The sequence below is a fragment of the Oncorhynchus masou genome, chromosome 29 (assembly GCF_036934945.1).
Source record: "Oncorhynchus masou masou isolate Uvic2021 chromosome 29, UVic_Omas_1.1, whole genome shotgun sequence".
Lineage (NCBI taxonomy): Eukaryota > Metazoa > Chordata > Actinopteri > Salmoniformes > Salmonidae > Oncorhynchus > Oncorhynchus masou.
The window spans coordinates 38,122,424-38,250,668 of record NC_088240.1 but is presented as its reverse complement, the minus strand read 5'-3'; the positions used below and the strand labels follow the sequence as shown (position 1 = coordinate 38,250,668).

The 128,245-nt window shown below is 42.9% G+C and overlaps 6 protein-coding genes across 12 annotated transcripts; 4 read left to right on the top strand and 2 right to left on the bottom strand.

Annotated features, from left to right (window-relative positions):
* Window positions 1–12,252: 12,252 nt before the first annotated feature.
* On the bottom strand, window positions 12,253–14,246 carry mettl8 (methyltransferase 8, methylcytidine). The gene is given in 7 exon segments (XM_064947108.1): window positions 12,253–12,700; window positions 12,843–13,191; window positions 13,287–13,313; window positions 13,316–13,355; window positions 14,126–14,163; window positions 14,166–14,228; window positions 14,231–14,246. Coding segments are annotated over 7 exon segments (657 nt in total). The 3' UTR covers window positions 12,253–12,576.
* A 16,079-nt stretch (window positions 14,247–30,325) lies between these two features.
* dcaf17 (ddb1 and cul4 associated factor 17) lies at window positions 30,326–37,176 on the top strand. Its single transcript, XM_064944781.1, has 14 exons — window positions 30,326–30,788; window positions 30,876–30,979; window positions 31,087–31,177; window positions 31,551–31,687; window positions 31,845–31,923; window positions 32,063–32,152; window positions 33,800–33,907; window positions 34,043–34,145; window positions 34,277–34,419; window positions 34,857–34,966; window positions 35,118–35,202; window positions 35,357–35,440; window positions 35,581–35,736; window positions 35,928–37,176. The coding sequence occupies exons 1-14, from the start codon at window positions 30,669–30,671 to the stop codon at window positions 36,042–36,044; spliced, it is 1,527 nt and encodes a 508-aa protein (XP_064800853.1). The 5' UTR covers window positions 30,326–30,668; the 3' UTR covers window positions 36,045–37,176.
* A 78-nt stretch (window positions 37,177–37,254) lies between these two features.
* Window positions 37,255–39,992, top strand: LOC135519545 (plasma membrane ascorbate-dependent reductase CYBRD1). The gene is made up of 4 exons (XM_064944780.1): window positions 37,255–37,901; window positions 38,536–38,744; window positions 39,212–39,366; window positions 39,481–39,992. The coding sequence occupies exons 1-4, from the start codon at window positions 37,709–37,711 to the stop codon at window positions 39,764–39,766; spliced, it is 843 nt and encodes a 280-aa protein (XP_064800852.1). The 5' UTR covers window positions 37,255–37,708; the 3' UTR covers window positions 39,767–39,992.
* A 403-nt stretch (window positions 39,993–40,395) lies between these two features.
* Window positions 40,396–61,871, top strand: dync1i2a (dynein, cytoplasmic 1, intermediate chain 2a). 3 transcript variants are annotated; one of them, XM_064944777.1, is made up of 17 exons: window positions 40,396–40,771; window positions 42,801–42,918; window positions 43,249–43,363; window positions 44,138–44,228; window positions 45,541–45,600; window positions 45,943–46,058; window positions 50,985–51,071; window positions 51,240–51,402; window positions 51,536–51,635; window positions 52,700–52,825; window positions 53,879–54,025; window positions 54,198–54,311; window positions 54,725–54,858; window positions 57,958–58,102; window positions 58,397–58,537; window positions 58,757–58,882; window positions 60,781–61,871. In XM_064944777.1, exons 2-17 carry the CDS (start codon window positions 42,811–42,813, stop codon window positions 60,892–60,894), a joined length of 1,887 nt encoding a protein of 628 aa, XP_064800849.1. In that variant the 5' UTR covers window positions 40,396–40,771; window positions 42,801–42,810; the 3' UTR covers window positions 60,895–61,871. The 3 variants fall into 3 exon arrangements, with proteins under 3 accessions (XP_064800849.1, XP_064800851.1, XP_064800850.1); XM_064944778.1 differs by lacking the exon at window positions 40,396–40,771 and adding an exon at window positions 40,784–40,974; XM_064944779.1 differs by lacking the exon at window positions 45,541–45,600 and having other exon boundaries at window positions 40,459–40,771.
* Window positions 61,761–82,551, bottom strand: LOC135519543 (electrogenic aspartate/glutamate antiporter SLC25A12, mitochondrial-like). 5 transcript variants are annotated; one of them, XM_064944773.1, is made up of 18 exons: window positions 82,459–82,551; window positions 81,864–81,917; window positions 79,546–79,688; window positions 78,759–78,874; window positions 77,255–77,394; window positions 74,432–74,578; window positions 74,207–74,345; window positions 73,700–73,793; window positions 73,073–73,157; window positions 71,723–71,807; window positions 70,629–70,787; window positions 69,659–69,711; window positions 69,365–69,445; window positions 66,453–66,593; window positions 65,066–65,204; window positions 64,621–64,779; window positions 64,385–64,475; window positions 61,761–62,410 (listed from the first exon to the last, which is right to left on the bottom strand). In XM_064944773.1, the coding sequence occupies exons 1-18, from the start codon at window positions 82,468–82,470 to the stop codon at window positions 62,203–62,205; spliced, it is 2,046 nt and encodes a 681-aa protein (XP_064800845.1). In that variant the 5' UTR covers window positions 82,471–82,551; the 3' UTR covers window positions 61,761–62,202. The 5 variants fall into 5 exon arrangements, with proteins under 5 accessions (XP_064800845.1, XP_064800846.1, XP_064800844.1 ...); XM_064944774.1 differs by lacking the exon at window positions 82,459–82,551 and adding an exon at window positions 82,276–82,438; XM_064944772.1 differs by lacking the exon at window positions 82,459–82,551 and adding an exon at window positions 82,150–82,261.
* Window positions 82,552–85,309: 2,758 nt separating this feature from the next.
* Window positions 85,310–98,882, top strand: hat1 (histone acetyltransferase 1). Its single transcript, XM_064944771.1, has 11 exons — window positions 85,310–85,417; window positions 86,043–86,114; window positions 86,303–86,378; window positions 86,548–86,668; window positions 92,770–92,949; window positions 93,132–93,253; window positions 93,836–93,940; window positions 94,385–94,491; window positions 95,892–96,043; window positions 96,539–96,655; window positions 98,319–98,882. Exons 1-11 carry the CDS (start codon window positions 85,393–85,395, stop codon window positions 98,484–98,486), a joined length of 1,245 nt encoding a protein of 414 aa, XP_064800843.1. The 5' UTR covers window positions 85,310–85,392; the 3' UTR covers window positions 98,487–98,882.
* The last annotated feature ends 29,363 nt before the right edge of the window (window positions 98,883–128,245 follow it).

Genomic DNA, 128,245 nt, shown 5'->3' with positions numbered 1-128,245 from the left:
TGATGGCCACTCCAATACCTTTACTTTGTTGTCACTAAGCCATTTTGCCACAGCTTTGGAAGTCTGCTTGGGGTCATTGTCCATTTGGAAGACCCATTTGCGACCAAGCTTTAACTTCCTGACTGATGTCTTGAGATGTTGCTTCAATATATCCACATAATTTTCCTACCTCATGATTTCTTCTATTTTGTGAAGTACACCAGGCCCTCCTGCACCAAAGCACCCCCACAATATGATGCTGCCACCCCCACAACATGATGCTGCCACCCCCATGCTTCACAGTTGGGATGGTGTTCTTTGGGCTTGCAAGCACCCCCCTCCCCCTTTTCCTCCAAACATCACAATGGTCATTATGGCCAAACAGTTCTATTTTTGTTTCATCAGAGCAGAGGACATTTCTCCAAAAAGTACGATCTATGTCCCCATGTGCAGTTGCAAACCGTAGTCTGGCTTTTTTTATGGCTGTTTTGGAGCAGTGGCTTCTTCCTTGCTGAGTGGCCTTTCAGGTTATGTCGATATCAAATCAAATCAAATCAACTGAATTTATATAGGCCTTCTTACATCAGCTGATATATCAAAGTTCTGTAAAGAAACCCAGCCTAAAACCCCAAACAGCAAACAATGCAGGTGTAGAAGCAGGGAGGGTAGGAAAAACTCCCTAGAAAGGCCAAAACCTAGGAAGACACCTAGAGAAGAACCAGGCTATGAGGGGTGGCCAGGACCAATTCGGGAAGATAGGTAGGAGCAAGCCCATGTAATGATATAGAACTTGTTTTACTGTGGATATAGATACTTTTGTACTTTTTTACCAAAGTACGTTCATCTCTAGGAGACAAAGCGCGTCTCCTTCCTGAGCGGTATGACGGCTGCATTGTCCCATGGGGTTTATACTTGCGTACTATTGTTTGTACAGATGAACGTGGTACCTTCAGGCGTTTGAAAATTGCTCCCAAGGATGAACCAGACTTGGAGGTCTACAGTTTTTTCCCTGAGGACTTGGCTCATTTCTTTTGATTTCCCCATGATGTCAAGAAATGAGGTACTGAGTTTGACAGTAGGCCTTGAAATACATCCACAGGTACACCTCCAATTGACTCAAATTATGTCAATTAGCCTATCAGAAGCTTCTAAAGCCACAACATAATCACGGTACTCCATTCTGTTTGTTTATGTTTTATCTGTCGGCCGCACTCAGGCTCTGTGTGTAGTTAATCCGACCCTCTCTGCCTTGTCAACACCATTTTACCTGCTGTTGTTGTGCTAGCTGATTAGCTATTGTCTCACCTACTGTTTTAGCTAGCTCTCCCATTCAACACCTGTGATTACTGTATGCCTCGCTGTATGTCTCTCTCAAATGTCAATATGCCTTGTATACTGTTGTTCAGGTTAGTTATCATTGTTTTAGTTTACAATGGAGCCGCTAGTTCCACTCTTCATACCCTTGATACCTCCTTTGTCCCACCTCCCACACATGCGGTGACCTTACCCATTACATCCAGCATGTCCAGAGATGCAACCTCTGGACATCACCCAGTGCATGGGCTTACCTCCGCTTACCTCCGCTGTACCCGCACCCCACCATACCCCTGTCTGCGCATTATGCCCTGAATATATTCTACCATGCCCAGAAATCTGCTCCTTTTATTCTTTGTCCCCAACGCTCTAGGCGACTAGTTTTGATAGCGTTTAGCCGCACCCTCATACTACTCCTCCTCTGTTCCACAGGTGATGTGGAGGTAAACCCAGGCCCTGCATGTCCCCAGGCACCCTCATTTGTTGACTTCTGTGATCGAAAAAGCCTTGGATTCATGCATGTCAACATCAGAAGCCTCCTCCCTAAGTTTGGTTTACTCACTGCTTTAGCACACTCTGCTAACCCTGATGTACTTGCCGTGTCTGAATCCTGGCTCAGGAAGGCCACCAAAAATTCTGAGATTTCCATACCCAACTATAACATTTTCCGTCAAGATAGAACTGCCAAAGGGGGAGGAGTTAGCCTGCAAAGTAATGTCATACTTTCCAGGTCCATACCCAAACAGTTTGAACTACTAATTTTAAAAATGACTCTCTCCAGAAATAAGTCTCTCACTGTTGCCGCCTGCTACCGACCGCCCTCAGCTCCCAGCTGTGCCCTGGACACCATTTGTGAATTAATCGCCCCCCATCTAGCTTCAGAGTTTGTTCTGTTAGGTGACCTAAACTGGGATATGCTTAACACTACGGCAGTCCTACAATCTAAGCCAGATGCCCTCAATCTCACACAAATCATCAAGGAACCGACCAGGTACAACCCTAAATCTGTAAGCAAGGTCACCCTCATAGACGTCATCCTGACCAACTGGCCCTCCAAATACACCTCTGCTGTCTTCAACCAGGATCTCAGTGAGCACTGCCTCATTGCCTGTATCCACTACGGATCCGCAGTCAACCGACCACCCCTAATCACTGTTAACCCCTCCCTAAAACACTTCTGTGAGCAGGCCTTTCTAATCGACCTGGCCCGGGTATCCTGGAAGGATATTGACCTCATCCCGTCGGTTGAGGATGCCTGGTCATTCTTTAAAAGTAACTTCCTCACCATTTTAGATAAGCATGCTACGTTAAAAAAATGCAGAACTAAGAACATATATAACCCTTGGTTCACTCCAGACCTGACTGCCCTCAACCAGCACAAAAAAACATCCTGTGGTGGACTGCAATAGCATCAAATAGTCCCCGTGATATGCAACTGTTCAGGGAAGTCAGGAACCAATACACGCAGTCAGTCAGGAAAGCAAAGGCCAGCTTCTTCAGGCAGAAATTTGCATCCTGTAGCTCTATCTCCAAAAAGTTCTGGGACACTGTGAAGTCCATGGAGAACAAGAGCACCTCCTCCCAGCTGCCCACTGCACCGAGGCTAGGTAACACGGTCACCACCGATGAATCCATGATTATCGAAAACTTCAACAAGCATTTCTCAACGGCTGGCCATGCATTCCTCCAGGCTACTCCAACCTCGGCCAACAGCCCCCCCCGCAGCTACTCGCCCAAGCCTCTCCAGGTTCTCCTTTACCCAAATCCAGATAGCAGATGTTCTGAAAGAGCTGCAAAACCTGGACCCGTACATATCAGCTGGGCTTGACAATCTGGACCCTCTATTTCTGAAACTAACAGTCAACAAACAGGTCACTGACCATCTCAAATCCCACCGTACCTTCTCCGCTGTGCAATCATGATTTCCGAGCCGGTCATGTGTGCACCTCAGCCACGCTCAAGGTACTAAACGATATCATAACCGCCATCGATAAAAGACAGTACTGTGCAGCCGTCTTCATCGACCTTGCCAAGGTTTTTGACTCTGTCAACACCAAATTCTTATCGGCAGACTCAGTAGCCTCAGTTTTTCTGATGACTGCCTTGCCTGGTTCCCCAACTACCTTGCAGACAGAGTTCAGTGTGTCAAATCAGAGGGCATGCTGTCCGGTCCTCTGGCAGTCTCTATGGGGGTGCCACAGGGTTCAATTCTCGGGCCAAATTCTCTGTATATATCAATGATGTTGCTCTTGCTGCGGGCGATTCCCTGATCCACCTCTACGCAGACGACACCATTCTGTATACTTCCGGCCCGTCCTTGGACACTGTGCTATCTAACCTCCAAACGAGCTTCAACGCCATACAACACTCCTTCCGTGGCCTCCAACTGCTCTTAAACGCTAGTAAAACCAAATGCATGCTTTTCAACCGTTCGCTGCCTGCACCCACACGCCCGACTAGCATCACCACCCTGGATGGGTCCGAACTAGAATATGTGGACATCTATAAGTACCTAGGTGTCTGGCTAGACTGTAAACTCTCCTTCCAGACTCATACCAAACATCTCCAATCTAAAATCAAATCTAGAATCGGCTTTCTATTCCGCAACAAAGCCTCCTTCACTCACGCCGCCAAACTTACCCTAGTAAAACTGACTATCCTACCGATCCTGACTTCGGCGATGTCATCTACAAAATAGCTTCCAATACTCTACTCAGCAAACTGGATGCAGTTTATCACAGTGCCATCCGTTTTGTTACTTAAGCACCTTATACCACCCACCACTGCGGCCTGTATGCTCTAATCGGCTGGCCCTTGCTACATATTCTTCGCCAGACCCACTGGCTCCAGGTCATCTACAAGTCCATGCTAGGTAAAGCTCCGCCTTATCTCAGTTCACTGGTCACGATGGCAACACCCACCTGTAGCACCCGCTCCAGCAGGTGTATCACATTGATCATCCCTAAAGCCAAAACCTCATTTGGCCGCCTTTCGTTCCAGTTCTCTGCTGCCTGTGAATGGAACGAAGTGCAAAAATCTCTGAAGTTGGAGGCTTTTATCTCCCTCACCAACTTCATCTGCTATCTGAGCAGCTAACCGATCGCTTTAGCTGTACATAGTCTATCGGTAAATAGCCCACCCAATTTTACCTACCTCATCCCCATACTGTTTATATTTATTTACTTTTCTGCTCTTTTGCACACCAATATCTCTACCTATACATGACCATCTGATCATTTATCACTCCAGTGTTAATCTGCAAAATTGTAATTATTCGCCTACCTCCTCATGCCTTTTGCACACAATGTATATAGACTCTTTTTCTACTGTGTTATTGACTTGTTAATTGTATACTCCATGTTTATCTCTGTGTTGTCAGTTCACACTGCTATGCTTTATCTTGGCCAGGTCGCAGTTGCAAATGAGAACTTGTTCTCAACTAGCCTACCTGGTTAAATAAAGGTGAAATAAAAAAAATAAAAACTTATCACTATTAGGGCAACAATTATGAAGATTAAAACGACTGGAACGGTGGTAAACTTGCCTGGTAGAGGACGCAAGTGTATCTTGTCCCCACGCACTGTGAGGAAGATGGTTCGGGAGGCAAATCCAAGTCCCACAGTTGGAGAATTACAAGGTCACCAAGTCTCCAAATCTACAATTATTCACCACCTCCATGCCAATAAGCTCCTAGGAAGGGTTGCCCAAATAAAATACCTTTATCGGGATAACCAACAGATGTAAATGCCTGGAGTTTGTTAAATTGCATTGGCACTTGGATTGGAACCGGGTGCTAGGTCATATTAGACGAAATTAGAGCGGTTTGTCCACGCACACCAGTGGTGGGTTTGGAGTTGAAAGAAGGAGCATATGCATAACCTTCACCTCAGATCAAAACTCCAAACCTAAAACCTAATTTTGGACAAAATTACCTGGAAGGATTACTACAACCAAGGATTTGATCTTTCCAAGCGTTACAGAGGGTGCTCTGGCAAACAAACTGCAGAGACCCGAGAACACCATCCAACCTGGAACTGAGACAGAACAGATACAACTTAAATTAGCATGGAGGTGTGACGTGAAGTCAAAGCCTTTGAGCCCAACAAATGACAGGAGTCTCACAGGCTACCCAACCCAAACCCAGAGGCATTTGAAGCCCTTTTCCACTGTTCAGAGACCATCCACTGACATTTTCGACAAGAAATCTGCCTCCAGAAATAAAAGATTGTCCCAAGTGGGTTTGACACCTACTCCCATTGCCTGCAGCACTGCTGCTTGGATTCCATCTGGGAATCCGTTCACCATCTGCCCTGGCTTGTCTCCCGCTGTCTGGTACAGGTACCCCCACCACACTCCCCCCTCTTTCCCAAGCTTTCACTCGCCTCCAGCACACAGGCACTGTTGGGGCAAGTGACTCTCGACTTACAATGGCTAGCCCCAAGTCGTTATACTTTTCTTCTTGTGCATTTTGCTATTTTGCTATTTGCCTCATGATTCCTGCATGCTTTGTTGACTATGAAATTTCTTGTTTACCCAACCGTGGGACAGACTGTGTTTGCTCCCACACGTGGGACTGACTCTCTACTGGTTACACATACTTTTGCCCTCCCATCCTTTTCTAATCACATCTCGCTGGCTTTCTATTCATGTTACCTGATGAAATTGCTGTACAATATGATCTTGTTGCCATCTAATGCACATTCAAATGTCATAAATCAACACTGCAGAGCTTTCACTGTCCTCTGCCTTGATTGTATTACTGTTGATGATATCTGGAAATGTGCATGTACACCCTGGTCAATCTACTGTTGCTAGCCCCAATTCTGACTTGTGCTCTGATATCCGCTTCACTGATTTCTGCTCTCGTAAAAGCCTGAGTTTTCTGCATGTTAACACTTGGAGCTTTATTACCCCGAATGGATCAATTGAAAGTGTGGGTTCACAGCTCCAATACAGATGTGTTGGTCATTACTGAGACTTGGTTAAGGAAGAGTGTTTTGAATACTGATGTTAACCTTTTTTCTGGGGAGGCAGGTACCCTAGTGGTTAGACCATTGGGCCAGTAACTGAAAGGTTGCTAGATCAAATCCCTGAGCGGACAAGGTAAAAAATATGTCATTCTGCCCCTGAACAAGGCAGTTAACCCACTGTTCCTAGGCCGTCATTGTAAATAAGAATTTCTTCTTAACTGATTTGCCTAGTTAAATAAAGGTTAAATAAATAAATACAAATTAAACCATTCTGGTTAGAACCTTTTCTGGCAAGACAGATCGTCCAAAATTGGGGGAGTGGCAATCTTTACCAAGGATCACCTTCAGTGCTCAGTTGTCTCCACCAAGTCTGTCCCCAAACAATTTGATTTGGCATTAAACTTTCAAATAGCTCTTTGTTGACTGTTGCTGGGTGTTTTATTGTCCTCCATCAGCACCGGCCTGTACCCTAACTGCCCAAAGTTCTCTCCTGGCCCTTTACAGTAAGACTGAATTTGTCCTGCTAGGTAACCTAAACTGGGACATGCTTAATTAAACCACTTGACCAAGTCTTAAAGCAATGGGACTCCTTAAATCTTTCTCGGATTATTACCAATCCCACAGAGTATGACTCCAAATACCCAGAAAAGGCTACTCTCCTCGATGTTATCCTCACAAATAATCAGTCTGGTGTTTTCTGTAATGACCTTAGTGATCACTGTTTTACAGCCTGTGTTCGTAATGGCTGCTCAGTGAAACGACCTGTCCTAATTTGTCATAGACACTTGCTAAAAAACTTTAATGAGCAAGCCTTCCTTCATGACCTGGCCTCTGTAAATTGATATAGAATCAGATTGATCCCCTCTGTCGAAGACGCTTAGACCTTCTTTTTTAATATTTTCAGTAGTATTGTTAACAAACACTTCCCCCATAAAGAAAATTTGAATTAAAAACAGGTTCAGCCCGTCTTGATTGTGATCTTGCAGAGTTACACCACCTCAAGAAATGCACACGCATACTCAGGCTGACTGGCTCTCGTTGAGAGCAATTGAGAAATAATTGGCTCTCGTTGAGCAATTGAGAAATAAGTGCACTCAGGCTATCCGGAAGGCCAAAGTTAGTTACTATAAGGAGCAGTTCTCTCTCTGTGGGTTTAACCCCAGAAGTTCTGAAAAATGGTTTAAGACCTGGAGAATAAACCCTCCTCCTCACAGCTGCCCATGTCACTTAAAGTTGATGATGTGGTTGTTACTGACAAGAAGCACATGGCTGAGCTTTTTAAATCACCACTTCATTATGTCAAAATTCATATTTGACTAAGTCATGCCTCCTTGCCCATCCAACATTTCCTCATCTCCCACCCCTTCTAATGTGACTACCCCCGATGATCCTCCCTCTTTTCCCCCTGCCACGCTCCCTGCAGGCAGTCACTGAGTCTGAGGTGCTAAAGGAGCTCCTTAAACTTGACCCCCCAAAAACATCAGATGGGCAGATGGTTTAGACCCTTTCTTCTTTAAGGTTGCTGCCCCTATCATTGCCAAGCCTTTCTCTGACCTTTTTTAACCGGTCTCTCCTCTCTGGGGAGATTCCCATTGCTTGGAAGGCAGCCACGGTGCGTCCTTTATTTTAAGGGGGAGATCAACCTGATCCTAACTGTTAAGTCTATTTCTATTTCGCCCTTGTTTATCAAAAGTGTTAAAAAACCTCAATAATCAACTGACTGGCTTTCTTGATGTCTATGCTATTCTCTCTGGTACGCAATCTAGTTTCCGCTCAGGTTATGGATGTGTAACTGCAACCTTCAAAGTCATCAGTGATGTCACCACTGTCCTTGATTCAAAGCAAGGTTGTGCTGATATTTTTATTGACTTGGCCAAAGCTTTTGATATGGTAAAACATTCCATTCTTGTAGGCCGGCTAACGAGTATTGGTGTCTGAGGGGTCTTTGACCTGGTTTGCTAACTACTTCTCTCAAAGAGTGCAGTGTATAAAGTCAGAACATTTGTTATCTCAGCCACTGCTGTACCCCAAGGCTCGATCCTAGGCCCCACACTCTTCTCAATTTACATCAACAATATAGCATAGGCAGTAAACTGTCAGGACCTGGTTACAAACCCGGGTCTCCGGAGTGAGAAACAGTCACTTAACCAACTGAGCCACAAATAGTCAGCAGAACCCAGAAGATGAGGCAGACACAGCAGTACTTGAGACGGTGTATTTAATAAAGTAAAAAGTGAAGTCCTTCAGGAAAACATGTAACTCCACAACCTCAAAAGGAATTCCACAAGAACAAGGTAATCCACAAGGTAATCCTCCAAGACAAAAAGGTAAATCCACAAGGTGGTAGGTAAAGCATAAAAAGCCTCAAAAGATACTCAAAAATAAATAAACAAGAACAAAAAACAGAATTCCACAAGAGCGTCCACCGGGATCAACAAGAGTACACAGAATACTAGGGCTGGGTGCTAACATACAAACACAGAGCAAAGAACTGAGGGAAACTAAGGGTTTAAATACAATCAGGGAAAAAGAGGCACAGGTGCAAATAATAATGGGGATCAAGGGAAAGCAAAAGGTCAAAAAGCACAATGGGGGCATCTAGTGACCAAAAACCGGAACAACCCTGGCCAAATCCTGACAGTAAACAAGCTCTATCATCCATTTATATGCAGATGTTACAGTCTTATACTTATGGCCCTTCCCCGGATTGTGTGTTAAATGCTCTACAACAAAAGCTTCTCTCCCCTGAACCTTGTTCTGAACACCTCCAAAACAAAGGTCATGTGGTTTGGTAAGAAGAATGCCCCTCTCCCCAGAGGTGTGATTACTACATCTGAGGGTTTAGAGCTTGAGATAGTCACCTCATACAAGTACTTGGGATTATGGATAGACGGTACAGTGTCCTTCTCTCAGCACATATCAAAGCTGCATGCTAAAGTTAAATCTAGACTTTGTTTCCTCTATCGTAATCGCTCCTCTTTCACCCCAGCTGCCAAATGAACCCAAACTAACCATCCTACCCATGTTAGATTACAGTGACGTAATTTGTAGATTGGCAGGTAAGGGTGCTCTCGAGCGGCTAGATGTTTTTTATCATTCGGCCATCAGATTTGCCATCACTGCACTCTATACTCCTCTGTAAACTGCATGGTCCTTCAAAAGACCCCTTTTAATAGATCCTGTAATTCTGATCAATTTTATGTTATTTTAATGGACAAAAAATGTCATTTTCTCTCAAAATCAAGGACATTTCTAAGTGACCCCAAACTTTTAAACGGTAGTCTATGTATAATGTATAATGCAGAGGCCTCTTTGATTTTCATTTAATTGAAGAGGTAAGGGAGGCTGCTGTGACTGAGTTCTAGAAGGTTTTAAAGAGAAACTATAATTAACTGTAGATGATTGATAGTATCTGCACAACATACCAATACCAATTGTACATGCCTTTGTGTGCCTCCTGGTCAGTATACCTGCAGTATACCTGCAGACTATCATATTCTTACATATTCTTACACATACTAACACATACTGCAGACTAACATATTCTTACACATATTCTTACACCTCTTTGTTGGTTGATATCCATTAAATTGTGTCCATTTTCTGTTTTAGAAATCATTTTCAAAGGGAGAAAGTGTCAAAAACACTGCCATTTGTGCAAATATGAAAATATATATGGTATAATCATAAAACAATATCAATTTAGATCATACAAGGGAGAAACCTTGAGGAGATCTTTTTTTTCAGTTAAGTCTCTGCACCTGCTGTCATTTCAAATCCAAATGTTTCAGTTGGGCAGTTAGGTTCCTTCAAAAAACCCCAGGAGGTTCCTCAATGAACCCCACCTCCTTTGGGAGCCAAGAATCCCAAGGTTCTTCAAGGAACTTTTAGGATCTTAGAAGAACCCTTGTTGGACCCCCAATTTTTTTGAGTGTACTCCAGAACTATGGAAAATAATGTTTAGTCTGGGAAGCATGCGGACGTCTTTAGAGGGCCTGTTTTTGGAGGGTGGAGGGGGTTGGGTTAGTAAGGACATTCAGACAAAGTATAGGGAAAGGGGGAGGGATGGGGGGTTTGGGTGGGGGGCTGGCAGGTGATGGGAGTGAATGGGAATGATGGGAGTGAGCGCTCCTGCCTTTGTCTCCTAACCTTCACCTACCACTCAGGTGAATGGAGAAGAGCACGAAGATCAGCAGAATAACATCCAGGCTCAGTGAAAGGAAGGGAAAGGAGTCCACCTCGTCACATCGATATGTTACAATTCAACTCATTCATTGGTTAAATGTAGTGGATAACTTAAAAACCTACTTGTTGAGCTCTTATGATGGCAATTTGGATAAGCAAAAATTCTTGCTTAATTCAAACCTAATTGAAATGCAGAAAAATATGCTCCTGAATGTACTGACAAGCTCATCAAAGACCTACAGTCCTACAGTATAGTTACATAAACCCACAGATTAGGCATTATGGGAAAATTCATTATTTTCATCCTTAGAAGAAAAACAGCCATGTTTAATGTAAGCAATTTTGAATAAAAAACTATTATTCACTTATTTATTACAGTAGCTGAAAAAGGCATTACCATTCCCAGGTTAAAAGTGCTCTTCAAAACCTGCAGACAGATCATTTTACTGCAAGTCTCAAGAGGAGTTGCTATGGAAACTGAAGTACAACCCCCCAAAAAATGACTCTGTAGTGGCAAGACCTTAGACTAAATCACCACTAAAAGGTGCATATAACTGAAGGCACCCATAAACACACCAGTACATTACAGTGTAGTCTGAAAGATTGAGATAATTTAGCTATTATGAGGTAGTTACTCAACCGGCAATAGAATTAGCAATGTGAACAAACTAGCCGTTTCCTAGTGTTTCATGAGTAGATTGCATTAATTGAGCAACATCATGTTAAGCTCTTAATCTTGGAAAGAATTGCACCCCATAAATTGCAAAGCAACTGGCAACAGATAAGGATAAATCTAACAACCTCTAATGAGGACACACTGTCTGTTCCTGGTAGATTGCTCTGTTCTGCATCTCTCAGCGCCGTTTTGCACTGAAGGATTCTGTACAATAATGCCTGGACTGCTGATCATGGCCATTTGATAAAAGACAGTCCATTGCAAGAGCATCAAATGTCCACCAGGCATCAAAGCAAGAAAGGTGTGATAGCAGACATTTGGGGTAGAGAAGGATAATCACAATATGTGAAAAATGCCTGTTTGTCGTGATGTAATTTCAAGCAGATTTGAACGTTTTTGTAACAATGTAACTTCAACCATATTTCAATCTGTTTGTAATGACGTAATTTCCAATGTTTGATTGTATGAATCTCACTTGTTTGGAAAATTGTATCTTACCTTGACCAGCTGGACAGTGTAAGGTTCTGTATTTATTTTCTTAGTCAACCTTGTGTTCTGTTTCTTTGTGTTCTTGAACGTAGCCCTGTCTTTCATTTTTGTTTATTGATTTCACCTGTGTTAGTTACTCAACTGGTCTCAGCAGCTCCTTATTTAGTTCAGTTCATTCTCTTTGTGCATTTTTAGGCATTGTTCGTTTTGACTCTACGAAGCCATTTCCTAGCTTGTTTGTAAGAACCAGTTATAGCCTTAAGTCCTAGTTTTGATTCGCCTGCTTGTTTGCCTACCTGTGTATGACCATTGCCTGCCTGTGACCACGATTCCTGCCTTCTGCAAAGGCAAAATTAACCCCTGCCGGCCTCTGCCCGTGAATCTACACCTTTTTTCTCCCTGAGTATTCATTACAGATAGAGTGGGGCTAAAGTACCAGCAGTATAAGAATGCCCCTGTCTCTGCAAGACAGCAACAACATAGAGGGAACTTGTCAGGTTAATTTCATATCATTTTCACAACAAACACCAAAACAAAATGGAGTAGTGATACAATATTTAATTGTATAATGACACGTAAATTTAGTCGATTGGCATTCTGTAGTAGTCAGTAAATATTTACTGATCAAATTGCTCTTAATCACACACCAGGCAGATAGACTGAGGGACTAATATATTTGCTATCAGATTACATACACTCCATATAATTCAAGAGTCATTCATAGGATTATGCATGCAGGTCAAGGTTAAACACTTCATCCTCATTATTTTCCTCCCCTAGGCTTGCCAAGCCCTCTGGACAAAATATTCTATGTAAGATGACATCATGCTTTAGCACAGGTGGTCTGCAATATCAAAACATTTGCCAACAACAAAGACAAACTTATTCGTAAATGAGTAAGAAAAGACAACCATTTAACCCCACAGACTCAGTTTGACATCATGCATCAATACATTTTTCTGATCAGAGTGTATAAAATACGTAATTTAGACTGGATAAAATATGTATAATGTTGTACTTAATAGAGCTGACAATAGGAAACACACTGTTACCAGCCCCACATACAACATATGACAAATGACATTCTGTCAAAATAGAAACTTGACTCCTACTGAGCCAGTGAAATCAACACAGGTTACAAGAGTTCATGCATCTTACCATTTATTCTAACTACATAATATTTGAACTGTGTAGTGGATGAGGGATTAAAGCTAGATGAAAATGTCTATAAGATCCTGAAAGTTGCATGTTCGCCTGGGAAAGAGCTGGTCTGCCTTGCAGCCACTGCAGTGTCACTCCCATCTTGGTTACAGGACTGTTGGCAATCACTTGTCTGTGGATCTATGTGCTGGTGAGTGGATGCATGCTGCCCCATCTCTGTGTCCCTGCAGGACACACCAGGCTCTGGGCATGGGGCCCGCAGCCCACACTGTCTTTCCTCAGTAGCACTGCTCTCTGGCCCTAAAGAAAGAAGCTCTCGGAACTCCAAGAACAGCCACTTGCGATCTTTAAAGAACTTGTCCTGGTGCATCTCATAAAACCTGTCTCAGTATTTACAGGCGTCTATGTCATATTTGCCTGAGTGGGTAGGAAGAACAAATACTACATAATTATTAGTTTTCATACAATCAAAATTAAGAACAGAATTTGCTAGGAAGTTTAGAAAGGGTTACCTTGCTCTTCTAATAGAATGTGTATTCTCGTCTGGCTTTTTCTTTTTCTTCCTCAGACCATTTCACAACCTCTTAAGGATACGCCCCTTTTTTCCCATTTTCGCCTATAACGACATACCCAAATCTAACTGCCCATAGCTCAGGCCCTGAAGCAAAGATATGCATTTTCTTGGTACCATTTGAAAGAAAACACTTGGAACTTTGTGGAAATGTGAAAGGAATGTAGGAGAATATAACAGAATAGATCTGGTAAAAGATTACACAAAGAAGAAGATGGTTTTTGTACCATTATCTTTGAAATGCAAGATAAAGGCTTTTAATGAATTATTCCAGCCCAGGTGCAATTTAGATTTTATGCACTAGATGGCAGCAGTGTATGTGCAAAGTTTTAGACTGATTCAATGAACCATTGCATTGCTGTTCAAAATGTTGTAACAAGACTGCCCAAATGTAACTAATATGTTTATTAATAACTTTTCATGTTCAAAATTCAAAATGCACTCTCCTCAAACAATATAATGGTATTCTTTCACTGTAATAGCTACTGTAAATTGGACAGCGCAGTTAGATTAACAAGAATTGAAGCTTTCTGCCAATATCAGATATATCTATGTCCTGGAAAATGTTCTTGATACTTACAACCTCATGCTAATCGCATTAGCCTACGTTAGCTCAACAGTCCTGTGGAAGGGACACCCATCTCAAATAAGTTTTTACATTTTTAACATGAATGTATGCTTGATCCAAAATACACAGCTGTGCCATTTGTCACAGTATATTATCAACTTCAGACTTCACATTGAAAATGGCACTGAATGAAAATATAGATATGCCAACACATACCACATGTTATGGTGAAAGAAGTCCCAAAGGAGCATCCCCCTCTGCTGTTTAGTCTGCATGGAACCCTGTCCCAACCCATAGCCACTGAGGCTAGGGAGGGCGTCGTGATCCTCTCATTTAGCCTATGGATTGGGAAAACCATGTAAGAAACAACCTACATTTTAATGATTGTCTAAATGCAAATACACAATGACATACAGTTTGGGGAACAGTCCCAAAATGTTTTGCGTGCCAGCAGTCAAGTTTTCAAGATATTGGACTTTCGAGAAGTAAAGTGTCACCAGCCACATCATCATGATGATCCATTTTGCATCATCATGATGATGTAGTAAGTGACACTTTGGGTTTGTTCGACATTGCAGCCGAAAGTGAAGGCGACCTCTGACTTATTGATCTACAAAGAACCTTGCATCATAAATAACTACTCGTTATTATTTGTAGATCAGTCAGTCAGTCACAATTTACCAATGATACTGTTGTAGGTGTTGTAGGAATACTCATTGTTAGAGCCTATCCTGCCCATGATATATCAAATCAAATCAAATTTTATTTGTCACATACACATGGTTAGCAGATGTTAATGTGAGTGTAGCGAAATGCTTGTGCTTCTAGTTCCGACAATGCAGTAATAACCAACGAGTAATCTAGCTAACAATTCCAAAACTACTACCTTATACACACAAGTGTAAAGGGATAAAGAATATGTACATAAAGATATATGAATGAGTGATGGTACAGAGCGGCATAGGCAAGATGCAAAAGATGGTATCGAGTACAGTATATACATATGAGGTGAGTATGTAAACAAAGTGGCATAGTTCAACGTGGCTAGTGATACATGTATTACATAAAGATGCAGTAGATGATATAGAGTACAGTATATACGTATACATATGAGATAAATAATGTAGGGTATGTAAACATTATATTAAGTAGCATTGTTTAAAGTGGCTAGTGATATATTTTAAATCAATTCCCATCATTAAAGTGGCTGGAGTTGAGTCAGTGTGTTGGCAACAGCCACTCAATGTTAGTGGTGGCTGTTTAACAGTCTGATGGCCTTGAGATAGAAGCTGTTTTTTAGTCTCTCGGTCCCTGCTTTGATGCACCTGTACTGACCTCGCCTTCTGGATGATAGCGGGGTGAACAGGCAGTGGCTCGGGTGGTTGTTGTCCTTGATGATCTTTATGGCCTTCCTGTGACATCGGGTGGTATAGGTGTCCTGGAGGGCAGGTAGTTTGCCCCCGGTGATGCGTTGTGCAGACCTCACTACCCTCTGGAGAGCCTTACGGTTGTGGGCGGAGCAGTTGCCGTACCAGTCGGTGATACAGCCCGACAGGATGCTCTCGATTGTGCATCTGTAGAAGTTTGTAGAAGTGCTTTTGGTGACAAGTCGAATTTCTTCAGCCTCCTGAGGTTGAAGAGGCGCTGCTGCGCCTTTTTCACAATGCTGTCTGTGTGGGTGGACCAATTCAGTTTGTCTGTGATGTGTACGCCGAGGAACTTAAAACTTACTACCCTCTCCACTACTGTTCCATCGATGTGGATAGGGGGGTGTTCCCTCTGCTGTTTCCTGAAGTCCACAATCATCTCCTTAGTTTTGTTGACGTTGAGTGTGAGGTTATTTTCCTGACACCACACTCCGAGGGCCCTCACCTCCTCCCTGTAGGCCGTCTCGTCGTTGTTGGTAATCAAGCCTACCACTGTTGTGTCGTCCGCAAACTTGATTGAGTTGGAGGCGTGCATGGCCACACAGTCGTGGGTGAACAGGGAGTACAGGAGAGGGCTCAGAACGCACCCTTGTGGGTCCCCAGTGTTGAGGATCAGCGGGGTGGAGATGTTGTTACCTACCCTCACCACCTGGGGGCGGCCCGTCAGGAAGTCCAGTACCCAGTTGCACAGGGCGGGGTCGAGACCCAGGGTCTTGAGCTTGATGACGAGTTTGGAGGGTACTATGGTGTTAAATGCTGAGCTGTAGTCGATGAACAGCATTCTCACATAGGTATTCCTCTTGTCCAAATGGGTTAGGGCAGTGTGCAGTGTGGTTGAGATTGCATCGTCTGTGGACCTATTTGGGCGGTAAGCAAATTGGAGTGGGTCTAGGGTGTCAGGTAGGGGGGAGGTGATATGGTCCTTGACTAGTTTCTCAAAGCACTTCATGATGACGGAGGTGAGTGCTATGGGGCGGTAGTCGTTTAGCTCAGTTACCTTAGCTTTCTTGGGAACAGGAGCAATGGTGGCCCTCTTGAAGCATGTGGGAACAGCAGACTGGGATAGGGATCGATTGAATATGTCCGTAAACATACCAGCCAGCTGGTCTGCGCATGCTCTGAGGGCGCGGCTGGGGATGCCGTCTGGGCCTGCAGCCTTGCGAGGGTTAACACGTTTAAATGTTTTACTCACCTCGGCTGCAGTGAAGGAGAGTGAAGGAGAGTCCGCATGTTTTGGTTGCGGAACGGACCGTGTCAGTGGCACTGTATTGTCCTCAAAGCGGGCAAAAAAGTTATTTAATCTGCCTGGGAGTAAGGCATCCTGGTCCATGACTGGGCTGGTTTTCTTTTTGTAATCCGTGATTGACTGTAGACCCTGCCACATACCTCTTGTGTCTGAGCCGTTGATTTGCGATTCTACTTTCTCTCTATACTGACGCTTAGCTTGTTTGATTCCCTTGCAGGGGGAATAGCTACACTGTTTGTATTCAGTCATGTTTCCGGTCACCTTGCCCTGATTAAAAGCAGTGGTTCGCGCTTTCAGTTTCACGGGAATGCTGCCATCAATCCACTGTTTCTGGTTTGGGAATGTTTTAATCGTTGCTATGGGAACGACATCTTCAACGCACATTCTAATGAACTCGCTCACCGAATCAGCGTATTCGTCAATGTTGTTGTCTGACGCAATACGAAACATATCCCAGTCCACGTGATGGAAGCAGTCTTGATATACTAGACAACCTACACATGGCCACATTTGTAAAAAGTGCCATCCATTGTTGCCATGTTCACAGTTTTCCTGAAAAATTGGGCTACTTTGAAAATTATGTTGAAAATGAAAATGAAAATGTATCTTCCGTAATTGTTGCAACCCCTATTACTAGCCTGTTCAACCTCTCTTTCGTATCGTCTGAGAACTCTAAAGATAGGAAAGCTGCCACAGTCATCCCCCTCTTCAAAGGGAGAGACACTCTAGACCTAAACTGTTACAGACCCATATCTATCCTGCCCTGCCTTTCTAAAGTCTTCGAATGCCAAGTTAACAAACAGATCGCCGACCATTTTGAATCCCACTGTACCTTCTCCGCTATACAATCTAGTTTCCGAGCTGGTCATGGGTGCACCTCAGCCAAGCTCAAGGTCCTAAACAATATCAGAACTGCCATCGATAAAAGACAGTACTGTGCAGCCATCTTCATTGACCTGGCCAAGGCTTTCCTACTCTGTCAATCACCACATTCTTATCGGCAGACTCAATAGCCTTGGTTTCTCAAATGACTGCCTCGCCTGGTTCACCAACTACTTCTCAGATAGAGTTCAGTGTGACAAATCGGAGGGCCTGTTGTACGGGCCTCTGGCAGTCTCTATGGGGGTGCCACAGGGTTCAATTCTCGGGCCGACTCTCTTCTCTGTATACATCAATGATGTCTCTCTTGCTGCTGGTGAGTCTCTGATCCACCTCTACACAGACGACACCACTCTGTATACTTCTGGCCCTTCTTTTGACACTGTGTTACCAACCCTCCAGACGAGCTTCAATGCCATACAACTCTCCTTCCGTGGCCTGCAACTGCTCTTAAATACAAGTAAAACTAAATGCATGCGTTTCAACTGATCGCTGCCTGCCCCCAGCCTCATATCATTCATTTTCAAAGACACAAGTTGGCATATCATATTTCAAATATGTGATTACACTGGAAAAATTGGGAAGAAGTGGAATAATAAAATACGTTTGGGGAATAACAGTATTGTTCTTGTTGACAAGCACAGTAATTACCATATATTTTAGCCCATTGTTAAGAATGAGAATTGTTCCACTGATCAGACTAAATAAAGTAAATAGCTAATAAAATCTATTTAATAACATAAATCTGCCACTACACCCTAACCAAATAATTATTCTATTTTCTTCCAACTCTAGAATCAAAAATACACTTTTGGGTTCACAATCTGTTTGACAAAATAATTTTCATAGTTACAAATCAGGTCACTATCAACTGATCGCTGCCTGCAGCTGCCCGCACGTCCAGCATCACTACTCTGGACAGTTCTGACTTAGAATATGTGGACAACTACAACTACCTAGGTGTCTGGTTAGACTGTAAACTCTCCTTCCAGACTCACAACAAACATCTCCAATCCAAAGTTAAATCTAGAATTGGCTTCCTATTTCGCAATAAAGCATCCTTCACTCATGCTACCAAACACACCCTCACAAAACTGATCATCCTACCGATCCTTGACTTTGGCGATGTCATTTACAAAATAGTCTACAATACCCAACTCAATAAATTGGATGCAGTCTATCAAAGTGCCATCTGTTTTGTCACCCATGCCCCATATACTACCCACCAGTGCGACCTGTACGCTCTCGTTGGCTGGCCCTCGCTTCATACTCGTCGCCAAACCCACTGGCTCCAGGTCATCTACAAGACCCTGCTAGGTAAAGTCCCCCCTTATCTCAGCTTGCTGGTCACCATAGCAGCACCCACCTGTAGCACGCACTCCAGCAGGTATATCTCACTGGTCGCCTCCAAAACCAATTCCCCCTTTGGCCGCCTCTCCTTCCAGTTCTCTGCTACCAATGACTGGAACGAACTACAAAAATCTCTGAAACTGGAAACACCTATCTCCCTCACTAGCTTTAAGCACCAGCTGTCAGAGCAGCTCACAGATTACTGCATCTGTACATAGCCCATCTATAATTTAGCCCAAACAACTACCTCTTCCCCTACTGTATTTATTTATTTTGCTCCTTTGCACCCCATTATTTCTATTTCTAATTTGCACATTCTTTCACTGCAAATCTACCATTGCAGTGTTTTACTTGCTATATTGTATTTACTTCGCCATCATGGCCTTTTTTTGCCTTTACCTCCCTTATCTCGCCTCATTTGCTCACATTGTATATAGACTTATTTTTCTATTGTATTATTGACAGTATGTTTGTTTTGCTCCATGTGTAACTCTGTGTTGTTGTATGTACTCTGTGTTGTTGTATGTGTCGAACTGCTTTGCTTTATCTTGGCCAGGTCAGCAATTGTAAATGAGAACTTGTTCTCAACTTGCCTCCCTGGTTAAACAAAGGTTATTATTTATTTATTTTTACCTTGACTAACCTGTACACCGGTACCCCTGTATATAGCCTCGTTATTGTTATGTAATTTTCTTTTGTTACTTTCAGATTTTATTGTATTTTTTTAAACTTTAGTTTATTTAGAAATATTTTCTTAACTCTATTTCTTGAACTGCATTGTTGGTTAAGGGCTTGTAAGTAAGAATTTCACGATAAGTTCTACAGCTGTTGTATGTGACAAATACATTTTGATTTGATTTGAAAGACATCAAAAAGCTTTGCTCCTACTTCCCTATTTAAACTTTTTTTAATTGTGTGCCGCCCTATGTTACTCCCAACACATTTTTACTGGTATATTCTTGATTTTTGAGTTTGTTCCAATGTGTTGGCAGATTTTTGGTCCCTCTGAAAGCCTAGGTCCTATAGTCACGGTTCTACACTGGTCATGAATGGTGACCACAGCCCTTCTGAAAATACATTTAAATCGTGTTTTAATGCAATTTTTTCCACCTTGCTCCATGTATTCAATGTATGCCATTTCAAATTTGGCTCCCATTACTTTACTTCCAGGCTATTATGACGCATCTGGCAGTATTGCCGCATTCACGTGCTAGTTAGGCTAGGACAGTTGGACATTTCAGACTTGCTAACTGGTTGTATACATGCAGTTATAGTTGGTTATACACATGCAGCGTTCAACCAGTTAGCAAGTCGGACATTTTAGAGTTTCCTAGTTCCGACTAGCAAATGAACGCTGCATATGTTCCTAGGCAAGTGTGGAAAAGCCTTCTTAGCAACCATTTTTGTTTGCCATAGCAACCTGCGAAGGCTTCGCCTGATAAAAATCTCATAATAACTCATGACTTCTCATGTATATTTCTTAACTGATCCTCTCGACACTGCCTTTGTTTCTTGAATGTGCAATATCTTGAAAACGTGACTTACCACTTGTCAGGTGTATTGAGGATGCTTTGAACATTAACATTCAAAATTCGACGACTTTGTGGAAAGTTGTGTGCAACACATGCCGGGGAGTGTTACCATTACAACACGGCTCGACACAGGATTTTTAAATTTATATTAATGGTTGATGGCAGAGGGTAACCAAATCATAGATTGCAGTCTCCTTGTCCATATACTGCTTTTAAGGTAAGATCACACAAATGTTGTAATTTGGGGGAACTATCTCTTTAAAATAGGACCGGAATAAAACCCTGCTAGTTCCCCAGGAGGGTTGGCCACCCCTGATCTATGTTTCCGATGTTCTGGGTGTTTGAAAATGTTCTCCTCACAACAATTAATTTCTTTAAATCACCTAACCTTCAAGAAAAATCGAATGAATATTAGTATTCGGGTGGTTTATGTACACGAGTTGAATATGCTTGTCATCATGTTACTCTACATAGAAAAAATAATGCGTTATGATGGAAATCATTTTTGGCATTTTAGTGTTGGGCACATGCTACCATCTCTGCCTAGCATTTGCACAATGCTACAATGTCCAACATGTTATTTGATACATGGAGCATTTAATATCCAATCCTTATTTATACGACTTTTTCAAAACTGTCCATGAATGGCAGCAAAGATACAACAGAGCCTCATATCATTCATTTTCAAAGACAGAAGTTGGCATGTCATATTTCAAATATGTGATTACACTGGAAAATTGGGAAGAAGTGGAATAATAAAATACGTTTGGGGAATAACAGTATTGTTCTTGTTGACAAGCACAGTAATTACCATATATTTTAGCCCATTGTTAAGAATGAGAATTGTTCCACTGATCAGACTAAATAAAGTAAATAGCTAATAAAATCTATTTAATAACATAAATCTGCCCCTACACCCTAAACAAATAATTATTCTATTTTCTTCCAACTCTAGAATCAAAAATACACTTTTGGGTTCACTATCTGTTTGACAAAATAATTTTCATAGTTACAAATCAGGTCACTACCAAATGCCCCTGCTAAAACCATATGGGGCGGCCGGGTAGCCTAGTGGTTAGTGCTCAACCGGAAGGTTGTGAGTTCAAACCCCCGAGCTGCAAGGTACAAGTCTGTCGTTCTGCCCCTGAACAGGCAGTTAACCCACTGTTCCTAGGCCGTCATTGAAAATAAGAATTTGTTCTTAAGTGACTTGCCTTGTTAAATAAAGGTTAAAAAATATGAAGCAAGTGTGGATTAAATCTATTTTAGTACATGCTGTCAAAAGGCAGCATTCTGCAATATATTTATGGCTGTATTATGAGAACATAATTTTGTTGACAACATTTGAGCGCATAAAAGAGCGCTACTCTGCTGCTCTTTTTTACAGCTCTATAAAAACAGCAGAGAACGTTCTCTCTCCATTCACTTCCACTCTAATTTTGATGGGCGTTTCTTTAAAACATGCATCCAATAGCCTTGATCCTTCACATAACTAGACCAATCATATACTTCAATGTGCCACAGTTCACAGTGCTGTGTGGTAAGACAGGACAATGATAGATGTTCTGCTCGTGATGTTAAATTGCAGGCGCAGATGCTCTGATTTCAAAACGAGTTTGCGCAATAATGTCCTAATTATAAAAATAAAATCAGTAGTTTTCTATGCGTGAGATATAAGAAGTGTGCCATCTGAGCGTGAGAATGGTCAAATGCTTCTGTCTCACGGGGAATGTGTGAGAGTTTTTTTCTATTTATTTAACCTTTTATTTAACTAGGCAAGTCAGTCAAGAACAAATTCTTATTTACAATGACGGCCTACCAAAAGGCAAAAGACTCCTACAGGGAAGGAGGAGAGGATTCAAAATGTCAAATATATAAATATAGGACAAAACACACATCAAGACAAGGGAGACAACAACACTATGTACTAAGACAACATAGCAAGGCAGCAACACATGACAACACAGCATGGTAGCAACAGAACATGACTACAACATGGTAGCAACACAACATGGTAGCAGCACAAAACATGATGCAAACATTATTGGGCACAGACAACAGCACAAAGAGTAAGAAGGTAGAGACAACAATACATCACACAAAGCAGCCACAACTGTCAATAAGATTGTCTGTGATTGAATCTTTAAATGAAGAGATGGAGATTAAACTGCCCAGTTTGAGTGTTTGTTGCAGCTCGTTTCAGTCGCAAGATGCAGCGAACTGAAAAGACGTACGACCCAGGGATGTGTGTGCTATGGGGACCTTTAACAGAATGTGACTGGCAGAACGGGTGTTGTATGTGGAGGATGAGGGCTGCAGTAGATATCTCAGATCGGGGGGAGTGAGGCCTAAGAGGGTTTTATAAATAAGCATCAACCAGTGGGTCTTGTGACGGGTATACAGAGATGACCAGTTTACAGAGGAGTATAGAGTGCAGTGATGTGTCCTATAAGGAGTATTGGTGGCCAATCTGATGGCCGAATGGTAAAGAAAATCTAGCCGCCCGAGGGCCCCCTTACCCTACCGATCTATAAATTATGTCTCCGTTATCGAGCATGGGTAGGATGGTCATCTGAGTCATCGTTAGTTTGGCAGTTGGGGTGAAAGAGGAGCAATTACGATAGAGGAAACAAAGTCTAGATTTAACTTTAGCCTGCAGATTTGATATGTGCTGAGAGAAGGACACTGTACCGTCTAACCATACTCCCAAGTACTTGAATGAGGTGACAACCTTAAGCTCTAAACCCTCAGAGGTTGTAACGGTTCTCGTCTGTCGAAGGAGAAAAGGAACCAAAATCCAGCGTGGTGGTTATTCATGTTCTTTAATAAAAATGAACTACACATGAAATAACAAACAAAACAAAGAACGAACGTGAAAACCTATACAGCCTATCTGGTGAACACAAACACAGAGACAGGAACAATCACCCACGAAATACTCAAAGAATATGGCTGCCTAAATATGGTTCCCAATCAGAGACACCTGCCTCTGATTGGGAACCACTCCAGACAGCCATAGACTATGCTAGATACCCCCACTAAACCACACACCCAATACCTAACAAAACCCCAAGACAAAACACACCACAATAAACCCATGTCACACCCTGGCCTGACCAAATAAATAAAGACAAACACAATATATTTCGACCGGGCATGACAGAGGTAGTAATCACACCTGTGGGGAGAGGGACATTCTTCTTACCAAACCACATGACCTTTGTTTTGGAGGTGTTCAGAACAAGGTTGAGGGTAGAGAAAGCTTGTTGGACACTAAGAAATCTTTGCTGTAGAGCATTTAACACAAAATCCTGGGAGGGGCCAGAGTTGACAGCTCTGCTGACATGCAACACATTTTGGTACTGTATCAACAGTGGACTAATACAATAAAATACCGTTTTTGAGGGATTGTTTTCCTTTAAGTTCCAAAGGTTCCCCAAAACTGTATCGCCTATTTGCGTTTAGACAACGTTGGGATTATACAGAGCGTCCGGGTTGTAGTTCAGGAAGGTGCCAGCTGTTATCAGTACTGTCAGCTTAGAACCCAATGAGGCCACACTGTAAGCTGGGTATGACCCACTTGTGCTCTTGAGAGATATTGTATACCCAAATTGTACCATCAAGTTCTGATTAATCATAATGACGAGTCTCTAAAATTGCATCCTCTGTTCATTGAAAAAGGACACTCAGTGTAGTAGTGCACTTTCGGAGAGAGCAAATGCATGTGAAGAGACATTGAGCTATCAAAGAAGGTTGAAAAGCAAAGATGGAACATGACAAATGATTCCACTTCCTCTTTGGATGAACCATGAACTCGGAAATAATAAACTGAAGTAGCTAGTAAGGAAATGGATGAAACAAATTTTTTTTGGGGAAAGTGATCAAAGCATGTATTAAAATGCAAATTAAACAATACAATTACACTCAACTGTTTTCATCAGATATGAAAGGATTTACATATTGATATATTCTTATTCCATTCCTTTACTTAGATTTGTGTGTATTGGGTAGTTGTTGTGGAATTGTTAGATTACTTGTTAGATATTGCTGCACTGTCGGAACTAGAAGCACAAGCATTTCCCTACACTTGCATTAACATCTGCTAACCATGTGTATATGACAAATAACATTTGATTTGATTTGACATTGCCATAGGTTACTTTTGAGTTTCAGTGGCATGTCACTCTATCACAACTTTGAAGTGTGCCCTCAAGAACTACACGTACAAGAATGCCTGCATTAGGGTGTAATGACTCTATGACTTCATGCCTCCAGACAGGCATTGTGCTGTGGTGCTGCATGGAGATCACAAGCTCTTCAACTGGGCAGCAGTGTTGCGATGGATGGAATAGCCTATATGGAGACTACCTAAAACCACTGCAACAGAGTTATTGTAAAGTGTGGGATTACGCTTATGTCAGATTTAGCCTACGTTTAACCTCTCCCTTGTTCAAATCAAAGTCCATATGTTCATGACCCAATTCATATAAATCATGTCAAATGATTTTAAATTCATATTAACCCCTCCTACAGAATATGCTTAGGTCAGATTTTGAGTGATGAAATACATTTGTAAATATTCTATAACAAATTATTTTGAGTGGCAAAGACTCCAGTGGTCATATGTAACTCATAAATTCACCAAATATCTTATAATTCTATCATTCATGGGAATGTCCATGTCACCCAGAGATATGCCCATGATGTAGAGAAACAACTAGCGGACTGAAACTTCACTGTTGTAGGTATAATACAGCTAATGCTATCTAGACTGGCACTGGCAAACAAATCCATTACATTCGCTTCCTAAATGTGAAGTAAATTCAACTGAGAAGTAATAGAGAATGGAGACTTTTAACTTGAAAATGGGCAGGATACCTCTTTCCGTTTTCCCTGACTTCTGTTTTTTTTATCATGTGTTATGCTTGTTCGTGTAGCACTCCTCAAAGGCCATTTGGTGTACGCTTTTTGTTTGTTGGTGAGATGAAACTGCAAAAACTCTGAAAGGTATTATTGTATGTCAGAATTGCAACACAAGATTTGTTCAAGCGTAAAATGTTAGTCCGCAATCGTAACATGGTGTTTGTATGTTCACAGATGAACTTTCACATTTATGTTTCATGCATTAATTGTCTTAAGATCCTAACAATTTAGGTATGGATTTTCTTACGATCCCAACGATACGTACGTTCAACCCTTTGGCAGCTATCTGGCTCAATACAGTGTTGCCACGTTCACGGTTTTCCTACAAATTGGGCTACTTTGAAAATGCATTGTTCGCGGGTTTTGGGGCTATTTCTAAGTTGCACCATGGCTGCCAAGGCATTTCTCTTTAAAATATGTATATTTCACGGTGCCTGCTCTTGACTATCAGGCAATGAGACGGGTTGTTGCTGAGTGAGTGAGTTGTAGGGAGGTTCGGGGGTGTGTGTGTTGGGAGAGCACTACAATTATTGGCTGAGTCACATGAGCGAGAGAGCAATACACGCACACGTTGTGACAACTTTTCTTTTACCAGTTGTAGTTCGGCTATTTAGATTGTCATTATGGAGACACCTATTTCCATATAACAACATACTCTAGAACTGATGCACTTTCCATAAAACAACATACTCTAGAACTGATGCACATCAATAAATAATGGAGACAAAGCACTGTAGAATGACTTTGTGCGCACGACAGCGCCCCAGCTAGCAATGAGGCATCGGCCCAGAAACGGCCCTCTTCCGGGGGGACAGAATTGATTGAATCGGCCGGAATCGGGTGTCGGACTCGGCCGGACTGGCCAGAATCGGCCCAAGTACATCGGGCCGTTTCCATCTCCCGGAATTCAGCCGACTTTGCAGCATCTTACCAGAATCCTCCCAGAAGCGCCTGATGCAATTTTAAATAAATGTATACAAAATTACCCAATTTAGTCATTTTAAATATTGCTATTATACATTTTATACATACAAATTATACCCATCCACAATTTGTGAAAAACAATTACCCCCTTTTCGTCATATCCAATTGTCTTGTCCCATCGCTGCAACTCCCGTACGGCCTCGGGAGAGGTAAAGAGCAGTGTGTCCCCCCAAAACACAACCCAACCAAGCCGCACTGCTTCTTGACACAATGCACGATCAACCCGGAAGCACCAATGTGTCGGAGGAAACACTGTACACCTGGTGACTGTGTCAGCGTGCATGCACCTGGCCCCCCACAGGAGTTGCTACAGCGAGATGGGACGAGGACATCCCGACACTACACCTTGAGGTTTCACTCAGACTATCTCGTCTCTCACATAGAGATCACATCATGATAAAACTACACTTCCAGGACTTTTACCTGGTTCACCCTGTGTATGTTACCAGAAGCAAATCAGAACCTCTGGCTACTTGGAGCAGACTAGATGGATTGGTTACTCCCACTAATGGCCAAATCCTCCCCTAACCTGGATGACGCTGGGCCAATTGTGTCGCCTCATGGGTCTCTCAGTCATGGGCGGCATGGGTATAGAACCAGCATCGGTAACAATGCAGTTTTTGCTGTGATACAGTGTCTTAGATCGCTGCACCACCCAGGAGACCCCATCCACAAAGCTTTTTAATGCTTATCAGCTTGCACAAAGTATCAGGCCCACAGGCTTTGTCTATAGACTCCGACACAAGTGTTGCGAAGTGAAAGGTCAAAAACATTGCAATAGCCAATTCCACTCTGATTAGTTGATCTGTCTTCACCATGAACACAAATGACACATCACGGAGTTGCGAACAACCACTCCACTTTGTGGGGAATACGACCACAAAACGCAACTCAAACAGCCCATAGCTGGAAACAGTCCTGGAGGACTGCTTAACCTGTGATGCGCTAATTGATTCGGGCTCAACAATGTCGCTCATCTTTCAAACGTTGTTCAATGATCTCAAAAGGGCTTTGAAGCCAGCTAAACGTTGGTTAAAAACAGAACTATGCGACACTACATTTCAAGGTTTCACTCAGACTACCTCACATCTCACATTGAGACGCATGCCAAAACTACACTTCCAGGACTTTTAGCTTGTTCGCCCTGTGTATGTTACCAGACGCGAATCTGAACCCATGCTACTTGGAGCAGACTAGATGGATCGGTTACTGCCACTAATGGATTGGAAAACCAACCAAGTATGGTCACAGGTCACAGTGCCTTCACCACTGACCACACTGTCTTCTCCTAATGCTAGCTGCAACACAGTCATCCACGAGAGGTATCTGTCAATAACACCCCTTCGGAAAAAGACGTTTCAAAACCTTGTGGTGCAAAATCTGGCCCAAAGAGATATTATGATATCTCGTCACATTCAATCAGCAAACCTGATTGATCATTATTTTCATGATTTTTGAGCCATCAGTCTCTGTGAATGAGCAACTCTCCTCCTTGGAGTCGTGCAATACTGTAGCTGATACTCTGGCCCTGTAGCTGATACTCTGGCCCTACTCAAGCACTGCGGCCATCTCAGGAATAAAAGCATGAACGTGCAGAATGTACTCTGCTTCCGATGATACATTGTCCACTTTGCGGGGGACTGAAACCGGTGTCAGTCCGGCAACTGACCTGATGATTCCCACTAGTGAAACGCTGTGCGATATCGCAGAAAGAGGGCGGCAGGGTAGCCTAGTGGTTAGAGTGTTGGACTAGTAACTGGAAGGTTGCAAGTTCAAACAAATCTGTCGTTCTGCCCCTGAACAGGCAGTTAACCCATTGTTCCTAGGCCGTCATTGAAAATAAGAATTTGTTCTTAACTGACTTGCCTAGTTAAATAAAGGTAAAATAAAAAAAATCTCAGTTCGCAGGTATTGGAATGGTTGCCACACGCGGATGCTGTGGTGAGGGACAAACCTTGACAGTCACTGAGTGTTTTGAAGCACAAACACCAGGAGATTTGGTTGAAAGGTTTACAGCTAATCTAATAACGTGGCAGCTGACAACTCGTACAAAGGGTCCAAACTTTTCATTTATGCCTCGGACACCAACAACAACCGCTGGTGGGGAGGGTCCCGAGACACAAAGGGGGGGAATACTAGCCCAGAACCATGATGAGCATCGTCGGGGCCGGTGGTGGGTTCGACACTACGTGCCACACTATACAAGACCGCCAGAGCTGGAAACAAATCTAGTTGTAAAGTTCCCCATGAGATCAGAGAGGAGTGGACAGGCCCCTCGTATGGGATAACCTTGTTACGCAAGGCCTTGCGTGACAGCAACGACCCCTGGAAAGCCATCTTACAGTGGAGGAACACACCCACCGAAAACATGGACAGCAGCCCAGTGCAACGCCTTCTGTCCAGACATGTGAGACTACCATCCCCGTAGCCAACAAGCTACTTGAGCCCTGCATCATGGTTGGCATCACGGAAAGCAGCTCGCTAAGTGCCGGTGGCTCCCTCTATCGTTGCAACTGGGTGGATCTGCGCGTAGCAGAGCAGACAACGAACCAGAACACTCCATACACTCATACACAGTCCCAGGCCAAAGGGCAAGGGCTGCAGAATTGAGACATGAGCCAACTGAGGGTGAGGCTTCTACCCCACCAAGCTCTCCAGCCGTGGCCCTAATCCTACCCCTGTCAGAGCCAATACTTACTCACGGGTGGGTCGGCTGTGTAAGCCACCAGACAGTCTTACTTTGTAAGCAAGGGACCATGTTAACCTGTCCTCTGTTAAATACAACAACAAGAAAAAGAGGCAGACGACAATTCAAGTAAAAAGAAAATGTAATGTATTTTCATTTGTTATGACTTGCCTGTTTAGAACTTAATGTTGTGCTGTTACGTTAGCACTTTATATTGAAAAGGATGATGCTACAGAGTTTAGTTGATAGGTAATCGACTAGCTGGGCTGTTCCCCTGGGACTTGTACAATACTTGAACATGGCTATTGAACTTGACATTTGTGTCTGTCTTTATTCTTTAATCTAACATATCATACAGAAACAGTAACCAGGAGCGGTATGGTGTTGATATCTTGTATATATCAAAAGAGCAAAAGGAGCGTGCATTGTGGCTCGCAAAGTTATCAACGCAGGAAGTGGACAGCTTTGATTGTCGGAGCAGGGCACCAGTTAAAGGTGTTATCTCTGGCATCCCGTTGGACATTGACAATCAGGAGTAGTTGAATGTAAAATGTTGCAACTGTGACGGGGATCACATTTCCGAATTCCCTGAGTGCCCTGTTAGAGTGAAAGAGGTTGAGGTGTTAAGGATCAGGGCTGTACAGCAAATCTCCTATGTGAGGGCGGTGAAGAGAGTTCTGAATAAGATATTGTATATCTCAATCAAGTGGTCTGGATACATTTATTGTGAAGAAGGTGGATTTTGTACCATTTATAGCCACAGTTATTAATTGTACTGGCCAAATGTCCAAGAAAGCGGACATCATTATATCTGCAGCTGAGAAGTTTTTGGGCCTCCAAGACTTAACCACAGAAGCACTGCAGGGACTATTGTCGCCAGGAAATGTCCAGCCATCACAGGATCCTTCTGGGCCTGTGTAGGGATCTGATTAAAACAGAAAAGCAGGCTGATTTAGTTTTAAAAAATGTCATTATTGATAGTTTGTATGGAATATATATATATATATATTTTATTTAATAATTACCCCGCATTTTTTCCCTTTCGGATCTTTATTTTCCACTTGTACAGTAGGTGGCGGAATGCACACGTAATTGTCGCAAAAGCTCTTACACCAAAGAAGAAGGAGGGTGGGGCGGAACGCCTACTATGTGAAGTTTAGTAATTCAATTCGCCCTTGCCCTCCTAAACGATTTACATTTTTTTTATTTTACTTTGGCGAAAGGTAACGTCTACAAAACGCAGTCCACTCTGTTTGTTACAGATTCTAGTTTTGGAAACGGAAAACGGTATGGAGATCAAATGTTTCATCGTTGAGTTAATCTGAAGAATGCCGGTCAAAATCCACCTCGCTCTATTGTCTCCCACTGCCGACTGCTGGTCTTCCTCTCATCCCCATATTTGGTCGTGAGCGGAAACGCCAACCGGATGCTTCACATTTATACATCCGGTGAAATATATGGCTCGTTCTATCTGCGATCACTGTGTATCTGATGCTAAGGACACGTCGTTTTAGCAGTCGTGATAGTTAGTTATGACTATTTAATTATCGTGTTCGAAAGGACGGGGTTTGTGTATACGTAGTATTTGGTTGTAAATGAATCATTGACATGGTTGGAAGTATCGAATACCGACGTGGATAACAGTTGAACTGCGCTTGCTTTGTTTTGGACACACTGGTGTTATTGTGTGGAGTGTTCCAGCCCCTGTGCATTGAGCGCCTCCTAGTGATGCCTCAGCTGAGAGGGAAAAATGTTGCAACCTACCTAGACCTGAGATCGAGAGGCATTTTTGATGCTGGCACTTTGTCAAAACTCAACTTGAAGATTCTTAGGGGTATTGTCCTCCAGGTATGTGAAGTGCAATGTATTAAGTAATTGAATATATTAATTCCACAAAAATAAATCTGAGTAATGACTTTTATTCATTTACTCTAGGACAGCAAAGACTTCACCAAAGTCTGGACCAAGTCCTCAAAATCCACTATATTTTATGAGAGTGGGAGGATATATTTTGAAAATTATCAGTGTTGCTTCAGTAGGTAATGTGTATATTTTACTTTTTAAACTACATTATGTGGCATTGTTATGTTTCATTACATGAGTACTGTTACTACTTTTTTTATTATTGAAAAACTATAATTTCCAGCCTTCCATCTGAGCCACAGCTTCTGTATGAATTACCCAAGCGGTCCAAAGCGGAGAAGATTGAAGATGCATTGCTATGCCAGTGCCCTCTTGTAAGTGAATTTATATTTTCCATCTTAGCCAGTTCACTGTTGCTGTATAGAAATGTAACAGGTGTCAACAGCTTAGAATTCTTAAGAGGTCAATAGATATCATTTCCAGTTTTTAGTTCTGTACATCTACATCGTCAGCATCACTGTGGACTTATGGACTATAGACTAGTGAATGGACTGCACTGTATTGCATTTAGCTTTTTGTATTTATAAAAGGCATGTTTTATTGTCTATTATACCTATTTCTGAATTATTGCCCCCTTGGGGATGAATAAAGTTTATTAAATGTAATTGTAAATGAGTAGAAATGCTATAAACAAGAGTGCTGTATTAGTGTTATCCTAATTAACCATCATTATGTTTACCCTCATAGGACAAAGGGTTGCCAACACCGTCAGATCAAAAACCTAGCCTCTTGGCCCTGACTAGCAATAATTGGCTGTATCGCTTCTCAGCTGTGACAGGACAACAATTGGAGAAAGTTTACTTATCCCCACATCACAAGTTCAGGTAATTGGCAGTTGTATGTGATTTAATTACAATTAAAATGTCCTCCACAAATCATGAACCCAACAGATCTCTTTTTATTATTATTGTGGAGCTGGGGTTCCTCTTGTTGTAGGAAACCGCTGATTTTACTTAACATGACACATTTTTTCTATATCAGATACCTTGGCTGGGATGTATCGCAGGAGACATTTTATGTCAAGTCCATTCAGAATAAAGTGACATCTTCAGCAAGACAGGTGTGGTTTCCACGAGTCTGATATGCCCATTCATCTTATAATTTGCCTTTGTAAAGTAGAACCATTCCATGTAGTTTTTCTCTTTGTGACTGGTGAAATCTGAGAAGTATTCACTTATTTCCTATCCTAACTCTCACAGGCAGGTTTCAACCAAAACACCTTGCTGTACCTCGCCGTGTTCCGCGTTTTCCCCCTGCAACTTGTGGGCGTTCTGGAGATCAACAAAAGTGTATGCAATATTTTGTTTCTTAAGGTTTCTTTAAGTAATGTATTTTTGTAATGACATTTATGTTGTACAGTGTATTAGGGAAAGTATTCAGACCCCTTTTTAACATTTTTGTTACATTACAGCCTTATTCTAAAATTGATTAAATAAATAAAAATACTCATCAATCTACACCAAATACCCCTTAATGACAAAGCAAAAACAGGTTTGTAAAATATTTAGCAAATGTATTAAAAACAGAAATACCTTATTTACATAAGTATTCAGACCCTTTGCTATGAGACTTGAAATTGAGCTCCGGTGCATCCTGTTTACATTGATCATCATTGAGATGTTTCTACAACTTGATTGAAGTCCACCTATGGTAATTCAATTGATTGGACATGATTTGGAAAGGCACATAGCTGTCTATATATTTTTATTTTATTTAACGAGGCAAGTCAGTTAAGAACAAATTCTTATTTACAAGGTCCCACAGTTGGTTTTTGCTCTGACATGCACTGTCAAGCCATGAGGTCGAAGGAATTGGCCATAGAGCTCAGAAACAGGATTGTGTCGAGGCACAGAACTGGGGAAGGGTACAAAACAATTTATACAGCATTGAAGGTCCCCAGGAACACAGTGGTCTCCATCATCATTCTTAAATGGAAGAAGTTAGGAACCACCAAGACTCTTTCTAGAGCTGGCCGCTCGGCCAAACTTAACAAGTGGGGGAGAAGGGCCTTGGTCAGGGAGGTAACCAAGAACCTGATGGTCACTCTGACAGAGCTCCAGAGTTCCTCTGTGGGGATGGGAGAACCTTCCAGAAGGACAACCATCTCTGCAACACTCCACCAATCAGTGAAGAGTGGCCAGACGTAGAAGTAAAAGGCACATGACAGCCAGCTTGGAGTTTTCCAAAAGGCACCTCGAGGACTCTCAGACCATGATAAATACGATTTTCCGGTCTAATGAAACCAAGATTGAACTCTTTGGCCGGAATGCCAAGCGTTACGTCTGCAGGGAATCTTGCACCATCCCTATGGTGAAGCATGGTAGTGGCAGCATCATGCTGTGGGGATGTTTTTCAGTGGCAGGGAGGGAACGATAAATGGAGGAAAGTACAGAGAGGTCCTTGATGAAAACCTGCTTCAGAGTGCTCAGGACTTCAGACTGGGGTGAAGGTTCACCTTCCAACAGGACAATGACCCTAAGCACACAGCTAAGACAATGCAGGAGTGGCTTCGGGACAAGTCTCTGAATGTCCTTGAGTGGCCCAGCCAGAGCCCGGAATTGAACTCGACGCTCCCCATTCAACCTGACAGTGCTTTAGAGGATCTGCAGAGAAGAAGGGGAGAAACTCCCCAAATACAGGTGTGCCAAGCTTGTAGCGTCATACCCAAGTAGACTCGAGGCTGTAATCGCTGCCAAAGGTTCTTCAACAAAGTACAGAGTAAAGGGTCTGAATACTTGTGTAAACGTGATATTTCAGTTTTTATTTATTCATGTCACAAAACCTGTTTTTGCGTTGTCATTATGGGGAATTGTGTGTAGATTGATGGGGGGGACTATTTAAAACATTTTAGAGTAAGGTTGAAATGTAACAATGTGGAAAAAGGGAAGGGGTCTGAATACTTTCCGAATGCACTGTGTATTTCTCTGTCATTTCAGATATTTGGAAAAACCGTCATTGATGTAGTTCTGTCCCAAGGGGTCCTTGCAGTTTCTCACAGTACCAAGACTGTGAAGCTCTACAGCTTTGAAGACATTCTGAATAAGGTGTGAATTTATGATTAACAATAACATTTCAGTTGTTTTAATGCATGCTTCTTAAAATGTTCAGATTGTCTACATACTGTATGTTCCATTATTTCTAAAAACATTTATTGATTGTTCGTTCTTCTTCTTTGCCAGTACATAAGAACGGAATTGGTTCTTGGGGAGCAGTGTCATTCAGAAGGCGGTAAAACTGTGGGAGAAGCTCCATTTGGCATTCCAGTGAATATCCACATCAACGGTAGGTGATTGTTTATCTGTCTATCCATCTTTCTGTCCCTCAGATTTTCCAACCATTCATTTGTCTATTCATCTGCAGAATTGCCTCAGGGGACTCTTAGTGATTTTTTTTTCTCTAATTTCTCTTCGCAGAATGCCCCCCAGTGCTGTTTGAGGTGTCATGCTTCGATAATGGAGTACAGATCGGAGGCCATCCATGGCACTATATCTTCACCCTACCCCATAAGAAGCACCAGGGGTCGTACCGCATCTGCTCTCTCAAGGATAACACCCTGGTAATATACTTGTACATATCTATCTTTATGCACTACACATTGAATGAGTCGCAAATAAGTCTCTCCTGAATTGTGAGACTATTTAAGCATATTAAGTATCCTGCTGCTAGTGTGCCAGAGCCATTTGATCATGTCAGTTTCAGAGCACTACAGTTGTCTTTGACAGGCATTGTCTTTAACTGACACAACAAATGTATTACTCAAACACAAATTATCCTCAAAAGGATGTTTAGATGGCTCAGCTGGTTGGAGCATGGTGCTGGCAGCACCAATGTTGTTGAGTCAATTTATGCATGGCTCACAAATGCTTTTGGGTACTTTTGCTTTAAATGTAAGCTTCTGCTAAGTAATTATCCAGTTAAGGTCCAAAATGTTCTGTCGTTGTCATACCCAGTGTCAATATCTGTAATATTTCCACTGTACGCATTTGTAAATAGGCAAAGCATGGAATACAAGACATGAAGTGCAGTTCTCTGGAGTCTGACTCGATCTACTTCCACCCTGATGACTCAGGAAGAATCATCCATGTTGGACCTAGCACCATAAAGTGAGTTTTAAAACTCCCCAACAAAGTTGTCCACAAGACCATGCTTTACACTGCAGCTTTATGATATTTAGGTCAGTGCTATTCATCAGTCAGATTTCACACATCAATGTTTCTCTTCTGCCTTTACTGAATATTGAAAACTTTCCCCCAGTGTGCTGAAGATCCTGAGTGAACTGGAGAGTGATTCACAGTTCGATATAGTGAAGGAGTTTTCCATCACAGCTCATCGAGACAATGTGAGTTAACATAGTGTTTTGGCACCTTTTTTAACCATGGGTCATAATACATTTTAAATTAGATATATCTTCTCCATCATTATGATAGAAGGCTGAAAATTGCTGCTTTTCCTGTGATGGATTCATAAAACCTCTAGTCTTCTATCCACCATAGGCTGCCTCCCAGATCAATGTCACTTCCTCAGGCCGCACAGTGAAGAGAAGATTTTATCAGCTGGATGATGACCCAGACCGAGAGGTAGATTCTAAAGGATTAGGCTTAGACTGTATCCTGACTAAATTACTTTTACTGACATTTCAGTGCCATTCTATATAGGCATATTGGTTATTGCTGGTGAGTGTTTTTGTTGATGCCTCTTGCAACATGCTACTTCAAAGACATTCTGGACGGTGGAGTATGAGGATGAGCTTGACCTTCTGGCTGTTGTGGAGGTGACCCACAGAGAGGATGAGGGGAAGGCCCACGTCAGACTCCATGACAACAACACTGGAGCGTTACTGAAGAGGGTTCCACTTGTGGAGTCATGGGATGTGGTTAGTGCTTTTAGAATATTGTGTAAATGTAGCCTGATCCGCCATCCTGACCGCTGCACTCTCGTTTTGTTTAAACAGAATGTGAGCTTGCAAGATCACAATGGTCGAACGAGGCCACTGTAGAGGAAGAGAATGTGGGAAATCTCTCCTTTTCGTGTTATTTATTAATGTATTGTCTTTTCTTGTTTCAGACTTACAGCCACGAGCTGTTCTTTGACAGAGATACAATTGTTCATATTGAACAGACAAAGAATAATAACTTCTGCTGCCACGTCTACAAAATCAGTCGTGGACAAGCAGATGAGTGAAGTTGAGACAATCCTTCCAATTGCTAATGATGTTAGTCAAAAAGATTCCTCAAGTAAATAGCCCTGTTGAATGTGTTTTCCTAGTTATTTTTTATACTTTCTTGTCTAATAAGGACTACATGTTGTCATTCTGTTATTTTGAAGATGTTGTTGGTACTCTAATAAAGTGTCTGAAATTGTTTTTCCAATACAACTGTTGGCTAACTGGGCTACCTCTGCATTTTATATTTTAGGACATATGAATTAAGCCACAACATTTCTAAATTAACTGATAAAAATAGTTGTACATGTTTGATCATCTATGAAGAGCTGTGAATTTAGGTTCTCTGATCTTTTTTAACCGCATGTAAGCACATTCCCGCCACCCAAAAATAACAAAATAATTGTCAAGATGCATGGAAGTCAAACATTTTGTATCCTCAAAATTGAGGACATGTTTCTCCTTTGCAGAGATCCGCAGAGCAAGGCTGCTGGCAAATGTGTGGCAACCTGGACTTTTTCCCCAGCACTTTTGATTCGGCTTCATAAAAAATATTGACACAAAGCGTTGAAAAGAAGGACAACGTATTGTTCTTTAGACTGATTTACCTCATGATTTGACAACTCGTGCACAATTCATCTGTGCTTTAGTCTGATCAACTGTAGCCTAACCACAGCTGCAGGTAGCCTTGAGAAGCCTATGCGCTCTGATCCCCTCTGGCCAAGGGAAACGAAGTGGTAACGTCATGTATTTATAGCCCAAGCTATGTATTTATAGTCTAAAATAGGCCCATTCATTTGTTTAACTTCGGGTGGCTAGGCTAGACCCATTCTATCCAAAATGATTGACTGGAATTAATCAACACAATAGTGAAGACATACTGTGTGAGTAACTCTAATTACAGATGCAAGCTCAGCCCTGTTTGCTATATTGTCTAATCGCAGTTTCTGTGTAAATAAGTACTCCCTAGGGCCAGGAGTTTTTAATAACATCTGACCTGATTTAGAACAAATCTGGTCCCGTAACAGGCCATATCAAACCGTTTTAAGAGCTGATTTTACTTTATTACTATTTTTATTTCTAACACCTAGCACTGCCACCATTTTTGTATTCTTTTGGGCATGGATTAAATTAAGTATATTATTTTTTGCATCTTGGCCTCCTTGGGTTATTCCTTTTCATGGTTTGTGTGCAAGTACCTTGTGAACTCTGTCATACACTGGACTACAACAAGGGGCAAGAGTTTTACCTGGTTAGGTAAACCATCCAGATCAGGAAAACAATCCCACCACCACCACTGGCTTTGGGACCTGTGGTGCCACCTCTGAAATCACCATACAATGCTACAAACATATCATTTGACCATAATCAATCTCAACATTTCGATTTAGTATCTATTAATGTTTACTTGCATATCTCGTAATTTCGAATACATAACTCAAATTTTTTACTTGCATACCATGAAATTTCGAGTTAATATTGACATAAAAAATATTTTAAGAAATGGTGGCGGGAATGGGCTTCCACAATAACTTGTGTCTGGCGCTTTTGTAACAACCTGCGGTTACAAAACTGGTAGTTAAAAACATTCAGACATTCTGTTATGAAGAAGAGTCATGACCCATCCCCCCTGAGTAACCTCTTGAAATTCCTCTAGTCCAGTGTCGAAGTGCGTTCGTCGGAGATGGCGATGGAGAATTTCAAGCAGTTCCTGTTCGCGCTATCGGCCGCTTTATCCGTTGGTTTTGTGTCGATAATTTTTGTTTTGAGATGGGTCTTCTACTTCAAGGAAGGTTTAGCATGGGATGGAGGATTTGCGGAATTCAATTGGCACCCTGTTTTAATCGTTACCGGGTTCATTTTTATGCAGGGAATTGGTGAGAGAAGTTTGTTTTTCTCTCTTCTGTACATACATCATTCAGTAAAATCTGAAGCGATGGAGGTCTGTCAATACATACAAAAGGGAAGATATTTCAAAAAGCAGTGAAGTTTGGGAATGAATCAATCTTGGAACAGATTGCTATGCAAGGCTGTAACGTTGGCTACTGTTATTGAACGAAATATACATTGTTATGAAACGTGTCAATGTTTAGTAGAAATAGCCTGTTATCGACTTTTTTTGCAGACAAATGTTAGGTGCTCTATGGTAATTTGTTACCCTGATGCATTTCGGAGTAAAGTTACTGAGGAGCCTAAATCAATAGCACCCGTTGATAATTTACAAAAGTACATTCCAGAATCATTTGCAATATTTCACGTGAAGTACCTCCTTTAGTGTAGCCTAATTAACTCGAATGACACAGCAACTTTGATTGGTATGCACTTACATTAGTTAAAAATAAGTATAGAAGTATACCTCAGCGATTCTGTCAAAACAGGATGTTGCAACATTTGGTATTCATAGCAGGAATTGCACATCCCAGAAGGTGTATTATTCCCATTCAATTACTGTGAAGGGAATGCATTTTCATGATGAATAACTTGAATAAGTGTTGTTTTTTTCTGTTTCAGCCATTGTGGTGTATAGGTTGCCATGGACCTGGAAGTGCAGCAAGTTAATGATGAAGTTTATTCATGCTGGCTTAAACGTATTGGCCTTCATTTTCGCTGTCATATCTCTGGTGGCAGTATTTGACTTCCACAATGCACAAATCATCCCCAACATGTATAGCCTGCACAGCTGGGTGGGGCTAGCAGCAGTGATACTATATTCACTACAGGTAAGCACACCTCAAATATATAATGTAGCCAGTGCTTGACTTGGACTGAAATAGGTCATTGTACTCATTTTGGGTGCCGGTACTGTTTATATTTAGAGGCAGGAGCTACACAATACTTTTGAGCTAATATTTTAGAAGAGGAACAGGAGCTCAAACAGTAGAATATTTGAGGTGCTGGTACTCTGCTCCGGTGAGCTCCTTCCCAAGTCAAGCACTGAATGTGAGCTAGTATTACACTATAGGACAGTCCATAATGATTGCTTCATAATATCTATTACATTGTTATAAAGCTTGTTTATAAAGCATTATTAATCTTTTTCCCTCTACTATATAACTAGAGTTCTATGCATGGATGCTTGTGAAGACTGTTTATGAAGTGCATTTTATTGCACAGTAGGTATACCACATGCCATTCTTTATTACAATGCTTGACAGAGTTTCCTGATCTTTCCTCTTTTACTGAGCAGCTTGTTCTGGGAGTGTGTATATACTTGATACCCATCACTCCGATATACCTGAGAGCAGCATTTATGCCCCTGCACGTCTACAGTGGCCTGTTCATCTTTGCCAGTGTCATAGCCACAGCACTCATGGGCATCACAGAGAAACTCATTTTTGGCCTGTAAGTATTACAAGGCAGGAAATATGAGAAATATACCAAACTTGGGTACTTAGAGACCCCATTTCGTAAAATAATATTACAGCTATAGGTAACTCTCTCTTCTTTCTCTCTCAGGAAATATCCCAAGTACAAGGACTCTCCCCCAGAGGCCAACTTTGTGAATGTGCTGGGAGTATTGATAGTCGTTTTTGGCGCAATAATTCTCTGGATCGCTACTCGCCCCTCTTGGAAACGCCCCAGTGAGCAGGTCCTGCGCTCACTGCCAACTTACAGGGATGGGTCAGCTGGCACCAAAATGGGCACTGCCCTGTCACAACAAACTGACCCGATTGACCCCGAAGGCAATGGAGATGCCAGGAGAAGGAGTGGTAAATTGGAGGACTCAGGACAGGTCAACTGAGTAATATGAAAACCAACTGCTGGTTCTGTCTGTTTGTTGATGCTTTAAAAAGTTGCATGGATCCACTGTTCTGGCAGTCCCAAAGCAAATGTAAACCTTTGTATTAACTATAGTTCCAAATAGCACCTTGAGGAATTGTTCCCAACCATTCCAGAATGTTGACCTTTAATTAAGCAGTTTTTTTATTTTGTATTTTTTTACAAATAAATTAAACAGCTCAATTTGATATCATTGAATAATGATTTGATAAAGGATTAAACTAGCCTATTGAAGCATAGAAAAATAATAATCAAATACATATTCTTTACATTTGTATAGCTTTTATAACGATTACATACTGTATTCTTCAGTGTTTTAATTTTAATTTAAGGGAGCAATTACAGAATCAACACATCTTTAGGGAAGGGATGTCAGAGGTGAATCCATTATAATCCAAATATATAATGTAATATTACATATAGGCCTACCTAAAGGCAATAATAGGCAAACAAAGTTCCTCATTACTTTGTTCAATGCACTGTGTACCTGGGGTTTCATACAGTGAGGAATTCATAATTGCGGCATAAAATTAAAGCATATTTTACAAATTATTAAGTTGTAACATTACCTGAATGTTTGTAGACATGTCTCTATACATTTTTGTTGAATTATGATTAGTAGGTCTTTGTTTTTTCAAATATATTTGGGTAAATGGAATTGTACACCCTCTTGGATCCAAATCATAGTATTGCGCGCAGATACATTATCGGGACTTGGACATGCATCTCTCTCAAATGATCTCTCCACCTACACTTATCTTTATCGGCAGCCACTGGGATCTTACTACCTTGCGCAGACAGTGCTCTCCCCACTGGAGCAGTACACTCATTGCAAGCAAATCGGCTGCGGATATCAATCTAGATGTCCCTCTTCGGCATTCGTAATTCCGCATTGGTTGCGTTGGCAAATTTAGGAAAGGATCCTGGGTTCCTGATTCAAGCGATTTGAAAGCTTAGGAGAAACCAGGTTTGTTACCAAACTACAAGTGAAACGTGGAGCGTACTTTTTTTGTTTTACATATTGTTGCTAATAAAAACGTTTTGCGATTTAGTCGCCATGCCAGCCCTCCCGTTGTCTTTGAGTTGGCTGGATAGCAGGCCGAGCTGACTCACTTGCACTTCATTGTGATATAGCTAGCTAACGTTAGTTGAGAATCTTAACTTTACAAGGTAAGCTGAAATAAAACTTTATGTTAAATAACGGTAGTTATAAAGTGTTTGCGACATATTCAGCTACCTAATCAATGCTTTCAACTTGAAGAGATCAGGATGCCAAGTCAGTCATCAATTATTTAGCTCGCTAGTTTAAAAAAATGATGTCTGTCACTACACACAGTGAGGGGATTCGATTAAGGCCCGGGTTGCCCCGGTGGTAGGAGATTGTTTCGGGAAAGCCTCCTGTGCTTTCGTCAGCTTTGACTGTCGGCGAAGTATGCTAAAAACAAACAAAAGTGACGTAGTTAGGTTAAGCACGTGGAGTAATGAGTTGTGTTCTCGCATGCAAAAGTGGTTACTTTTGATAAAGCCGTATTGTATTCGTCACATGCTTCGTAAACAACAGGTGTAGACATATATATATTCCCAATGAAAACTAGTTTGTAAATTCGGACATATTTTATGGAAAATAGATGTTTATGGACGGTGCACCATGCTGCCTTGTTGACAACATGACCCGAGAGCCGCAGATGACTCTTCGATTTGAGGATTGTGTTTGTCCGTTCACTTCTCACGTGCTTTAGTCCGGTGCACAGCGGCTCATGTTAATATAACTCCCTCACTGGGTCAGTGGCTGGGTGGGGCCGCAGCTAGCTTACCAACGCGATAAATTGTGTCAGTAAAAAATAACTCATTTTTTTCCGCATGTGTTGAATTTTTAGATGGTACGGGATATGTACACAATGTTGGCGCTCTAGTAGAAGTAAATGTGACGCAAGAATATGCTGCTCAATACTCATCATGGCTTGACCAGTGTCTGTGGTGGCTAGACTAGTTACTTCTCGGCTCGACTCTTGCCAGCATCGCTTATGTTGGAGCTCTAGATTACCTCTTCTGTTTTTTAAATTATAACTTTTTTTTTTTTAAACGAAAGACACTTTTTTTATAAGAGTTAGCTAACGGAAGTGAAATACATTTTACTTTTGCAGAAGTCTGCATTCACAATTAACACCTCCTTGAAAAAAGCATGTTTTATTGTCTGTTTTTGTCAGCAGAATGCAAATGTATGAGTTAAATAAACACAGCTGCATCAACCACATTGTTATCTCAAGGTTGATCAAATTTCATGTGCAAAGGGGTTTCGCACTGCACAGACCATCTTAAAAGGAAGGCTTTTACACATCTATTTCAATATGATAGCTCAGACCTCCATTCATTGTTTTAAATTGTGCAATTAGGACAAATGTCTTGAAGTGGTCTCTGTGTTGGATGTGGAAAGGGTCAGGTGCTGTGGAGGATGTGAGGGTTGATTAATGCTGTATGCAGAATGATAAAGCCTCTTGAAATTATCAACTTAATCTCTAAGAGTGCATTGTGAAGTTGAGTAGACAAAAGAGCCTTGAATGGGGCTTTGGACCCGGAGAGGGTTTTACAGCCCAGATGGTCAGGACCCTGTTAATGGAAGAGCATCCATCCTTTCTCTGCCTGGACAGTAGTGTGCTCTTGAACCAAATTATCTGGGCCCTGCTGAAACTTAATTCATGATAAAAACCTAGCAGTGGTCCCCCTAGTTAAATGGTTTTACCTGGTAGATCAAAGGAGCAGGTGCTATTCTCGTTGATTTGAAACGTTGAAACAAAGGAGTGATCTTATTACACTTTCAGAACAGCTCATGAAATGTGCTTCTGACCATACTATAGTCTATATTCCAATGTATAGCCTAACTCGTGGTTATTTGTGAGAGACAAAATAACACCTGTAAAAATAATGGCAAATCAGACTTCTTTAAAATGTTGTAGGTCACTGATCTTGTTGTTCTGAAGCGTGTTTGTGTCCTACAGTGTTGGCATCATGTCAGACAAAAGCGAGCTAAAAGCGGAACTTGAAAGGAAGAAGCAACGCCTGGCTCAGATCAGGGAGGAGAAAAAAAGGAAGGAAGATGAGCGCAAAAAGAAAGAGGTTAGTACATGCTTATAGGGACTTTACTTACCCCCTGAACTAGACCTACCAAAATGGAAGTGCGCATTCTGCTCAGACTCTGAGTAGGTGTATTTGAGTGTAAAGAGGAACAATAGCTTTGATTCCATGGAAAATGTACAGATTCTACAGCTAGACTAATTGTTTTTATTAAACTTGCCAATTTTTAAAAAAAAAATACATTTTATTTCACTAGGCAAGTTAACCAGGCAACTAATTCGGACTATCAGACTCGAATGCTCCATCAAACCCTCTATTCCTCGTGCTTACAGCCAGGATACTAACCGTGTATCTGCTCTGCTTCTCTCCCAGGCTGACTCGAAGAAAGATGCAGCCCCAATGGATGACTCCGACTTGGAGAAAAAGAGACGTGAGACAGATGCCCTTCTGCAGAGCATGGGCATCACGTCAGCTGATGTTCCTGTTGGTAAGAAACCATGTACCAGCAGATTTTGAACAGGTCTCTGCACATTTGCTGTTTACAAGGAAGTGTATTGTGCCTCTAGTGTAGACCATCTGACTCTTGACATGTGTTTTTCTAAACCAAGATTTATGTGAGTGAACATTGTCACCAAGCTAACAGAAGGGGGCAGAAGTGGTCCATAGTAGATTAATTAATGTTGCCTAATGACTGGCCAGGCCTGTCAGTGTGTAAACCAGAATCTTTGCGATAGAAAAGTTGGGAACTGATGCTATGAATGAAATCAGAAAATTAAATATAATAAATCTAAGGTTTGCCAAGGTTCCTTAGAAATGTTTTAAAAAATGACAGTGACATGATTAAATACTTGTTTGTATTTTAAAATTTGACAACTCTATTTTTGCCTCAACTTCTCTACCATGTCTCATCCATTCACTTTTGGTATGCTGATGTGTGATTAGTTGTTTGTAATACTATTGGTATTTGTCTTACTGTTGAATTTTCACTTGCATTTTCACAGCATATGGCATGAAATATAACCATTTTTCTTTGTCATTTCTCTTTTGTGCTGCTCATACCCACTTATTATTTGCCTTTTTGCATGCCAGATTAACATATGTGTGTGTATATATATGTGTGTGTGTGTGTATATATATATATATATATATATATATATATATACCACTGCTGGTACCCCAACACTACGTACTTTTACGCCATTGTGAACAGACCAGCCTCTGCACATAGTAACAGAGGATACCTGTCTGTTTCACTATCTAGTCCCTCCTCCCATGTCTCCAACCTGCAAATCCGTGGGCACACCAAGCGAGGCAGGGAGCCAAGACTCGGGCGACGGCGCCGTGGGACCCAGGTACAAACAACCCCCAGTCTAATGTTTAATGACAAAATGCTTTAATTTCTCTCTGCAAAGAGCCTTCATCCTCTAAGCACAGTGCAGCGTTGCTGTAATTTAGGTTGTGATGTGTGCAGGTGCTTTTAATCGCAGGAATGAATGAGGGACTGTCTCTCCTAATGTCTGTGTCATTTTGAAGGATTTGTGTATCACAGGTTTGAGCAGGTCTCTTCTCTATAAATCCATGTCACAGCTGGAACAGTAACCTCGCATCTAGGTTTTTAGTAAGATATTGCGAATGTTTTTACAATAAAATGTAAACTATCGTTGAGTTAGTTTGACTAAATTGACACGTGCATTTTGCCTTATAAGCTATGCCCATAAACATGTACAGTTTTTGAGATCACAGTACGGGTGTTCTTCTCAAAGCAACACACAAATGCCCACCAACAACGCTTTGCCATGGTTTTTCATGCAGTCTAAAACCTAGCATGACGCACTTGTAAAAGTAAACTAGTTTTTGCAGAGCTCAAGGTTCCACATTGTTCTAGATTCGTATAGCACTACACAGGGTAAACTGATGCATTTAAGAGTGTACATTAACAATATCCCATCTGAAGCATGGTGTTGCATGGTATATACAGCACCATTAAAGATAATGATTACTAGTTTATGCTGAGGAGGTGCATGTTCATTTTGTTTGTGTTCTGTTGCATTAGAATGGTCCTAAATGGACAATAAAACAGCAGGACTGTGCAATGCCTGGGGGACATCTTAACCCCTAATTAGAGCCCCGGCCCCCCTGCTGAAACTCTAGATCCCCCAGTGTCCTATCAGGGCCAGGGAGCTCTTCCTCCACCCCAAGGCTCTACGTGTTGACTCGTTTCCCTCAGCAGCGTGGCCATTTTCTACACACATGGAGGTCATGTTATCCCCGCAGGGCGCTCCCTCACGTGGGAGTTCAAGCCGTTGGCGTGACACAGTTCAGGCCTCGCCAGTCCCTCAAGCTGCCTAATTACACCGTGTCATCACACTCTCAGGACCTGTGTCCACGCATTTTAAACAGATACTGTCCTTGTTTTTTTAAATTGTTTTTTTTTTTTAAATGTGGAAGTGCCTACTAGAGGGTTGTTGTGGTAACCTTGTTTTCCCAACCTCTATGTAAAATGATTCACGCAGTATTTCTGAAATGAAATCCTATGCAGTCAATTGGTTTGTAACCGGTGTTTTTCAGTGTGGGCATGTTGCGTGTATATGTTCTAACATGTATCCTCTGGGTTATGCCTGCTTTCTCTCACTAATGCTGCCTTCTTGCTGTGACACTAACCAGGACTCTCCACTGGGACTCTGACCCGTCCACTCTTCAGCTTCACTCTGACTCTGAGCTGCGGTATTGGACACTACCTTCTTTTCGACCTCTAGTGTTGTTGCTCTTCTTGACCCGCTCAAAGCCGCCATTTTATATCAGAAGAAAAGTGTGTAGCTTGGTGGCATCTTTCTTTGACCTACATACACGCTGTTATCCTTCCTTTCCTTCTCCACGAATAAGTGATTATCAGAAGACAAAATCCCCCATCGGTCTTAAAGGCAACTTCAGCTTTGAGGTGCTAATGAAAAGGCGGCAATATGATAGTACCGTTGTGTGCTTTGTCTGGGCTGGCCCTAGGTTTATGTTATTGTGTCAGCTCTCCGAGGCCCTTCCATGTATCCTGAAGTTGTGCTCTGCTTTTAGGCGGGGACCTCTGAAGATGGGCATGGCCAAGATCACCCATGTTGACTTCCCTCCAAAAGAGACTGTGTCGTACACCAAGGAGACCCAGACACCTGTGATGACCCAGCAGAAAGAAGGTGAAAGCCTGACTCAACTACTGTAGACTCTTTTAGGAGTTGATATTTTCAGGACACAACTAAAGGTGTGTGTGTGTGTGTGTGTGTGTGTGTGTGTGAGTGAGAGAGATGTGGCCGGCTGGCCTGTGGGAGCAGGAAGTGAGCACAGAGTGGAAATGATCTGGCCTTACTGAGCACAGAGATGAAAGCTGGGGGAAATTGCAGGGGCCCCTGAGAAACATAAGAAACCAAAGGAAAGATTAAATACACACACGTATGCCCACTCCTCTCTCAACTCCCATCCTCAAACCAATAGGGCCTTGCTACAATAAATGTGCAGGTTGAGAGGGCCAGAGCGAATGGGGAAGGAAGGCAGTAGATTGGCTAGATAGGAAGTGCTTTGTGCATGCTCGGCTAATGTATCGGAAGCATGTCAATATGTATGTTATTGTTGCACAGCAGCTTTCATGTGGTTGTCTATGCATCTTCTTTAAAAGAAAGCATATTTACTCAAAGTCCACATGTGCAATATTGTGATTACGCCCCTTGTTTGTCTTTGCTAAGATGCGGTTCAAACACTCTCTCGGACTGAAATCCATCTTAGTTGTATACACTGCTTTATCAGCAAGACATGTCAGAGACTACCCTACTGCTATAAAGAGGGGCAATGTAACCTAGCTGTTTAAAAAGAGTGTATATATTATTTTTTACACAGTGAGTGATTTTAAAAATGTTATGATTGCGGATTTGTGTCCGTAGAAGTTTTGGTTGATAAACAAAAGGTTTATTCCCTGCATGGGCTAGTTGTCTTTGTGCTTGTGAAGCAACTCCTCTAAGTTCCCCCTTCACACTTCAAACTGCATAGAACCAAGTTTGTTCCCTATCATTTCAATCTCCCGTGGAAACGATGCCAGATGACTTGTGGTGATTTGTCATTGAGTATTGTGAATTGCCTGCAGTCTGGCTGTGAACAAGTTGTGTGACTCTGGGGGGAAAAACAACCAGACCCAGTGAAGAATGAAGAGTGGAGCTCTCTCTGTCTGTTCTGTGGAGGCATAGGGACTCTCTCCCTAGGGCATTGTAACACTGTGTTAAACAAGGATGGTTTCTGCTGGCTGTTCAACACTAGACCCCCCTTCCACTCTCTCTGTCACTCTGTAATCATTTCATCAACTCTCTTGCTTCCCTGTCTTTTCCCTTCACCCAATAGGCACATAACAAAACACACTCAGTGACATTGTGCGTTTTCGCGGCATCACTCCTGGCACTTGGTGAGGCGGCGTTCCCTCGCCTGTTCGCACCCTTCTGTGCATATTCCATGTTGGGGGTGGAGTCGGGCGTGTGCACTGATTTGAGCGATTCATCATGTTGTCAAGAGGAGGCGACGGCACGGCACACAAGGTCAGCGGGCGGTGGCATTGGAGGGAGGTGCTGCCGTGCCATGCTCGACAGAGAGCGCGGGGGTGGAGAGGGAGATCCCAAATGGTCCCCATAGTAGAACAACCCCTCTTCCAAAAAAGGCACAAAAAGCTAATTAGTCATCTTTCATTTACATAGGGGGCACTGGTCCTTCCAGCTCCCATCCTCTAGACCAGGGGTTTTCAAACCTCTCCTCGGCGGACCCCAAGGCATTCCCTGTATTTGAACAAGTCCACAGCTATCACACCTGATTTTTAACTTGTCAACTAATCAGCAAGGGCTTGAATAGGCGAATCAGGTGAAATAGTTCACGGCTACAACTAAATTGTGAAACTTTTGGGGGGGTCTGATGGGAGAGGTTTGAAAGGCACTGCTCGAGACTCTCTACTATAGGCTACTAGGAGTCCAGTGTAGATGCAAATGTTGTGACCTGGTGGGAAAATATCTATTAGTTTGAGACGTTTCCCCATAAATCTTAGGCCCAACAATATTTATAAAAGTAATACTCATTGTTTATTTGGGATGGTTGTAATTCCCATTCCAGGTCATGCAAGGAAAAGCAGTGAATCAGCCCCCCCCCCATGTGTAGAAATCAAGATGTTGTGGTAGCCTATATCAAGAACGTTAGCGAGTTCAGGCTACAGCAGTAGACTTTATGCAATGTCAATAAGTGCTGCTTAACAAGAGGTTGTAATTATGGGAAGAAGATATGGGGAAATTCATTGAGTGGTCTGCCTGGAACTCTGTTTGAAAAAGGCTTCAGGCAATACAAGAGAGCATTTGAGTACATTTGAAATATGATTCATTTCAATTGTTTTAATCACTTGGAATTCAGGGGAAGGCCATAACTTTTAATCACTAAAGGAACTCAACAGCCTCTTGTTCGAAGTGGCACTCTTTGAACATTGTCTCATTTCATGTGCTTGGCACTTGATGATTAGTACCCCTTAACTGACTGTATTGTTGAATTAAGTTTAGGCCCAGGCTACCATTTTTAACTAGAATTTCAGCATGCTCATATCAATTCTAGTAGAGTTTATTCCAAGGTATGAATGTGAAAAAATAACCATAAAGAAAGATTTATAGGGTATGTAATATTTGTTTTTTTGCTGAATCACATCTTCTCAGAAAGGTGCTTTTTGTCTCAATCCGTTGTTTGTTGCGAGAGAAAGAGAGCCTATATAAAGGGATAGAGATGCAGAGAAAGTGAGGTAACCAAGTGTGTAAACTCAACAAAAGCCTCCCATTTTAAAGCAGAATGAACCCTGATTAACCTGCTCATCAGAATAGCAGTAGGGTGACTGCTGAAATCTCCCGGGTTGTGTTGTCCCTCTAGTAAATCCGTATGTGACACTTGTAGAAAATGTGATGTAGGCATATCCTATGCACGTAAACCTATTTTGGAGCTTGACCTGCTTCTGATGGCAGCAAAATACATTTGGGGCATTATGTTTTTCTGAGATGTCAAATTATTTTGCCGTTCATTTTAGCTGGCAAATGCAAGAAATAGGAGAACCGAATTAAAAGGAACCTTGTCGTATGTGATTTGTGAACAGTTGTTATGAGTAATTCTGTTTACTTTAGACTTGAAGGGGAAGGACATTTTTCATTTACGGATTGAAAACTAGCGGTGAATTGAATGATGCCAAGGCGCATTCTGTATTTAGCGCTAAGTGGGCTCTCTCTCTACTGACAGACTGTGTGCTGTCTCCTCGGCTCATCTAGAAAGACCAGCAGATGGAAGCTGAGGTTTGTGGAACAGCCTTTAGTAAACTGACATGTGGAAGTCAGATTTGTGTTGTCCATCCTGTGGCTGTGGAGGCGACGGACACACCTGCAGTGGGGAGTAAAGGTCATTAGTTTTGTACGTGAACAACACACTGGGGCCACGTCTCGTTTGCATTAATATAGTGTCTATTGACAAAGAACTGTGATTACACCTCCCTCTCCCGGCACCCCTCCTCCCCCCAAAAGCTTTTATTTCTCTGGTACAAAAGCCATAATTGGGCCTGCTTTGAGGGGAGGTGTCAGTGTGCAGGACATGGTTGATCCGTGTTGAATTCTGTTAAATGTTTCCCCCCCCCCACCCCCGATTCTGTCCTCTTACCCCAGCAGGGTCACCAGGATCACTAGCTTTTCTCCAAATGGCCATTTTGGCTGGCAGGTGCATTATACCCTTTATTTTCAGATTGTCTTTCCGCTCCTAATGCCTGGCAGGTTGATTGCTCTGCCTGCCTCGCCGGGGAAACGGCTGACGAGCGCAGCCGGGCCCAGCTGAAAGACAGTGATTACTGTTTTCCTTTAAGCCTGATTGAGGCCCTTGAAAGGAAAGATTTTAACCTTCTCCTTTGGGTCTCAGGGTACGGCCATCCATTTGAAATGGCTCGTCATCAACGCAGTTCTGTAAACTTATCAGAGCACCCAACGCCCTCCCACCTAATAGGAAGGAGGGAAGAGAATCACTTTATATGGGAAAAGTGACAGATTACTTTATCATGGATCTCAGTGGAAATGGAAAGGTTGTGTGCAACGCTGCTGCCATTAAAGATGAACTATGCATACGTAGAGCTCTAAAAAGGTATGGAAGTAACACACTGTACATTTTCTCATCCACGTGAATGTGTTTGTTTAGACGGTCTATTTATGCATCGAAGAGGCGTGTATGGAGAGGGGTGTTGGAGATAGCAGAGTTGTCTAGTGTGTCTGAGCCAGTGTGTGGTTTGCCAGCTGGTCCGGCCTACAAGCTGTATTTTGTCGTACGTTCTCCGAGGTTGAATAGCAGTCTGTGGACCCCCTGGTGGGGCGGTAATTGCACAGGCTTGCCGTTCAGAGAGAGACTTGTCTAGGGGCGGCCAGGCGGGAAACCTCTGTGCCATCCTCGTGCCACCTTGTAGTAGAACAAGACAATCCAAGCAGCGCCATCTGGTTAGCACCGTCCTGTCAGCTGGTCAGGCCATTGGGAGTGGGCCTGGGCAGCTGCTCCCCGCCCGCTGGCCCCGGACCATGGCCCCGGCCCCTGGCCTGGTTGTTACTGGGACATGGAGGATATGGCTGCAAGCCCCCTGTTGAATAGCTGCGTCTCATTAACAGGAAGAGGGGGAAGGGGGGGGGTGGACCCTAGGACCCAGACCCCTGCTGCGTCACCCCCTCCACACAAATGACAACTTTAGAGGCGCAGGTCCTTTCAGAGAGGTGACATTGTGTTGTCAAACCAAACGAATGGGAGATAAGACACAGAATAGTTTCATTCCCATACCCGTGCTAGCCTGCTTAACATTCAGTGTGTTGTATTGAAGAGAAAAACAATGTTGCGGCGGTAGACTAGTACTCATTAGGAATGAACCAAACATTGACACAGAATTGCAGGATCAGTTGTCACTTCAAACCATTGTAATTCAAATAAGCCATAACTTTGCTCATTTGTCACTGTCAAATTTGGCGTCACTCATTTTGTCTCAACCATGAAATATAAAGCATTGCCAGGTTTATGTGGTGTTCAACTGAAATCATGCACCTTTGACCCAACAGAGGAAGAAGAAGAGGAGGAAGTTGCTCCACCACAACAAGTGCTTGAGGCCCAAACAGAGAAACCTGTCCAGAAAGAGGAGGAGGAAGGTAGGAGTTGTGGTGTTTAAACAAATAACAATTGGATCTCTTTGACGTCCTCTTCATTGAATAATCTTACAAACCGTTTTTGTGGGATTTCTACATCAAAGTTTTGTATGACGTCCCTTTTTTTGTTTTTAAATTTGCCCGTAACGTTTACTGTCCGTTTGTCTGTAGCACCTCCGCAAGAGCTGACCGAGGAGGAGAAGCTGCAGATCCTCCACTCTGAGCAGTTCATAACCTTCTTTGACCACAGCACCCGCATCGTGGAGCGGGCCCTGTCTGAACATGTGGACGTCTTCTTCGACTACAGTGGTCGCGAGATGGAGGAGAAGGAGGGGTTAGGAAAGCTCTCCGATAGACGAGTCCCATTTCTTTGATACCTTTTAAGTAGAAAAGGGCTAAATCATGTCGCTGTTTTGTAATAGGAAGGAGTGTGGTATTGTTATGACTGTGACTATGCTGTTTTCTAGTGAGATCCAGGCAGGGGCCAAGCTGTTTCTGAACAGGCAGTTTATGGACGAGCGCTGGTCCAAGCACCGTGTGGTCACCTGTCTGGACTGGTCCGCTCAGGTAAAAAAATGCTCCGGGGTGAAGTGTCTCCTAGGTGCAGATCTAGAACCAGCTTCCCTTTTCCAATCCTAGCCTTAATCATTGGGAAAACTGACCCAAGATCAGCATCTAGGAGGAACTTCACCCTATACCGGTCAAACACAGCACCCGTCTGTCAGCGTTGGCTCATGATGCAACCTTTTCACTGACTCAGTCACTGAGTGACAATGCAAGCAATAGTTATTTGTGGTTTCACTGGCCCCTGTGTCTTTGTGACTCATGCCAATCTGTCTTTGTGTGTTAGGATGCCATTGGTATTGTAAGAATGAAGTATGTAAATGTATTGTTGTCTTTAACTCCTTCACCACTGCCCTAATTCTGTATGGTATACATGGGACTTATTTTACATATTGGACATATAACCATGTTCCCCCTGGAGCTGGGACTGGGTCATGCACAAATTGTCACTTAGTACAAGCTCGCAATGATTTGTTTCCCCTAATGTCGCCCTTCATTTGATTCATAGTTCTGCAATGGCTTCGGTCAGTGATTGAACACCAACTCATTGTTCACCACTACGTCGTTCGCTTAGAGCAAAATCCATTCCCTTGTGTTTAATTGTGTATTCACAAACTGTAAACTTCAGTTGTTCCAATATGAGAAGCAGCAGATTTTAATGGTTTGTTTACATCTGGTAAGTGGTTGAGAGCAGGTCTTTAAAGCCTTTCTTTCCTCCGCTCTTTCTCCTTGTGTTTTAAATGTGCACTGGGAGGGTTGAGTTGGAGTGGCCAACGACCTGGAGTGGCCAACTTTACTACCGTGGTTCACTCTGCTCTCTCAGAAGTCTAGTCCCTAGTCCTTTAACATTATGCAAAGCTGTCGCATCCAGACGTTATTTACCAGACTGCGCTGTTGGGGAAAAGTTTCCCGGCCATAAATCTTGTTGAAGGAGGGGCGGTTACGCATTCTGCTAGGCATTCACCGGCACCGCGGAGGGCAGGGGAGGCTTGTTCACATGGAGCCAAGCCTGGGGGCCATGACTACTTCCTCTTGACATTCATTTGAGCTGATTTGTCTGTCACCAGTATCCTGAGCTGCTGGTTGCCTCATACAACAACAACGAGGAAGCCCCCCACGAGCCGGACGGAGTGGCCCTGGTCTGGAACATGAAGTACAAGAAGAACACGCCGGAGTACGTCTTCCACTGCCAGGTACTAAAGCAGGGCCCTCCCTTTCCCTCTGCCTCATGGGTGGTTTTCTCCCTGACGAGTGTGGCACACCGCCAACTATCCCTCCCACCTCTCTCTCTCTCAACTCCACCCCCCTCTCTTATCCACATTGTGATTTCACCGGGCTGGCATTCACCTCCTCCACATCTATCCACAAACACATGTTAGTGAGGCGCCGGAGAAGAGTGCAGTGTTGCAATAGCTGACTGGGGTCCAAGAGGCTGCAGCAGTCGTATTAAGTGTGCTGTGCAGGGCTGGAGTGGTTATCATGTGTGTCTAAACAAGGGCCCTGTGTTCAGCAGAGAGAGAGAGAAGCTCCTCCGCTGGCTTGCCTTAATATACTGCATGCCCTGCGGTTTGCAGACCAAGGCAGGTTGAGTAGAACCACATGTTGCTGCTGCCAGAGCGGATGTAGTCCCAGGCACATTGCGCCGACGAAATAAAACTGAGCAGAAGTGTGAACTCATTTTTCCTCATGCCTCTAAGTGGGCGGGAAATGCAATTTTTCCTCACCAGGTGTCACCTTTTTGTGTAAAAAAAAAAAAAAAAAAAGGTACTAGGATGAATTAATGATTACATACGACGACTACATGTTTTAGGATTTACAGGGGATGTGTTTCAGGCTACGGGGAAGGTAGGGCTTGGACCAGTAACCCAGAAAGCAAGGAAGGAGATTTTACAAATAATAAACTTGCATGAATAATGTAGACCTATCCTGTCGTGAGCAGCCTCCAGCAGAAGGCTCTGCCGTGAGTGGTGAAGTGTGAGTCATGGAAACCACGGGATTGTTAGTTTTAAATGAAAATAAGCAGCCCGTTATACAGCAAGCTGGTATACTGCTGCAGGAGCCTGAATGGCTCAAGTCTGTATGTTATTTTGAGCAGGTCTGAAATGGGGACTGCACACAGCAGTTTTTGATTGGAGGTGACATTAGACGAATATTACCGGAGAGCTGTCGCCATTCCGCTGTGCTCTCCATCTCAGCAGACGGTAACATGGCATTCTCTTTTCTTTTTCACCCTCTCTCTCTGCCAGTCTGCAGTGATGTCGGCCGCCTTTGCCAAGTTCCACCCTAACCTGGTGGTGGGAGGCACCTACTCAGGGCAGATCGTTCTGTGGGACAACCGGAGCAACAAGAGGACCCCTGTACAGAGGACCCCCCTGTCAGCCGCAGCACACACGGTAACACTGGGATGGAATGTCAATCAACCATCACCAAAATATATATTGATCTCAAGTTACATTTGACACACACAATGGCAATTTAGAGGCGAGTGCAGGAACATGGTTTCGTTGGCGTGTCGTGAACAGCCTCATGGTGGGGCCTTGTTCCTCTCTCTCTCTCTCTATGCAGCACCCAGTGTATTGTGTGAACGTGCTGGGCACCCAGAACGCCAACAACCTCATCAGCATCTCTACCGACGGCAAGATGTGTTCCTGGAGCCTGGACATGCTGTCTCAGCCGCAGGTACCACCCATCAGTCACCTACCCGCCACCACACTGACGACATGGACCGTTCAGCCCGTTCTGGGCACACAACACGTCGGCCCATTCATAGGGCATGTCAAACACCGGAACCTCACTAGAACCGTTTTGTTTTACGTAAAACCTTTCATTTTTCCGCTCAACTCTTTTTTTTTTTTTTTTTTTTTTAAGTCAAGGAAATGATCTCCGCTAGCAATGTTGTGCCGACGCCGCTGCCAAACCCACCCATGTCAAATGTTAATCATTTATAAAGTGCTAGCTGAATTTAAATTCTGCATTAATAACCTGTCAAGTGAAATAGGCTGTGGTGAGGGTAGTGTGTGTGTGTTAGCATGCAGGCTGCGCAGAGAGAGCTGGTTGCGAATGTTATTCTGCTCCCTCCCCCTACTCTACAGGACAGCCTGGAGCTGGTGTTGAAGCAGTCGAAGGCCGTCGCTGTCACCTCCATGTCTTTCCCCCTCGGGGATGTCAACAACTTTGCGGTGGGGAGCGAGGACGGTTCCGTCTACATGGCGTGTCGTCATGGAAGGTACACCAACCCCCTTGTCCCCGTCCTCGTCCCCTCTGGCTGGACAGACACCTCCAGGAAACTGAGGAGGCTTGTTAGGCCCCGGTTTAAAACATAAATATATCCCCCTCACTTCCCCAAGCAATATGAATCCAACACTTGATCTCCTGCTGTTTTGAGGTTTTCATTCCTACCCCAGTCATCCTGTTTTGCTTTAGCTTCTGTCAGTTATGTTTGTAAAGGTCGCCCAACCTAAACAGGGCACACATGGAGGGGAAACAAATCATTTTTCCCCTCTTTTCTTTTGGAGGAGTTCTCCCTCGGAGTGAGGGAGTTTGTTTAAAACTGGGTGTCCCAAAGAGACTAGAATCTGAAGTTTGTTGCACAATGCTCTCGTTTGAGCGAACAGTCAGTGTGTCCGCATGTGGGGCGACAGAGCAACATGGCTGAACTCTGAGTGCTGCCTGCGATGGAGAGCCTGGTCTCTACGGCTACGGCGTTAACGTTAATGTCCTGCATTATGCCCAGAGACCGCCGAGAGGGGATAGTTGCTAGGTTCTGCGTTGCAGGTTCACCTCGGTAATTGAGGGACTGATTTTCCACCTCATTTACAATGGTATGATACTCTCATCCCAGTTAATAACGCATAAGCATCACTCATGCTGGGTATTTACCTCTCTGCGTAATTATCAGGGCCACAGCTCTGCAACATTTGACTCTGGAGCTGAATGCTGTCTCTCTTTCCCCACTGGGCTGGGAAACTACAGGCATGTTAAAAGGGGAATTCTCTAAATGTTATTCTCAAAGTAAATTGAGACAAAAAGGAGGTCTTAACCAAACCTTGTGTACTATAAAATTCAGAAATATACTAAAAGAAAAATATAAATGCAACAATTTCAAAGATTTATAGTTTATAGAGTTATAGTTCAATTAAGGAAATCGGCTTAATTTATGTATTTCACATGCCTGGGAGGGCATAGGCCCACAAACTTGGGAGCCAGTTTGACCTAATAGAGAGCCAGGCCCAGCCAATCAGAATTAGTTTTTCGCCACAAAAAGGGCCTTATTACAAACAGAAAAACCTCCTCCAGCCCCTCAGTTGGATGTACTGCCAAATTCTTTCAAATGATGTTGTAGGTGGCTTACGGTAGTGAAATGTAACATTCAATTCTATGGCAACAGCTCTGGTGGACATTCCTGCAGTCAGCATGCCAATTGCACGCTCCTTCAAATCTTGAGACGTCTCTGTCTCTTATGTTGTGGCCTTTTATTGTCCCCAGCACAAGGTGCACCTGTGTAATGACCATGCTGTTTAATCACCTTCTTGATATGCCACACCTGTCAGGTGGATGGATTACCTTGATAACATGCTCACTAACAGAGATGTAAACAGATTTGTGAACAAAATTTTAGAGAAATAAGCTTTTCGTGCATATGGAACATTTCTGGGATCTTTTATTTCATCTCATGAAACATGGAACTAGCACTTTACATGTTGTGTTTATATTTTTGTTCATTGTATATGCTGGCATATTTAATGTACAGTATATTTAGTTGGTAATGATATCACAGTATACACTAGGTGTACAAAACATTAAGAACACCTTCCTAATATATTAAGTTGCCCCAGAACAGCCTCAATTCGTAAGGGCGTGGCGCTGTGGTTAAGGGCGCTGTACTGCAGCGCCAGCTGTGTCACCAGAGACTCTGGGTTCGCGCCCAGGCTCTGTCGTAACCGGCCGCGACCGGGTGGTCCGTGGGGGGGACGCACAATTGGCCTAGCGTCGTCCGGGTTAGGGAGGGTTTGGCCGGTAGGGAAATCCTTGTCTCATCGCGCACCAGCGACTCCTGTGGCGGGCCGGGCACAGTGCGCGCTAACCAAGGTTGCCAGGTGCACGGTGTTTCCTCCGACACATTGGTGCGGCTGGCTTCCGGGTTGGATGGCACTGTGTTAAGAAGCAGTGCGGCTTGATTGGGTTGTGTATCGGAGGACGCATGACTTTCAACTTTCAGTCTCTCCTGAGCCCGAACGGGAGTTGTAGCGATGAGACAAGACAGTAGCTACTAAACAATTGGATACCACGAAATTGGGGAGAGAAAAAAAAGAGGTAAAATTAAAAAAAAATATATATACAAAAATAAGGGATCATAGCTTTCACCTGGTTTTGTACACTAAGTATATATGTTAAACACCTAATTTTGATGCCCGCTCCCCTGTGGAAATCTAATTAACATAATTTTAAAAATCCCCATGAGTCTGTCTGTTTAAGCTGGAAATATAGTTTTTTTTTGTTTGTCAGATCATGACACACCCTGAAAATCGGTGTTCTCACAAAATCATCTGTAGCGTATGAACGGTTTGGCCTACAAACTATTATGGCCCCTCTATTGAAAATGAGACTTTCAGGAACACAATGGTGGTCTTCGTTTTGCTCTATGACCCACACAAGCGTCTTGGGACTCGTCTGAAGTCGGTACAGCTGATCTGCCAACCTCTGTCTGCAGCGTCCCAACAGTTTGGGTTACACACTAATATGCGAGTGCTGAAGTGCACGGTGTGTACATTTGTTTTGAATGGGCTAATAGTACTAAGGCCAAATACATTTATTTTTGATACTTCAAGGGGTCTTAAAATTATAAATTAAAAAGAAAAATTATCTTCTTAAAACAATTCTACAGACAGAGACAGACAGAGACAGACAGAGACAGACAGACAGAGACAGACAGACAGAGACAGACAGACAGACAGACAGACAGACAGACAGACAGACAGACAGACAGACAGACAGACAGACAGACAGATCTCCCCCGGTTTAGACAGGGCTTAGACACATGCCAAAAATAAGGGGTGAAATGCATGTAAAAAAATAAATAATAATACAATGTTCCCTTATCTCTCAGATATAGGACAGACACTTCAGAACAAACTTCCTTGTGATTATTTTTTCGGGGGGGCTAGCTGTTCAATATGTTCAAAATAAAATGAGTAAACCCCTCCCCCTGGCTCAGATAGGGCTTAGACTCTTATTGGTTAATGTATTCATCGAGGGTTTTTTAAAGAAGTGGAACGTGGTGTTTGCTAATTATTGCTTTCTTATCTGCTGTATGTCTGGGCCACAGTAAAGCAGGGATCAGTGAGATGTTTGAGGGCCACCACGGGCCTATCACAGGGATAGACTGTCACACAGCGACCGGGCCCGTCGACTTCTCCCACCTGTTTGTCACCTCCTCCTTCGACTGGACCGTCAAGCTGTGGAGCACTAAGGTACTGTATCGTCTCCATTAGAAAGCCTGGTGTTACTATTGTGCGTCCCAAATGGCACCGTATTCCCAACATAGTGCACTACTTTTGACCAGAGCCCTATAAGTAGTGCACTATATAGGGAATAGGTTGCCATTTAGGAAGCAAAATATGTGGTTGAATTTGGCCCCGTTTAAGCCCACAATGCTGCATCTTTTTTAAAACATTTTTTAATGCATTGATCCAGATAATTGTTTTTGGCATGGTCAGTTCAGTGGGTCTATGTTTTCAGGTGCCACCTACGTTTCTCTCTTTCAGAACAACAAGCCGCTGTACTCGTTCGAGGACAACTCGGATTACGTCTACGACGTCATGTGGTCTCCCACTCACCCGGCGCTGTTTGCGTGTGTGGATGGAGTGGGCCATCTTGACCTGTGGAACCTCAACAACGACACTGAGGTACCTGGCGCATGCCCCCTTTACCACAGGTTTCGCACCAATGCAGCATCTATATGGGCGGTTTCCCGGATTAAGCCTGGTCCTGGCAGATTCTCCATTGATAGTGCCGTTTAGTCCAGGACTAGGCTTAATCTGTGTCTGGGAAACTGGCCCATAGTGTAACAGAAATCCAGTCAGTCATCAGTATTGGCATTGACAGATGAGGTGTTTCTTTTGCAGGTTCCTACAGCTAGTACCACAGTGGAGGGGAACCCAGCCCTGAACCGCGTGCGATGGGCCCATTCCGGCAAAGAGATTGCCGTGGGAGACTCTGATGGACAGATTCTGGTCTATGATGTTGGAGAGGTGAGTGTGTTAAGAGCCTTTACTGTGCCAATAAAATGCATGGCATTCTTCATAAACTTAGCAAAAAAATAAATGTCCCTTTTTCAGGACCCTGTCTTTCAAAGATAATTTGTAAAATTCAAATAACTTCACAGATCTTCATTGTAAAGGCTGTTTCCCATGCTTGTTCAATGAACCATAAACGATTAATGAACATGCACCTGTGGAACAGTCGTTAGGACACTTAACAGCTTACAGACGGTAGGCAATGAAGGTCACAGTTTTGAAAACGTAGGACACTAAAGAGGCCTTTCTAAAAACACCAAAAGAAAGATGCCCAGGGTCCCTGCTCATCTGTGTGAACGTGCCTTAGGTATGCTGCAAGGAGGCATGAGAATGTGGCCAGGGCAATAAATTGCAATGTCAGTACTCTGAGATGCCTAAGACAGTGCTACAGGCAGACAGCTGATCGCCCTCGCAGTGGCAGACCTATGTGTAACAACACCTGCACAGGATCAGTACATCTGAACATCACACCTGCAGGACAGGTACAGGATGGCAACAACAGCTGCCTGAGTTATACCAGGAACACACAATCCCTCCATCAGTGCTCAGACTGTCCGCAATAGGCTAAGAGAGGCTGGACTGAGGGCTTGTAGGCCTGTTGTAAGGCAGGTCCTCACCAGACATCACTGGCAACAACGTCGCCTATGGGCACAAACCCACCGTCGCTGGACCAGACAGGACTGGCAAAAAGTGCTCTTCACTGACGAGTCGCAGTTTTGTTTCACCCGGGGTGATGGTCAGATTTGCGTTTATCGTCGAAGGAATGAGCGTTACACCGTGGCCTGTACTCTGGAGTGGGAGGGTCCATCATGGTCTGGGTGGTGTGTCACAGTATCATCGGACTGAGCTTGTTGTCATTGCAGGCAATCTCAACGCTGTGTGTTACAGGGAAGACATCCTCTTCCCTCATGTGGTACCCTTCCTGCAGGCTCATCCTGACATGACCCTCCAGCATGACAATGCCACCAGCCATACTGCTCGTTCTGTGTGTGATTTCCTGCAAGACGGGAATGTCAGTGTTCTGCCATGGCCAGCTAGGAGCCTGGATCTTAATCCCATTGAGCATGTCTGGGACCGGTTGGATCAGAGGGTGGGGGCTAGGACCATTCCCTCCAGAAATGTCCGGGAACTTGCAGGTGCCTTGGTGGAAGAGTGGGGTAACATCTCACAGCAAGAACTGGCAAATCTGGTGCAGTCCATGAGAAAATGCACTGCAGTACTTACTGCAGCTGGTGGCCACACCAGATACTGTTACTTTTGATTTTGACCCCCCCCTTTTTTTTTTCAGGGACACATTATTCCGTTTCAGTCACATGTCTGTGGAACTTCTTCAGTTTGTCATGTTCATACAAATATTTACACATGTTAAGTTTTCTGAAAATAAACGCAGTTGACAGTGAGGCCATTTTTCTGTTTGGGAAGGGGGTTTTACATTGACATTTGAGCAAGAATTGAGATCTAAATCTAAAATGTTCAATGGGGTTATTCCCTATTTTCCTCCTATATCTCAAGTGGAGGTGAAGGCACTCTGGTAATACTTCATGCTCCATTTCTCCGGACAACAATTAAGCCATTGTCTTGTCAGGAGGCCAGCTTTCTGGATGGAGACTGCTCCAGAGGGTCTGTCTGAGTGTGTGTCAGTCATGTCACTGAGTATTGAGCTGCAGATACAGAGGGCAGCTCCCCCCCCCCACCCACCCACCCACCCACCCTGATCTCTGCCACTGACAGGTCAAGTCTCTTGGGACAATTAGAAGATTGCCTGTGATCCTATGCCCTCTGGAAGTATCCCAGTTTCAACAATGTGTTAGTATTTTCACCCATATCAATGCTTTGTCTTCCTCTCCCGCCAGCAAATCGCTGTTCCACGCAACGACGAGTGGACCCGTTTCGTCCGAACCCTGGCGGAGATCAACGAGAACCGGGACGACGCAGAGGAGCTGGCCGCTCAGCGCCTCTCTGCCTGATCGCCATGGAAACTCCAGTCTAGGGACCAGCGAAAGGCTTCATATTGTCAGCCTTGTTTTGATTGGAGGAAAAGACGCGATTTGCGACAGTGTTCAGGCGTGTGGACATCTTTTCTTTGGAAACTTTGTAGTCAGATTTAATACACATAGCTACTTAACTGGGATAGCCTTCTCCTTCGGCTGGTTTAAGTACACCAGTCTCCGATGCGATAACTAACAGGGCTATCTATCAACCTCAGACACTACAAGAAACAAAGCCATCTTCTTACTCTGCAATACAAATCAGTTGAACTCTTTTTCAACGACTCAAAAACCAGAATGCCTTAAAGGTACAATGTCTGAAGCCATACGGTAGTGTTGTGGGTTTAGCTTCAGTTTCACAGGCCACTCAACTTGTTTGTGGTTACACCACCTTGAGCATGTGTTTGCTGTCCTCATGACTCATGATTGCTGTTCACCATCTGTGCTTCGATGCCCGTGTCCACTTCAACTGCAGTAGACCCATCACTACACACAGGAATGTAGTGGTCTCATCATACATCAGACAGTGTTTTTCTATGTTCCTTTAACCTAGATGCACAAGGTGACCACTTGTTTTTGTAATATATGGACAATTGTAACCTTCTTCAACTTGACTATTGCTCTTAAACTAAAATTTGACACTTAAGATATCAGAACCAGAATCTTTAGAAGTTTGATCGAGGGAGAACTACCTGAAGATATTATGCTGTATTGGAAAATTGCTTAATGTGTAGTATGAATTCAGTATCCATACTTTATGGCGTGTCTAAGCAAAAGCGTTACTTTGTGTGACCTAGATATTACAGAGAATGTCTTCCACGAATCTCAATGTACTTTTTTCACAATTAAAATGAAGCCATTTTGATTTATTTGAACAAAATACAATAGATACATTTAAATGATTTCCCAAAACCCTGGTCATGATTTCAAAATAAATACTTTCGAAAACATCTGTACATCCTTTCAAGTCTCTGAAATGTGATTGACGAGATGACATCCTCACCAGCCTCGCTTTGAGGAATGCTGTAGTGACACCACTCATTTTCAATGAAAAATGCCTCTCCACAGAAATAAAAAATGTACAGTAACATTGTGCGAGCTATACAAAGACTAACCAAGGAAGCACTATTCATGCAGCATTCAAAGTAAGTATTTCAAATGCTTATGAATGAAGGAGACCATTTTCTTTACCATTTCAGAGGAATGAAGGGACAGATATTTTAGGACACCTGACTCAAGGAGCATGCAGCCATTTAGCAGTTAAGTGTTGAGGGGGCGACAGACAGCCTATGAGGCTGTAGGCTCCTCTTTGGCTGGGGCTTGGCTAACAGACACCGCTCCAGAAGACTTGAACTTGGGTAGGTGTAGACCAAACTTGTTCTCCACGCCAGCGAATGTGGCAGCAGCAAGACGGTAGCCTCCTACGTGGTCAGCACTTATAGGGGGAAGGTCTGAGATCCTCGACTTAGGAGTTGGCTCAGAGCCGGTGGGGCGACTGGGGGCAAAAGATTTAGGAAGGATAATTAACATACAGACAATACTTCAGTTCACTAAGGGTGAACCCAGTGGCAACCTGTAATTCAGGGCAGGTGGGGCTCTGCCATCTGGTCAGCTTGAAAAAAAGTTGTTGCCTGTTTTGCATGTTATTTTGACATTAATACGTGTCCCATATCAGTTTGCAATTTTTTTAAATAGTTAAAGCCGCAATAGAAACATGGTCTCTTTTTTGCTTTCTTGAGTAAGGCAGCTCCAAATGCAGGTGTTTCAGCCTAGCTTAGTGCTTTCTGTGGTGGAGGGGCAGCCAGCGGAAAATAGAGCATAGGGGTTGGTAATCTTCTCTATTTGCGCCGCGATTGGCTCAGTGTTCTGTCACTCATGGGAGCTAGAAATTTCAAGCCCCCTTGGGTGTTGCCATAGATTTACATTAGATGTACCCATCCAAGAATACTCAAGGTCATTGGCCACAGAAAAAAATCTGTCAAATCACATTATATCTCCCGTATCTTTGATTGGACTCATGTCAACATAAAATGTTCTAAATCTTAGCTAGCAAGCTAGACAAGCAGTCATTACGTCAAATCTACTGGCAAATCCTTTTCAATCCTTGTCAGATGAAGAAAAATTATAGATCAAATGTATCGGTGCTCATCAGCCATTGGACATGACACAACAATTTGGAAATCGCAAATTCAACAATGAGTGGTTTGGAAGGAATCAGTATTGAAGAGATTGAAGAGAAATCCTTATTTTGCTTCCCCTGCTATTCGGGAAAGAGAGTATGTTGTCCAAGTCTGGCTTTAAGGGTCTCTTTTCCAAGCTTAAAAGGATAAACATCCACACGCAACACCATGGGCATGGGCCAGAAAAAGTTGAATACATTGGCCATGCTGTCAATCCAGCATGACGTCTGCCGCGTTCAAAACAACTGGAAACTTTGAAATCTCAGGGGGGGGTGGATTCCAAGTCGGGAACTCGAGCCTCTTTCTGGAGCTCCGACCTGAAGATCACTGACGTCATGATTCAACCTTGTTTTTTTCCTGAGTTCCCAGTTGTCTTGAAAGCACCATAAATCCAGAGAATGCCAGACTTTGTTTCATGACAAAATTTGCCCACAAGAAAAACGGCTGCGCCACCTTCCTGTTCAAGTGAGCACAGCGGAACGGTAAGTCCAAAAATGTCTTGTATTCTGCTGCATAAAAGATGTAATATGCCAGGGAGATATGTAGACTGTAGCTAAGAAAGTAATACTAAGTGTATGTTGTGTAGTAAGCTGTTAGTAGCCCATGTGCCTCACTCTAATAATTTGGTCCCTTCCCCCTTCATAACTTAGCCTACCGTTCTGACTTCGTGGTGCACATGTAGCCTGTTTTAGAGAAATGTAATCATTTAATATTGTAAGAGCTTTCATTGTCTGCTTATATGCCCCCTTTTTTTATCCTACGGTTCTGACTTGTTCTGAATTCTGAAAGTGCTGAACAAATAGTTATATTGATAGCTATGTCCGCCCTTGCTCGCTCATTAATGTCTTAATCAAAATTACGGATTGCCTCTTATGTGCTCGTCGTTCCCTTATGCTATAGTTTGTACATCTAAATAGTCAGTAGAAACCACATTTGTTTAAGCAAGTCAGCCGTATCAGCTATGTTTTTTTTTAAAGGCAGTAAATGAGGCTGAATGAACTGTTTCACTGCCAGAAAAGTGTCTGCTGATGGTGTATGGCCAGGTGTAGCGGTGGTAAGGATTCACTCCATGGTGCTGAAAAGAAAGCTCTGCTGTTGGGACAGATTTATGTAGGCCTTAACAGTTTGTGGGCACCATTTGTCACGGTTATAGTGCAATTAATGTATTGTTTAGTGTTGTGTTGTGTAGTGGCTTTGCTGGCAGGCATCCCCCATTTTTTTGTTTTATTTGCCCTACCAAGATTTACATACTAAAATTGCCACTGGGTGAACCAGACAGAAATACTCACTGTCCTCCAAAGTCAATGTAGAACCATCTCTGCAAGAGTTCATAAGTCACCAAGGTTACACCAAACTGTGGCGAGGACCTGCAGACACGGGCTGGTGGGAGAGACTTTGAAATTACAATGTGGGATTTCACATTTTCTCTGATGTCTTCAAGAGAGCAATTATGGGAGCCAAGGAGTGCCTCATTTCCCGGTCATGAAACTGCTCATTTGTGGAGCGCACGCATGTGTGTGCTTACCTCCTGCTCCTTTCCACAGGGCCCTGAAGCCCTCCTCAGCAATGATCTTCCTGAAGCAGTCTATGACTCCGTTGTATGTGGTCTGGCCTGCGCGGGCCGCCACCTGGAGCCTGGTCTTGATGACATCAGCAGGGGTCACCAGGGAGGCGGCAGGTATACCTTAGGAGGTGTTGCACAACCCACATAATGAGTCATTCTCACTATGCAGGAATAGTATCACCACTGATGGCAAGCAGAGTAGTACAATGACAAAATAGAATAGAAAAGATAGAAAAGGAATAGAATGTCCAGTCGTTTACTGTACATATTTTTTAAAATCATATATAGAATATATATGATAAAACATTCAATTGATTGAAGCATTTATTCAGGCCTCTAGTATACTATACTATGTCTATAGGTTGAGATGGTGAGGTTTGCAGCAATGGTTGTTAGTGCTAGCTACCTGCTATGGCACCAGCAGTGAGCAGCTGCAGAGGTCCAATTCTGCCCTGTTCGTCTGCAAACTCAGCCTTGGTGTGGGCGTACACAGGGAAGTAGATGGCAGAGAACGGGATGTCACGCAGAAAGCAGGCTTTCGCTCCCTAGGACACACAAACACAAAAGGATTTATTTTATATAACCCAAAATGACTACACCTGCAAAAATATTGCATTTTCAGTTTTATTTATTTCACCTTTATTTAACCAGGTAGGCTGGTAATAGAACAAGTTCTCATTTGCAACTGTGACCTGGCCAAGATCAAGCAAAGCAGTTCGACACATACAACAACACAGTTCCACATGAAATGTACAGTACATGAAATGTAAAATGCATTTGGACCTGCCTGAATTTCTGTAAGATATTTGCTTAGTATAATGCTTACAGAGTGCTTTAAAAATATATTCTATACTAGAAATACTGTATAGAATATTGCAAAGGTTTATTTGGAATCATCAACTACAAATGAGTTAAGTGGTGTAGACATCTGGTCTCATTAGTCCAGATTTGGACTACTGTACTGAATATTGTAATGTACTGAATATTGTAATGTACTGAATATCTTCCAAAATATGATTGACCCTGATGGTGGAGAAGGTAGGGCAGTGGTTGAGGCGGCCGCTGTGGCTTTGGGATCATCTGGCCTGGGAGCTCCAGTGGATTATTGTTGGCAGGCTGTGAGCCTCAGCCAACCCACAGAGGAACCTGGCGGTGCGGTTGATCACAGCAGGAGCCAGAAGGCCCTCAGGCAGCGCTGCTCCCCACATGGTTCCCCCGGGGCCCCCAGAGAACTCCCTCCCAGCCCAGCACACAGTCTCTCAGACACACACACACAGAGACTACATTAACATGGACCCATGGTCTACCGGGCCCATCCACAGGGAGGAAGTCAGTCACTTTTAACAAGCTCCACATTGTCTGCTACTCATTAAAATATGAACCATGAACACATTACTTGAGATTTAAGTAAACCGACTAGAACTTGGAAAGGAGCAGTAGCTAAGCATAATTTACTGTTGGTTGTTGGCAGCTGTGGTCTCTCTGCATGTTAAACACTGTTTTGGAAAGAAATAATATGATTGTAACAATCAGTAGGGAATCTAGCTAGTCATCCTACTGCAGACTGTGCCTGCTCATCAGAACTCTCATATTGCAAAAGTGTCTTATGTAATATCAGCATTGATATACAGTATTTATTGTTCAACACCACTGCAACATAAACGGTTAAACTACAACATAAACTACGTCACCTTGCGTGTGACATCATGCAGGGGTTATTAACTTAGGCTATAACAGAGGTTTTAAGAGGTGATGTGGTAAGTGAAGCTGCTGATGTAGAGGGGTTTACCCACTTTGTAGAGGCCAAAGAGGCCCAGGTCCCTGACCACGGTCAGGGCACCGACCCTGCGGGCCGTTGTGATCTCTCCGGCCACCTGGAGACGGATCTTGACTATCTCCAGAGGGTTGGTGAAGATCACCTGGGATCCTCCAGCCTGCAGAACACAACTCAAGTTGAGGGTGAGAAGAAACAAATGGTACATGTCACAGTGCATCCGTAACTGAAGCGTGATAAAATCGTAGGTCTCAATCTGCAGAACCAATTTTATACACTATTTTTTGTCTTTCTTTCTGTAGTACTTTGTCGCACAAATCTATAATTATAATGAAAAACAAATGTAATCACTTACAGTAAGTAAATCAAGACAATCATACATGTTTTGTTTTTACTTGTGTCCCATGATTAGGAAGGGGTTAATAGGTTTTACAACATCTCAGGGGTCAGCCTGTGGTGAGGATGATAATGTCTAAGCATTTCACCCCAATAAGCATTTTCAAATTAGCTTGGTAAACTCAAACACAAAAGACACTCTTTTCAAGTGCTGATGTCAAGCTGTCAGAAAGTGGCCTTGATGAGAGCAAGAGAAACAAGCAGGCATTGAGGGAGGAAACAGTGGGGTCAGGGAGGAACAGGCAGTGTGCGAGGAGAAGCCTTGCTTATGGCTGGAAGGCCCTGACCCCGGCAACAGCCCTCTGCCCCCTTCCCTCTCCCCCAGGCACCTCCTGTGGAGGGGTGAGTGGCCCAGCCCAGCCTCGCCCCGCACACTTCCCCAATTCACCCCACTCCCAGGGGAGAGCGTTGAATCACACTGCTCTGCTCAGGGCCCTAGCAGGGACGCCCCAGGGTGCAGCCACACTGACTCTGGCACATTTATCACCCTCCCCAAATCGAATCAGGCCCCTGGATGCCTGCTGGTGACATAGAGGGCAGGGGTCCTATCTGTAAACATCCGAGCGCTGTCCTAAAAAAAGCTCAGGCACATTTAGTCATTTTCAAAGTGGAAGGGGAAGATCCGCTACTCTGAAGATTTATGCATTCATCCCTCTGTCCCTATCTCCTTTATCTTTTCCACTTATTCACAGTCAGGAGGGATAACGTTACAGTCCATCTCCACAAACTAGTAAAACATTTGCCTTCTACAATGTGAAACCACTTTACATGAAGACCACGTTCATCTGATGTGCAAGAAATTGATACTATGGGAAGAATCTAGCATAAAAAAAATATACATAGTATATTATATACGATAATATTGCTGGGTGGAGTCCTTCACCAGAACTAGGTTACCGTAATCTAAAGTTCTAGATGGCATGCTATACTCCCGAGTGGATATTCACGTCATAAAAAGGAATTTCCTTCGACCACACCCACACATTGGGGAAAACCAAATTATTTCCCATTCACCCCCCATTGTAAAAGTCTACTTAGTTTCTTGTTATACAAATAAAATGTAAAAAATAATGCAGAAAAGCTGCTGTGTTGGTCAATGTACATGTAACTGGGTCAAAAATCCTAATTTCTGAATCGCAATGCTCCCACGTAGGGAAATAGAGCCTGCAAGAAGAGCCCTGTGGCTTCAGGCTATTCGGCATGGGAGAGTGGGGAATGTGGGGACCCGGTGCCCAAGTAGGTTACACGTAGCTACAGTATGTGTGGAAAACATTGAATCACAGATAAGACATTTAACTTGTTTAGTACCGTCCATTTGTAACTCCACTCACTACTTGTAGCTGAATAGTTTTTTTTTTTTTTTTTTCTTGGCTAGCTTAAGTTCCAGTCGGTAGCTAGCTGGCACTGTCACTCAAGTGGCTGCTAGCACCGTCCTGAAGCCCTACAATATTATGTTTTCTAAGTAGTGAGAACCCTCTGGAGCAGGCAATGTTGAAAGTACGTTTTAAACACGTACTTTTCTTAGATGTAGTTTTGTAATTGACTTAAAACAAGCCGACAAGAAAATTGCATTTGAAAAGGGTCAAGTTTTTGCTGTGAACCAATGGGGTAACCTAAAACAGGTTGTTTTCGCTACAGGCGGGCATTCTATCTAATACCGCCTGGGACTATGCTTGTTGTTGTACATGTATGGTGTATGGAACTGTGGTGCCTATGGCAGATCAGGCCTCAGGTATGTGCAGTCCTGTCAAACTCAATCACAGTGAGGTAAAGCCAGCTCCATCCAGGGCCCTCCAGGCCTTCTTCCTCCAATTACAGGCTGACAGGGGTCACAACCCTGCAGACCTTGCCCTCTGTAGGCAACCTGCAGGCTCTCTTCCCTGCCCTGTCTGTTTCGTTTCACTTAGACTCATTTAGCAGAGGTAGGGTGATGGAATTACACGCTTTAATCCACCAATGCACTCACCAAACGTTACAGCGTGCCAAATTACCACGCTGAGGTAAAAAATAGTCCATTCACAGACATAATTTCTCAAATTGTGCCCAATTAGAGAGTTCAGAGACCCAAGAGCACCTTTTTATCAAGCTCCGCCACTTATTTAGGATGTCAATACACCGGCAGGAAACTTGAATTAGAGCTTAAATTCATATACAATAATTCAATGTCCGTAATTCAAATTGAAGATGAAAAGCTTATAATTGTAGATCCAGATCAGTCAGAAATAATTAAGCTAAACCTTAAAGTTGAAGGGGTTGGAAAACCACAAAAAATGTCCCCCCTCAACTCAATATCTGGAATCCACAATTTACACCCATGAGATGCCAAATGTTCATAAACTGAAAGAGAAAATCTTAAATCGTGTTTTAGTTTCAACAAAAATCTTGTTTCAGTTCCCCCACATCGAGATCAATTAGATTTAAACGAGTCAATGTAGCAGCTGCCAACACTTTTGCTTTGCATGAAGCACACGCCTTTTCAGCCCTCACTCTGTAGAGACAGACCGTCTACGAAGACATCCTCACACCAATACTTACAGTGGCACCAGCCAGGACTTCTGCAAACAGGGGAATGGTGTTATCCTCTGTGGTGAATTTGTCTCTTACAAAGTCATTCATCTGTGAGAAAAGAGAATGAGGCAAGCACAACGCATACCTTTAGAGAAAGAAATGCTCAAAGAGAATGACAATGAGTGCATCTAGTCACGCCTTGGATTTTGGAAGACATTGTATTTTCTGTGAGACTGTATTCATATTTAACATACAAATGGTACAACCTTTCCTTATTGTGCAATAAACATGAAGGCACTCTGCGGGTTTGTAATGACTTGCCGTGAGTTTGATAGCTTTCTCTGGGGCAACACCGATAAGCTGTGGTACGAGCCCTGCAAAACAGTATTCATGGAGACCATTTAGATGACCTGACAGAGGAAGACACTCCGACTGGAAATGAATACTTCCATTGCCAGTTACAACAATGAAATCGGCATGATTCTTGTCCGGATAAAATAAACCCATAAATATTTACAGATACGGCTGCTCCATCTGATGAACCAAACGACAATGGCTCCCATTGAAATGGACAGAAAGCTCAAATATGAAACTGCCAGTTGTATGGGCTCAACATTGTTGTGGCCTGATCTCAGTCTGGTGTGGAACAGAGAGAGCTGTGTGGCCCTGGTGGTGGTGGGGGTGGGAGGGCAGTGCCATAGCGCTGATAACCACCATACTGTTTCACCGTCCGTCCTTCAGCGAGCCAGATAAACTTCAGAAGGAGCTGCTGAGTGACTGCTTGTGGTATGCAGCCAGAAAACAGCCAACCGTGTCTGTCTCTCAGTCAATCACCCCTCTCATCAGCGTGGAAAGATAAAGAGGGAGGGGGAGAGCCAAGCAGAGAGGATAAACAAAGAGCTGCAGTGGCAGAGGCAGCAGTAGATGGCAGTCTTGACTTCCTTCATCTGATAGCCCTCACTGTGGCAGTGTTATATATATATATATATATATATATATATATATATATCACAAGCCTTCAGCAGTGTTATCACCACACTGGAAAAAATAGATCTGACACTACTACAGGAGTTCTTTTACCACTGGGATGTTTTCAGCTAGCTAAGTAATGACAATGTGACCTTCCATAGACTTGGTCAATTTAGAACAGTCAAATCATTCTGTTATTATGCAAAACATGTTGATGATGATACTGGCACAAAAATGTGTTTTGCCACCATTTGCCGCCGGACCAGATGACAGTATCTAGCATTACATAATAGAAACGCATTCACCAGGCTTTAGTTTATACCTCTGTAGAATCCAAAGAATCCCTCATATCGGAGCACTTTCTTGGCACAGTCAAAGCTATTCTTGTACATGAGCTCTCCTACGAAGGAGCTGGTGGAGCGCTGGTTCTGCATACGGGTCTTCACCAGGTCAATGGGGTACACAGCTGTCGCACCCGTAGCTGCAAATCACACATGTCAATCAACACACCATCAACATACTGCATTCACACCATCAACAAACTGCATTCACACCATCAACAAACTGCATTCACACCATCAACATACTGCATTCACACCATCAACATACTCTTGTTGGTGATAATATCCTATGATTTTCATATATTCAGACACAGCAAATATCTTTATCATTATTTTAACTATTTAGCCGATCATTTTTAGGTGGGGTATATTTAAAGATGGGTGTTTTAGTGTTTTGCTTCAGTGATAAATAGTCAGATGTGGGCATATAAAGAAGTTAAAAACAGTCATTAGGCCCAGACAGAGTAGTGACTATTTAGGAGTCTGCAGGAGAGCCGTAGTGTAGAGGGTGTCTACTGTCTGAGGAGGCAGCCATGCAGCAGGTTGCCCTAAATGCAGCTCTTAGCCACAGCGGCTTGTCATGTCTTGTCTCTGACATCAAAGGCCCTGTAATGACTCGGGCTCTCAAGCATGCAGAGAGCTCTCTCACCCTTCGTCAGCAAGAGAGGGTGAGAAAGGTCTCATTATCGCCATGGAGAGCCGCTGTCTTCACAATGCTTCACAAGACTTCTGACCCTCAACTGTCCATTGATCATTCAAAACTGATCACCCTCCTGAGCTGCTAGATCAAAGACCCACTGAGACAGTAGGCTCTTAGAATGTTGCATGTTGGTTTCACGCACGAACATCTCAATGGCTGTTATATTAGTTCCTCCCAGTGTAATTAAACAGAGATTCCAGTGCGGTTCCGGAAGATTTGTGTCATTCCAAAGCTCCGGCTCCAAAGACAGCCTGGAGCCACCAGTGGCACAGCAGCACAATGGGCAGCCCGGCCCCAGGGCCTCAGTGCGCCAGTCTGACCGGCTTGGGTTACCCCTCAGTGGGCCCAGGTCTCCGTCGCAGACATGTCACTCACCTCCAGCGAGTGCGCCCAGACCGAACCTGTAAGCAGACTCTGCAGCCTGGAGCAAGACGGACCGATGAGGATCCCCATGAGCTTGCTGTGGAGGGAGAAAAGACACCGATGTGGAGAAAGACAGGGGGATCAGAACACCAGGAAAGAATCGACTTCTATTAAACTGTAGTGAACCAGATACATTGTGGAAAGAAAAACGTTATGGACCAATCAACAGAGGAGGAAAGCTATGGAATGTAGACATCTCGTCGTGGTATAAGTCTTATTCATAAGCCAGTATTGTATGTCACCGACATAGACACTCTGGCTACGGATACAGTAAATGGCTGTGTAGGAGAACTCTCCAGGGCTATCCATTGATTACGATGGAGCTAGGCAGAGGCTGGAAGCTAAGGGTTTTCCTTAAAAAAAATATAAAAAAATAAGCATGATTTTGCATTATCTGTCTCCATCTCTGGTTTGGTTCATGATCTTGAAAGTGGAGCCCCTTTGTTTTCTCTGTGGTGCCATGTAACAGATTAGTCCCACAAGCCTTTCCCATGTAGAGATAAGCATCCACATGAATTATTACATTGGCTGAGTAACAGTTGGAGTGTGTCTGCCCTCCTTGGGGCAGTGAGCAACATCTCCCAGACCAGGCCCTTCCTCCTACCCAGCTGCTTTCACTGAAGGCAGCATGCTAATGAGATCGAGGCCTTGATCAAAAGGTTTAAGCAATTACCCTACTTCCACAAATGGCGGACCTGAGAACGCCAACATGTTCGTGTCTTTCCCTTTTCCCAAAATCACATTCCAGACCTCCGAGCAAAAGTCCCGGAACATTGAGTGGACCTGGGCCTGACCCCAGTCCGATTTACAGAGCTGTGTCGTCTGGAAAGACAGGAACTATTTCCTCCTCCTCCTCCCTCCCAGAGCCACCTCTCGCCAGCACACTCACCATGCTCCTAGCCTCCTACTCTAAACAGACCTAGCCAGAGGCTTCATACACCAGCAGACTCATGGAAAGCCACCCTGATAAAAGCATCCTATTAGATTCTCAGGTGTATGATTGTGTCTGATGTATATGTCTACACTGAATAAAATGGGACAGGCTTTTAGAAAATGGGAACATCGCAACAATCCATTCGTCTTTTGTACCTGTAATTGAGGGGGGGGCGGATGGACTTTTATCCTAGGTGGTGTAATGCACATTCACAAAGAAAGAGAAAACATCAGCACTCTGCTAATTCCATCATTGAACACTCCCTTCCGTTGCTCTTTAATGAGAAAGCATGGTGGGGGAACAGAAGGGATGCAGCAAATAAAAGGCAGCAGGTAAGCGCCGTGTGGACAGTCATTCAGGCAGGGTACCTGTCTTTGGATCTCAGCCAGGTGGTATGGGAGTGCGCCTTCCTCCAACGGTGCTATCCTCTCGATGTCCGCCAAGTTGAGCTTTCTTCAGAACAGCAGGGGAGAATCACAATGTTACGCCAGGAGTAGCAAACACAGCATAGCATCCCTCACACGGAGTTGATGCACGATTTTCCACAGACATTTTATGGCCATATAACTTGAGGTTGTTGCTGGTTTAATATGAGTTTGTATACACAACAGACAAACAAAGCTGGATACATGCCCACAACTCAAGCAGTAAATGAAGCTCTCTTAATGCCAGTGAGACACAGATATTCCCTGCTGGCATCATAAAGTCTGCATGCTTGGATTTATTTTGCACATCAACCAGTAGAGCCACTATTGCTAAACTGAATAGGTAATAACTTAGAATTTATTTCTAATAAATATAGCTATAACTTTTTTATTCCATTCACAGATTTATTGAAAATAGCTTTTTCTGATTAATGTGTTAGATATTTTGAATTCATGTGGAGGACAGTAATTCAATACTTGGCAGCGCAAATGCCACGTTGTATGGTTGTGAGTAAAAAGCACAACGCAGCGGTGATGTGTCACTGAGACTGGAGAGAGTTTGAACCTTACCCAGAATGAGCGTAAAGGCCGGAGAGCTGATACAGGATGTCAATTTCCATTGGATTGATCTGACCAAACTTGTTGGCAGCACTAACAAACTCCTCTGTGGTACAATACGGAGCAGAGGGAGGCATGTTATGTAAGAAAAACCAGACAGGGGGTCACTTATTAAGAATAAATATTTAGAGATACAGTGGGTGGGTAGGCCTGCTGCAAGGATAACCAACCACATCAGCAGTACAGTCTAAAGGTGAAAGGGTAAACTCCTATAATACAGGTAACTAATCACCATCAGAACAGGTCAACTATTCATTCCACAGATCTAAGGGAACAGACTAAACTAATAAAACAGAATATTACAGTGTACATTTACCTTATTTACTTAGAGCTAGGGTAACATGTTCTTGTGTTTCCTGACACCATTCTGCCAAGAGAGGTGAAACTCCCATGACGGTACTGTACAGCCTCAGTTCATGTTTGAAATCACATTTCCTCACTTGAGCAGGACTAGGCTACCTTTGGTGACGAGGGTATCCTTGTATGGTCCGGCTAGTGTGCTGTAGACCTTGCGGATCAGCTCCATGTTGTTAAGGAGGGCGTTGAAGGCATTGAAGTAGGAGAAGCTCACCATGTGGGAGGTGCTGCCTCCAGCGGCCTAAAGGGGAGAGGAACAGACACTGAGGTCTCATCGTACAATCATCTCATGTTGAAACTGGGAGACCATAGCTGTCTCTAACTCACTGAGACCAGGTTCTCCTCCACAAAGGGGGTGAGCATGTGGTGGCGGATGGTGGCCATGATGTCACTGAAGGCCATGGCAGAGATGGTACCGCTCTTGCTCTTATCCTTCTGGGCAAAGGCCTGGCGGGCATGCTCCAACTGCAGCTCCTACAATGAAAGGAAAGATAGAAAGAGCAGGCTCTTGTGACAAAAGACAAGTAAAATTACCAGGGATGAAATGGAACATTGGGGGGGGGGGGGGTGGTGATGTTGGATGATGTCGGACACTGCTTGGCACATGTGGAAGCATCAGATGAGATAGTGTTAGACCCTGGCTCTTGTAATCACAGCTGTCTCTCAGGGGTCTTGATGAAAACCATGTCCCCCTGAAGTCTGATCTCAAGTCTGTGCAGGAGAGGCAGGTGTGTCTGGAGGAGCACAGGGATGATTCAATAGGACAGCCATGCAATCAGAGGGGAAGCAGGGGTACCACTGACCCAGGGTCAGCACTGCTGTCAAAGCTGATCACATACTACCAGCAGATCCCTCTCATCTACATAACTCATCAGGCCATAGCAGAGTACAGCCCATCATGACAATGGTAACATTTTATACTGTATACTTTTATTCCACATCTTGTAAGGGTTAGGGAATACTTTGGTACCCAAATCCAGGTACTGTACTAGGTTGCTGCACTATTGAGGGCTATTGCAGCACATATGCTACAAATAGTGATGTTTTTTTAAATTCCGGTTAGACAATTCTGAGAACTATGGAACCTCCACAAGGTGGCAGGACATATTCTGCAACAACAACAAAAAAAACGAAACTTTCAACAGTTTTTGTTTATGACTATGTTAGATTTAGCTGAATCACATTCAATAATCTATTAGCAGGAAACAATATTGCAAAACATCAGCAGTGAAATAACAGCTAAAGCAAATGTTGGTTTGAATGAAAAGGGTCGCACACAAGAATCCTTGACGCGCTAGTGGGGACCCTTAGTCAACCATGATCCACCGCAAACTGCTATGAGGGTTTACACACAGTAGAGTAGTGGAACTACAGCCAAGCCCTTCCACGTCCCAGACCACCCAGCTGCATATAAACCCACAAACCCCATCATTCCAAACAAGCTACGTCCACAGCCATACTACTGGCTTTATGGCTCTCTCTGTTTCTGTGATTACATATGCTTTACAGCTTTAATACATTACATAATTGTGTATTTGTTATGCTATTATAATCGACCCATGTCAAAACCAGAGATGTTCAATTCCGGTCCTGGAGGGCTCGAAACACTTCTGTTTTTTGATTCTACCTGGTAGTTAATTGCACTCACCTGGTGTCCCAGGTCTGAATAAGACCCTTAATAGAAAGAGAGGATTAAAACCAGAAGTGTTTCGGCACTCCAGGACCGACATTGGACAGCCCTGATCTAAACCATGATAGAAAAATAACTTCCTGCATGCAAGTGATTAAAAAAAACATTTGTAAATTATTCAGACCCTTTGACTGTTTTCACATTTTGTTATGCTACAGTCTAATTCTAAAATTGAATTGTTTTTCCCCCTGATCAATCTCCACACAATACCACATAACGACAAAGCAAAAACAGGTTTTTCTAAATTTTTGCAAATTTATTACAAATTAAAAACCAGAAATATTACATTTACATAAGTATTCAGACCCTTTACTCAGTACTTTATTGAAGCACCTTTGGCAGTGATTACAGACTCGAGTCTTCTTGGGTATGACGCTACGAGCTTGGCATACCTATATTTGGGGAGTTTCTCCCATTCTTCTCTGCAGATCCTTTCAAGCTCTGTCAGGTTAGACGGGGAGCGTCGCTGCACAGCTATTTTCAGGTCTCTCCCGAGATGTTCGATCTGGTTCAAGTCCGGACTCTGGCTGGGCCACTCAAGGACATTCAGAGACTTGTCCCGAAGCCACTCCTGCATTGTCTTGGCTATGTGATTAGGGTTGTGGTCCTGATGGAAGTTGAACCTTCACCCTAGTCTGAGGTCCTAAGTGCGTGCTCTGAAGCAGATTTTCATCAAGGATCTCTCTGTCCTTTGCTCCGTTAATTTTTCCCTCGATCCCGACTAGTCTCCAAGTCTATGCCTCTGAAAAACATCCCCAGAGCATGATGCTGCCACCACCATGCTTCACCGTAGGGATGGTGCCAGGTTTCCTCCAGAAGTGACGCTTGGCATTCAGGCCAAAGAGTTCAATCTTAGTTTCATCAGACAAGAGAATCTTGTTTCTCATGGTCTGAGAGTTCTTTAGGTCCCTTTTGGCAAACTCCAAGCGGGCTGTCATGTGCCTTTTACTGAGGAGTGGCTTCCATCTGGCCAATCTATTTATTTTATGCTATTTATTAACTAGGCAAGTCAGTTAAGAACAAATTCTTATTTACAATGTTGGCCTACACCGGCCAAACCCTAACCCGGTTGACTCTGGGCCAATTGTGCGCCGCCCTATGGGACTCCCAATCACGGCCGGTTGTGATACAGTCTGGAATCAAACCAGGGTCTGTAGTGACACCTCTGCACCTGAGCTCAATTTCGAGTCTCATAGCAAAGGGTCTGAATGCTGAATACTAACTAAGGTATCTGTTTTTATTTTTACATACATTTGCAAAAATGTCTAAAAACCTGTTTTCGCTTTGTCATTATGGGGTATTGTGTGTAGATTGATGAGGGAAAATGTATTTAATCAATTTTAGAATAAGGCTGTAATGTAACAACATGTAGAAAAGGGGAAGGGGTCTGAATACTTTCCCGAATGCACTGTATTTGTACGGTTCATAAGGTGTCTAGTAATGTCTACTGTATACTGTACCTGCAGAAACTGGGTGAACTCCAGATAGCTGAGGTTCTTCTTTCTGTCACTGCCAAAGTGGAGCCTGATAAACTCACAGTCCCAGTTGAAGGGGATGTGGTGGTGCACTGTGGTCTGGCTGAAGATGTCTCGCACATTGGCTGCCAAATGAGAGATGGATGAGTAACATCAAGAGATTGAAAAAACAAAACAACCATACAATATACAGTGGGGTTTGAAATGACTGACACCCTTGTTAAAGATATGCAAAAATGACCTTAACAATTCAATGAAAAGTGAGCTACTGTATATTGTATGCCAAAACAAATGTGAAATTATATAATTTTATTCTATTCTGAATAATAGATTTTGTTTCAAAAGTATGTATTTTTTTCTCTCAAAAAGGTAGGGGTCAAAAGTATTGACACCCCTGTTTTAAATAACTTTCAATATCTTTTCTAAAATGTTTTATGAGTTGGAGAACACATTGGGAGAGATGTTAGATCATTCCTCCATACATAATTCTTACAGATCATTGATGTCCTTCGTCTGTGCTTATGAAATGCCCTCTTCAATTCCAACCACAGGTTTTCAATGGGTTTCATGTCCGGAGACCGAGATGGCCATTGCAAAAGGTTGATTTTGTGGTCAATTAACCATTTCTTTGTGGATTTTGATGTGTGCTTGCGGTTATTGCCTTGCTGGAAGATCCACTTTCTCTCAGCAATTGTATTAGTATAAAATAATAGAATTTCCACAATTTCTTGAGCATCCAATATAGCTCAGTATTTTAATTATTTATTTTATCTTTATTAATGGTGCCAATCATTTCAGACCCCACTGTATGGCCCTCTCTCATTTCTGGGAACCTGATATGCACAGAGAAGGAAAATGGCCTAGCTGACAATCCCAGTGCCTTCATATTGTGTGAGTTCTAAGCAGATCTAGGTCATTCTGTGTCTGAGCACTGCCTTCCATTTTCTATCTGCTTCATGGGGGCCCGCGCTGCACAATGTGTGCACAATGAGCATTGCAACAGCTCTTTTTTCCCTGTTTTTGTGACACACTGGATTCATCTCTCCCCCTGTCAGATGGGACTTGTTATGATGTGGTATTACCCACAGCTCGCTCAGAGCTGAGACAATTCTTATCTTAGAAGAGACCTCTAGAATAGAAGCAGCTGACTGACAGACCCTATACTACTCTGCAGTCTCCAGAATTCCAGTATAGAGAGACACACTAGTGTACAAACGGAATACACATTGAGCACTAGGAGTAACATGAGACCTACATTCATTTTCTACACTGAAACAGCTATGTAGCACTGTTTTTACCTAAGGTCCTAGGTTATAAATAAGATATAGTAATCTTGTGTTATCCACTTATTGCATAGAGATCTTGCACAATGGGAAAGTGTGTGGTCATTGCCCTAGGGTAAAAGCTCTAATGATGCTGTCCCCATTACCTATGACATGGTTATGACATGAAGCAGACACCAGGTCACCGGGCATCCCCATGTACATACCAAATGAGATGTCCCCTGTGCCAGTCTTGTCAAACAACTGAAAGGCAACTATGAAAAGGGCATCCGGGACACACAGAATCGATTCAAAGGCCAGAAACTCCTGGAAAGAGATCAGTCTGTTTGGACAAGAAAGAAAGAGTACTATCTGAAAAAAAGGACATGTCCCTACAAAGCCCAAAGAACATCAGCAACTCAAATTTTCACTTGAGCACACCAATAACTGTAGCCTACCAGATTCATTTACATGAACGCTCAAGTAAAGTTCAAGTATAACATTTTATTTTGCCCATGTTTATAACATGCTCTACAGTCTACAGTATAATGTGGATAGGGACGTGCTGTTTAGTGCTATTTCAACAAGATGCTTTCTCGAGTCTTCGGCATTATGCAAATAATATGTCCGCTTATCTTATCAGGTGGATATTCAATCAAACAAGCATGGGTGTTAAACAACTGATAAAGATGGCTATTCAGGCAATCTGTGAACAACCTTGTGACCAATCATTAACCTAACTTCTCCTTGCTACGGATTTCTCTTCACGATGCTAATACATGTAACATTGTGAACCCCATTGTGTGTATCAACATGGGTTACGTTGTGATCCATGTAGGTAGTGGAACTGTCATCGAAATATGTTATGATCCTTTTTTTTTCCTCACAAAAAAACAAATCGCAATTCCATTTTTGCTGTATGATGTCTTGAAAGACCTCTTGTTTAAGTCCTTCAATAGCAAGGTTACTATTAGTAACGGTCATCCACCTCACCCGTAGTGGGAGCAGACTTACCCATCCTTGCTGGTGTCGGCTACTCCAGCGATCAGCTGCACAGTCTTGCGGTTGTGATCGGGCTGGTTGTGCAGACCCAGGAAGTTCTGCACAAAGTCCCTGGGGGACATGTAACGCACCCCATTCTCAACCACACTGGCATACTGAAGGGGAGACAAAACAAATACAGGTTAGTGTTAAATATAAATGCTCAGAAACTCAATATACAAACTTATACTCATACAAAACTCCCTCCTTGAAACAGCCCGTCTTTGTATTGCATCACTGTTCCCACCAACAGCTATCGGACATTTTTTTTAACTTATGACAATAAATGATTTGTTCAGACAACCTGATGCAGTGTCTGTCAAAGCAATGCATTTTGTCTCCGTAGTTATGCTTAGTGTGATTTATATTAATCTCATCATGTACTTTTCAGACATCGCATCAAAGCTAGGCAAAAATATCATAGTTCAAAACAATCTCGTTTTTGCAATTCATCGTATTCTATTAATTTCTTTGAGTTGCTGCAGTGAGTAAACAGACTTCAAATTTGCTTTCAAAACACTTCAAGACACTTTCAAGCTTTATAATACCTTATACAGAAAATTCTGGGAGATTTGTGGTTTAACCCACAATAAGCCAGCACAAGCTGTAGTATAGTGTAGGAAACCATCAAGGCAACCAAGCTTCCCAAACCACTATCATGTTAATTGTCACAATCATGTATGCAGATAAGTGCAGTGCAGTATACTATATTTAATATACAATATGGGATGTTTAAGTATAATGTAACAGATAAGTACTATAGCAGCGTATATAATGATATGTGACATTAGGGCTTTAGCTGTGGCAATTGAAGGGACTGCCAAGTCATCTGAAAAATATATGTCTCAATTAACCCATGTGCACTACTTAGAAAGAAAAAATGAACTGCATTGTTTTGTTTCTGCTATGCTGCAAAACATGCAACCCATGCACTGGTGTTGCTACCTCTCATCTAGGCTTAAAGAAACAAAAGGTCAGTTTCAGAGTCAGGGTTGGGTTACAAGCTGGAGCACTGCATGAACTGGCAGCATAAAGGCCAGGCTCTGGGTGTACAGCCAAGGAGAGAGAGAGACCTTCACAAAGAATGCATTTCAGACCACATCTCACTGCACACTCTTTCGTTAATATTTTAAGTGAAAGTATTAATTCCAAGCAATTTATTAACCCATTTCTTCACTACATAATTTGGCATCAACTCAACGTCACAGTAAGCCTCAAGTGCTTCTTGATAAGATTAGGCAGGTTGGACAAAATGGCCCATTCACCCATTAATGAACTATATGTTTATGACTAATTATTGCATGTGTGTCTTAGAACAGCTACGCCTAATATAAATTGGTGTGCGTTCAAGATAAATCAGTGCAGTGTTGTATGAAGAAAGAAGAAGATCCTAAAATAGTACAAGGTCAAAATAATAAGTCCCTCCTTGGCGCTATCTGTTGCTCGAGGCATATTTTCCTCCAATCAATGGCCTTACACCCTTCAACTTGGTACTGTGTGTGACTTTGTAAAGCACAAGAATGCATGGTCCAAATTATTAGCAAAAACAACTGATTCACCCAAACATCTGAAAATCCTAGCCAATGTCACAGCCTAAAAGAAGTCAGGGAAGGACAAATTCCTCCGTGAAGGCTATTCAGAATTAGTACAAGCATTTGTGTGACCTTTCCTTGTAGTATTCGACAGTAGACGCAACACACTCAGTGTGTCTCTCTCTCTCTGTGTGTGTGTAACTGTGTGTGTGAGTGTGTGTGAGAGAGAGAGAGAGAGAGAGAGAGAGAGAGAGAGAGAGAGAGAGAGACTGAGACTGAGACTGAGACTGCTGGCAATAATATCATATTTGTTTAACTGTAGCTTTGCCATACAATCAAGGTTATAACATTATACCATTGACAACAACCAATGTAAAGTTACATGCTGTTTTCAAATCAAAATGCAATCAAATTTTATTTGTCCCACGCACCAAATACAACTGATGTAAAATGTACTGTGAAATGCTTGCTCATGAGCCCTTCCCAAAAATGCAGAGTTAAAAATAATAATAATACAAATTAAATTGTAACAAAAGAGGAATAAAATCAAATATACAAGAATGAAACTATATACAATGAGTACCAGATCAATCTGCAGAGCTACAGTACAAGGTATCTAAGTTAGATATGTAAATGAAGGCAGGGTAGATAATAATACGAGTTGAACTGCTGCATTCAGACTAAAATAATATAAAGAATTGTGTTTTTAGTGCCATAGCAATATTGGGTTAAAGATCCACTTGTGAATGACAGTCTTACCTTCAGAAATATAGTCCTTAGTGCATTGGAATCGCCTCTTGCGGTTGTTTCTACCTAAAACATACAGTTGGAGTCATCAAAGCTAAACCCTGATGAATCTGGTAATGCAATGAGAGTTTGAGAATGACATAGGACGCAACGACTCTGCATTGGCTACAATGTAATATAATCATTACTGAAGGGAGTAATCGGTTGCTTGTCTCTGAAGTTTCGATGTTTGAAAAAGCAATAACACAGAACTCGTAGTCCACAGTTGAATATCAGCCCTGCCAGCAGCAACAGTCACCTTTGCCATTATCATTACTGAACCGGCTACTCGACCTTCACAGCAATAAACTTGTTATACTATTAAAGTAGCTGAACAACTCCCATTAGATCAGTAAACGAAAATCTGTAACAAGGTAAACATTACTCAATTCGCTCTCCAAGGCCGACGTGCCCACGGAAAGATGCTGAAAGAGGACCATTCTGTTCGTTTAAAAACATTTAATAATATATGCTTCCGCATCAATAAGCTTAAGTCCTCATCCAAAATAAATAAACAACTTAAATACAGGTAATATTCATTTCTGATAGGAAATACTGGCAGAGTCACCTTGACCGCCATGCTGGGTGTGACGTCACGTTGACGAGCAGCGCAGGCGCTTGGCTACTGTAGCCTTTGATTCTGGGATAACAGCATGACACTTTTGAAGATGACCTAAAACATAAAGTTGGAGTCATCAAAGCCAAACCCTTATGAATCTGGTAATGCTATGAGAGTATGAGAATGACATAGGACGCAACGACTTTGCATTGGCTACAATATAATACAATCATTACTGCAGAGGGTAATCGGTTGCTTGTCTCTGAAGTTTCGATGTATGAAAAAGCAATAACACAGGACTCGTAGTCTACAGTTGAAAGTCAGCCCTGCCAGCTGCAAAAGTCACCATTTCCATTATCATTACTGAACTGGCTACTCGACCTTCATAGCAATAAACTTGTTATACTATTAAAGTAGCTGAATAACTTCCATTAGATCAGTAAACGACACGTTGTAACAAGGTAAACATAACTCAATTCTCTCTCCATATATGCTTCCGCATCAATAAGCTTAGGTTCTCATCCAATATAAATAAACAACTTAAATACAGGTAATACTAATTTCTGATAAGAAGTATTGGCAGTCACCTTGACTGCCATGCTGGGTGTGACGTCACGTTGACGAACATGCTGACCAGACCAGACACGTCGCGTGCGCAAGTGTCGCAAAATAAATTTAGAAATCCATGTTATTCTGCGATGCCAAGGGCGAAAGTAGAATTCGTTCCTATTTCTGACGCATATCGCGCTGAAAGTTATCTCCTCATTGGTTTATAAAAGCAGGTACACACGCACCATCTCCTCATTGGTTATACCCACGTGGGTGATTGAAAGACAAACTTTGTTGCTGGTTGTCGTGTTAATAGTGAACTTTTAGATGGATCACCATATAAGTTCAGAGTTTGTTTTGATATTTTATTTTTCAAGGGTCAAATATTGCATTACTATTCATGTCCATCCAGTATCCAGGGACTATTATAGGGGATGAATAAAAAAATATATTTTTAAGGATTTTGTGCACTTGGAATCTGAAAAATACAATTGAGAAGGCAACTGTCTGGCTTGTTTTCTCTTTGGTTTCAATACTTGACTTCTCATAAAACCATCCACAGCTTTTTTTTTATTGCATAAGAACATACTTTATCTGCTTTGTGAAGAAGCTCTGTATGATAATGTTCTGTTACCCCAATGATACAAAATCTATAAAGCTTAAACGAGAAACAGTCTACCCATAAACGTAAATAGGCCGCAACAGATCACATCAACGTTTATTGGTTGCGTACACAGTTTAGTGGAGATGTCATAATGGGTGCAGCAAAATACTTGTGTTACTAGCGTGCAGTAAAATGTCAAATAAGTACATAAATAATAAATATTCAAAAACTAGAAAAAATAAATCAAGTATGTCAGAACAAATCCAATTAACAACCCAAATAGCCCTGTATCAGTAATCTAAATACAATTTTTGCTAATATATACACCAACAATATATAGTAAGAAGGAAATGTACAGCAGTAGATATATTACAGTGAGCTATATCAAGAATCCGACGTATAAATAAACAGTGTAACAAAAATGCAATATACAGTAGTATATATATTACAATGAGCTATGTGAAGAATACAGTATATGAATACACAGTGTGAAAAACTGTATAAAAGAAATGGGAAGTGTACATTGTTTAATGCCTCTGTACATGGGACAGCAGCAGTGGCTGAGTATGGGTGTGTGTGTGAGTGTATATGTGAGTACAGGAGTCGGATTTGGTGTGTGTGTGTGTGTGTGGGGGTGGGGGTGGGGGTGCTTGTGTGGGTGTTTTGTGAGTTTATATTTGTCTCTTACTATAGGTGATGGTTGTTTAACAGTTGAATGGCCTGGAGATAGGAGCTGTTTTTCAGTCTGTCTTTCATCAACAGACACAAACAAGTTACACATTGCACAAATTCTAGACAAAAGTTCAGGAAAGAAAATTCTGGTTCCACCAGAAATATTTCATAAAGGTCAGAGATCAAGCTGCATGTATTGCCTCCATACTGACACCCTAACACATAGCAAGAGAGTAAAAGGCGTTGTTGCAGGAAAGGGATAATCTAGTGCTGTCAGAGTAGTAGGTAGGGGTAAAATTATAGTGGCTTAAACAAGACTGTGTGGGTCAGTCATTGGTGCTTCTGGAGGACAGAATTGCCATGGCAGGGATGATAGCACAGCATTACCACAGTTCAGTGTTCAGCCATGCACTCTCCCCCAGAGAGGCCATTTATTTTATTGAGCTATCACTGTACTGTAATCCACTTTTTGAAAGACAATTTTCAAGGTTCAAATTCTTCATTTAAGTCTGCGATGGACTGTCATAATGGGACATTTAAAGGGTCAATTTTGTTTACCACAACATAGTGTGCTTCCCTCTTGGAGTTCTAAGGCTATTTCGTGACAGTACGCTTTTTTTTGTGTGTGGGAGTACTATAAAAGGGAAACCACAGAGGATTTTTTAAAATCTTATTTAAACTTTGTGTGTGTGAGGAGGTTGGTCGTTTAGAAATCAAATAAATAACAATAGTTAATAGTTCGTGTTAAATTGTAGGGGGAAATGAATTTGTGAATCCTTTTAAAATATACATGTTCAGGCTACCAGTAGCCTATGTAAAATTAAAATAAAATAATAGAATATCATAGAACACAGGTACAGCATCAAATCCTCTCATCAGTAAAATAATAACTTGTACACGTGTACAGAGAAGTGTTCTATTTTTTCCATCGATTGGTGATGCGCAATCGTTTGTGGTTAAAGTGTAGCACACGCTGGAAGGGTATGCTAAAAAATCGATGGAGAGCGCGATGGTAAAAGAAAGGGATTTCTTCCGTATACACCAGATGCGGCGGAAATACGTAAGCAAACAGGAAGTTCTTGGTGCGTATTTTCCGCGGGCCTTTGACGACAACAGAGATGCAACAGTGTACAGAAATGGCGGGTAAGTAATAGCTACATCAATTACGTTATATAAATGATTTAAATGGACAAACCCTGTCTTATGGTTTGTATTACAAGTTGTATGACAGCTGTGCTTACCTTTTTTTGAGTTTTCGAGGGCGTGGTATGTTGCTGTCACAGGCAATCCAGATGGCAAACAAACAAGCTAGCTCGGTAGCTAACTGTTAGCCATAGCCAGAGGCTTCTGGCCCTAGCTAGCCAGCTTGCTGAGTCAGTGATGATGGTGTGGCTATTCACAAGCTAGCCAGATCCTGAATGTAGAACTGCATCGCATATAGAATAATATCTTTGACTGCATGTTAGCAATAGCTTGTAACTAACTGGTGTGCAAATGACGCTAGCAAACGACTGACTGTGTTGTGCAATGCTTCACCATGGTGTGTTTATTGTCGCTTCAATAGCTCAATGTCCAACGCAGGTCGATTAACCAGCTAGCTATGCAGTGGCTGGCTGGCTAGCTATCTAGCTTCCTTTGTAAACAAGAATAGGGCTGCTATCTATTGTCTTGCTTTACTGCTAACTAGCAAACTTACCACTTGGTATTCAAATCAGAATGGAGAATGATGTAAATGTAGAAGCTAGAAATTGTTTGTTTTGATCCATAGGGATGAACCCAATGGAGAAGAAGTTGGCGGAATATAAGTGTGACACCAACGAAGCAATCAGCTTAAAACTAGGTTTGTTTCATTCATCTACTTATTTAGCTTTGTGTAATCTTATACTTTTGGTTTAGGATGTTGAGAGAAATTTGTCGTTTGGTAGAATACACTTTGAGTGTTTCATATTCATAATGCAATATTTTATGTTGACTGACTATTGACAACACCCTCTAACTCAAAGAATTAACAACAACTATTTATCTCAGTCCGTTTCGCAGATGATTTGGAGGATGAAAGCACGACATTCCATCCAGAGTACAGCCACCAGCTTTATGGTGATGAGTGAGTATCAAACCTGATTCAACCCTGAGGTCTGTGTGAATGTCAAACCTGAGGTCTGTGTGAATGTCATCTGCATGTGATTTCTACATCTGTGTTCTGGTTGCATGACTAAACCGTTAATAACAGTATTGTGTGAACGCTAACTCATTTATTCACTTTTTTTTCTCAGTGAGGTGGCTTTTGGATACAAAGGCCTTCAGATTCAGCTGTACTACAGTGCTGGAAACCTGAGCACCCTCTTCAAAGTGAAATACTCAGCCAGAGTCACAGAAAAGTTTGATTGTGTGGAGGTAAGAGTTGTTTGAAATGATGCCCTTTGTTACTTATGCCAAGTCCGTTAACACTGACTCCGTTTACCTAAAAAAAAAATAGCTGTCCTGTCAAACTATAGGCATTCAGAGATGGGGCCCCATCATATTGTGAATGAGGTTTTCTCGACCACATGACTTGACCAGGGAAGACTCTGGGTCTTGGTGATGATAGACTATAGTTTTTCCTGGTCAGGTGACTAACCACCCTCAGTACCCTTCTCGTATCTTCTCTTCTGAAACTTGTCCAGTTACCCAGCCTGCTTTATTTTGAGGTGAGCTGTTTTGTGAGCTTTTTCGGTGGGTTGCTTTGTGCATGTTTCTGTGGCCCGTTTCTGTGTGTGTGTGTGTGTGGGGGGGTTTTGGTGTTGGCTCAGCCATTGATTTGAGTTGTTCTGTGATAGGCTGCAGGAAATGGAGTATGTCCTGCTTGGGTGTGTTTCCCATAAGTGTGTTTTTATCATGAGGGAGATCACTGAAGAACTTGGTGCATGGAATGAACTCCAACTACAGTTTGGAACCTCTGCCAAAGTCTTCTTGGTCATCAGCTATTCTTTATAAAGTAATGGCCAATAACGCTTCATTGGCTTTACACACAGCATTGATGTAATTGCTGCAGTAACATTGCATTAACACATTGTCATTTAGTCATTGTATGGACTTGGCTGATTTTCATTGTTACACAATATCAAGAAGACAATGTTAACTTGTATAATTACAGCATTTCTATATTTCTAGGTGGAATGTTTTTTTTAAATTGATTTAACCAGGCAAGTCAGTTAAGGAAAAACTGTCAACTAACCCGGATGACCCTGGGCCAATTGTTTGCCACCCTATGGTACTCTGGACTGTTGTGATACAGCTTGGGATCGAACCAGGGTCTGTAGTGACGCCTCTAGCACTGTGATGCAGTGCCTTAGACTGCTGCGCCACTCGGGAGCCTGTTAGTAGGATAAACTAAATGTTGTGTTCCACTAACATTGTCAGAATGGGAAGCAATTGCTGAGTTGAATGTGAAATGCATTGACAGTAGTAACATTCTATATAAGAAAAGCAGCGATCAGTTATCAGTGCAAATGTTTTTCCTTATCTACTTTTTTTCCATAGTAGTTTTCTTATTTCAGTATTTCCAAAACTGTCTATACTGTTCCAAATACTAAATAGTAGAGGTCGACCGATTAATCGGAATGGCCGATTTAATTAGGGCTGATTTCAAGTTTTCTTAACAATCGGAAATCTGTATTTTTGGGCGCCGATTTTGCAGATTATAATTATTTTTTATTATTATTTTTTATATACCTTTATTTAACTAGGCAAGTCGGTTAAGAACACATTCTTATTTTCAATGACTGCCTAGGAACGGTGGGTTAACTGCCTTGTTCAGGGGCAGAACGACAGCGTTTCACTTTGTCCGCTCGGGGATCCAATCTTGCAACCTTACAGTTAACTAGTCCCAACGCTCTAACGACCTGCCTCTCATTGCACTCCACGAGGAGCCTGCCTGTTACGCGAATGCAGTAGAAGCCAAGGTAAGTTGCTAGTTAGCATTAATCTTATCTTATAAAAAACAATCAATCATAATTACTAGTTTATCTAGCGTGTCCTGCGTTGCATATAATCAATGCAACGCTGGGGGATGATTTAACAAAAGCGCATTTGCGAAAAAAGCACAATCATTGGACGACTGTACCTAACCATAAACACTTCAATGCCTTTCTTAAAATCAATACACAGAAGTATATATTTTTAAACCTGCATATTTAGCTAAAAGAAATCCAGGTTAGCAGGCAATATTAACCAGGTGAAAATGTGTCATTTCTCTTGCGTTCATTGCACACAGAGTCAGGGTATATGCAACAGTTTGGGCAGCCTGGCTTATTGCAAACTAATTTGCCAGAATTTTACGTAATTATTACATAACATTGAAGATTTGCAATGTAACAAGAATATTTAGACTTAGATAAAATACTGAGCGGTTCCGTATTTCACTGAAATAATACACATTTTGTTTTCGAAATTATAGTTTCCGGATTCGACCATAATAATGACCAAAGGCTTGTATTTCTGTGTGTTATTATGTTATAATTAAGTCTATGGTTTGATAGAGCAGTCTGACAGAGCGATGGTAGGCACCAGTAGGCTCGTTAGCATTCATTCAAACAGCATTTTCGTGCGTTTTGCCAGCAGCTCTTCGCAAGCACAGCGCTGTTTATGACTTCAAGCCTATCAGCTTAATGACTGGTGTAACCGATGTGAAATGGTTAGCTGGGTGTGCGCAAATAGCGTTTCAAACGTCACTCGCTCTGAGACTTGGAGTAGTTATTCCCCTTGCTCTGCAAGGGCCACGGCTTTCGTGGAGCGATAGTTAACGCTGCTTCGAGTTTGGCTGTTGTCGATGTGTTCCTGCTTCGAGCCCAGGTAGGGGCAAGGAGGGGGACGGAAGCTATACTGTTACACTGTCAATACTATAGTGCCTATAAGAACATCCAATAGTCAAAGGTATATGAAATACAAATGGTATAGAGAGAAATAGTCCTATAAATACTATATTAACTACAACTTAAAACCTCTTACCTTGGAATATTGATGTCTCATGTTAAAAGGAACCACCAACTTTCATATGTTCTGAGCAAGGAACTTAAACGTTAGCTTTTTTACATGGCACATATTGCACTTTTACTTCTCCAACACTTTGTTTTTGCATTATTTAAACCAAATTGAACATGTTTCATTATTTATTCGAGGCTAAATTGATTTTTATTGATGTATTATATTAAGTTCAAATAAGTGTTAATTCAGTATTTTTGTAATTGTCATTATTACAAATAAATAAATAAAAATCAGCCGATTTTAATCGGTATCGGCTTTTTTTGGTCCTCCAATAATCGGCATCGGAGTTGAAAAATAATCAGTCGACCTCTACTAAATAGTACTCGGAAGTAAAAGCATGGCTGAATAATTTCTGATGATAAAGCCAGCGTTGACCCACGAGTGTCCACCTCGTTAAGGGTTTAGTGCAGCTGGTGTGAGGTAGAGTTAGGGAGCAGTCGTGTTCAGGCTGCATCTGAAGTGCTTGTCTGTGAGTGCGTGCTCACTGTGGCTGGGTGTAGTGCAGCTGGTGGGAGTTGGAGAGGATGGGCGCTGTGGGACAGTGTTCAGCATGCAGCTGCTACTCCAATGGAAGACTTGTCAGTGATCACCTTAACCCTAAACCAGCCAAATGCTGTAATGATGGACTCCACACAGTCAAAAAAAAATCATCATAGGTACACTTCAACTATGACAGACAAAATGAGAAAGAAAATCCAGAAAATCACAATGTAGGATTTTTAATTAATTAATTTGCAAATTATGGTGGAAAATAAACTTTTATTGTGGACCAAATATTTATCTCAATACTTTGTTATATACCCTTTGTTGGTAATGACAGAGGTCAAACGTTTTCTGTAAGTCTTCACAAGGTTTTCACACACTGTTGCTGGTATTTTGGCCCATTCCTCCGTGCAGATCTCCTCTAGAGGAGTGATGTTTTGGGGCTGTTGCTGGGCAACACGGACTTTCAACTCCCTCCAAAGATTTTCTATGGGGTTGAGATCTGGAGACTTGCTTGCTGATGGAAGGAGGTTTTCACTCATAATCTCACGATACATGGCCCCATTCATTATTTCCTTTACACGTATCAGTCGTCCTGGTCCCTTTGCAGAAAAATAGCCCCAAAGCATGTTTTCACCCCCATGCTTCACAGTAGGTATGGTGTTCTTTGGATGCAACTCAGCATTCTTTGTCCTCCAAACACGACGAGTTGAGGTTTTACCAAAAAGTTCTATTTTGGTTTCATCTGACCATATGACATTCTCCCAATCTTCTTCTGGATCATCCAAATGCTCTCTAGCAAACTTCAGACGGGCCTGGACATGTACTGGCTTAAGAAGGGGGACACGTCTGGCACTGCAGGATTTGAGTCCCTGGTGGCGTAGTGTGTTACTGATGGTAGGCTTTGTTACTTTGGTCCCCAGCTCTCTGCAGGTCATTCACTAGGTCCCCCCGTGTGGTTTTGGGATTTTTGCTCACCGTTCTTGTGATCATTTTGACCCCACTGTGTGAGATCTTGCGTGGAGCCCCAGATCGAGGGAGATTATCAGTGGTCTTGTATGTCTTCCATTTCCTAATAATTGCTCCCACAGTTGATTTCTTCAAACCAAGCTGCTTACCTATTGCAGATTCAGTCTTCCCAGCCTGGTGCAGGTCTACAAATTTGTTTCTGGTTTCCTTTGACAGCTCTTTGGTCTTGGCCATAGTGGAGTTTGGAGTGTGACTGTTTGAGATTGTGGACAGGTGTCTTTTATACTGATAACAAGTTCAAACAAGTGCCATTAATACAGGTAACGAGTGGAGGACAGAGGAGCCTCTTAAAGAAGAAGTTACATGTCTGTGAGAGCCAGAAATCTTGCTTGTTTGTAGGTGACCAAATACTTATTTTCCACCATAATATGCAAATAAATTCATAAAAATTCCTACAATGTGATTTTCTGGATTTATTTTTTTCTCATTTTGTCTGTCATAGTTGAAGTGTACCTATGATGAAAATTACAGGCCTCTATCATCTTTTTAAGTGGGAGAACTAGCACAATTGGTGGCTGACTAAATACTTGTTTGCCCCACTGTGTATAGAACACTAAATCAGGTCACGTTATCAGCCTTTTTACCTCCAACATGTTGACTACTCTAAATAAGATGTGTACACATGGTCAATTATATCCCGACGATAAAAGGCTTTCAGATTAAACTAAATGTTCTAAAGGTGCATTGTTACGTCATCTATACCAAACTATGGCTTCTTTTATGCAGGATTGTGCAATTTAATATCTAGTATATAGGAGAGAGCCTTGGACAATATGACTTGTTTGTCCATGGTCAGCTCCTTGTTCTTCAGAAATGCAGTTGAACAATTACAATGGTGAAGTGGCATTCAGCTGCAGGTGCATTACTTCCAGTTGGATATTAGCTGATGTCTGAAAGGAGAGGAATTAGCACTGTGTTCTATTTGCCTTTTGTTAGTGCATTTTTTTTCAGGCCTTCTTAATTTCCCTGTTTTCAATGGCGAGCAGCACGGGTCTCTCTACAGAAGTAATACCCATCACGTATGTAAATGGTGTGAAAGGGCTGCTTAGCAAGTTAATACAAGGTGTTCTCGTGTCAATCCTTGTGGAAATGGATACAATGCAAACATCACAGCTGAACCAAACACACATTCTAGTGAGTAAAAAGTCCAGGGGGAGGGGCCCTTTGTCTGCCAGACTCTTTGAAAAGTGGGGGCAAATTAATTTGATAGAGGAAAGGCCTCTATTATGGATGCCCAAGGCTTTTTTTAAGTTGAGATCAATTCATTACATTTTATTGCCCAGTGAGAAGCAGAAATACGTTATTGTGGGGACTTCATAAAATATTCATAGTTTAACATAAGTAGTAAATTTATTCAATTAAGTGCTCTTTCACCAAGTGGTGGTGGGAGGGGGGGTCCTTGTCTGCTCAGCCGACAGTCTTAATTGCCTAATGGTTCTCCTTTTTGTGGCACAAAATATGTATTCTTCCACTTTAATTCCTTGTGTTCTCTGTCAATCAGGGCTGGAGTATAGCCTAATTACAAAACAATAGGACCTTGTTTTTTTTTAGGTCTTGTTAGTGATTACATATGGAAGAGGAAAATGGAAAAATGTCCACACACTTCCTGATTATTGTCTAGACTATAGTATAGTTGGTAAAAAATAAAAACATGTAATAAAGACCTAGGCTATTTTTTGTTATCGATATGATGACACTATATCAAAGAACAAACACATTGTACTCTGGGGAAATGACTGTTAGAAAGACCTATGCTAAATGTTGAAGAAATGGGGTTATTTCAAATGTATGTTGGATGGTGATAAGATTGTAAATGACCTCCCTAGCAAAAACGTATCTTGTTGGTAATCCCACTTTTCAACAGAAATGGAGCAATGCATATAAAATACCAGGCTGCTTTTCCGTGTACAAGATGCTGTGAGTTTGTGTTCTACTAAACCCTCTTTCTTTCCTTCCTGCAGCCTGATGATGTTGAAGGGAAGATCCGTGAGATCATCCCCGCTGGGTTCAGCTGCAACACGGACGACTTCACCTCATTGTTGGAGAAGGAGACCAACTTCAAACCCTTCGGCACCCTGCTTCACACATACAACGTCCACAATGTGGAGGAGGGAGAAGACTTTACCTACCAGATTCACAAGGTTCACATGCTAGTCCTTGTTCTTACAATATACAAAAACATTAGGTTGTACAGGCCAACAGATATTGGTGCTTTCCATGCCTACTGTACGACTTCGAGATTATTTCAGTGTAAGAGGGTGATCTGCTTATTTATCATGACTTTGATTGTCCTTGCACCTTCTCCATGTGTTGTGTTCCCTAGGTGGACTTGTCGTGCCCGGGATTCCGAGAGTACCACAAGCGCCTGCAGACCTTCCTCATGTGGTTCATTGAGACGGCCAGCTTCATCGACGTGGACGACGATCGTTGGGACTTCTTTCTCGTGTGAGTCTCCGCCCTCCTTAGCCAATGTCACTCTCCCCCGAACCCTTCGTTGTCTCGTTGAGAAACAATGGGCTCCTTTTTGAGGTGCTCACCACCAATTTATCCGACCAGTTTGATTTATATTTTCCCTGGCCATTTGAGAATTCTTGATTTGGCAAGAGTCGCCTTTGTGTTCAAACCTCTTTTGTAAAAAAATAAATATATATATTTTTTTAAATCTAAAATGTTTTGGGGCAAGAGCTGAACTGAGCACTGTCTTTTGAAACACTGAATGACATCTGAAACAGTAAAAAGAGCCCCTGCCCGTGTTTTCTTTAGCCAACCAACTATTAAGAGTGACAATGGGCAAATGGACTGAAATGATGTGGAGGGCCTCGATTTCCCCCGTCTAGCCCCATCTCCTCTTCTAAATTACAGTCTTCAAATTATGTGCATAATGTATTCCGGTTGCAGCAGGTGTACGGATCGGGACGGCCTGGCTGCTCCAGCATGTGGACACTGAAAAAGGGCACCTGGAGAATGGAGCGGAGAAAATGGCCGCGGCCTGGAATTGACCAGCTTGTCTTTGTGTTTTATCTGCAGATTTGAGAAGTACAATAAGGATGGGGAGACGCTCTTCGCAACTGTTGGCTACATGACAGTTTATAATTACTATGTGTATCCAGACAAAACCCGACCACGTGTGAGGTAATTGCTAGGGGTGCACGTGCCTTCCCATTCCTTTGTACCAAAAACCAGAGGAAAATTATACATTTCGGTCTCCCTTGTCCTACAAAAAAAAATCCCAAATTACTGGCTTGTGTATCCAACCAAATGATCAGTGTCTTTGGGGGGGGGGGGGGACTTTTGGCTGTAAATAAGCATTTGGATTGATGGACATAACAATTTGGTACGTTTCTTATAATCAAGTGAAAAATTGCTCCCTCAATTTTCGCTTAATTAGTACATCATTCTGTCAAGTGTTTTTTTTTTTTTTTTTCATTCAGTCTTTAACATTGGTCATGTTTCAATTTTAATCACGTTTACAAGGATTCCCCGTGTGTATGAAGTGAAAGAGGGTTAGGTTTCCGAGGTCTGTGAAGCTGTTCTTTCATGTCTTTGTGTATGTTGACCTGGTGTCCTTCTGAACAGCCAAATGCTGATCCTGCCGCCGTTCCAAGGAGAGGGTCATGGAGCCCAGCTGCTGGAGGCAGTGCACATGTTCTACTGCAATCTGCACAAAGTACAGGACATTACAGGTGTGTGTGTTAACCTAATTGTGTTACTTACATTATCATATGTTTCAATTTGGGGAGGAGGCTATGTGCTAGAGTTTCACACATACAATTACATGCATGTATTTGCATAGTATAAAATACAAAGCAGTTGCACACCAATATGCTGAACAAAAATATAAACTCCACAATTTCAAAGATTTGACTGAGTTAAATTAGGCCCTAATCTATGGATTTCATATGACTCGGAATTGAGATATGCACCTGGTCAAATATACCCCGCCCCCCCCCCAAAAAAAAGGCCTCACAATGGGCCTCAGGATCTCGTCACGGTATTTCTGTGCATTCAAATTTCTACCTATAAAATGTAAATGTGTTCGTTGTCTGTCACTTATGCCATAAACCCACCGTCACCATGGGGCACTTTGTTCACAACGTTGACATCAGCACACCGCTGGCCCACACAACGCCATACATGTGGTCTGCGGTTGTGAGGGTGGTTGAACGTACTGCCAAATTCTCTAAAACAATATTGGAAGTGGCTTATGGTAGAGAAACTAACATTCAATTATATGGCAACACCTCTGGTGGACATTCCTGCAGTCAGCATGCCAATTGCACGCTCCCTCAACTTGAGACATCTGTGGCATTGTGTTGTGTGACACAATTGCATTTTTTTGTGGCCTTGTGCAATGATCATGCTGTTTAATCAACTTCTTGATATGCCACACCTGTCAGGTGGATGGATTATCTTGGCAAATGAGAAATGCTCACTAACAGGCATGTAAACACATTTGTACACAATTTGAGAGAAATAAGCTTTTTAAGTGTATGGTGAATTTCTGGGATCTTTTATTTCAGCTCATGAAACATGGGACCAACACTTTACATGTTGTGTTTTTGTTCAGTGTAGTTTCTTTTGCATAGGCAAATGAAATTAATAACAGAAGCACCACAGCTCCCCTGTCCAGAGGAGCACCCTGATTTTTCTTGTCTATTTTTCCCTCCTATTTTGAATGGGGACATGGAGGGACAACTCCTGCTAGAAGGAGGTCTTGTTCCATGTTGCTCTGCACGGAATTCTTTCAACAACAAAAAAACAGTGGAGGCTGGATATATGTAAATTTGAACAGGTTTAGCAGTACTGGGCTTGTTACATGCAGCCACAATCATAGTCTGACAATGGTGTAATTATTTGACTGTGTCAGGAGTCAGTGGGACTTGAATATAAGCCCTTATTAAAAACTGTAGCCTTAGATGTGTTGGTGCGGTAATGTGAACAGTTTAAAAATGTATATATTGAATATACCTAACATTTGTAAGTAATTTTATGTGATATACACTGAACTGAAATATTAATGCAATGTGTGTTTAGTGTTAAATGGAATCCCAAGCTTGTTTAATTATTGTCTTGTTCTCTTCAGCTGAAGACCCCTCAGAGAACTACGTGAAGCTGAGAGACTACGTTCTGGTCAAGCTTTGCCAAACACTGCCATCATTCTCCACAGACAAGCTTCCCTTGGGCTTCAGTGACGACATGGCCACAGAGGCCAGGGAGAAATTTAAGATCAACAAGGTCAACAGCAACTTCATCCACAGAGCTCAGAGGAGGATATGTTTGATTACTGCACATTCTGAGGATAATAAGACTTTTTTTTTTTTTTTTACTTTCACAAAACCATTAATGGACAAATTCAGTCATTAACCCATGGTTCTCCAGTCCTAGAGGGGAAAATGTACCATTCCATTTAAACCAATGGGCACTCACTTCAAAAGTGGCCCCTGCTTGACTTCTCTTACTGCACTTAGTCCCAATTTATATTACTAGTTTCCTGTGTCACTCTTGCATGTAGATGATTATCACAGCTTTCTACCCATGATGTGGAAAGACCAAATGCTTGTTTCTAACTCTGCCTCGGCTCTTGTGTGAAGCTCCAGGCACTGTTGTTCCAGGAGGTCCTTAATATCTCTACTAAGGAATGGTTCAGTCTTTTCTAGATGATGATGAGGAGACTGACTACGGTTTATTTTTAAAGGCAATAATAGCCTTGTCCTGTTTTTGCGCCTACAGAAACACGCACGACGAGTGTACGAAATCCTGCGTCTGAGGGTGACGGACATGAGCGATGAGACGAAAGCAAGGGATTACCGTCTGGAGGTCAAAAAGAGGCTATTTGCCCCTACCAAGGTACGTTTTTATATGAGAGGGCCGCAGCTTCTCCAGTGAAATGCATTCCCTCCAGCAGTGTCCGCCTTGTGCTTTAGTTTCTAGTCCAATGTAGTTAGCATTACACTGTACAGACAACCTGCTAACAGCTGTGTAATTCCCTGTGGGCTTCATCAGTGGTTAATGGCTGTTAGTCACACTATTTAACCAGGCTCAATCAAGTTGATTTGATAATTCATTATACAGTGCTTCTCCAAGTGCTTAGTGTTTGACAACTAACTTTACATACATGGTTTCAGAAAGGGTGGAGAACGAGGCCAAGAACATGACATGCACTTTATCCGCTTAAAGCTACTTCGGCTGTGTTTCGACAGGCACCCCAATTCTGATTTTTGTTTTGAATTAATTGGTCTTATAACCAATCAGATCAGCTTTGTAAAAGATCTGATGTGAAATGTTCTAATGTGATTGGTCAAAACACTAATTAGTGGGAAAAGATCAGAATTGGACTGCCTGTCAAGATGTAGTCTTGTTACTTATGTTGCGTGACTTTATCCAGAATCAGGAGAACGATTATTCCCTAGTTGCAGGAAAATGTCTGGAGTACCAAAAGCTTATTATAGGATATACAATGGAGCACGGCAGGCGTCCATGGTAGTGTTACCCCATGATTCAGTTCCATTCAGGGCAGTTTCATTATGCAGGATTTGCATGTCATTGAGAGGGGGGGTATAATTTAGGTGGAAGTAGGTTGCTGACATCACATTCAAGCAGTTAGAGAAGCTGCTTGCCAAATGGCACACGTTTCATATCAGCACTGTTACTGTGCTTTTGAAATCTGATTTTAAACAAACTGCAACTCATTTTGTATTGACAGACTAACATTGATTTACATATTATGCATGTTCCATGACATGTAGTTGAGTGTCTGATTGAAACCCAGCATAGCAACCGTTAGAGGATTGCTGTCAGCAGTGTAACCGCACATCTTGGGCAAAAGGCCAACAAGAAAGAAAGTGTGGCGGAAAAAGGAAGTAGAAATTCCTTTGTAGACTCTGGAGTGGAGAGATCTGGTGGCCAGATGCAGCAGGCAGTTCCTGTGGAGGTTTGGTTTGTAGCGAGCCCGTCTCTCATTGAATGTGTGGAGTGTTACACGTTTCTGCTCACCTCTGGCTTCTCTTATCCCCCATTCCCCAGAGAGAGAGGGTGTGTGCCCGCCCGTGTGTGAACACATGCTTCTTTTTTGCATTGTCCCCAAAATACACAAGTGAGGAATCTTGGTCCATGTCCAGAATCTGTCAGCACTCATGCAGACTCGATTACAGAATCATTTTCCTCCCTTCCCCCCTCCCCTCTGACTATTTGGCTTTAAGACACTGAGATGCAAAATGAGGACCCACAGGAGGAATAATACTCAATATAAACTTGCTCTTGTCTGTTAAATGTGCATTATGTAAGATTAGCTGCTGCTAACTGCATCAAACTTCTAAAATGCACCCCTCTTAACAGATGCATTTGCATAATACCATATAGCATTTCATAGCCTCAAAAAATAAAGAAACATGGTTAACACAAGCTAATTATACAAAGGCTTGGGTGATGGGGTTGGTGGCCAATCGATTTCAAACACACGCTGTGCATTAACTAGTGGATGTTTTGTTGTTGTTGTTGTGTGTGTACTTAGAAGAACCAGCGGGAGATGACCAAGATGATGAAGTGTCTGCGGCCAGAGGAGCTGGCATCCCACATCAGTCAGATGGACACGGCGCTTCAGCAGGAGGAGCTGGAGAAGAGCTACCAGGAACTGCTGGCCGAGTACAGGAGAGTCATCGAGAGGCTAGCACAGGCCTGATCCAGGGGGCCTAATGTCAGCCCTGCCTACCCACTGTAACACAACCCCCCCCTGGCCCCTTCTCCTACCCTTCCTCCTTTCCACTGGTGGTCCTAGATGTACGGTAGAGGTGGAGCTGTGCGGTGCAGCTGGTTGGCTGCCTGGGGAAGGCCCACTCTGTGTCCCATGTGTGTAATCACGCTGTGTGAGCTTTAGTGATTTGGCAATCATTCACAGGTGATAGGAACACCATCCGTACGGTCTGGCTGGGCAGAACATGCCTCCTTTTCATATAGAGAATAAGGGAGAAAGGTTTTTTTTTTTTTTTTTATCTGTCTAGCTTTTTCCTGAAGACATGTTGGTTTTGAAGCACTTCATACTGAAATAAATGTTTTTTTTGTACATTGATCAAACTGATTTTGTCCTCTTTATTGACTCTATTCTAAAGTGTAATGTATTACATGCAATAATTATTGCTCTGTGGTCAGTTTCCCGGTAGGTACTATTGTACTGTTAAAATAATTAATGTTGAGAAAAATGTGTAAACTACAGTATTCTATTTAATGCCTTCCTACTGTTAACTGCGTCCTGATTGTACCAGAAATTGTACTTTTAAGCACAGTGGATTTCAACTGGACTGAATATACATTTATACAATATCAGTTACTCTATTTAGTTTAATCAATTTACAGATGTAATTTTGTTCAGGCACCCTCTTGTGGCTAATGCAACTTCTGATTGCCCTTTATGCTGAGTGTTGGTCTAATGAGCGTTATGGTTTTCAATTTAAAACCTCTTTGCCTCTGCATTTCCCACTTGTCCAAAGCGCTGTGATGAATAGCCATCAATGCATACTTTCACACATTGTTGCTGAATCAAGGTCTCAGGTTCATTTTCCTTTTTTTCTTCCACTTCAGTTGTAGGAAGTAAAACCTCGTAATACTTGACCAGCTCTGATTTAAATTGATCCGCTCGTGGCCACCAGGGGTGTCATTTCACTATTGGAGACCAGAGCATGTATTTTCCTGTAATGTGACTGTACAGTGTACAAAATATTAAGAACACCTTCCTAGAATGGACTCTACGAGGTGTCAAATGTTCCACAGGGATACTGGCACATGTTGACTCCAATGCATCCCATAGTTGTCAAGTTGGCTTGATGTTCTTTGGATGGTGGATCATTCTTGATACACACGGGGAAACTATAGTGTGTGAAACCCAACAACGTTGCAGTTCTTAACACAAACCGATGCGCCTGGCACCTACTACCATACCCTGTTCAAAGGCACTTCAATCTTTTGTCTTGCCCATTCACCCTCTGAATGGCACACATACACTAACCATGTCTTAAAACAGGTGACAAGGGATTGTAGCTTTCACCTGGTCAGTGTCATGAAAAGAGGTGTTTGTTTTTTATAATTAGTGTATAGCTACAGTAGATGCTGAGCTGACGGGTAAGATAAGCTTTTGGAAATAGTTGTTGCTGTCATCTGAGTTCTGACTTAGTGTTGGGACCTGGCTGGATGGGGCTCCATGCTGTTGGACAGTTTACAGGCCTCAGTGATGTCAGAGTGAGGGGCTGTGGGACTGGGACCCTGTGCCCCCTTCCAGACCAGACCACACTAGTGATGTGTACAGAAGCAGTACAATTACTCCCCTAGAGCTCTGCCCCTTCAGTGAAACCTGAAGAGCTGTGACGGTCCTGGAATTTTGGATGAATGTTATTGGTCAGCTAAATGGCCGCGTTCTCCGTTATCGTTTGAAAAGCAAAAGAATTGTAGTTTTTTTATTTTTGTTTCTTGCAGGAGTGAAAGGCCGGTGTCCCGGCAAGATAGATAGTGGGGGTACACTGTACTGGTAAAACATGAGCCTATCACAAAAGTTCAAACAAAATGTCAAGGAAACTTTAGGCTTTTACAACATTATCATTACCACATGTCAGCCGCATGAAAAATGTAAAGAATGAACTTGACAACGGGTGTATACCGTACATGCTCCAAAATTTGCTGTGGTTCTATGAGAACACTGACATTTTTCCAAGGCAGAGATGACTAGCTGAGACTGATGCACTGACAGCAGTAGATGCATACATCCAGGAAGTGGTTGACATGGAGAAGTGGGTGTACAGTAATTTTGCAAAAACAAGTTCTGTGACAAAACAGTGACATTTTGAATGACCAAAAATTATAAATCACATGTTGGTCTTTCACAGTCAGGCCAACCCAAGTCGTACTGTGGAAGTAGACTAATAGTAGGCCTACTGTTGAAATGGATCAATTAGGCTGTCAACTGAGTCAATTGCACAAGTTTCTGATCTTTTCCCCAAAACATTTAGTCACACTTTCTTTAAATAGAAAATCAAAAGCAATGGATGTTCTAAGTTCACAACCATGCTTAAACCACTTTAGGAGAACACTTTTGAGGTCTGGGAAAAATCAAAGACATTTTTTGAGTGTAGTTACCCTTTAATTCAACTGTGCAGGCACCTAGCACTGTTGATTGGTTAGCAGTGTATCTGTAGCACATATGAGATGCAGTTGGAAAAACAAATGACCAATGGATTGATGCAAATAATCATATCATTCTGCCAAGTAGGCATAGGCTACTTTGTAGTTAGTTAACATTAAAGGTTTTTGGGAAGGCCTTTCCATCTACCAGAAGATATTAGGCCTTTCATTATCTTCACTATATTGTTCCTTTTCCTTAGGCCTACTTGTTTAAAACCTGGACATTTTACTTCACATTATGAGGCATGTCTTACTTTGCTTCAAATTAGCCTATAGCTGAAAGTCCCAGCATAGAAACGTGGAGGCAATTATTTTATTAAAACTTCCTCAAATGCACTCTGCTGTTCCATCGGTTTTCAAATCAACCGTTTTTCATTGTCTAGCAGCCAAAGGCATTATTCTAGTTATATTAGCAACCCATGATAGTCATTGCATTTTAAGATCAATTTGCATGTAGGCCTACCACCGTGTACAGATTGCTGCACTTAAATGTGAAGAAATAATAGTTTATCAACCTTTTAAGCTAAACATTCTAATCTGTGCCGTCAGCATTATTAATTGATAAGGCTGCGGCATACACCTCCACTACACTACTTTGATAGGCCTATGCATCGTGATCAGTGGCGACCTTTCATCCAGGGCAGGTGGGGGTGAGCCCCACCTGTTTAGTGGCCCCACCTGTTTTTTGTTGCCTGATTTGCATGTTATTTTGGCATTAATACGTGTCACATATCAGTTTGCAAAACAATGTAACAAAATAAATAAAGAATGGAGTTGATAAAGCTGCATACTAACATGGTCTCTTTTTTTGCTTTCTTGAGTAAGGCAGCTCCAAAATACAGGTGTTTCAGCTGAGCTCAGCGCTTTCTGTGGTGGGGCAGCCATCGGAAAATACGGAGCGAAGGGGTTGGTAATATTCTCTAGTTGTGCCGTGATTGTCTCAGTGTTCTGTCACTGATGGGGACACTATGTCCCCCCAAAATTTGTGGGGAGAGCTCGGAAATTCAAGCCTCTTGGGTGCTGCAATAGAGTTACATTGGAAGTGCCCATCCAAGAAAGTTGAAGGTCATTCATTGACCACAGATAAAATGACGTCAAATCACTTTATATCTACTGTAGCTTTGATTGGACTGATCATGTCAACATCCTACTTTCAATATATTAGCTAACGAGCTAGACACGCAGTCATCCTCACGTCGCAACTCTACGGCAAATCCTTTTCAATCGTTGTCATATGAAGAGAAATTATATATAAAACGTATCAGTGCCCATCAGCCATCGGACATGAACATTACACAACAAGTTGGAAATCGCAAATTCAGTAATGAGTGGTTTGGAAGGAATCAGTGGCTAACCTCAAGTGTTGCAAAGCAATCACTAGCCTGCTATTCATTGGAGTGGATCTGGGGTTCAAGTCTGAGTTTAAGGGTCTCTTTTCGAAGCTGAAAGGGATAAACATTCAACATTGGCCATGCTGTTAATACAGCAGGACATCTCCCGCGTTCAAAACAACTGGAAACTCTGGAAAATCTCAGACTTCAGTGAGTTCAAGACATCTGGGACGATGTCCGACTGTAAAACTAGCTCCGTAAAACGAGCTCCGACTGTAAAAATACGTTTTGAATGGTCATTCAACTCAGAATTCTAAGTCGGGAACTTGGTCCTCTTTCTAGAGCTCTGACTTGAAGATCACTAACGTCATGATTCAACCTTGTTTTTTTTTCAGAGTTCCCAGTTGTTTTGAAAGCACCTTAAATCCAGAGAATGCCAGACTTTGATGACAAAGTTTGATGACAAGATTTGCCCATGAAGGACCACCGCGTCACCTTCCTGTTCAAGTGAGCACAACACAACAAGGTGAATCCAAAAATGTATTGTATGCTGCTGCATAAATGATGTAATATGTCAGGTAGATGTGTAGACTGCAGCTAATAAAATAACACTAAAGGTATGTTGTGTAGTAAGCTGATAGTAGCCCATGTGCCTCACCCTAATGATTTGGTCCCTTTTCCCCCCATCATTTAGCCTACTGTTCTGACTTGATGGTGCCTATATAGCTTATAGCCTGTTTTAGAGAAATGTCATCATCGAATATTGTAAGAGCTTTCATTGTCTGCTTACAGTGGGGCAAAAAAGTATTTCGTCAGCCACCAATTGTGCATGTTCTCCCACTTAAAAATATGAGAAAAGCCTGTCATTTTCATCATAGGTACACTTCAACTATGACAGACAAAATGGGGGGAGAAAATCCAGAAAATCACATTGTAGGATTTTTAATTAATTTATTTGCAAATTATGGTGGAAAATAAGTATTTGGTCACCTACAAACAAGCAAGATTTCTGGCTCTCACAGACATGTAACTTCTTCTTTAAGAGGCTCCTCTGTCTTCCACTCGTTACCTGTATTAATGGCACCTGTTTGAACTTGTCATCAGTATAAAAGACACCTGTCCACAACCTCAAACAGTCACACTCCAAACTCCACTATGGCCAAGACCAAAGAGCTGTCAAAGGGCACCCGAAACAAAATTGTAGACCTGCACCAAGCTGGGAAGACTGAATCTGCAATAGGTAAGCAGCTTGGTTTGAAGAAATCAACTGTGGGAGCAATTATTAGGAAATGGAAGACATACAAGACCACTGATAATCTCCCTCGATCTGGGGCTCCACGCAAGATCTCACCCCATGGGGTCAAAATGATCACAAGAACGGTGAGCAAAAATCCCAGAACCACACAGGGGGGCCTAGTGAATGACCTGCAGAGAGCTGGGACCAAAGTAACAAAGCCTACCATCAGTAACACACTACGCTGCCAGGGACTCAAATCCTGCAGTGCCAGACGTGTCCCCCTGCTTAAGCCAGTACATGTCCAGGCCCGTCTGAAGTTTGCTAGAGAGCATTTGGATGATCCAGAAGAAGATTGGGAGAATGTCATATGGTCAGATGAAACCAAAATATAACTTTTTGGTAAAAACTCAACTTGTCGTGTTTGGAGGACAAAGAATGCTGAGTTGCATCCAAAGAACACGATACCTACTGTGAAGCATGGGGGTGGAAACATCATGCTTTGGGGCTGTTTTTCTGCAAAGGGACCAGGACAACTGATACGTATAAAGGAAATAATGAATGGGGCCATGAGATTTTGAGTGAAAACCTCCTTCCATCAGCAAGGGCATTGAAGATGAAACGTGGCTGGGTCTTTCAGCATGACAATGATCCCAAACACACCGCCTGGGCAACGAAGGAGTGGCTTTGTAAGAAGCATTTCAAGGTCCTGGAGTGGCCTAGCCAGTCTCCAGATCTCAACCCCATAGAACATTTATGGAGGGAGTTGAAAGTCTGTGTTCCCAGCAACAGCCCTAAAACATTTTTAATTTTAGCTTTATTTAACCAGGCAAGTCAGTCAAGGATGGCCTGGGAACAGTGGGTTAACTGCCTGTTCAGGGGCAGAACGACAGATTTGTACCTTGTCAGCTCAGGGGTTCTCACAACCTCACAACTCACAACCTTCCGGTTACTAGTCCAACGCTCTTACCACTAGGCTACCCTGCCGCCCCCATCACTGCTCTCGAGGAGATCTGCATGGAGAAATAGGCCAAAATACCAGCAACAGTGTGTGAAAACCTTGTGAAGACTTACAGAAAACATTTGATCTCTGTCATTGCCAACAAAGGGTATATAACAAAGTATTGAGATAAACTTTTGTTATTGACCAAATACTTATTTTCCACCATAATTTGCAAATAAATTAATTAAAAATCCTACAATGTGATTTTCTGGAAGAAAAAAATCTCATAGTTGAAGTGTACCTATGATGAAAATCACAGGCCTCTCTCGTCTTTTTAAGTGGGAGAACTTGCACAATTGGTGGCTGAATAAATACTTTTTTGCCCCACTGTATAGGGCCTCTTTATTTATCCTACAGTTCTGACTTGGTGTACAGGGAGAATACTGTAAGAATGGCCTATGTTTTGAATTCTGTTGCTGTACATTTCAAAAGTGCTGAACAAATAGTTATATTGTCCACGTCCGTCTTAGCTTGATCATTAATGGCTTAATCGAAACTACAGATGGCCTCTTATCCGCTCATCGTTCCCTTATGCCATAGTTTGTTCATCTCAATTGTCAGTAGAATCCACATTTGTTTAAGCAAGTCAGCCATATCAGCTATGTTTTTTAAAAAGGCAGTAAATGAGGCTGAATGAACTGTTTCTCTGCCAGACAAGGCTCTGCTGATAGCCAGGTGTAGTGGTGGAAGGTGTTGGAACTGATGTTGGGACTCTGCTGTTTGGACAGCTTTATGTAGGCCCTAACAGTTTGTGGGCACCGTTTGTCACTGTTATAGTCCAATTAATGTATTGTTTAGTGTTGTGTTGTGTAGTGGCTTTGCTGGCATGAATTCATGCTACAAGTATAGGCATAACGGGAACCGGCGAACGTCATTCAACCTTTTGGTGTTTTAACAGATGTTTCTTTCCGTTCATCAATGGACAGAGCACTGTTTGGCTGTTGAAATTATTGAGTGGAGGAACGTGCGCGGGTAGTTTAATACATGAGCCTTTGAAGTGACTGACTATCAACAGATGAAAACATCATGACTGGTTGTGTTTATACAATGCCACATTAATAGGTAATACATTTCGTTAAGTTAAATGACAAATCGTTACTAGTAGACCCACAGAGATCTAAATTAAGTAGGTAGTAGGTAGACCTTTAGGCTTTATGTAATTCTATGATTAGGCCTATAAAAAATGTTTGTGCAAGAGCATGCAGACATTGGGGGTCCACTACAGGGAAGAAATTAAATCTACTTTCGCCCCTTTTTAAAAGACACATTTTTTAAAATCTCCTCCACTCTTGACTGCGTGTACTGCTGCTGCTTCAGGGAGGGGGTGTTGCCTCGTCAGCCAAAGACTTGCTTTCTACAACACCTTGCTTGTTTCAGCAAGGAGCAACAAAGTTTCCTCATTGTAAAGCAGGGATGGACAACTTTTTTGGCGGGTGGGGGCCACAATTTTACAAATTTTGCCATGGGGTATTGAGAAAACGTTTGCTGCAATTCGACACCTTTTGCCATGGGCGGAGAGAAGATTTTGCAGTTTTATAACTCATTTCATGCAATTCTACTAATTCTGCCATGGGGGAGAGTTGTTTTTTTGCAGTTCTACAGCTAATTTCCTGCAGTTCTACACATATTGCATAGGGTGGATAGAAATGTTAGCAGTTTTTAATATGATACTTAAGTGAGAGTGACTAACAAAATCAATGGGGGCCCTGTGGTCAGTAATTCTACCATGATTTCTAGAAGTTTAGATAGGTGGCTAGACTAACTTACCATTCATTTTAGCTGACATGGACTAATTGATGGACTGTCAGTGACTGAAATAACAACAGAAAAACTGCTGATGCACAAACGCATTTAGAAATTGCACCTTGCGTATTCTACTATTCTACAGTAAATTGAGACACCGACTGCCCCCCCCCAAAAAAAAAATCATATCACATGCCAATCCCGGTTCTAAAGAGTCTATTTTACAGCAGAAAAGGACTCAACCACACAAATTCCTGGCAGTCTTCAGTTAGCTATTTGTTCCGCAGAAAAATACAATAATAATTATTAAAACGGTTATGACAGTCATTTCATTTTCATAGACGGTCCTCATCCATAATCTTTGGTTACACGGTACGGTAATTGTGCCAGCCTTACGTAGTAGGCTATAGTCTTTGGGAGTTTAGGAGAGAATGTGGCTAAGATTGATGCAATGCTGATGACAGCAACCCACATCTAGTCAGCAAGGAGCATATAAATATATTTCAAAAGGCTTCCTTGATAACCTGGTATAAGGATATACGTGTTGCTTAATTGCACTCAAATAACTGTCTCAAAACAGGTGACTACACTTTCGAAAGAGATGACAGAAGAACAGACTTTCTATTGAACAGTAAGCATGTTTTTGTATTTGGGTGGGGTAGAGACGAGAGACAAAGTGGAGCTATGTTCTGACCAGGATCTATTGTATTACATACAGTTAGTAATCAGATGTTCTCCCATGCACTGTGTTCAGATGGACCTCTTGTGGTAGTTGTGATAGAAAATAACCATGTTTAGCAAAAGACACATCCAGACTCCCTGTAAAGTGTAATATTATTGGACATCTCTATTGCAGGTTATTCTCCCTCTGCAGTCAATCAACCATTCAGGCGCAGTGAATTGAAATGTAAATAGGACATACGCGGTTCTCCCAGCGCATTCCAGGCTACTACAGATGAGCCAGCCGTGCCCATTATTTTGGCGCTACCATGGTTAGAAGAAGAGACTTTCAAAGAGGGTTCTCAAAGGAGCATATGGGGTTTAAAGTGTGTTTGTCTCAGTCACCAGATCTCAAACCAATTTAACACTTAGGGGAGATTCTGGAGCGGCACCTGAGACAGCGTTTTCCACCACCTTCAGCAAAACACCAAATAATGGAATTTCTTGTGGAAGAATGGTGTCACATCCTTCCAATAGAGGTCCAGACACTTGAAGAATCTATGCCAAGGCTCGTTGAAGCTGTTCTGGCGGCTTGAGGTGGTCCAACTCCCTATTAAGACACTTTATGTTGGTGTTTCCTTTATTTTGGCAGTTACCTGTATATGCACTGCTTTTTCCATGACATGGGACTGACCAGAGGAATTCAGGTGAAGCTACGATCCCTTGGTAAATCAGTGTAGATGAAGGTTAGGAAACAGGTTTAAGAAGGATTTTTAAGCCTTGAGACAATTGAAACATGGATTGTGTATGTGTGCCAATCAGTGGGTGAGTCAGCAATGCAATATATTTAAGTGCCTTTGAACAGGGTATGTAGGTGCCAGGCACATCGGTTTGAGTGTGTCAAGAACGGCAACGCTGCTGGGTGTTTCACTCGCAACAATTTCCTGTGTGTATCAAAAAGGGTCCACCACCCAAAAGACATTCAGCCAACTTGACACAACTGTGGGAAGCATTGGAGTCAACATGGGCCAGCATCCCTGTGGAATGTTTGCGTCACCTTGCTCAACGAACTAAGGCTGTTCTGAGGGCAAAAGTTGGTGCAACTTAATATTAGGAAGGTGTTCCTAATGTTTTATACACTCAGTGTATAGTGTATTTATGTATGCATTATAGTGGATGCATTTTTTTGTGGGGTACTTTATTGAAATACAGTATATGCTTATCATTGATGCTGTGTTATCACCAAAAACAGACTAAGTGTGTGCACTATGCATGGGCCTTGAGTCTCAAGAAAAATACAATTTCAACCAGAAATGGGGCTTATTATTGATGACTATTGTGCAGTAGGAAGCTAGACTTTAAGTCTCTGATTTCACCTGTTGGCATGCAGGTTGTCTGCTGCTCTTACCCGATGGCGCCTCCCTATCCCTCCACTGAGACAGACAGGGAGTTTGGACACCGGCCCAGCTGTACTGAAGGACCTGATGAATATGATACCTGTGTTGAGGAACCCCAACGTCTAAGCGATGTCTTAGCCTCTGGATTCCCAGGAGAGTGAAAAGGAGGCACGTTGGTGCCTCCCCTCCCTCCCTTGTCCTCCTTATCGTGTTCCCAGTTCTATTGTGCTCCTCGGTTACCCACATACCCCTGGGCCAATGGGCCCCCTCGCCGTCATTGAACCTGGCCAGTGGCTTTCTCTGCTTAAATGAGGCCTCTTTAAGATAATGTTTGATGCGCTGACAAGCAGAACCAAAACACTGTAAAATAAACCAGGTTTGACATCTTTTAATTGTGTGTCAGAAAAGAAGGATTGCGGCTCTTCGACCAGTTGAGATCATGCTGCTGATATGGTAATTTTCTAAAGTAAAGGATGTGATGAAAGTGGAGACCACTTTGCTTGTGGCTCGCTTCAAATGATCCATAAACATGTCAAGATGGTTCAGGCAGTGCACCTATTTACTGGCCTTTGCTTCAGCAAATGACATGCAGTTTGTGTCAGCCGAAATAGAAACATTCATAAATACATTTATTTGAACAGAATTGAATGACTGAAACAGGTGGCAGACACATAGCCAGGTCCCAAGTGATTGGCACCTTTGATAGAGATCAGCAAAAAAAGACTATCAAATCAATCATATCATAATTATACTAATATAATTAAGATTGTTTTTAACAAGTAATACAAACAAAAATTCAAGGATAAGGGTCAGAATTATTGGCACCCTGTTTTTAATACCTTTCAAAACCTCAAATTGCGAGGATAACGACACTGAGCCTTTTTCTAAAATGCGTTATGAGATTGGAAAACATACTGTAAGGGATCTTAGAACATTGCTCTATACACAATCTTTCCAGATCCTTGATGTCCTTCATCTGTGCTTATGGACGGCCCTCATCAATTCAAACCACAGGTTTCCAATGGGGTTCAAGTCCAGAGACTGAAATGGCCAATGCAAAATGTTGGTTTGGTGGTCAATTAACCATTTGTTTGTCGATTTTGATGTGGGCTTGGGGTTGTTGTCTTGCTGGAAGATCCACTTGCTGCCAAGTTTTAGCCTCCTAGCAGAGGCAACAATGTTTTTGGCTAAAATGTCCTGGTACTAGGTAAAGTTCATGTTGCCATTGAAGCCTGTGGTTTGAATTGAAGACTGCAGTCCATAAGCACAGACAAAGGATATCAACGACCTGGAAAGATTTTGTATGGAGGAATGGTCTAAGATCTCCCCCAATGTGTTTTCCAATCTCGTAAAACATTTTCCTAGAAGGTGATGTATTGAAAGGTATTGAACACCCCTGCCAATGTTTTTGACTCGTACTTGTTAAACCAAATATCTTTCTTTGAGCAATTGTATTAGTATAAAATAATATAATTGCATACACTGTAGCTCAATATTTGTATTATTTATATTGTACAGTATTTTTTGCTAATTTTTATCAAGGGCGGCAATAATTTTTTAACCTGTGCTATAACTGAAAAAGATCAAGAGAAATGTGTTGCTCATTTTGATGGATTGTGAACCGTACTGTCAGGATTTGTTTGTGTATTCTAAACGTGTTCATCCTTGCATCATTTTGTGATTACATCTGCATCGACAATGTTATTGTGATTTTGTATTTTTTATCAAAGAACTGCCAAGTCTTCATTCCCATACTAAGGGAATTAGAAGAGGAGAAAATGGATTCATATTTGAACAACAATGCAGGAAATCAGTGGTGTTCAATGGATTTCGTTATAGTGATTGACAGTGATTGAACAGTTCCAGTGAAGAGCTTGTTATTTTTTGTCCAAGTGATGTATGTTGGTAGTGCTGAAAATATAAACAAGCCTTTCCTGTATCACAGCTCAATAAAGATCCAGTTTCAAACTCCAAAGACGACTTCATCTTGGCCTGGCAGTATGGCTTGGTGAAATATTTGAGGGTTTTTGTCGTCCTCATCCGATGTGCTCATTTATTATGCCTCTTTTTTTTGCTTTTTCCTCTTGTATAATGTTCCACTTTTTAAATTGACTTGAACAAATGCAAACGACCAGATGCTATTAGACTGAACATGTGTGCCATAAATGATGTGAACCTGTGTGGTGACATTTGGCTTTCATTTACTTTATGCGTGGGTACATGTTGCCATGTGGCGTGATAAAATCATCCGGGAAGTGGGCTAGAAATATCTAAAATTGTGTTTGGGTCTGGGGAGGAGCAGCTTCCTTGACATAAAGGTTATTCATCAGGACTAACTGTACTGCCATCCAGGGCTGGGTAGCATTCATCTCTTCAATGAGCCATGTTGTGGAGGCTGAGGAAAAGCACATACTTGCTCAATGTCGTTTTCTAATTAAAACTGTCCCATTAGGCGGTAATTGGTGCAGCACTATCTGGACTTGTGATGGAGGCGTAAGGAAGGGAGGGGAGCTAGGAGTCAGACTAAGATGGTATCAGGTCTAGGAGACAGGAAGCCTCTCTGTAATCTTGTCAGGTTTGGGGATCAGTGCGCTGCATAGGACAGGGCACCTCCTCTCAACTCCTGTCTTATCGCACAATTTTACTATGAGGCTTTCTCAACAGAGCCTGGCATAAATTCAACCTGGTAGATGTTTATGGTAAAAAAGTGTTGTCATGCAAGACTGCATGTTCATTATTAATTGGTAACAAACATTTACGGACGTGTCCCATTTAATGGTCATAGACGGTTCCCTGAAGGCATAGCCCACTTATTCATGTTGATCCTGTGTATTTAGTGAGACACAGTAAACCGTTTTAGGAGTGCAACATATCAGAACGATCATAACTACTGACAACTGTGGTGCAATAAAAAGGACTTTCTCGATAGCAGAAGCGAGACCTATCTCGGGAGACAGATTGTTAGTTAAAAAACATAGTATCCAGATTGATATGTAAATACCCAGGTCATTGGCAACACCATAGGCTATAGAGGGAAGACTGTTTGCAAAGTTCAAATGCTGTTTTTCTCAGTTTGGACCAGCAGCCTGAACCAGAAGATGTGATTAAGATATTGGACTTGGCTGGAGGGAAGTGTCACTCTATGGGGATATAATCTTTTCCATTTTTATCTGCAGAACTACATAGAGTGTCAAGTTTGTTGTGTTGGGAAAGGTGTCTGTGAAGGTGCCATTTCTTTCATGTTCTGACGGTAAACTTTAACCTGGCAAACAGAAAGCTATAGAGTGGTGGGAGTCCAACCTGAATCAACAGACATCGAAATCCATGTTAATGAAACCAGGGGAAAGTGAGATGAGTGCCATTCCATTCTATATGTCACTTTCATTCTATGTGTCACTCCGGTTTCCTCTGTCTGAAACATTCTGAAGCTCCCGGAGTATTTTCGAGCCGAACCCAAGCTTAGTAAGTAAATAGGAATGTTGCATATGCCGCGAGGAGACACACTGACATTTTCCAGATGCTCAGTTCTAATTAGGGCCAAGTATTCCCTCTTTTATGGAGTGTGTGAGAAGCATAAGTGCACTGCTGCCCAACTTACAGTATCAGACCTGATTTGAGTGAAACTTCAGTGTTTAGACTCCAAACATTTGAATATAACAAACACTGCTTTGTTATTTGTTTGTAAACCAGAAGTGTTATTCTAGAGGAGGAATTTGTCATTTCATCGTTCGTAGACATGAGAACTGTCATACGATCCAACCCTCCCACACTTTAGCTATCTGGTTCCCCTTACGTCTTTAATGGTTTCAGAGCTCTGTATTTGGAGTCGCAAGAGACGACCACCTTGTAGTGTTTCAGTGGGTTGCTGTTGTAGTAGCAGCTCATCGACAGGCACTTTGTGTGTGTAAGTGGACTGTGTCTGTTTCCTGGTGGATCCAGAGCCCTGGAGCATGGAGACCAGCTCCAGCAGGAGGGACGGCTCGATCATTGTTGGAGATATTAGTACAGTCCTTTTGACAGAATGCCTCCTGCCGAAGGTGCAGCCAGACTCTTGAGAGGAACACTGTAATTAAGGCTCCACTGGCTCTTCAAAAGCCAGAGGCAGCAGGTTTCAGCATGTCTTTACTGCTGTGCCTTTGTGTGTGCCTCAAATACAGTACCTTCCAAAAGTATTCACACCTTTGACATTTTCCACATTTTGTTGTGTTACAGCCTGAATTTAAAATGGATTAAATTGACATTTTTTTCTCACTGGCTTCAAAGTGGAATTACTTTATTTTTTATTTTTATGTTTGCTAATTAATTAAACTGAAAAGCTGAAATGTCTTGCATCAATTAGTATTCAACCCCTTTGTTATGGCAAGCCTAAATAAGTTCAGGTGTAAAACATGTGCTTAACAAGTCACATAATAAGTTTTGTGGACTCTGTGTGCAATAATAGTGTTTACATTTTTGAATGACTACCTCATCTCTGTACCCCACACATACAATTATCTGGAAGGTCCCTCAGATGAGCAGTGAATTTCAAACACAGATTAAATCAAAAAGACCAAGGAGGTTTTCCAATGCCTCGCAAAGAAGGGCACGTATTGGCAGATAGGGAAGCAAATCTGACATTGAATATCCCTAAGAACATGGTAAAGTTATTAATTGCACTTTGGAAGGTGTATCAATACACTCAGTCACTACAACGATACAGGCATCCATCCTAACTCAGTTGCCGGAGAGGAAGGAAACCGCTCAGGGATTTCACCATGAGGCCAATGGTGACTTTGTCCAGTTACAGAGCTCAATGGCTGTGATAGGAGAAAACTGAGGATGAATCAACAACATTGTAGTTACTCCACAATTGTAACCTAACTGACAGAGTGAAAAGAAGGAAGCCTGTACTGAATAAAAATATTCCAAAACATGCTTCCTGTTTGCAACAAGACACTACAGTAATACTGCAAAAAATGTGCCAAAGTAACTGATTTTGGGGCAAATCCAATACAACACATTACGTACATCATGTTATGGGTATGCTTGTAATCGTTAAGGACAGGAGAGTTTTTCAGGATAAAAAATAAACAGAATGGAGCTAAGCACAGGTAAAATCCTAGAGGAAAACCTGGTTCAGTCTGCTTTCCACCAGACACTGGATGATGAATTCACCTTTCAGCATGACAATAACCTAAAACACAAGGCCAAGTCTATGCTAGAGTTTCTTACCAAGAAGACACTGAATGTTCTTTAGTGGCCGAGTTACAGTTTTGACTTAAATCTACTTGAAAATCTATGGCAAGACCTGAAAATGGTTGTCTAGCAATGATCAACAACCAATTTGACAGAGCTTGAAGAATTTCACACAATTCCAGGTGTGGAAAGGTCTTAAGAGACTTACCCAAAAAGTCTCACAGCTATAATCATTGCCAAAGGTGCTTCTACAAAGTGTGAATACTTATGTGAATGAGATATTTCTGTATTTAATTTGAAGTACATTTGCAAATATTTAAAAAAATATTTTTTAAGTTGTCATTATTGGTTATTGTGTGTAGATGGGTGAGAAATAAAATAAATGGAATCCATTTTGATTTCAGGCTGCAACACAACAACATGCGGAATAAGGCAAGGGGCATGAATACTTTCTGAAGGCACTGTACAGAAGCAGTCAGCCATTACTCCACAACTGAGTTGAGCTTGTCTTTCACAGGCTCCATCTCTCCAGTGTGAAATCATGTATTTTCCTACCTCATTTGCAGGTGTTCACGCGTCCAAGTCATTTTATTTTACCATGACGATTAGTGGCCATTTAAACTTGGAATTACAATTTCAAAAACCAATCGATACAAATAAATATTTACACTGAGTGTACATAACAATAAGAACTTCTGCTCTTTCCATTACATAGACTGACCAGGTGAATCCAGGTGAAAGCTATGATCCCTTGTTGATGTCACTTGTTACATCCGCTTCAATTAGTGTAGATGAAGGGGAGGAGACAGGTTAAAGAAGGATTTGTAAGCCTTGAGACAATTGAGACATGGATTGTGTATGTGTGTCATTCAGAGGGTGAATGGGCAAGACAAAATATTGAAGTGCCTTTGAACGGGGTATGGTAGTAGGTGACAGGCGCACCGGTTTGGATCAAGATCTGCAACGCTGATGGGTTTTTCACGCTCAACAGTTTCCCGTGTGTATCAAGAATGGTCCACCACCCAAATGACATCCAACCAACTTGACACAATTGTGGGAAGCATTGGAGTCAACATGGGCCAGCATCCCTGTGGAACGCTATCAACGCCTTGTGGAGTCCATGCCCCAGTGTATTGAGGCTGTTCTGAGGGCAAAACTGGAGGGTGCAAATCAATATTAGGAAGGTGTTCTTAATGTTTTGTACACTCAGTGTATATTCTCCCTGAAGTCTGTGAATTTGTTGGAGATTGACCTGGAGCCCTGTTGGGGGAAGGAAACAGCACAGAGCAGGAAGTCAAAGGAGACCTCTGAGCTGTAGCCACCCACAGACCCCATCCCTGCCCCCCTTCCTCTCCCTTTTACCCCTCCCTGCCTGGCTCTCCTGGGCTGCAGCATGGGGCTGTGGCCTGGCTCCTGTCCAGTTTCCAGCACTGTGATGGGGAGGGTCATGGAGTGCCTGACCCGGGCTCTGCATGTTGGATGTTGTTATTATTAGTACTCGACGCCCCCCCAGGCCGGTGGTCTCCATTGCAGGGGGAAGCGGTGGGCTCTGGAGAGGCTCTGGACCTGGTGAACAGCTGTGCTTGGTAGAGGCTGCAGGGGCCCCCAGCACTCCTGGCTCCCCTGGGGCCTCTGCACGGACCAGGCAGGAGGTAGAGCTCCACACTGCTATTTATACACTCTCAGTCCCATTGCACAACCTCATCCTCACACTACAGCAGACCAGGGCCAGAGCCAGAGCCAGCATAGCAACAACACCTTACACCTCACAACCATCCATCTCTGCTGGGTAGTTGAATATGAGTGTTCACTTTTATGTTCTTGGAGGATGCATGATAGACTCATTTGAACAAATGACCCCAGCTCTTGACAACACCCGAAAATTGAAACATTATTCAGGCTGAAGCTACCATGGCTTACATACTTTATAATTTTGCATAAAAGCCCCTGGTTGTTTTTGAAACACACAGTACACATGTCATGTGATCTAAAATGACGTCTAATTCGAGGACAGCTAATGTCCTGCTTTGTAAATTACAGTAGGCATATTTAATGGAGACCACCTTACCAACTTACTATCTTGATTTTGTATATTCATATTAATGAAAACTAAAACGTAACCTTAATTTAAGGTTGGGGTTACCAGTGTGGTAAGGGTTAAGGTTAGGGTTAGGTTTAAAATCAGATTGTGTGACTTTTTGGCTGTGCTAGCTAGTGACCGTTCTGCAGAGCTGCCTCTAGAACAAGATTCACAACGAAAAACGCTAACATGCATCTCGAGGGGGCCTTCTCAACTGTGTAAATAGCTCTGGAAATTGCACATGCCCTTTGACTGCCTGTGTAATTATGAGCCTCTTGCAGTATTTTGCTTGGCAGCCTGAGAGGTTAACCCCTGAGGGCTGGAGGCCTGGGGCTCCCTGTCTGACTGGCAGAGGTCTCCTCAAAGCACTGCTTGTTCCCCTGTTAGCTGGGCTGCCTAGGCAGCTCTAAGCACGACTGATCCTCTGGTGGCTGGGCCCTGGGGGGGGAGGCTGTCACATCAGGCCACAGCAGAGGCTCCGCTGGCTGGGTGAGGGCTGCAGCATTACATGCCCACACAGACACTGTGCCTGGGTCTTTGGGAGCCCATTGCATTGCTACAGGGGTCAACAGCGCTTGTCCCTTTATCGTCTCCATGAGAGTGTTCCGTAACACCACTCAGCCTATAATAGGACAGGCTCTCACCTTCTTATCTGCGCCATAATCAGACTGTATCCATCGTTATGTAGCAAATGACAACCTCCTCTGACAGGCATTTTAGCCATAATCCCATTGAATTCAGAAGGTGGAATTGATAATGTAGTGGTTGGTGATAATGTACAGGTGGACTCATGTAATATTAGATGTTTCTTATTCTGGGCTCAGGCATTATTAACACCAGCTCAGAATTGTAATCATTTCTATCTGTGGAGGTTACATGACTACTTCTTTAAATGAGTTTGAGTACATTACTGAGCTGAAAGCAATGGGACATTTTTCCAACTTAAATATGCCTTCTCAGTGCACCAGTCCACATAGAACGGTGTGTTTATACATACAAAAAGTATACCGTTTGGTTACCCTTTAGACTGTCACGCAATGGCCAAAATACAATAATTTTTGATTTGGTCTGTCTTCATCTGAGCAGTATTTGGGGTCATGTAAGGGAAGGGTTGGGGCAGAAGGTACAGTCTGGCCTGTCTGACGTGATTGATGATGTTGCTGTATGAAATAGCCTGTGAAGATACAGCCTCTTCTTGGAGTCACAGCAGGGACTGTAAAAAAGGGAATGTGTGGGTTCTTCTCTGGGTTCCCACATTGTTCACCCTCCCACGCTCCTCTCCCATGGGCCATAGAGTTCTTCTAAAGCCAGAGACAAAAGTACACTGAGGGAAAGGATCTCTTGTGAGAATGGCACTTTATGTAATTCTGCCGAGTGGTATAGATTTTCCTCTGCTTTGATTGACAGACTAAAATCATTACTGGATGTTGTGGCCAGCTGGGCCTGAGACTGAGGCATAATGGAGGCACGAGCATTCATCTCTGTGGTATTCGCCTTCGGAACAATCCTCTACCTCTGGATCTCTCTTCCTCACCTATCTCTGTTAGGGAGGTGTTGTTGAAGGCAGTGTGTGTCTCTGGCCCTTGTCCTCTCAGCAACAGCAGGGCCAGGGCTGGGGATGGATGGATGGGGGATACAGGGTCCATCCGTCTCAGGGCTCTGTGCTGGGGAAGATCAGCAGCTGTGTAATCAGGGCCTGGCTCTGACCCTACCTGGGTGGAAGGGCCTCTCCATCATGTCCTCATGTCACGCAGCACGAGCAGAGCGGGCTCCTGATGAACTGGTCGCGTGCAACCTCTGAGGAGCTTTGACCTGATGCTTGATTTACTGAGAGGCTACAGGTGTCAGTGGGCCTAAAATCAGAGGGACTAGGAACACCCCAGCAAGTAGCCTGCTCTTGTTATTTTCTTCAATCATTGCTGAACAGTATAATCATTGCTATACATTATTACAGTATAATGACTGTAATTCTCAGTTCCGGGGACTCAAATGCTAGCACTTGCATATTAAATATAATGAAAATGAATTTTCTATATTTGTCATGGAAATGCTAGCAATATATCCATATTCCCTTCTCTGTGTTTCTGATCGTAGCCATACTGTTGAGATGACAGAAGAGCCTCCTCGGTGTGGTTGTATGCGGATCCTCTTGCTGTCACTGCTGAGAACACTAAGCTCCATATTTGCACTCCTCTTGCTGGAGGATAAAAGCCTCTCCAGCCCAGGCTGGGAGTGGAGCTCCCCGTCGCTGCTACGTCTGAGGCTGATTGGTGTGGTGATGAGCGAATGAGCGGCGTGAGCCCGGGCCAGGGGAGCCCCCACACTCTGAAAGGGTTAAGCTGGCGGTCAGGGAGGAGACATGCTCTGTGTCCAGGACGTTGAGTGGTGCGCTGGTGTGCTGTTAAGCCATATGAGGCCTCGGCGGGCTCCACTCGGGCCCTGATTGGGCTTGTAAGATCACAAGCCCCTCTATGCCCTCCCCTCAGGGCTTCTCTCCCCACATCCTCCCTGATGATTATCACCACTGCCAGCACTGCTTCTCGCACTCCAGCTGCTGTCCACACTTGCTCTGGGGCTTGGGCTAATTTAAACAGGCCACATGGAGGGAGAGTACTTTGTCACATGGCCCAGAGAGAGCTACACACTACACTACACAGCTCATATCAGGCTGTGGCCGTCTGCCCTCCCCAACACCACTATTCCTCCTGCTGCTGCTGTTCAATACAGAGCTGGTTCACATAAATGGGTTGTTTTGTAAGTGATATAACAGTCATGATGATACTTATCTGGTCTCCTAAGGTCCATTCAAAACAGCGTCCAAAGCTTTTCTAGACGAAGGTCATCGTCTTTCACTACCAGAGAAACAGACCGAGAAGAACATCTCCAACATCTGGTCTGTGCAGGTGTTTCCTCCAGCGGGGCTGGGGATCAGTTCCTCCAGCGTTGTTCGAGTATAGTAGTGCTGTGGTCTATCCACCCAGTCCCAAAGGTGAATATCAACAGTGTCTTCTAAGGCCAACCTAAACAACAGCCATAATGGTACTCCCCCATCTACACATTTTCAACTGTATTTGGAATGTGCTGGAATTGAAGGTGTTCTGTACTTCTGTATTTTAACATGTAACTCCTGAGAGATATAGTTTTGGACAGTATTTGTTATTGGATTATTCTCGAGGACTGAAAGGAGGTTCAAGTCAGAGGCGCCATTGCTTTGTAAACCAAATTGCCACCTCTTGCCATTCTGTTGCGTTTCAAGTTTCATATTGACATTTGCAATGTTCTTTAAAAAATAAAGTCATTGGGGGGGGTCATAAGTTGGAGAGGTGAAAATATATATATTTACACTATGAGGGATGGAGGCATCGGCATCAACAGGGAAGGAGGCATTAGTAAGGGTCGGGTGTCCCGGGGGCCCTAGGAGAGTGCTTAGGTGCCCCCCCCCCCATGAAGTACGTGAGGTTTGCGGAAGCCAAAACATTTGGAATTTCTCAAACACCTGAAACGGCTTTTCCCTGCAATCTAGACCCCACTCTATACCCACTCCTTACCCCACAACAACTATAAACACATGGACTGGATGCATTTTCCCCACAAGATAAGTACTCTGTCTTTATTGTTGCACTGTGCTCTTCATAACTTGGCAGGCTAGATCTGCTTACACATGGTATTGGGTGTGTTCATTTATTTTAGAAGCTGGCTAGAAATTGATTGACAACTAGTTCGCTAATAGCTAGCTAGTTGCATGGATTGAGGACAGGACACACTCATCACTCAACTCAACAGGTGAAAATAAATAGTTACCAGTTGTAACGTACCTCTACCTTGCACCTTCTTGTCCTCCTCTTTTCACCTCTTCTCTGCACCCGATTGTGTCTGACCTTTTATTAGATGCCTTGACAGATGCATAGCCTAGCCTAGCCACCTCCTCCTCCTCGCTCTCTCATCAGCAGCACTGCTTCTGTGTAACTTGCACCCATCCCCTACTACGTAAAACCACATCTGTAACTCTCCACAGGTTTGTGCGAGGGCCTCTTGAACTTGCCTGACCAAAACAAAGATAATGTAATATTTGGTTGGGGCCTTTGACATTCTGGGGCACTAGATTTGGGGGGCCCTTTGACATTCTAGGGCCCTATGCGGCCTCATATTCGGCCAATTGGCTAGGCCGACCCTGGGCATCGCAGTGTGGGAACATGACAAAATATGTAGGTGCATAAACTTGGATTGAAATGTATAGTTTTATTTCCTACAGACATTATTTGTAGCAAATCAGTTCTAGGAAAGGGTGTATGAAATTAATATGTACCTACATTGAGATTGAACTCCACAAATCAATGTTATTATACCAGTATATATATACACTGCTCAAAAAAATAAAGGGAACACTAAAATAACACATCCTAGATCTGAATGAATGAAATATTCTTATTAAATACTTTTTTCTTTACATAGTTGAATGTGCCTATATGACCTCCCTACAACGCCTGGGCATGCTCCTGATGAGGTGACGGATGGTCTCCTGAGGGATCTCCTCCCAGACCTGGACTAAAGCATCCTCCAACTCCTGGACAGTCTGTGGTGCAACGTGGCGTTGGTGGATGGAGCGAGACATGATGTCCCAGATGTGCTCAATTGGATTCAGGTCTGGGGAACGGGCGGGCCAGTCCATAGCATCAATGCCTTCCTCTTGCAGGAACTGCTGACACACTCCAGCCACATTAGGTCTAGCTTTGTCTTGCATTAGGAGGAACCCAGGGCCAACCGCACCAGCATATGGTCTCACAAGGGGTCTGAGGATCTCATCTCGATACCTAATGGCAGTCAGGGTACCTCTGGCGAGCACATGGAGGGCTGTGCGCCCCTCCCCCCCCCCCCAAAGAAATGCCACCCCACACCATGACTGACCCACCGCCAAACCGGTCGTGCTGGAGGATGTTACAGGCAGCAGAACGTTCTCCACGGCGTCTCCAGACTCTGTCACGTCTGTCACATGTGCTCAGTGTGAACCTGCTTTCATCTGTGAAGAGCACAGGGCGCCAGTGGCAAATTTGCCAATCTTGGTGTTTTCTGGCAAATGCCAAACGTCCTGCACGGTGTTGGGCTGTAAGCACAACCCCCACCTGTGGACGTCGGGCCCTCATACCACCCTCATGGAGTCTGTTTCTGACCGTTTGAGCAGGCACATGCACATTTGTGTCCTGCTGGAGGTAATTTTGCAGGGCTCTGGCAGTGCTCTTCCTGCTCCTCCTTGCACAAAGGCGGAGGTAGCGGTCCTGCTGCTGGGTTGTTGCCCTCCTACGGCCTCCTCCACGTCTCCTGATGTACTGGCCTGTCTCCTGGTAGCGCCTCCATGCTCTGGACACTACGCTGACAGGCACAGCAAACCTTCTTGCCACAGCTCGCATTGATGTACCATCCTGGATGAGCTGCACTACCTGAGCCACTTGTGTGGGTTGTAGACTCCGTCTCATGCAACCACTAGAGTGAAAGCACCGCCAGCATTCAAAAGTGACCAAAACATCAGCCAGGAAGCATAGGAACTGAGAAGTGGTCTGTGGTCACCACCTGCAGAACCACTCCTTTATTGGGGGTGTCTTGCTAATTGCCTAGAATTTCCACCTGTTGTCTATTCCATTTGCACAACAGCATGTGAAATTTATTGTCAATAAGTGTTGCTTCCTAAGTGGCCAGTTTGATTTCACAGAAGTGTGATTGACATGGAGTTACATTGTGTTGTTGAAGTGTTCCCTTTTATTATTTTGAGCAGTGTATATAAACATATACAGTGCCTTGCGAAAGTATTCGGCCCCCTTGAACTTTGTGACCTTTTGCCACATTTCAGGCTTCATACATAAAGATATAAAACTGTATTTTTTTGTGAAGAATCAACAACAAGTGGGACACAATCATGAAGTGGAACGACATTCATTGGATATTTCAAACTTTTTTAACAAATCAAAAACTGAAAAATTGGGTGTGCAAAATTATTCAGCCCCTTTATTTTCAGTGCAGCAAACTCTCTCCAGAAGTTCAGTGAGGATCTCTGAATGATCCAATGTTGACCTAAATGACAAATGATGATAAATACAATCCACCTGTGTGTAATCAAGTCTCTGTATAAATGCACCTGCACTGTGATAGTCTCAGAGGTCCGTTAAAAGCGCAGAGAGCATCATGAAGAACAAGGAACACACCAGGCAGGTCCGAGATACTGTTGTGAAGAAGTTTAAAGCCGGATATGGATACAAAAAGCTTTAAACATCCCAAGGAGCACTGTGCAAGCGATAATATTGAAATGGAAGGAGTATCAGACCACTGCAAATCTACCAAGACCTGGCCGTCCCTCTAAACTTTCAGCTCATACAAGGAGAAGACTGATCAGAGATGCAGCCAAGAGGCCCATGATCACTCTGGATGAACTGCAGAGATCTACAGCTGAGGTGGGAGACTCTGTCCATAGGACAACAATCAGACGTATATTGCACAAATCTGGCCTTTATGGAAGAGTGGCAAGAAGAAAGCCATTTCTTAAAGATATCTGTAACGGCGTTCTTCGTTTGTCGAAAGAAAGCGTGTTGGTTACTCATGTTCTTTAATGGAACAAATGACAATACACGAAATAACTTATAAATACAAAAAACAACAAAACGGAACGTGAAACCTATTACAGCCTATCCGGTTGAACACTACACAGAGACAGGAACAATCACCCACGAAATACAAAGTGAAACCCTGGCTACCTAAATACGGTTCCCAATCAGAGACAACGAGAATCACCTGACTCTGATTGAGAACCGCCTCAGGCAGCCAAACCTATGCAACACACACCCCTAATCAGCCACAATCCCAATAACTAAAAAAACCCACTAAGAAATACAACAAACAATAAACCCATGTCACACCCTGGCCTGACCAACTAATTAACTAAAACACAAAATACTAAGACCAAGGCGTGACAGAACCCCCCCCCCTAAGGTGCGGACTCCCAAACGCACCTCAAAACCATAGGGAGGGTCCGGGTGGGCGTCTGTCCATGGTGGCGGTTCCGGCTGGGGACGTGGACCCACTCCATAAATGTCATAGTTCCTCCCCTTCGCGTCCTGGGACCCTCGCCGCCGACCATGGCCGAATAGTCCTCACCCAGAACCCCACTGAACTGAGGAGCAGCTCGTGGCTGAGGGGCAGCTCGGGACTGAGGGGCAGCTCGGGACTGAGGGGCAGCTCGGGACTGAGGGACAGCTCGGGACTGAGGGGCAGCTCGGGACTGAGGGGCAGCCCAGTACTGAGAGGAAGCCCAGTACTGAGAAGAAGCCCAGTACTGAGATGAAGCCCAGCCAGGCAGTTGAATCCGGCAGATCCTGGCTGACTTACGGATCTGGTAGAGTCTGGTTGACTAGCAGATCTGGAAGAGTCTGGCTGACTGGCAGATCTGGAAGAGTCTGGCTGACTGGCAGATCTGGAAGAGTCTGGCTGACTGGCAGATCTGGAAGAGTCTGGCTGACTGGCAGATCTGGAAGAGTCTGGCAGACTGACGGCTCTGGCTGCTTCATGCTGACTGACTGCTCTGGCTGCTCCATGCTCACTGGCGGCTCTGGCTGTTCCATGCTGACTGGCGGCTCTGGCTGCTCCATGCAGATTGACAGCTCTGGCGGCTTCTTGCAGACTGACAGCTCTGACTGTTCCATGCAGACTAACAGCTTTGGCAGCTCCTTGCCGACTGGCAGCTCCTTGCAGACTGGCAGCTCCTTGCAGACTGGCAGCTCCTTGCAGACTGGCAAGTCCATGCAGACTGGCAACTCCATGCAGACTGGCAACTCCATGCAGACTGGCAACTCTGGCTGCTCCAAGCAGACTGACAGCTCTGGCTGCCCCATGCAGACTGGCAGCTCTAGCTGCTCCATGCAGACTGGCAACTCTGGCTGCTCCATGCAGACTGGCAGCTCTAGCTGCTCCATACAGACTGGCAGCTCTAGCTGCTCCATGCAGACTGGCAGCTCTAGCTGCTCCATGCAGACTGGCATCTCTAGCTGCTCCATGCAGACTGGCAGCTCAGGCTGCTCCGAACAGGCAGGAGGCTCCGGCAGCGCTTTAGAGGAGGAAGGCTCTAGAAACGCTGAACAGGCGGGATACTCCGACAGCGCAGGAGAGGGAGAAAGCGCTGGCTGCGCTGAACAAGCGAGGCACACTGAAGGCCTGGTGCGTGCTACTGGAACTGGTGGTACTGGATCGAGGACACGCACAGGAAGCCTGGTGCGGGGAGCTACCATCGGAGGACTGGTGTGTGAAGGTGGCACAGGATGGACTGGACTGTGAAGGTGTACTGGAGAGCCTGAGAGCAGGACTGGCACAGGACGTGCAAGGCTAGGTAGGTACACAGGAGGCTTAGTGCGTGAGGCTGGCACATTTTTCACCAGCCGACTAACACGCACCTCAGGACTAGTATGGAGCGCTGACCCAGGTGCCATTAAATCCCCGACACGCTCCGTCGGACGAATCTTATACCTAAAGCACCAAACTAGCAACTCCCTCATTACTCTCTCCTCCAATTTCCCCATTAACTCCTTCACAGTCTCTGCTTCTCTCACCTCCAACACCGGTTCTGGTCTCCTCCTTGGCTCCTCACGTTAAACAGGGAGAGTTGGCTCAGGTCTGTCTCCTGACTCAGCCACTCTCCCTCTGAGCCCTCCCCCAAGAAATTTTTGGGGCTGATTTTCTGGTTTCGCTCTGCGCCGCCGTGTCACTCTTTTCGACTCCATTATCCTATAGCCCTCTTCGCACTGCTCCAGCGAATCCCAGGCGGGCTCCGGCACTCTCTCTGGGTCGGCCGCCCACCTGTCTATTTCTTCCCACGTCGTATACTCCAATCCTCTGCTGTCCATAACTTCCTCCCTTTGCTGCTCCAGCTGCCTGTTAACACGCTGCTCGGTCCGTGTGTGGTGGGTGATTCTGTAACGGCGTTCTTCGTTTGTTGAAAGTAAGTCGGACCGAAATGCAGCGTGTTGGTTACTCATGTTCTTTAATGGAACAAATGACAATACACGAAATAACTTATAAATACAAAAAACAACAAAACGGAACGTGAAACCTATTACAGCCTATCTGGTGAACACTACACAGAGACAGGAACAATCACCCACGAAATACAAAGTGAAACCCTGGCTACCTAAATACGGTTCCCAATCAGAGACAACGAGAATCACCTGACTCTGATTGAGAACCGCCTCAGGCAGCCAAACCTATGCAACACACACCCCTAATCAGCCACAATCCCAATAACTAAAAAACCCACTAAGAAATACAACAAACAATAAACCCATGTCACACCCTGGCCTACCAACTAATTAACTAAAACACAAAATACTAAGACCAAGGCGTGACAATATCCATAAAAACTGTCGTTTAAAGTTTGCCACAAGCCACCTGGGAGACACACCAAACATGTGGAAGAAGGTGCTCTGGTCAGATGAAACCAAAATGTAACTTTTTGGCAACAATGCAAAACGTTATGTTTGGCGTAAAAGCAACACAGCTCATCACCCTGACCACACCATCCCCACTGTCAAACATGGTGGTGGCAGCATCATGGTTTGGGCCTGCTTTTCTTCAGCAGGGACAGGGAAGATGGTTAAAATTGATGGGAAGATGGATGGAGCCAAATACAAGACCATTCTGGAAGAAAACCTGATGGAGTCTGCAAAAGACCTGAGACTGGGACGGAGATTTGTCTTCCAACAAGACAATGATCCAAAACATAAAGCAAAATCTACAATGGAATGGTTCAAAAATAAACATATCCAGGTGTTAGAATGGCCAAGTCAAAGTCCAGACCTGAATCCAATCGAGAATCTGTGGAAAGAACTGAAAACTGCTGTTCACAAATGCTCTCCATCCAACCTCACTGAGCTCGAGCTGTTTTGCAAGGAGGAATGGGAAACAATTTCAGTCTCTCGATGTGCAAAACTGATAGAGACATACCCCAAGCGACTTACAGCTGTAATCGCAGCAAAAGGTGGCGCTACAAAGTATTAACTTAAGGGGGCTGAATAATTTTGCACGCCCAATTTTTCAGTTTTTGATTTGTTAAAAAGGTTTGAAATATCCAATAAATGTCGTTCCACTTCATGATTGTGTCCCACTTGTTGTTGATTCTTCACACAAAAATACAGTTTTATATCTTTATGTTTGAAGCCTGAAATGTGGCAAAAGGTCACAAAGTTCAAGGGGGCCGAATACTTTCGCAAGGCACTGTATATATATTTTTTTTTACTGCTATAAAGCACTATTCTCTTGAGATGAAATGCCTATAATTTATATCTGATTGGGATTTGATGTGAAAATCAACAATTGAACCAGCATGGCATGCAGGTAATAAGCATCGAGTCAATGTCAATCGACATCAACTCTTCACTGGTAGATATCCATACCGCCAGATGGAGGATTGCCAGCAAGCTACAGAGTTAAGCCCAGTCTTACTTGTGATTGTGTGCCAGACAAACATTATACTGTATGAGGGGCTGGGAGTGTTGAGGTGGATTGAGTCCCCTGTCAGTCCCCAGGGCTCTGGAATCTTTCTGTTGGAGCTACCCTGGGTCGGCCTGGAACATGGAGGGCAGGCTGCTGTTGATCCCTACACCCCCCATCATGCTAAATGGCTGCATTGTGACTGCAGATCGGCTCTCATTTTCATGCACAGTCTCTTTTCCCCCTGCTGCCTCCCAGCATATAATGACCCCAGACTATGTGACGACGGGTATTGTATCCAACTGGGGCGACCACAGAGAAATTAAAGATGAAGATCTGATTCAGGGGCTGCCTTCAGTTGGCGTGCTGTATCCTGCCACTGGTTCGAATGATTGTAAGGTCTGTGTGTGTGTGTGTGCGTTTGTTTGTTGTTTCCTACACATGTAATAGTTAACTTCAGATCAGCTGCCCAGAGCAAGAAATCAATATTAGGTTTAGCCCTGTAATTTGATGCAGATCTTGGTTAACAGGCAGGCCTGACATAAAAGTCCTATTGTGATATGCAACGTTATACAATGATTCCCAATAATGACACAATCCCTGTAATTTCAGTTATGTATTCATGTTAGCTCAGAGAGTACCTTGTAAACATCAAAGACTTGTAAGGAAAGAGCAGAGATCATACATGCAACTCTTCTCTACAAATGGACAGATAATTGTCCGTGCTACCATTAGCATCTCGATGTCAAAAGTGCGTTCAGCATGCATAGACCACCTACATTCACCATAATGAGTTCTGCAAACCTATTTAGCCTACTTATATATATAGTCTCGTGTGCATGGCCGAGTAATTGTTCATTACTCATGATTGGAGTTGAGCTGCAATCTGTATTCTGTACTTATTTAACCTTTATTTTATCAGGGAGTCATATCTACTGCAGACAGAAAGAGAGCAAGAGATAGAGGGGGAAACTGTTTTTTTTAATCCTGTTTTTAAATCTGCAGGTTGGCATGACAACTGAAGAAACAGACTTTATTGTTCAGCAAAAAGCAATCAGACACAATAGCCATCTGGCTCCACAGAAGCTTCCCAAAATCAATCTTTATCCCAGTGAACAATGTGGTATGTCACAGTATACCTGACAGGTATTCACTTCCTTTTAGCTGTACAGTCTGGCTCTGGCTCTAGCCCAGGCTCTGGCTCTAGCCCAGGCTCTGGCTCTAGCCCAGGCTCTGGCTGGGAAAACCCCCCTCTCCATTATGGCAGCCCAATTTAGGATCAACCCCAGGAACAGTGATGTCTGGCAGTGGAGTTATGCGATCTTTTTTTCGTTTAAATAAAGCGATGTGCCTATAGGAACAAGGGAACACAGTCTATTGGGTTGCATTGATATACAGATAAGTCCTGGAAAGGATCCCTGTATGGTCATAGATAGGCTTGTCTTTTGCTATGAAAAAAAAAAAGCTAATTGATGTCCCATCCTGCCAACACAAGAGAAACAAATGACATGCAGTTAATGACTTGTAAATGAAAATGCATTGAAAGGAAAAATATGCATGAGTATGTATGGGAGACATAGACATGGAACAACGATGGACTAGAAAAAATATAATAGCTCATATTCCTTTAACATGTCCTGAGTTCCTGATATAAAGTACAGTGCCTTCAGAAAGTATTCATACCCCTTGACTTATTCCATATTTTCTCTGTGTAACAGCATGAATTCAAAATTGATTCAATTCATTTTTTTTCCATCTCACCCATCTGCACACAATACCCCATAATGACAAAAGTGAACGTATGTTTTTAGTATTTTTAACAAATCTATAGAAAAATGTAATACAAAAATATAAAATGTACGAAAGTGGTCACACCCCTGAGTCAATACATGTGAGAATCACCTGTGAGTCTTTCTGTGCAAGTCTTTCTGTGTAAGTCACCTGGATTGTACAATATTTTTCAAAATTCTTCAAGCTCTGTCAAATTGGTTGTTGATCATTGCTAGATAACCGTTTTCAAATCTTTACATAGATTTTCAAGCAGATTGAAGTCCAACTGGAACATTCAGCCACTCAGGAACATTCACTATCTTCTTGATAAGCAACTCCAGTGTAGATTTGTCCTTTTAGTTTTAGGTTATTGTCCTGCTGAAAGGTGAATTTATCTCCCAGTGTCTGGTGGAAAGCAG

Excerpts from the sequence above, each read along its gene's own strand:
- dcaf17 (XM_064944781.1), top strand. The coding sequence starts at position 30,669 with ATGCCTCAGCTGAGAGGGAAAAATGTTGCAACCTACCTAGACCTGAGA. Across the intron at positions 30,789-30,875 it reads TTAGGGGTATTGTCCTCCAG|GACAGCAAAGACTTCACCAA; the intron begins GTATGTGAAGTG and ends CATTTACTCTAG. Across the intron at positions 34,146-34,276 it reads AGTGAATATCCACATCAACG|AATGCCCCCCAGTGCTGTTT; the intron begins GTAGGTGATTGT and ends TTCTCTTCGCAG.
- LOC135519545 (XM_064944780.1), top strand. The coding sequence starts at position 37,709 with ATGGCGATGGAGAATTTCAAGCAGTTCCTGTTCGCGCTATCGGCCGCT. Across the intron at positions 37,902-38,535 it reads CATTTTTATGCAGGGAATTG|CCATTGTGGTGTATAGGTTG; the intron begins GTGAGAGAAGTT and ends TTTCTGTTTCAG. Across the intron at positions 38,745-39,211 it reads TGATACTATATTCACTACAG|CTTGTTCTGGGAGTGTGTAT; the intron begins GTAAGCACACCT and ends TTTACTGAGCAG.
- dync1i2a (XM_064944777.1), top strand. The coding sequence starts at position 42,811 with ATGTCAGACAAAAGCGAGCTAAAAGCGGAACTTGAAAGGAAGAAGCAA. Across the intron at positions 51,072-51,239 it reads CCAGAAAGAGGAGGAGGAAG|CACCTCCGCAAGAGCTGACC; the intron begins GTAGGAGTTGTG and ends GTTTGTCTGTAG. Across the intron at positions 58,103-58,396 it reads TCAAGCTGTGGAGCACTAAG|AACAACAAGCCGCTGTACTC; the intron begins GTACTGTATCGT and ends TCTCTCTTTCAG.
- LOC135519543 (XM_064944772.1), bottom strand. Across the intron at positions 79,689-81,863 it reads TAAGGACTATATTTCTGAAG|TATGCCAGTGTGGTTGAGAA; the intron begins GTAAGACTGTCA and ends TCTCCCCTTCAG. Across the intron at positions 64,476-64,620 it reads CCTGTGGAAAGGAGCAGGAG|CCCGTGTCTGCAGGTCCTCG; the intron begins GTAAGCACACAC and ends CTCTCCCACCAG.
- hat1 (XM_064944771.1), top strand. The coding sequence starts at position 85,393 with ATGCAACAGTGTACAGAAATGGCGG. Across the intron at positions 86,669-92,769 it reads AAAAGTTTGATTGTGTGGAG|CCTGATGATGTTGAAGGGAA; the intron begins GTAAGAGTTGTT and ends TCCTTCCTGCAG. Across the intron at positions 93,941-94,384 it reads AAAACCCGACCACGTGTGAG|CCAAATGCTGATCCTGCCGC; the intron begins GTAATTGCTAGG and ends CCTTCTGAACAG.